This window comes from Mercurialis annua, linkage group LG1-X (assembly GCF_937616625.2).
Source record: "Mercurialis annua linkage group LG1-X, ddMerAnnu1.2, whole genome shotgun sequence".
Lineage (NCBI taxonomy): Eukaryota > Viridiplantae > Streptophyta > Magnoliopsida > Malpighiales > Euphorbiaceae > Mercurialis > Mercurialis annua.
Genome location: NC_065570.1, coordinates 5,666,621 through 5,784,585, shown reverse-complemented (window position 1 = coordinate 5,784,585; position 117,965 = coordinate 5,666,621). Strand labels below are relative to the sequence as shown.

The 117,965-nt window shown below is 31.8% G+C and overlaps 13 protein-coding genes and 1 non-coding gene across 17 annotated transcripts; 4 read left to right on the top strand and 10 right to left on the bottom strand.

Moving 5' to 3' along the window:
* Positions 1-3,000: 3,000 nt before the first annotated feature.
* LOC126664624 (cytochrome P450 714A1-like) lies at positions 3,001-5,692 on the bottom strand. Its single transcript, XM_050357119.2, has 5 exons — positions 5,371-5,692; positions 5,014-5,240; positions 4,467-4,714; positions 3,709-4,096; positions 3,001-3,534 (listed from the first exon to the last, which is right to left on the bottom strand). Exons 1-5 carry the CDS (start codon positions 5,657-5,659, stop codon positions 3,097-3,099), a joined length of 1,590 nt encoding a protein of 529 aa, XP_050213076.1. The 5' UTR covers positions 5,660-5,692; the 3' UTR covers positions 3,001-3,096.
* Positions 5,693-8,664: 2,972 nt separating this feature from the next.
* On the bottom strand, positions 8,665-11,659 carry LOC126664627 (uncharacterized). 2 transcript variants are annotated; one of them, XM_050357122.2, is made up of 2 exons: positions 10,944-11,659; positions 8,665-9,258 (listed from the first exon to the last, which is right to left on the bottom strand). In XM_050357122.2, exons 1-2 carry the CDS (start codon positions 11,474-11,476, stop codon positions 8,826-8,828), a joined length of 966 nt encoding a protein of 321 aa, XP_050213079.1. In that variant the 5' UTR covers positions 11,477-11,659; the 3' UTR covers positions 8,665-8,825. The 2 variants fall into 2 exon arrangements, with proteins under 2 accessions (XP_050213079.1, XP_050213078.1); XM_050357121.2 differs by having other exon boundaries at positions 8,665-9,264; positions 10,944-11,658.
* Positions 11,660-16,919: 5,260 nt separating this feature from the next.
* On the bottom strand, positions 16,920-17,951 carry LOC126664629 (probable calcium-binding protein CML43). The gene has a single exon (XM_050357128.2). It carries the CDS (start codon positions 17,755-17,757, stop codon positions 17,176-17,178), a length of 582 nt encoding a protein of 193 aa, XP_050213085.1. The 5' UTR covers positions 17,758-17,951; the 3' UTR covers positions 16,920-17,175.
* A 10,402-nt stretch (positions 17,952-28,353) lies between these two features.
* Positions 28,354-30,204, top strand: LOC126664708 (uncharacterized). Its single transcript, XM_050357222.2, has 2 exons — positions 28,354-28,659; positions 28,853-30,204. Exon 2 carries the CDS (start codon positions 28,889-28,891, stop codon positions 29,654-29,656), a length of 768 nt encoding a protein of 255 aa, XP_050213179.1. The 5' UTR covers positions 28,354-28,659; positions 28,853-28,888; the 3' UTR covers positions 29,657-30,204.
* A 784-nt stretch (positions 30,205-30,988) lies between these two features.
* LOC126682542 (uncharacterized) lies at positions 30,989-31,606 on the bottom strand. The gene has a single exon (XM_050378295.1). It carries the CDS (start codon positions 31,604-31,606, stop codon positions 30,989-30,991), a length of 618 nt encoding a protein of 205 aa, XP_050234252.1.
* A 13,758-nt stretch (positions 31,607-45,364) lies between these two features.
* LOC126666378 (small nucleolar RNA R71) lies at positions 45,365-45,471 on the top strand. Its single transcript, XR_007637881.1, has one exon. It is a non-coding gene; the product is annotated as a small nucleolar RNA R71 (small nucleolar RNA).
* Positions 45,472-48,105: 2,634 nt separating this feature from the next.
* On the bottom strand, positions 48,106-48,762 carry LOC126682455 (uncharacterized). Its single transcript, XM_050378196.1, has one exon. The coding sequence runs from the start codon at positions 48,760-48,762 to the stop codon at positions 48,106-48,108; it is 657 nt and encodes a 218-aa protein (XP_050234153.1).
* A 9,896-nt stretch (positions 48,763-58,658) lies between these two features.
* On the top strand, positions 58,659-68,969 carry LOC126683960 (mediator of RNA polymerase II transcription subunit 33A-like). Its single transcript, XM_050379449.2, has 12 exons — positions 58,659-59,139; positions 59,216-59,326; positions 60,351-60,704; positions 61,542-61,855; positions 61,960-62,051; positions 62,147-62,474; positions 62,613-62,823; positions 62,905-63,019; positions 63,957-64,118; positions 65,027-65,696; positions 65,929-66,135; positions 67,311-68,969. The coding sequence occupies exons 1-12, from the start codon at positions 58,856-58,858 to the stop codon at positions 68,396-68,398; spliced, it is 3,936 nt and encodes a 1,311-aa protein (XP_050235406.1). The 5' UTR covers positions 58,659-58,855; the 3' UTR covers positions 68,399-68,969.
* A 1,588-nt stretch (positions 68,970-70,557) lies between these two features.
* On the top strand, positions 70,558-78,761 carry LOC126666764 (uncharacterized). Of its 3 annotated transcripts, none has more exons than XM_050359649.2 (8): positions 70,558-70,998; positions 71,198-71,345; positions 71,432-71,582; positions 71,672-71,797; positions 71,893-71,973; positions 72,250-72,442; positions 77,417-77,687; positions 78,148-78,761. In XM_050359649.2, exons 1-8 carry the CDS (start codon positions 70,807-70,809, stop codon positions 78,396-78,398), a joined length of 1,413 nt encoding a protein of 470 aa, XP_050215606.1. In that variant the 5' UTR covers positions 70,558-70,806; the 3' UTR covers positions 78,399-78,761. The 3 variants fall into 3 exon arrangements, with proteins under 3 accessions (XP_050215606.1, XP_050215583.1, XP_050215623.1); XM_050359626.2 differs by lacking the exons at positions 77,417-77,687; positions 78,148-78,761 and adding exons at positions 72,523-72,793; positions 73,262-73,870 and having other exon boundaries at positions 70,572-70,998; XM_050359666.2 differs by lacking the exons at positions 70,558-70,998; positions 71,198-71,345; positions 71,432-71,582; ... (1 more) ...; positions 71,893-71,973; positions 72,250-72,442 and adding exons at positions 75,376-75,576; positions 75,738-75,849; positions 76,496-76,646; ... (1 more) ...; positions 76,965-77,045; positions 77,142-77,334.
* Positions 78,762-79,050: 289 nt separating this feature from the next.
* LOC126666801 (uncharacterized) lies at positions 79,051-81,491 on the bottom strand. The gene is made up of 3 exons (XM_050359678.2): positions 81,019-81,491; positions 79,561-80,120; positions 79,051-79,466 (listed from the first exon to the last, which is right to left on the bottom strand). Exons 1-3 carry the CDS (start codon positions 81,185-81,187, stop codon positions 79,290-79,292), a joined length of 906 nt encoding a protein of 301 aa, XP_050215635.1. The 5' UTR covers positions 81,188-81,491; the 3' UTR covers positions 79,051-79,289.
* A 904-nt stretch (positions 81,492-82,395) lies between these two features.
* On the bottom strand, positions 82,396-84,632 carry LOC126669335 (cell division control protein 2 homolog C-like). The gene is made up of 4 exons (XM_050362816.2): positions 83,814-84,632; positions 83,557-83,626; positions 83,189-83,327; positions 82,396-82,685 (listed from the first exon to the last, which is right to left on the bottom strand). The coding sequence occupies exons 1-4, from the start codon at positions 84,493-84,495 to the stop codon at positions 82,593-82,595; spliced, it is 984 nt and encodes a 327-aa protein (XP_050218773.1). The 5' UTR covers positions 84,496-84,632; the 3' UTR covers positions 82,396-82,592.
* Positions 84,633-86,498: 1,866 nt separating this feature from the next.
* LOC126657742 (2,3-bisphosphoglycerate-independent phosphoglycerate mutase) lies at positions 86,499-91,555 on the bottom strand. Its single transcript, XM_050352508.2, has 10 exons — positions 91,416-91,555; positions 91,168-91,331; positions 90,947-91,074; positions 90,196-90,346; positions 89,877-90,080; positions 88,339-88,763; positions 88,058-88,250; positions 87,885-87,980; positions 87,240-87,395; positions 86,499-86,971 (listed from the first exon to the last, which is right to left on the bottom strand). Exons 2-10 carry the CDS (start codon positions 91,327-91,329, stop codon positions 86,807-86,809), a joined length of 1,680 nt encoding a protein of 559 aa, XP_050208465.1. The 5' UTR covers positions 91,330-91,331; positions 91,416-91,555; the 3' UTR covers positions 86,499-86,806.
* A 2,609-nt stretch (positions 91,556-94,164) lies between these two features.
* On the bottom strand, positions 94,165-95,423 carry LOC126666266 (protein LURP-one-related 8). The gene is made up of 2 exons (XM_050359275.2): positions 95,047-95,423; positions 94,165-94,942 (listed from the first exon to the last, which is right to left on the bottom strand). Exons 1-2 carry the CDS (start codon positions 95,323-95,325, stop codon positions 94,565-94,567), a joined length of 657 nt encoding a protein of 218 aa, XP_050215232.1. The 5' UTR covers positions 95,326-95,423; the 3' UTR covers positions 94,165-94,564.
* A 16,184-nt stretch (positions 95,424-111,607) lies between these two features.
* On the bottom strand, positions 111,608-113,053 carry LOC126665759 (50S ribosomal protein L17, chloroplastic). Its single transcript, XM_050358656.2, has 2 exons — positions 112,756-113,053; positions 111,608-112,266 (listed from the first exon to the last, which is right to left on the bottom strand). Exons 1-2 carry the CDS (start codon positions 112,976-112,978, stop codon positions 111,857-111,859), a joined length of 633 nt encoding a protein of 210 aa, XP_050214613.1. The 5' UTR covers positions 112,979-113,053; the 3' UTR covers positions 111,608-111,856.
* Between the last annotated feature and the right edge of the window lie 4,912 nt (positions 113,054-117,965).

The window sequence follows — 117,965 nt, the reverse complement described above, 5'->3', positions numbered from 1 at the left end:
GGAAAAGTCAAATCTCTTGGAAATCTCTTGGAAAAGTCAAATCTCTTGAAAATCTCTTGGAAAAGTCAAATCTCTTGAAATTAATTTCTCCAAAGTCAAATCTTTTGAAATTAATTTCTCCACGTAGCTTTTTGTATCTTTTTAATAGAATATGGGCTTTATGGCCTTCGGGCCATATTTTTAATTTTGGCGTAAACAATGCCCCCCATGTATGAATGACTTTAGAAATAAAGTCATTTATACATGATCTTTCTTAACCAAAATTAACTCAACTTATACATACTTATTTTATATGTTGCATCCGCTTCAACGGCAATTTCAAATGCTTTAGCCGCTTCAGCAATTCTCATCGCTCCAGACGCTTCTCTAGACGCTTCATGTGCCCTATCATTTTCTAACGCTCTAGTAGTTCCAAGCGCTCTAGGATTCCAAGTTCTCTAGCAGTTTCAGACACTTTAACGGTTTCAAGGGCTCTAGCAGACGCTCTAGCGGTTTCAGACGCTTTAATAGTTTCATGTGCTCCAACTGCTACAAAAACTCAAACAACAATAACAAAAGGTGGCCAACATGCCTACCTTTCTTAAATTATAGAATTCAATCATACAACCAAAAAAAAAAATTAAAACACAAAAAAAAAAAAAAAAAAACAAGCCATAGTTTGGCCGAATTTTAGAGAATCTGAATTTTCTCTAATTTTTGTACATCTATATTTTTCAGATTCTTTCATGTTTGCCGTGGTTTCGGCCTCATTTTTTTTAAGGCCGTGGTTTCAGCCTTTTTTTTTATTTAATATTTTTCTTCTCTGCAGTAACAAATCCTACTGCAAAAACAACATTCTGAGGCGCCTCTAAATTTTTATGGTCAAGAGGCGCGAGCGATTTTTCGAATTGTTCAACCACTTGGTGAACAAGTTCTTCTGGCCCTGCTGTTGCAGGCGCACCGTCCTCCTCCTGAGAGTCGGCTACATCTTTTTTTAAAATACTACGAGTTTTTGAAGCCATCTTTCTAATAGTCCCACTGGGCGTGCCAAATTGTTTCCCTGTTTTTTAAGAAAACGGTTGGTGCCTTTGAAGTGTGTGCGGGCGTGCCAGAGGTTGGACCTCAAATTGAAAATTAAAAATTGATCAAGCGATTGTGACAGATTTTCAAAGGACGTAAAAAATCTAAACGTTCGTAAAGAAAAACTCCTAGAGAAACTTTGAAAACAAGAATAAACTTCTGCAATTAAAATCTAAAATTCAAAACTGTAAATGAACTACTGCTGAAATAATGTTTAAAAACAAAAGATTGAAATTGCGAAAGCTGTAAAGCGTTTACAAAGGATTGCATAAAATAAAAACTTTTGGTGTTGATAATCTCCTGAGAGTATTGAGTTTTTGTTGAATTTGGCTGGGGTTCAAATCGTCGTCTTCTTCTCCCTTTTATAGCGTCTGTGGAAACTGCCGGGTGATAACTGCCTCTTTAACTGCCCACGTCTTCACAACGCTTCCACTTCTAAAAACTGCTCCTGAAACATCGATTTACAAAAAGCACGTGACTTCCTGGACCTTGGCCAATTAAGCTTCTGAGCTTCTTCTTCTAACGGGTTTCTGGCCTTTTGATTCTGAAATTCTCTTTTCCTCCAAGATCAGGTCAAGGTCAAAAACAAACCTCTGAGATTAACTTCTCAATGTCAAATCTCTTGGGATTATGAAAATCAAATCTCTTGGAATTAACTTCTCAAATCTCTTGGAATTAACTTCTCAAATCTCTTGGAATTAACTTCTTACAGTCAAATCTCTTGGAATTAACTTCTGACAGTCAAATCTCTTGGAATTAACTTTTACAGTCGAATCTCTTGGAAATCTCTTGAAAAAGTCAAATCTCTTGAAAATCTCTTGGAAAAGTCAAATCTCTTGAAATTAATTTCTCCAAAGTCAAATCTTTTGAAATTAATTTCTCCACGTAGCTTTTTGTATCTTTTTAATAGAATATGGGCTTTATGGCCTTCGGGCCATATTTTTAATTTTGGCGTAAACAGATACATCTCAAAAATATTAAAAATTACAAAAACATTTCATATACATCTAAAAATGTAAAAATTTACAATTTTTTAATTTATATAAAAAAATCAAATTTCAAGAATAATTCAGATACATCTCTAAACTAATATACATCTTAAATACATTTCAGATACATCTCAATACAACAAAGATTCGTCTCATAAACCATCTCAGTTACATTCTTTGAAATAAAGAAAGTCTTCTTGTAAAAATATTGATGAAACTATCAAACTACAAAATAAAAAGAAACCGAAGAAAAAGTATTAGTAAATAAATACAAGTACACATAATATATACAAACATATAAAATGATACATTTTAAATACATTTAATAGACACTTAAGATACATTTCAAAAACTCCAGATTGGACGTGAGGAGGTCACAAACAAATCTGCATAATTACAAAATGGAAAAAGTTAAAGAAACCAATAAATTCACTTAGCCCACACATAAAAGGAAATATAAAACACCAACAATTGATTTATATTTCATTTGAATACAACAACTTTCACTTGTCGATACTCTATTTCCACCGATGTCAGCAGTAAACAACTTAAGGGCAAAATCGAGATTAATGGTTGGATGAAAATCATCGCCAATTTATTTATCAAAAAAATCCTCATCCGTTGCAAAGAACAGAGGATTTCCATAATTTCATCCTCTACCGCAATACGTGTCACCAAAATCCGTTCAGGTATGAATTTCCGGTGCAATTTAAAACAAACAAAGGAGAAAGAAGATTCGTGTAGGTTTATTAGGAAAATGTTAAATTGTGAAATAAATTAAGAAGATGGATCACCGAAGGTAAAACAAAAAAGGATAGAAAATGTAAACATTTGACTAAGTGGGTATTAGAGAAAAGATTTCCCTCATTTGCAATTTTTCTGTAATTTTCTCAAAAATAAATTAAAATTTAGGGTTTTTGATTTTGGATAAAAAAAACTGGACACCAAAAAATATTTAAAATTTAAAACTTAGAGAAGAAAATAAATTAATTACTTACAAAATCCAATCTGCAAGTAAAAAGGAGACGCCATTAATAGTTGTACATAATTACTCCTCCTTTTTCACTTTCCTTACAAGGAGATTAATACCATGCTCAGGCACTAATAGCATCCTATAGACCGGAGAGTGGCGATACTCCGGCGACGGAGAAAAAGAGAAGTTTGACAGAATGAGAGAGAGAAGTAGTTTGAGTTCTAGCATTGCAAAACTCTGTCCTAAGCACAGCCGACTCCCCATACCAAAAGGCATGTAGGATTGTGGATATTTGCAAGCTTCAGAGATCCCCCGTGCGAACCTCTCCGGCTTGAATTCATCGGCGTCCGGACCCCAATTTTCAGGATCCCGGTGAAGTGCTGTCAATAATATCCAAATGTTTGTTCCTTTTGGGATTGTTAAATCTGCTAGCTTCGTGTCCACGAAAGCTTCTCTTACTGCCATTACTGCTGGACCGTACAGTCGTAGGCTTTCTTGAATCACCATATTCAGCTGCAAGTAGAGATTGCACCACATTTAGTTTAGTTCAGTAAAATAGTATGAAACCAAATCATACTAAATAAATCGCAATGTTTTTCGTTCGTAGCGATTTAATCCTAAAGTTCAAAGTATAAGTTTTTCTCAAAATTATATCAAACATTGGTGAAAGATAAGTTGACAACATACCGTTTTGAACTGATGAAGCTTGTCCAAATCCAGCAAGCAATCATGGAGATTATCACCACATATTGCCACAATTTCAGCTCGAATACGATCTTGCCATGTCGGATGTAATGAAAGGAGCATCAAAGTCCAGGAGGCAGACAGAGCAGTGGTCTCTTGGCCGGCGAAATAGATGTTTTTGCAGTTGTCTATAATAAATCGATCTGCATTACGGGCATTCTTAAGTTGTTCACTATTAGCAGCACTTTCAAGAATTGCTTCTAACAAATCTTTTTCAGACATTGTGGACCTTTGTCTCTCTTCTCGCCGAGCATTCACTATTTCTAGTATCAATGTCTCTATTTGTTTCTGCAAATTCCATATTTCTTTGTTGCTCTTTGTCGGAAGAAATCTACCAAATTCAATCAACTTGTTAATGCTGGACTACTTACAAGTAGAAATGGAATCAATCCAACTTTAACTATTAAGTTTTGGACGAATTTGCATGTATCGGGCCCGAATTCAGTTCAAGTCTTAATATTTATCTAAATCTTTCATTAACTAGATTTAAATGGAGTCAGGTTTGATTTATTCGAATCCCTACTCGAACAGAGTATTTCACTCCTAATCCCTGCTCGAGCAGAGTATATCACTTATGGTAGGTCACTTATTGGAGACAAAACTCTAGCCTCAAATTTTAAATGGCCGCATACATTTAAGGTAATACATTTTATAATATGAGCTTATGCATTTAACTAAATGTACTAAAATGAAAAAATTACCTGAAGTTGGAGAATCCAAAAAGCATACTAGGTTTCGCGATAGCTCCTATAAGAAGATCAATCTTTGAAAAAATTTGTTTGCCTTGAGAGTAAGAGCTTCCGAAACAAGCTCTTGAGATAATATCAGCGGATACACTTTTCAAATCTTTATCAACACTTAAATCTGCAACTCCACCCTGCTCTTTAACTTGGCTGTCCCATGCTTTTATCAATTCCATAGTAGATTCCTCCATTAACCCTAACATATGCTACATTACAAAATGTATAGTACATCAAGTTAACATGTAGCCACTTAATTATCGGAAATGAAATCACAAATCAAAATTAACCGAACTCTTACCTTTCCATCATCGAGAGGTTACAATAGCAATTAAAGTAAAAATCAAATCACTCATCCTGCTACTGATCCAACAATGTCTGCTAACACAAACAATTTTTAGCCTCAATTGCTACGATAACCTTCCGTTGATGTAAAATCAAAATGTAGTTTTTGAAATATAATAAATGAAACGATGATAACTGATATGTAAATAGTCTACATATATACCTTAGCTTTGTGGAGGAAGAACTCAGGAGCAATGATCTTTCTCTGATGAGCCCAGTGAGGACCATTAGCTCTTACAACACCATTGCCAAGCAGAGGCTGTGTGGTGGTGGACAGATATTTAGGTCTACCCAAATCCATGGATTTGTTGAGGTTCAGTGCCTTTATTACATCTGGTTTGGCTACATACAAATGCTGTTTATTTGCTGTTGAATACATGTATATTGACCCTGCATCATGCTTTCAATTAGCCCTTAATAATTTTAAAGACTTCATTATAATTTGGAGTGACAACAAAACTCTTTTACAAGATTTTTAAAGTTGCTTACATATTTTTTTAAAGACAATTTGGAAACATACCATATTGTTTAGCCCATTGATGGAGATAAGGGAAGATGGAGGAAACCGAAGGCAAACCAGTATGGGAATAGGACGAGTGATAATTCTTGTCTGCCGAAGATTGAATGTTTTGCAATTCTTGAAGATTACCGGAGAAGATAGAAGAAGGTTTTGGTCCGGTGATTCCTTGTCTGAGAAGCATGGATCGGATCCTTCTGGGTTTCAACCAAATCTCGTTCAACACATTCTTCACCAAAATGAAGAACCCGACTACCATTACAGCTCCGACAACGCCTGCTTCCATAGCCATCTTTGTTTGAGTTGGTAACTCCGACGATGATTAACGGCGTCCAACGCTGAATAAAAGCATCTCGAACGCAGACAAAAAGATACTCTTGTTTTTGAGGCTAAAGGTGCGGATAAATACTTAACTTTTGGTTAATAACTATTTAAGCCCTTTAACTCTATTCGTAAACTTTTTTTTTTTTTTTTTTTGAGAAAATATTCGTAAACTTTTTTAAATGGTACTGTATGAATCAGAGATGAGCCAAGGAAAGAAGACTCCCCTCTCAAGGGCCTCAACGGATAAGTCAAAGAAGACTTAACAGATTTATAAACGGCGTGATAAAGGTTAATTTGCATCTACGTTTAAAAAAAAAAATAAGAACTGAGTTGAATGGAGATAGACTTAAAAGGCTTAAATATTTATTGGCCAAAAATTAAAGGGTTTATCTTCACTTTTTGCTTGACTTTTATTCCTTTGTTTATGCATGCGAGACACATGGGATATTTCAATGGCTAAACCCATCTAGAGGCCTTTGTACTATATCATTTTTGTGCAAAAAGTCTCTGTACTATTTTTTTGTTCTTCAAGTCCCTCTACTTAAATAATTTTTGATTTTTAGGTCCTTTTTTGGTTTTTTCCAGTCCCTTTACTTACAATTTTTTTGTTCCTCCAGTCCCTCAAAAGGACCTAAAAATTAGAATTTTACCAAGTACAGGGACCTGAAGAATAAAAAAATAGTATAAGGGCTTTTTGAACAAAAATAATATAGTATAAGGGCCTTTAGATGGGTTTAGCCTATTTCAATTTTCACATATTCATATAAGGAAAATGCTATTTACTCAAATTTAATCCAACTTATTGTACCCTCCTACGTGGCAAGCTCAATTTCTATACAAAAATATATACTTCAATTTTCCACTTTAAATTGATCAAATCATTTATTGCCATATCATATGGTACAATAAAATGGATTAAATTTATTGATTAACCGGATGGGCTTACCAAAAAAAAAATTAAAAAAAATAGCATTATTCTTTATATAAATGATCAGCAGTTTTTCATCTATAATATTTAACTTGTTTATTCACAGTTATATTTTATAGTATTATTTTGATCAAATTACTTTGAGTTCGCTGAATACTATAATTAATAATTTAATATATTTATTGTAAAAATTTATTTAATAATTTTTTAGTTTTAATTTTATTAACTATTAGGCCCCTCTGTTAATTTTGACACTTACTTTCAAACAATTTGATATCCACCTTTACTTTCGTGAACGATTGTATCCCTCATTTTCAATTTTACTAGAAAATTTGGTACCTCACTTTTAAAAAATTTGGTACTTCAATTTTAATTTCGTTAAACGATTTGGTCATTTAAATTAACGGAAGGGTCTCTCAGTTAACAAAATTAAAACTAAAGAACCATTAAATATACTTTAAAAATAAGGATATTTAACTGTTAATTATGGTATATTTCAGGGATCTCAGAGTAATTTGCTCTAGTTTTTTCAGAGCAAATTATTACAAGATCACTCGCAATTTACATTTTAGTTTTTTATTTTTTTAAATTAAACGATATATTCTTTCATTTTTATTTCCGTCAACAGTTTAGTCCCTACATTTAATTTTTGGTGTTAGTAACAAAGTTAAAGGATTTCAGAGTAAATTAGTTTTCAAACATGAGAGAAAAAATTGTTGACAAAAATAAAAATTAGGAACAAAATCGTTGAGAGAAACAAAATAGAAGACTATAAATATTTATAGTCTCGATAGACAAACACCAAAAAAGAACGAAAATTAAATCGTTAATAGAAATAAAAATGAAAGATCATATCATTTAATTTTCATACAGAAAAAACTAAAGTATAAATTGTAATATATATGAGAGGCCTCGTAATAACTTGCTCTTTTTATTATAGTATGTAAAATTCATACCTTGATCAGTACATACATTATGTATTTATCAAACTAATCAAAAGATTTAAAAAATTTATACATTTAACAAAAAAACATTTTAACTTTTAAAAGATAATGCAATAAAAATTCATCAGTTTTACACGTTTTGCCATTTTAATTACGCCGTTTAAAAATTGTTATTTACATACACCAACTACCAATTTTATTCAAATCCATATATACCGTCAAAAAGTTCGGTGAAAATTGCTAACATGTCACTATACAGTTCGTTATGACATATCAATATCTGATTACCCATTCATCAGTGGTTAGGATATTTTTTTCATATGACAATAGTCATTGGTCCAAATCTAGTTGCAGGTACAAATGATTAGATGTTATAATTAATACTACGTAATAAATTTTACTAATTTTTATCCGCCTTAGTTTAGTAATTTCTATATTTTTTCGTTCTATTTTCTTTGAAGGGAAATTAAAGTTAACAACTAATTGAAACGAAACAATAAATTTAATTATTAAAATACAATGGAGTGAGAATGAGGATATAAAAAATTGTTACCCCATACAAAAAATATTTTCTAACTATAAATTAAAGATAAAATTAAGATGAGATCCCTAACAATTGACATCCACATTTTAATTTATCCTATTTGAAAAAAAAAATAAGAGATCCCTCACAATTTACAGAGTAGTGAGTTAATTGTAGTCTTATTTTTTTATAAATTTTCTTATAGGATAACAAATAGTATCTAAAGTTAAACTATACTATAATATTATGAATTTAACGAAAGGTTAAGGGGTTTATTTGCACCAAAATTTTGATTAGTTTACCTAACATAAATATAATATTAGGTCAAATTGATATTTAGTATTAGGTTAAAATTTAAAAATAATAATAAATTTGTATTAAAATGATATTGCAGCTAACATGATACATGATACATCATTTATCATATAACTTGCCACATGAGCAATTTGCATATGAGACGGATGATGTGATATCTAATGTGAATAATTTGATTGTCGCATAGCAAAATCGAATCCAAATTGCAAAGATATCATCAATTGAAAAAGAAAAAAATAATTAAAATAATTAAAATGATAAAATTAAAAATATGGGTATCAATTTGATCGATTAAATAAAATTCAGACACTAGTTAACGGTGCAATTAACTCGAATCATAAAACCATAGAACCATATAGCAACTCTCACAAATCTCAATTTCATTTCAATAGAAACCACAAAAATTTCCAAAAATAAAATCAATTCAAACATTTGGGCCAAAAGATTTCTTACAATGAGCAATAGCTGCCTGAATAGAATTATCTGAAGCAGACATTTTATAGCTCTCACTCAAAAATCGTTGGTGAAGCGGAGATGACTCGGTAGAAACAGGGCAGCTTTTTGTTGTTGTATTTCTATTAATAGAACTCATTGCTTCCAACATGTACCCTTTAATTCCCTCTAAATTTAGCTTCTTTTCTTTTTCCGGTCCCTTATCGACCGGCTTGACTCGGTTCCGATACTTGATGATGGATCGGTCTTCAGTTTTTCTTCCGACAGGGCTTGTCTGCGAGGCTTTCAGAAATGAAGCTAGCAATGTTTTTAGTTTTAGGGCTCGAAATTTGACGAAAAAATTCATCATAATGCCGCTAGTATTTATTGTCGTAGTTGTTGTAATCTTTGATCTTCTCTTTGTGCTATAGCTTCAAAATAAGAGAGCATATTGGAGTAAATGAACTAGATTTATAATAGATTTTGCAATTTAATTTAGATGATTAATGAGACAATGCTAAATTAAGAAAATGAATAACGGGTCATTTCTGTCCTTTAACTTTCTAGACATATTCATATAAATCAAATTTAGTCAATTTTGACCATTTTTGTCCCTAATTCTTTAGAATAAAACCAATACATCAACTCATCTATTGTAGAAGACGTGCTATAATAATAGTATAAACATGTTAAATTAATATAAGATATTAATAGTTAATATAAATATGTTGAATCTAATATTAAATATTAAATAAAAACTATTTCCACAGTTGCTTTTTATAGATGATGAAACATAGGAGTTGACATAATGGACTTTATTGTGGAGAATTTTGGACTATATAATTAAAGTATGTCAAATTTGATTTATTTGAGTTCAATCCTTAAGTTTAAGGGATAACTATTTATTAAAAAAAATCAATGAGCTTTTGGTCAAATAGTATAAGCGCTAAGCAGAAAACTGCTAGGTTGTGGGTTCAATTTCTCCCACAAACGCTCCCTCCTCCCCAAATTATCAAAAAAAAAACTATTTATTAAAAAAGTAAGCAATTATTAAATACTTCCCACATCCCAAACTAATAGAAATAATTTTTGAAAAATTAATTCAGTTTATAGATGCTCAATTATAATTAAATAATTAAATATATACATTCTTTTATTAATTATAATAGAATGCTTGAAAAATATTTAAATACATGAATCACTATTTAATTAAATAAAATTAATTATAGTAACTTTTTAATAAACTAGTTTCGGATTACGTGTTATGCACGTGGCTCGTAACATAACTTTTTAATGAATATATTAGTAAATTTATTATAATTATATCAATTTTTTATTTATAATTAATATTAAATTAGTTAAGAATTTTTGTAAAAGTAAATATAATATATTCGGTTATTAAATTTTCTTTTTTTGGTTTTATAATAACTATAATTAAATAATTAATTTAATTTTATTAATAATATTTTTAAAAATAAATAAGATGGAAATTTAAATAATAATATATTGACCAAATACAGTATTTTAATTTTGTAGTTCAATCAAACTAAAAAATAGGTATTCCTACTAATTTGGAGACAATTTAGCAATTTTTTACATACTAAAAATTAAATTGGAGATAATTTAGCTACCTATTGTAATTAGAACTTTAAATATAATAGTGATTAATTAAATACTAATTAATTAATAACTGTAAAACCTTTATTTAATAGTAAACTGAAAAGGATTATTCAGTAAATTTGCCTGTCCCCCCCCCCCATCCGTGCTTTTATATATAGTATAGATTAGTTAATTTTATGTGAATTTTTTAAATATTTACATTTAAAAAAAAATTGTTTATCAAATTGAAACGGAAACCATAAATTACTAATTTAAAGAGTTTAAATTGCATGAAAATGAAATGCTGAAATTAAAAAAAAGAATTAAAAATATTTTTAGCAAAATGTCCTATAAACATCTATTTTTAAAGTTTGCAAAACGTTAAATAAATATAAAATAAAATAAAGGACTCAAAAAGTCTAGAATGCAAGTTTACACCTACTACTAATTAGTAAAATAAATACTCCATATTTCTTCATCTAAATTGTAATGAATGCCACGTTACAAATACCTGCTGGGTATGATTTCCAAGTGGTTGGCAGCCGGCGATTTTGTCTCCGCATCTCCGACATTAACCTCCGGCGACAGCCTGAAACTAGAAACAAACGTGTTGACCAGCCGGTTAACTACCGGAAACTGCACCTTCCCTTTCACAGTCTTTTCAACTCTAAAATCACAGCCAGCCTCCTCTGTTGACTGCACCTCTCGACTCCGTTGACTCTCCGTGAACGAAGAACTAAAAGTAAACGTGGACAAAGACGACGAATTAGAAGACGACAAGGAGGCTTTAGTTTCCGCAGAGAGTGACGAAAATGAAATCCGCAGTTCCATTTCGTCGTCTTTGTTGAAACGGTCAGGCCGTTCAAAAGCTATTTCGATGTAAGATTCTTCACCGCCGTCATCCTCGCCGTCGTCGTTGTCGGAGAAGAATGAGAAGGAGGAGGAGGAGTTGAAATCACGGCAGCTGGTGAATGAGAAGCTTTCTTCGAGTTCTGGGTGACGGAACTGGATGCTTTTGGGTTCCATGATATTATGTTTAATCATTAGTTAATATTCTGATTTGATTTGAGATTAATACTAATAGTATAAATAAGACAAATGATGGATAGAAATACAGATCATATGTAAATATCAAAGTTTGGTGTTTTTAGGAGATATTTGGTAAGTACACGTGCCTCGTGAATGATACTTAAACTAACAAAGCAAGGACCAAAATATCAATGGAGGAATAAAATGGTAGAAGGATATGATATGATAATATATACTACTACTACTATATAGTAAGAGAATATATTATACTTATAATTTATAATCTTTTATTTTATTTTTGATAATTTAGAAAGGGAGAAGCGCTTGTGGGAGAAATCAAACAAACGACCCAGCAGTTTGCTTGCTAGCACTTAAACCATTTGAACAATATAACTCATTAGTTATAATAATAATAATATTATGTTATTGATTGTCAACTAAAATATCATAGTAATATACACCAAACAAGCTTACTCATCCTTTAAAAAGTATCATAATGTTTTTCTTCGTCTAATGATATCATTTTCAATAATTTTTAATGAATTAAATAAGACCGAATAATGACGTTGGCCAAGAAATAAAAAAATTAAACTATAAAATATTAAATTTAAAAGGCGTGAATGGACAGTAGGTTGAATATAATTTTTGTTGATAATAATTAGCCAAATTTATCTTAAGATCTCTGTATTTTTATGGTTTTATTTATTTGATCATTTTTTGAAAAATTGTTTTTATCTAATATCTATACATATTTTATTTTGAATTTATATGTCTTTTTATAGATAAAAAAAAGCATGCACTACAATCGCCATAAAACGCACGTGAGACCAAACTTGAAAATAAATCATATGAATATAAATTTAAAAGTACATGATCAATTTTTTAAAAACATCTAGGACCTATTAAATAAAAAAACTTAACTCACTAACCCAAATCCAATTTAAAACAAATCGATAAATATATGGGTTTTAAGACGGGCTTGGGCTTGTTTATTCAAATTTTTTATTAACATGAACACTAATTTGAAGTAGAATTTGATTTTTAATATCTTTTCTTTAAATTTACCTTTTAAAATAGAGAATAAAATGGTATTCTTATTTACTTCTTATATATATAAAAAATATTTTCACATCACTTGTAATCTAATCTTGCCACCCAGACTCTTGTAATCCTCTCATATTTTTTGAGATTCAATTATGTCCCTCATATTATTAAAACATAAAATTTCCACCCCTCTCTACAACACTATCATTGTAAAATTAATATTAATATGAGAGGGGTGCAAATTTTAGGTTTTAGTGACATGAGAGTCATAATTGAATTTTAAAAAACATAAAGGGGATATAAGAGTCTGGATGATAACATTAGGATCATTTTTGAGCCTTAACCCTATATTATATTTTTCGCCCCAATCTAATTAAAAATATTTTATTGGCTTACTTTAAAAAGTTTTGTTAATTGATATATATTTTTACTCTTTTATCCTTAATTTATGAAAAATAACATCACATTTATCTATAAATGTTTTAATAAAAAATATTAATTAAAGAGGGAAAAATAATTAAGATAAAATTATTCTTTAAATAAAAAAATTAAAATTAAAATGAAATTTAAAAAATATTTTCAATTAAAATGTGACAGATGGAGGGATACTATAAAAAAATCTCAATTGATGTTTGCTTGAAAAGAAAAATTTAAACAGATGAATTATAACTCAAATGATAAATGTGTTGACGTAATTTTATTAGAGCTGTGAGATTAAATTTTTTTACAAACACCAAAATTTTCTTCTTTTATTGATAAAAAGAGATTGGATGATAAAATATATAAAGCTGTAATAAAATTCTAATTTAATTATATGCTAATTACGAATCAGAGTCATATATTTGTCACTAAAAAAGAAGAAAATTTTCATTACGAGAGTGAAAAAAAAAATCTGAAATTATAGAAAAGTTATTTTGGACGATTTTGGTTTCTTGATGGAGTTATCAAGTTTGGACTTCCCCACTTACTAATTTTTTTTTATTTTTTTTATGAATCTAATAAATATTAAAACTGGGACTAGTAATCATGTGTTTTGATTCAACCTGAAATCCGTGATTTCATATTGGCTTCTTAGAAGTAACAAATTCATCTAACGATCTCAGATTTGTTTCTTCTCTTTTATTTTATTTTTCAATGTTGACGGACAGTGACACCTAAACCATTATTAACCCACCATAAACCTTATTCTAATTTATATATATATCGATTAATTTGAATATAAACCAAACAGAATCATATGATTTGAGTACTTGTCAGAGCATAGAAATGAAGAAAACTTTTATTTAGTAATCAAAATAAACCTGGATTTCAGGTAATCTGGTGACGTACGTTACACCCTCATTTAAAGATCTGTCTGTCTTCTTATGCAAACCATAGTTCCTGCCCGGGAAGACAGTTCCCATGTTTTTCTCTTCATTTCTAACATATATGATTCCTCATTTATTCAAGATCTGTCTTCTTATGCAAACCATAATTCTTATGTTGTCTTTGTTGCAAACAATCTGATCTTCTGATTATAATCTAAAGAACATCTCTCTCCACTGCAATCACTAAAAATACAAGGAGAACACTCATCATAAATCTATAATAATATTGTGAAAGATTTAAATGTGTATTGAACTTGAGAGGGTAGTAAACTATGCGAAAGTTTCAAAATGGATATTGAACTTTTTTTTTTGTTACAAAATAGGTATTAAACTTGGTGAAACGTTACAAAATCGGTACTCTAAACCATTTCTTGCTGACGTGACTTTTTCTTTCATCCAGTAAGTGAGAAACACGTGGCTCAGAGTACCGATTTTGTAACGTTTCGCTAAGTTCAGTATTCATTTTGTAACAAAAAGAATTAAGTACCAATTTTAAAACTTTCATATAGTTACTCTCATAAGTTTAATACCCGATTTAAATTGAAATTTTTAATTCTTGACAAACTTTTGTCAATTTTTTTTAAATAATTACCACTACTAATTATCTATCAACAGATTTTATAAAGACAATATCTATCATAAACATCAGTTTGATATCACATGAAATTTTACTTTAATTGAGCTAATACTCTGAAAACATGTTTGATACCACAAGAAAATAAAATTTGAAAATGAATTATAAACCTATGACATTTTATTTCTATTTTTCGATAGTAAGTAAATTTTAAATTTTTTTCTTCAGGAATTGTATAAATAAATAAATGTTATCCTCATTACAATATTAAATATTTATTTTACTGACCATTATCAATTTTAAAACAGAAACCAAAGATCTAATTTTGATTTTGCTTTTTCATTGCATCTCATTGGCCAAATAAAAGTTTTTTTTATGATCTTTTTTTACAAAACTAAATTATATAGATAAAATTAGGGTGTGCTCTGTTCGAAAAAATCCAAGGATTAAATAATCTTCAAAACCGTAATCAAAATTTTTTGAAATGAATCTACCTTGCCATAAATCGGTTAATATTGTAACGACGAAACATGGCTTTGACGATGGGCTTCTTGATTGTTGCCTCGTTTAGCCCATCGGACTTGGTTGTAATCGGAGGAGGTTAAATTAAGCCATATGTCCTAGCAGAAAATCGAGCAAGCTACCAACAAACAGACTTTTGTGTTTGATATATTTAGAAATCTGAATGATATCTTTTTAAAAAATCACCTTATTCCAATTTTTTCCCATAGAACTGCTTCTCTTAGATTCAATATTAATCCCCAATTTAGGGTTTAGCTATACATTACTAAATCAAAAACAACAACAAAATTGATAAAAAAAAATCATAAGGAAAGAGTATAAACACATTAAGATGAGGTACTCAATTTGTTGACTCTGTCAATCTAGTTCTTCAATCAATAGTTACTGGTTACAATAAAAAAAACTACACTAATATATGTTATCTATTTCTAGGTAACAAGTGGTAGATGATGGTATGTGATACATTAATTATAAAATAGAGGCCTTAAATACCCTTTGTTTTTGAATTAGGGCTTAATTCTCTTAATGTTTTCCCATGTGGCCTCTGAGTTTTAAATGAATCCCAAATAGGATTTTCAAACCAAAAATCACGTCTCAACATGAAGAACTCGTGATCGCAAGCCTCTGATGGCAGTGGTCCTTCTTGCCTCTGCTCGAACCCTCGCCATCGTGATGCCTGCACAAGCACCAACGTCAAAATTTCATAATTCGATATAAACGCCTCAAAATGAGTTGGTTTTTAATTTTTAAAATTTTAAAATGACTACTTTATTTCTTGTGAAGAGAACAAATACATTAAAAGTATCGAAGTATTTCAAAATCTTCGATCAATACAGCAAGGTCAAATTCGCAAGTAGACACTTGTGCTCTTGACAACTATTATCCCACAATTTTTTTCTATATTTCAATTCAGACCCTGATGGCTTCTAAATGGTTTAAAAGTATTTATATATCCTATTTAAACATCTTATAAATCTTTATATATCTTGTAAGTATTCATAAAAGATATATTAAGTTGCTTAAACAATTATAAGTAAAATATTATTGGAAGATCACCTTACAAAAAACGAATTGTAGAACTAATCTAACATGACAAGATCAAATTTTCAATAGAAAATTAACAAACTCTTCATGCAAAAGGAAAATTTATAAATTCTTCATAGAAAATGAACAAATCCAATTTTTCATAAATAAAGGACATACAAGATATTGATAAAAACAGGCAACAAAATAAAATTGCTATAGCCTTTAAATGATTTAATTGTTATTGCTGTAAAATTAGATTTGATATGTTCTTCGTCGATGAATTTTTACCAACCAAAATCATAAAAAATGAAAAGTAAATTGGTTATTTTTTATATTTTATGAGGTAAACTAATATAAAAAAGGTGACTGCTACTGCTAACAATAAAAATAAATTATTGACTGCTGTCAGAAGAAAAAAAACTCTAGCTGCTATGGCTTTTTATTTGAGAGAAGAGAAAAGGGATGCACATATTTTTTTGATATATTTATCTATTTTGGAGTGTCAAATCTAAATCAACAATTGAGTATACAACAAAAGATATTTCATAACTAAAAAAAATACATAGACCTTTTTACCATCAAATGTACGACCATTGACGGATGTAAGGTACACTTTTAAAAAAAATTACCGACGCTGAATTTATGGATTAACTATATTTTTAAATTTTGCACAATAAAACTAGCAAGTAATGTACAATTTGTTTTTTTGTCCTAAGCTAAAATTAAATTAAGGCTTTTAAATGGGATAAATATACTTATACCAAAATTTCATGGACCGTCTATGACTGTAGAATTATGTGAATGTAAAATCAATCAAAATTTTCCTCTCAAAAAAAAAAATTAATCAAAATTGAGTAAGAATTTATTTCAAGTCATAATCAATTTTGTCAACTATTCATACCTTATACCAATCACAACAAACAAGTGGTCCTCAACATTATTAACATAAAAATCAATTCACTAAGCCAATTGTGAAGAAATATACAATTCTGATTATCAAATTGGTATTTCCAATTATACAAATAGTTTTGTATACAAAACCTAACGATCGTGAATTTTTCTTCAATCTTCACTACCAAATTAAAGAAATCCCAAGAAAACAAAACAAAACAAAAAACCAAATTAAAGAAATCAAAATGAAACAAAAAGAAGATATATATATATGAAGAAATTAATTATCATCAATTGCTGCGAATAAGAACACTTCTCATCATATCTTTAAACTCAAAGAAATCAACACGACCATCATGATTCCGATCAACGGAGCAGATCATCTGCTCAATTCTTGCTATTTCTTTCGCCTCCGGCATGCCAAGTTTCTTCAAAACCACTTGCAATTCATGAGCAGAGATATAACCGTCACCGTCTTCATCAAACACCTTAAACGCCTCCGATAAATCAGACTCCTCCTGCGTCATTGGATCAACTCCGTCACCATCCGCCTCCAGTTCGTCGTCGTAGCTCAAGAACGCCTCGTCCAACGACCGGTGAAGCTCCACGAATTCTTCGTATCCAAGTCCGTCATTACCTGGCTTCATGTGAGACCTAATGGTGGATTCAAGTTCAGAAAAATCAGCGTCTAGCCCTAATAAGTTTAGGGCTTGGCTGAGATCTTCCACCGTGATCATCCCGTCGCCATTTTTGTCGAAAAGGTCGAAAATGCGGCGGAGGCGGACGGAGTTTAGACTGTTGCTACGGAGGCGGAACGAGGAGGATTTTTTTGTTAGGTTTTTTTTGGTTTCTGATTCGGCTTCTACCTCCATATGGTGTAGTTTTGGTTGTTTTCTGTTAATTAGCGGCGGCAAAAATGAGAAAATATTTGTTTTGTTGTCGCTAAAAAGTAAAATGAAGGAAACTGAAAGAATTGAAATGAAATTTGGATATTTATAATTTATTTTTTTGCGAGTGTTTGAAAGATAAAGCGTGTTTAGCGGTTAATTTGAAAGAGTTGACCAGCCATCCAGAAATGATAGATGACTTTTTCTTGTGAATTTCCTCACGTCTGCCTAATTCTTTATTTCCACTTGAGAAATTAAAGTGACTGTAACCTATTTAATACCACTTGGTCCGTGTTGGCCCCAAACTATAGATTATAAGTAAAATACTGTATAGAACATTCAATTAATTTCATTTATTCATTACAGCATGTTATATGAGTTGGATGATTGTTTGTCGACGTCGTGTCACTCTCATTAATTCCATTGATTGTTCACTATTTCATTTTATGATGTTTGAGATATTTTGAATGGAGGATTAATTCAATTTCAACCACTCAACTTGACACGAAATATATAAAAAAATCATTCTGAAAAATGATTTAAAAAATTTAATACTATGCATCTTCGTATCAAAACTCTCTCCCACAGCCAGTTCTTATTCGTATAGAATATTTTAGATATAGAATAGGAACCATTAAATTGAGTAGATTTTAGCCATTTTATTTAGGAGGTGAAAGAGTATATATAACCTCACTTTCATTTGTAAAGTATCCTTTGAAATTAAAAAGTTGTGCATTCATAAATCAAATACAAGCTCTCACACTTTATCCATCTTACGATCTTTACTTCCGCTTAATTTGTGCAAAGCACTTCGAGAGAGGCTGACTAGTAACTTGTTTAAGAAAGTTTACTAGTTTGCACAGATCGTTGGTAAAAAAAGTCCAAGCCCGTGACAGTTGGTATCAGAGCTATGCTAACATTAGTTTTGCTAGTAGGGAGATTGCAAGTGAGACTACTCATATAGAGGATACAACAACACTATCGAAGAGGGATGTTATGGTGGACATAAAAAGGCTCACAAAGGTGGAACTTGCAGTTGCGATGGGCAAGATAAGTTCGAGGAGGCAGACCAACATATGGAGGAGCTCGAAAAGGCAGGAGAAGAGCTCAAAGAAGCTATGCAAGATGCTGTGTCAAAATGTCTTATCTAATATAAGACTTTGGAAGGGACTCTCCAAGCTGAGATTGTTTTGTTAAAAGAGGAGATTAAGAGAGTCTTCAATGAGTTGAAGGACACGAAGGATGAGCTCAAGATATGCAAGAAGGCAATCACTCATGGGGAAAGTGTTACCTTACTGGCGATAGTTTCCACCCTATTGAGGATGGACATTCCGAGACCTAAACCATATAAGGGGTATGAGGAGTGCAAAGGAGGTGGAAAACTTTAAATAGAGCTTAGAGCAATAAATTTAAGGCTCTCGGTGTAACGGAAGGCACTAAGAAGGTTGATAACGCAAAACTCTACTTTGAAGATACCGCGATGGTATGGTAAAGACAGAGTTTTGGCAATATTGAAAGAGGGACTTGTACCTTCAACACGTGGGACGAGTTTAAGAAGGAGCTCAAGAGGAAATTCTATCCGAAGAAGGAAGCCTGGTTTTCTTTCGAGGATGGTCTGCAAAATTGGGTCAAGATGGAGCTTTAATAACATGGAGTTCAAGATCTTGTTACCGCTATTTTCATTGTTGAGTCCTTTGTCGAGTTCATAAGGACTGAGAAACCTAAGTCTAGAAAAGACAAGGGAGACAACTAAAAGAGTGAAGGAGACACCTAAGGAAAGCGAAACTATCACAAGTTAAACAAGACAGAGAAGGGGAATAGCACCAAGGAATACAAGGGCGTTGATAGACCTACAAAATGCTTCTTTTGTGATGGACGGCACAAAACGAGAGTGTGCGAATAAAGAGCAACTATCTGACCTAGTAGAAGAGAACGAGTAATGAGAACACGATGGGACCAAAATGGGGTTGTTACAAATCCTTAACGCCATCAAAGTTTAGGTGGAAATGGCCAAGATAAGAGGAACGGTTGCTTGTTCATGGAAGCAAAAGTCGATGGCTAACTAGTGAAAGTGTGGGTAGACATCGGGGAAACAGACAACTTTCTTCAGTCTAGGAAGCAAAAAGGTTGGGAATCACCTATAACGGAGAGAGGAGATAGCTTAACGCGGTCAACTCACAGCCAAAATCCATATATGGAGTTTTCCGAGGCGTGAAAGTTTGTCTAGGTGTGTGGTTGGGCCTTGTTGATTTTTCAGTTGTTTCTATGGACAGTTATCTTATAGTACTTGAAATAGAGTTCATGGATTGCTGGAAGGCAATACGTACATGGTTCCTCTAGCGAGAGAAGCTAACCTTATGGCCAAGCAACTCTCGGCCATGTAACTCTCCGAGGGAGTGAAGAAGGCTCGACCCACTTTCTAAGAAACACTTAAAGAAGAAAGAGTGAATTCACCACCAAAGGAGAAACCTATGACATTTTCTTATGTCCTCGAGGAGTTCAAGGACATTTTGCTGCTTTCCTCAGTGACTTATTCACTACCTCAAATTCGGTCAATTAAAAGAAAGTTGTTAACAATTTTGACTTCGTTTATCTCATGACCAAGTCGAGATGCTTCAAAGATCGTATCGAGTAAAGGAAGTCTTGTTATCTCTTAGCCAAATGGGTCGGATGAAAGCGCTAGGTTCAAATGGCATGTCTACGTTATTTTATAGCTCTTATTGGTATATTGATCTCTAGAGTGATTGCAAAAAGATTAAAAATATTTTTGTCCTCGATTATCCACGAATCTAAGAGTGTGTTTGCTCTGGGGTGGTTGATTATGGACAACGCTCTTGTGGATTTCGAGCTACTTCATTTTATGGAAAAACGTTCTCAAGTTAAATTATGTACAGTAGTTTTCAAGATGGACATGAGTAAGGCGTATGACCATGTTGAATGGAATTTTCTAGAGAAGATGATGAAAAAAAAAGAATTTTCCTAACCACTTTATGAAGCTTATGTTGACTTGTATATCGTCTATGACTTTCTCAGTCAATGGTGAAAATTGGTTTTATTCGGCCTCAAAAGGGCTTAGGTACGGAGACCCTATCTCGCCGTACCTTTTACTAATCTGCTCAGAGGGTCTTTCAACTTTATTACGTTAAGGAGTGTAAAGAGAGGTTTTGACAGGTGGTGGAGTTTATTATGATGGCCCTATGATTAATCACTTATTCTTTGCACTCTTTAATGCTCAAATCACTTTGAAAACTTCGATATCGAACCTAAAACGCTTATGCACAAAATAAGGCACAAAACACTTAAATTACAAAATAACAACACAATATGACATCAAAAGACATACGGAAAATAAGAGTAATTCTACTTCTATCAGTATGCGAGTGGTGGATAAATTCAAGAATTATCAAAGGATACCAACCATGATGGGTCGATTAAAAAACCCAATTTTGCTTTTCTTAAGGACCTTACATTAAAGAATTTTTGGTTGGAATGATATATTTCTTTCAAAGTCCGGAAATGAGGTGCTAATCAAGCCAGTAGCCCAATCAATATCAACTTATATCATTAATTGCTTTGCGCTTCCCATTACTTTTTGTAACGAGATACAAATCATTTTTCTAGATACTGGTGGAGTAGTTCGGATGACTAGCGAAAAAATTTATGGGTTAGTTGAAGTGCAATTTGCAAGTCTAAAGCAAATGAAGGTTCAGATTTCAAAAATTTACGGGCATTCAATTTGGCTATGCTAGCCAAGCAAGAGTGGCGGTTTGTGCAAAATCCTACCTTTTTGTGCGAGAGCGTTTCATGCAAAGTATTTTCCTATTACCGACTTTAGTAGCACGGTTGCCAAGAGGGATCTAGTTTTGTTTGACAAAGTACGATTGAAGAAAAGAATCAGCTTTATTCAGTAATGACTTGGAAGATAGAAAATAGATAGTTTATTGATGCTCGAAATGATAATTGGATTATCTCGTCCCCTACTTTGAAACTGGTATGTCTGATGAATCTACTAGACAGTTTTAAAGTTGGTTACTTCATTGACGAGGTTTGTGCTAGCTGGAAAGTTTAGAGACTAAAGTCATGCTTTTCTTCCCAAGATGTTGATTCCATATTGCAAATTTCGATTAGTAGTAGGTTACCTACCAATAAGTTTTTTTGTCATTTAATAAGAACGTGTTCCATTCTGTGATATCAAATTATCATCATGCTTTCAACGTTATGGGTACTTCTCGTGTTAACCTAAGAAGTCCTAATGTCGTTGCCTCCTAACGGAAACATATTTGACAGTGCTAAGTCTTAGATAAGTTAAAACACTTCCTTATAGGCGTTTATGCCATGGAACTTTGCCGTGTAGTTCAAGTCTTGCAAAAAGAGGAATTTTGATGTAGCCTTTGTGCTCTAGATGTGGGAACAAAGAGGAAACATACATGCATTAATTCAAAGAATACGAGCAAGTGCGAGGTCTATGGCTGCTGTCGTTGTTGAGTACTTGCACTGATTGTTTATAGATTAGCTCTTTATAGTGGGTGAATGTTATGTTTGATTTATTAAAAAATGACAATATGCAAGTTTTTGTTAAGAGTTTATAGTGTATTTGGAACAGCTAGAATAATGTGGTTTTAAAAAACAGTTGTTTGCACCTGCTTTGCTGTTTCAAGGCATTCTTGGTTTACTTAATCAATCGGCAATACATAGTCAAGTTCATCATTTGGTTTCTATTATCGCTTGTCAAGTATGGCAGCCTCCTGTCCATCAAGTTATCAGAGTAAACACTAACGCAACAATTTTTATAGCGGGGAAGATGTTAGTGACGAGTGTTTGCATGGATTGTACATGAGTTATGGTTAAAAGTGGAATGTCTATTCTTCACAGAGTGGTAAACGCTAAAATGATAGAAGGTTTGGTTGTTCGTTTCGATCTGCCAACTGTCGTTGCTCTCAATTCGCCATAGCTGCTATTGGGATATGATGATGCATTAGTTATTCACAGACTTCACCATTCGCGGAAAGCTACGGACGACTTCCTGCTGATCATCGATGACTGCCCATCAAGCACATCGAATCAGAATGTCAATTTTAGACATGTCAAGAGATCAAGTAACCAGGTTGCTCATGTTTTAATTAAATGAGGTGTTTTTTTGGGTAAAAATGGTATATTTATCAGCGAAGTTTCATTCCCAATAAATAAACTTGATGGACGCTGCTAAGTCTACTAAAATTGCTATATGTAATATTTTTTCGGAAGGAGAGAGTATAATTTCCTAATTTTTTCATTAAAAAGTAGACAATTTTATTGAGATTGAAAGAGTATTATTTTTTTACTCTAATCGATTGATATTATATAGTAAAATTTCTATTTTACAGTAAATTTAAATGTCGGTATTTTAAATTTTTCAATAATATTAATAATTATAGGTAAAAAAGATAGATGTGAACTGATGATCATGTGCAATGATTCGTTTTATAACTGCATACATTGTATAATTCGAGAGAATCTTATACTATCTTAAGATAGAAAAATTATTGCACACAACCGTTGCGCCATGTCATTTGTGCAACAAACCAATTATGCGTTAGTCATGTGGAAAATTGAATGATAAAAAAAATAAGTAATAATTAAAAGATTCCCTATCGCAAATGCTCATTGGCTTGATGTAAAAATGACGTGGCGCAACGGTTGCATGGGATAAACACTCCTTAAGATAACTTGACCCCTCAGGCCATCACCTGGACAATTTCACATTGGGCAACTCTAATAGATTCTTTTGCTCCATTTAATTACTTTAAATTCTTCAAAAACAAGTGATGAACGATCATGTGAACTTTTTTTAGCATTTTCCTAACTACATCTCAAATTCTTTCTGCAACCATTTCTTATGCAACTGCATATGAAACATCTGTCATTTGTATTTGATTTTTATAATTATTTTAATATTTATAAAATAAATACTATTTATCCAAATATTAAAATACGAACAGAGAACTAATGATTTATAGCTCAATCTGTATACGCGCCTCAAAATTTTATTAAGATCGTGAAATAATTAGGCGAACCAAGTTCACTACGTAAGACAATAAATTATTCATTTAATGTGTGACATATGGCGTAATTATTCACAACAATCAATTAATAAAGGATATAAATTAATTAATAATTAATAAATATATTTTAAAATTAATATATTTTTGATTAATTAACCACACGTCACACATTAGATGAATGGTTCTCCTACAAGGTAGACTTAGTTCATTATCCTACAAGAAATTTTGGGATCAATTGTGAGATCAATTTTGAGATTAATTTTTTTCACAAGCGCTAAAATCATCAAAGGGTCATTTTAGTCTTTTATTTTGTAATTACGAGTCAAATTACTTATTTTTGATCATTTTAATTAATTAAGAATAATATATTTATATTTAAATTAATTAACAACAAAATTGGATCATTTCAATTTCTTAACTTATTAATATTGTATAATTTCATTCTTAATTGACTTAACATTAAGATATATTATTTTTAATTGATTAAAATCGTTGAATTGAATTGTTTGATGCGGGTCACAAATTCAAAGACTATATTGATCCATTATTTATTAAAATATAAAAAAGATAAAATAACCATAATGTTTTTTTTCACAATTAAAATATAGTCAACCCTCTAATAATTAATATATATGGTGGATTAAAAATTTATTAATTATTAAAACTTTTAATTTATTAATTATTTTATGAGACGTAATATTCTAGTTGGTTTCTAAAATTTTATTAATTATTAGAATTGTTAATTTAGTGAACTGCAATCATAAAATTCCTCTTACAAGTTGCAACTAAAACTTGATAAGTATGGCAAATTTGTTAAAGAAAAAAACATAATACTATTTGAAAGAAATATTCCAACGGTATTAGTAGTTGTTAATTTTTTTATCATATGCTTTTAAAGAATGTTCTTAATGACTTTATTATAAAAGCTGCAATTTGTAATTTTACATTTAAAAAGCCTGTTTCTACGATGGACCAACTTTGCGCCATCAAAGTCGCAATAATCTAGTAGCCCCTGCTTTTGGACCATGTGGCAGTTTTTCTTCAATTTTAGCCTGTGAAGATTATCTAATTTTGTAAATTATAAAACAAAATATTTGATATTATAATAAAGGTTAGTGAAACTATTAGTATATTTTTGTTAAAAGATTAATTATATTTTCTAGTTTATAAAAGTTTAAATTATTATTTGACGTTGTATAATAAATTAATAAAATTCAATCAATGAGTTATAATTCAAATGTTATAAGCGCTGAATAGCAAATTGTGAGGTTGTGAGTTCAAATCCTCCTACAAACAGTTTCTCCTCTCTAATAATAAAAAAAATATCAATAAAATTCACAAATATAATATAGTTTCTTTTTTCAAAAAAATTATAAATTCAACAGTTTTTATCAAATGAAATCGTTCATAAAATAACGGAATTTTTCTTTGTAATAAAATATGTAGTGTAATTGAGTTGAATCACTAATTACTAAAAAGTTTATCAATTGTAGTTAAAATAAATTAATTTAATTGCTTAATGTGATTTCTATTAACTAGGCAACACCTCCAATTTTGAAGAGAAAAGTAAAGAAAATGAACAAAGAATTCATTAAGATTTTTGTGTATTGGTGGAATAAGAGCAATACTCACCTTCATTGCTTGGCTTACTCCTTGAATCTTTTTTTTTTTTGAGAGGAAAGATTGCATTTTATTAATTAGAGCAAAAGTTCATTGACCGGGAACGGAAGTTCACCATCAATTATACAATCTTTACGAATAAAAACTCCCCATTTAGCTAAAGCATGGGCCACTTGATTCTTGTGACGACGGACATGCTGAAACTGGACTCGACGAGATTCCGTAGCAGTCACACAATCTTCAATGACCAACTGGATAGGATCAATGGCATTTGCAGGATTGAGAAGCCTGCTTATGACATTAACTGCATCAGACTCAACCAGTAGGGCTTCGCATTGAATTGCAGCAGCAATCTCAATTCCATAACGAACAGCAGGATTGAGAAGCCTGCTTACTCCTTGAATCTTCGTAATAAATTTTCTGTTCTCTTGTTTAATAAGTTATAATAAGTATAGTTAATAATAATTAGTTATATGAATAATTGTGGTGCACATGTTTTTGGTACTTCATAGATATTATAGTGATGACCAGATTAAAAATGATGTTTGACGTATAACTCCTGATAGTAATTTGGTTCTAATGAAAATAACAATAGTACCTTAGACGCTATATTTTAAATGTCAATAATCGAAAAAAAGGTTCAAGTTTAATTTTCCGCATTTTCATCTTCAAAGGAAGAGTTAGGTGATTTTGATTCCATCAATAGTAAGAGTCACATGGAACTATCTTATTTGTGGCTTGTTCATAAAGAGACTACTCCAAATCCGAAATTTATAACAATTACATTTATAGGACCGTCGGCTTCTTCTTCTTAAAGCGAACGAAATTGAAGCACTTATTCATTTATTAATTCAATGTGAAAGAACAAATTTTACTCCTAATCGAACATATAATTTAGTGTTTGTAAACATTATAACTTGTGTCTCCTATCTCAAAAGACAGTGTATTATGAACAAGGAAAGATAAAAGTATAGTACATTTGTGTGCGATAAATTTTGAGAGGATAAATGATGCACATATATTTTTAAGATTGCCAATCTATCTTTTTGATGAATTGGAAGTTGAATCTATATTATTTGTTTACGAGAATAGAGATAACCTGAAAACTATATTAGAATAAAGATAACTCTTTTTTTTTTCAAAGATAGATCTATTGATGAATATAACAATACAATAGTGAAAGTCATATGACAATAATTTTTTATATGATCTTTCAAGATTAAGCAACCAATAAAAGGCTAATGACTCGCTCGGCTATATCGATTGAAATATAAATGCTTTTTTATACATATACTTAAAAAGCAAAAGTACTTTTCTAAGTTCCATTTTTTTAAGATAAAAGATACGAAGATAAGAAAAAATACCAATTGAAAACAAACGTGATACAAGCAAAATTAAAAAGAAGTATAATCATGAATCCCGCAAACTTAACACAACGATAAACCGTCGGACGGTGAGTCCGACCTTCTTCTTCCGATGAGACGGAAAATCCGCTTGAACCGTTGAAGCGTAGTATTTTTGCCAACCAACTATCTTCATCATCTAGATCTATAAAGTTAAAAGTCATAAACCTCCCAATTTTTAGATCTACAAAAACTTGACTTTAAAGAACGATCAAACACTAAAAATTCTTTGTAGATCTAAAAAATCAAAACAAAACAGGTGGTAAAAACCTTTAAATTTATTACAACATGATAAAATCAAAAAAACCCCACTCAAAATTAAATTGTTTAACAAAGATTTATTGAAATAAAGAGTAAATCTATACTACTTAGTAATATGGGCGGAGAGAAAATGATTTTCCGGCTAGCCGGAAAGATCATCTTCTCCCACCCTCAAAAAGATGGAGAAAATGGAAGTTTTTTTTTAGAGAGAAGTGAGAGCACAAAAATATTAGAGGGATATTTGAATAAAGATAACTCTTGTCCATGCCTAATTTTTCATTTCAAGTACTTATGCTTCTTGTTGATGACATATTTATTCTTCAAGATTTTTTATTGGAATTAATTTGAACAGCTTGAACTTATTTTGAAATTGTAGTTTAACTTACGTATGATAAATTATGCATGTTTTTAAAATTATATATATATATATATTAATTTGTCGTGTCTCAGACGTACTCGTGACCTATTTTAAAATAATGTTGTTCCCAATCTCAAAGCACAAATGAGTTGGTAAGGCGTTTTCATGATTTAAGTGAGGTCACAGGTTCGAACCGTACTCATGTATGCAGCCGTTTAAAACTTAGGTCGAAATCTACCTCTCACAAAGGACCTACGTTACACTAATCAGATAGGGATTAGTCTGAATGTGGAAGGTTTAAAAGTGTCATCTCATAATTGAGACCCGTTCAGAAAATCTCATAGACCATGTATCAAAAAAATATCATCCCTCGTACTCATATATGTGTATATCTATATCTGTATCAGTGCTTTATTGGTCAAATTGGCAAAAATATTACAATTCTAATTGCTACCAGATTTTTATATCTTGTTTTTTTCTTCAAAAAAATTCTCCCTCTACCCCAATAGAGTTATCCATTTAAAAAAAAAATTGTCACAAAATTCTTGTACACTTTAAAAAAGTAACAACTTTTATACTCAATTTTTTTATATTACCCCTATTTAAAAGTTTACTATGAGTAAATTGTAGATAAATTGCAAGTGAAGCCTATATTAAATAAGAATAATGACAAGAAAAGTAAAAAAAATAATTATCAAAATCCGTAACAATAATTATTTTTCTTAAACTGTCTGATAAAAGTAAAGTGAACAACTCTATTAGCACGGAGGGAGTATCCAATTATGCCACATTTGAACTTTATAATTTTATTTAAGTGAAGTGAGTTCATTAAATAATTTTTTTATAAAGCTGTAACTAATTGGTTGATAATAGTGAATGCTAATTAGATGAGCAGTGGTGTGAATGTATGGGAAGTGAATTAGAAATAATATTACTGATAATCCAACCACCTCAATCATAAGGCAGCAGACAGAAGCAGAGCCGCCCCATACAATACTTCCATAAATCTACGCACCAACTCTTACGCTTCTTCTCAGATACATTTTCCTCTTCAGATACTGCCCTAAAATTCTCTCATTGGATTCCACACGCTGTCGTTTTCTCCATTTTCATTTCATTTTCTCTCCCAAATTAAAAAGCTTTAACCTTTCCCTCCATCGTTGCCGCCGCCGCCACAACCGTTCCTCCAGCTCATCGGATTCAGGTACCCTTTTTACCTCTCTAATTTATCTCGTCTTCTCCTGGTCTGAGTCTTAGCTACTGTTCTAGGTCTCAAGTTCGCATCTTTTGCTTTGTTTTTTAGGTTAATTTCACGGTCTTAATTAATGGCGTTTTAATCGCTTCTTCAGTTTTATTTTTGTTTGATTAATTGCTGATTACAGTTTCTTGTATTTTAGGGTTTAACTTTGATTAGGGGTTTTCCAACTTACATTATGAATCAATTGGATCTCGAATCATGTACTGATCAAACGGACAAAATGCAAGATCTATCGGAAAACTGTTGTTCTGAAGAAGCTAATAAGCCGAAAATTGAGCCACCTCTGAGCCCTTCAACTCCTGATGCACACAAAGAGAATGGGGAGTTCCCTCTGGATCTTAAGTCCCCGCTCACCGTAGTTAAAAAAAGCTCCAAGGTTTTAACGTTTGATTCGAAATCTGACCGAGTTCAGGAGCCGTCGGCCTGTTTTGATAAATCTAGTAGCCCGAAAACACCCAAAGATGGCGTTTTTGATCCGTTTGCTCCTGGTCCTGAAGATAAGGTATGGGCTCCTCAGAGTAAGAAATACTCTGAGGAAGCGAGGAGTAATGCTGTGAGACGGCTTAATTTTAGCTCTTCGTTCAAGGGTTTTGATAGTAAAGTTGGTTCTTGTGATGAGGAGGAGTCTATCTCGGATGCGGAGATGTTTGAATCAGTGTATGAAAGTCTTTTAGAGGCTATATTGTCTAAGCAAACTGAGAGTGTTCTTGCTGAACAATCAGCAAATATGGAATCGGAGGCTGTTTTGTCTAAGCAAACTGAGATGATTGTTGCAGAGCAGTCAACGAATATGGAATCGGATTCTGATTCTGATGCTTGCAAGACACCTCCTTCAGCTCCACGGCTAACTGGAATTGCGGATACTTGCCCTGGTGCTCCTATGAAACCGACTGGTAATTCAAGGATTTTTGATTTTGGATTATGCAGAAAACTAGAATTCTAATTGGTAACAACGAAAAATCCGTGTGCTTATCTGCTTCCCATCTATAGTACGACACTCTGATTATGACTAATTTTGCTAGCAGGTATTATATATTAACTTGAATCTCTAACCTTTGAGCCTTATAAGTTAACTTTGGAATTTAAAGATTTAGTTCAGACTGGAATTAGCTTTGACCGAGATTTAGTTGCTGGTGTAATATTGTATAGTGTTCCATTTTGTAGACTTCTATAAGTGTTCTTTGTTCATGTGCATGCTGTATGACACATTATGTTAATACATTCATAAATTTGAATGTCTTTTGGTTCTCTGTTCGACGGAATTCTGTTTGAGCTGAAGATTGACTGTAGTTGGCGACTTAATGGGATGACTAAAGGAATGAAGAAATAGGTAAATGTGTTAGAGGTTTGTGTTTTGGTAGCTGTAATTTGTAAGTAGATCACATCCTTTGCAAGGAATACCATAAATTTTCAGGCAACTGATTCCGTAAACAATGTACTCTTATATGTACAAGACCGTGTGATTTGGTAATTTAAAGAACTGGTTTTTCATCTTCTCTGGTTGTTTGTTGAAGTATATATCTGCTATTGTTATTTTAATCGGATATATTTACACACCTGAGAGAAGATTCTGCACTTGTATTTTACCTTCTCATATGAAAATGAAGTTCACATCAGAATGTTCTGTTTGAAAGTTTGTATGAGTTGCTTAATGATGAAAATATTACTTTGTCCTTAAAAACCTAATGGCACTGCTGAAAAATGTTTTCTTTATCCTCAAATAGCATAATCTAATGGTTGAAACATTATAACTCGGATTCGTCTGAGATTCGATTCTCTCTCTGCCATTGTAATAATAAATAAGTGTTCTTTGTGTGATTATGTTTGTATATATGTACAAATATAGGGTGTGCATTCGTCTGAATTCGACCAAATTGAATTTTTTAATTCAAGAAACCAAACTGAACTTATAAAAGAATTTAAATTTTTAATGTAAATTAATCTGAATTAGTTGGTTCAGTTGATACTTTCTTCGGTGATATATATTTTACTTCTGAGATTGAACTGAACCAATAAAAATCAACATTTTATAATATCAACCTGAATTGAACCACATTTGTTGATTATATTTGACTATTCGGTTTGCATACTCTTTATCTTATTTACATGGAAATGTCTCCCATCCAATCCTCAAGAATAAAGAAAAAAATAACCAATCGGGTTGTTTTTAACAAAATCCACAACACAATAAGATAATTAGACAGTAAATCAACACTAATGAACAATCAATATGCAGTCAAAACTGAGTCCTCAAGCAGTATCATCTAAAAATTACTCAAAGCTTGGTCTTGGTCTTGCTCTTGCACTGCTGGCTTAGAATTTCCATAGAAGGAAAAGCAACTGTAAATCTACAATCAGAAATAGCAACAGCATGCTTTTTTACAAACCCCAAGATGGTAACCCTACCCGGAATCGTCGTGTGTGTTTCCATTACGAGCTGACCCGCCATTATATCCCGGATCAAGTTTCCCATATCAGACGCTAACTCATCCACCTGAATCGTCAGCCGACAAGGAAGCGTAACCGTTCCTCTAGACGGAATGAGACCCGCAGACAGATCGGCTTCTCCTACCTGCTTGCCTTGGTACATAAGAAAACTTTTTCCAACCCCGTGTTTGAAACTCGCATAGTTCCGATTATTAACAAGAAGTTCGAGATCAAGGGAGATGTTAAGTTGGACATTCATAAGCGGAAACGATATTCGCGGAGCGATACCGTTTAGCGAAGCCGATACGAGCTCAACTTTCGGTTGTTTAACCTTAAAAATCGTCAATGCTAAGATGACAATTACGATGAGTATCAACAGAACCACGAAAAGAATTCCTCCGGCGACGACGAAGCAACGCCGTCTCCGTTTCTTTTGTATAGCATCAGGATGTGAGGTTTCTGTCATGTTATCAATATGGTTTTGTTCTTGCTGTTGTTGGTTTAGGTATAGAAATAGAAAAACTGGTCATGAAAAGATGGTGAGAAGAGAAAAATGCCATAAATTTGGGGAGATAAATAGAAAAGGAATCTGATAAATATTGGAGAGATTGGTGAGGTGAAGTTAGCTGTTGGGAGTTGGATTTGCTTTTAATGATATGGTTATATTGAGAGTAATGTCTATCTGTTTTTGCCTCAAAAATATGCTTATTTATTGGGTGTTGTTTGGACTGAAATCAACGCTTTTTTCTAGGAGATTTGAATTTTAATCTGATTTTATTTTGTTTCATTTCCTTTTTTTTAGTAATTACTAGTACTAATTAGTAATTAGTAATTACTGATACCAAACATAATCAGACTGTTCATTGTATAACTACATATATAGAGGAGGGATTTGGAGTTGTTGCATGTAGTACGGTAATTCTAACTATGACTAGGAATTACGTATTGAAAGGAGAATCTTGATTATTAACTTGATAAAGGAACAAATCAGAGTCCTTAATTATGTAGTTAATGAATTTTATGAATATGAGGTCAATCGCAATAGAGTTCAACCTCCCCAAGTGTACTATTTTTGTTTTTTGTTTTTTGTTCTGTTGAACTTTCATTGGTTCTTTATGGAAAATTTGCTCTAATTGGGATGAAATTTGAGATTTCAATATTTTGGAAAATTCAAAATGTTATTTTGGCCTCTAAACTTATGTGTTAGGAATAAATAACTCACAATTAGTCATTTTAATTAATTAAGGATTATGCTCTCTATTTTTAGCAATGTTCTTAACCCCGGGCAGGTGGTTGAACCGTTGATAGTAGAGAGTTAAGAGTTTAAAATTCAACCGAGATTGAACCGAAAGTAAACTCATGTTACAAAAATATATTTAATGCTATGTTTATTGAATTTTACAATGAAATAAACAACCAGTTAATATATATATATATATATCATATAAATAGAGTTTTATTAAACATATAAACAATTTAGTGTGACGGTCATACACGCTACAATCATTTTTTATACACCTAGGCTCGACTCCTAGCAATCGGGTTTTTATAACCTGATCGAACCAAAGCCGAGTTTAACGATTTATGTTCTAAATGAAAAGTTACCCGGCTCAGTTTGATTAAAATCCAGCGGTTCTCTAATTAAAGGGTTATTTGTGCAGTCCAAACCGCTAATCTAACCGGTTTTTGATTTTTCTATTCGAACCGGTAGGTTCGGTTCGGATTTAACAACCATAGTTTTTAATTCAATAGAATAACTTCATAGACCGAGATGAAGTTATTTTGTCCTAATTTTGTCCTTATTCTTTATTGATTAAAATGTTTAAGTTTTATGATACACAATTTCAACGACTGCGATGAGTCCTTATTAATTTTTAGTTCAAATGAACAACTTCATAGAATCCTTTTCAGTTTATTATTAAATAAAGGTTTTATAGTCATTAACTAATTAGTTATTTAATTAATCACTATTATAATTAAAATTCTAATTAGAATAGATAGCTAAATTATCTCCAATTCAGTTTTAGTATATAATAAATAACTAAATTGTCTCCAAATTATTAGGAATACCTATCTTTTAGTTTGATTTAACTATAAAATTAAAATTTTGTATTTGGTCAATATATTATTATTTAAATTTATATCTTATTATTTTTAAAGATATTATTAATAAAATTAAGTTAATTATGGTTATTATGGTTATTATAAAACCAAAAGAAGAATAAATTCAGCATGAAAAAAAATTTAATAACCGAATAAATTTACTAATATGTTTATTGACGAGTTACGTTATGAGCCACGTGCATAGCACGTAACGCGAAACTAGTTGATTAAAATGACTAAATGGGAATTAATAGTTCATGATACACAAGTTCAGAAACCGCGATAACTCCTTATTAATTTTAGAACCGACCATAATACTTTTACTAAATTTTAGAGAATTTAGTGCAACTATTAATGATAATTAGAAAAGTTTTGATTATGAATTTTTTTTTTGTGTTTTTTACAAAATGGTTGATGCCTTTGAGTTTATAAGCGTGGTAGGGGTTTATACCTCAAATTAAAGATTTTGAAATTAAATCAAGTGATTGTGAACGGTTTTTAAAGGATATAAAAAAAACCTTAAAAGTTCTTAAACAATCTTCTAAAAGCATTTAATAATTGAAAGAAAGCTTCTTTAATTGAAAGACTAATACTTATACTGTAAATGAAATTGCGATAGAAATAATATTGAAAAAATAAATAAAATATAATTTGCAGTATAAATAAATTCTAAGAACTAGGAGGTTGATATTGTATTTCTCCTGAGAACTTTTGAATTTTTGTTGAGTTTTTGCCAGGACTTCAAATCGTTGTCTTGTTCTTATATTTATATTATTTTCAAAACTGTCAAATTCTCAACTGCTTCTTAACCGTCCACATTTTCGCTTTTCTTTTTCTCCATAAAAGCTGTCACTTTAATAAACTGTCAGTACGTGCTAAAAATTGGAGATTCTGGACTTCTGGTAAATTGAAGATTTTGAACTTCTGACAATTTGGAGATTCTGGACTAAAAGTTTCTTATTTACTTTGGGTTCTTAGACTTTTGGGCTATTTTAGTTTTGGGATAAAAAATTGCCCTCTATATAATTGATTTTAAGGTAAAGCCATTTATATATACTCTTCTAACTAAAATTAATTTATGAGCAAAGTTACCCTCTCAACTTGGTAGGAAGCATAAAAAAAGTTCAAAGTAGAAAATCCGTATTACTTATACCCTGAACTGGTCAAAACAAGCTCAAAAATCCCCCTTCCCTACTCTCATCTAAGAGTGTGAGATACGCTCTCCGGTTTTGATGATGGTTTTTTGTCAAGATGGTTTTTGAAGGTAAAAGAAATTAAAATGGTATTGTTAAGAAAAAAAACCCTAGCCGTCTCTCTGTTTGAAAAACCTCTCAAACCCTAGTAAGTTTTCTTCTTTTTGTCATTTGGGAGGTGGTTTTTGGCTATTCTTGGCCTAAAATCACCTCCCTAATCTCTCATATTCAGTCTATTTAGCGTTCTTCATAGTTTTTATCTTTAATTTTGAATAAAATTTCTTTTTTGGCCATTTATGGTCTAGATCTAGAAATTATTTTTTATTCTAGTATCTTAATTTCATTAGATCTGATCTAATCGAAATTAAGAATAGTTTATTTTCATCGTTAGAGATGAAATTGTTTTTTGCGATGCAAGCGACTTGGATCACTAAAACAATTAGAGCCACCATCTTACGACGGATTTCATCAAATATCGGTATGTTTTGCGTCAATATCGATGATGTCTTTAATGTTCAAGAGAAGAGATATGTCACAGAAGATGTGATCAAAGACTTTAACGATGAAGTTATAGCTGCTAGCTGTAGCAGTCGTGCGATTAAAGGTAGTAATATCATGACGAGCGAAGCTAATCTAATTCCCTTTATTTTAAAGGTTGTAATGGATGTCTTCAACAACAACTCTTTGCTTTGTAATATTATCAGTTTGATAGCACATGACTAATTTAGCTTAATTGAGATGCATAAATGTTGTTTTAATAGAAAATCTCATGTGGTAGCATATGACTATTTTAGTTTATCTAATTGGTTGGGGCATGTCCCTCCGATTATCAAATTATATGTATTGGCTGATCAATCAGCTTTTGATTAATAGAACTTTTTATCTCAAAAAAAAAAAATTAAAATGGTCCTAAATATTTTTAAAATTATCACATTATAATTTTTTTTTTTAAAATCCATTTAATTTTAAAATTTTAAGTGATTATTTTGGGAAGTTGAATCTAAACAGGAAAGAGATTTGTATTTAGTGTATACTCTATTTAGGAACGAGTCCTATTTATGACTATGTTCTTATTATGAAAATTGTCTTGGTTTAGGAGACTATCTTCGACTTATATAGAAAATTTTAATCTTCAAAAATCTTTTCCTGCTTATAGTTTCTATAGTTGACTTTGAATTCAATCTCTTAATAAAATTTGTGTTCGGATTTTGGTATTCTTCAATTGTCGAATCCTAAGGAATTCGATCAACATCTTCTTGGTTGAATATATATGAACTTAGTTCTCAAACTGGCGAATCTCATAAAGTTCGGCTTTGCAGATATGGTTCTATGTTGATTTTATTTTTAATTTGTTGTTATTTGGCGAGTCCTGGAATGGACTACGGTGGATGAGTGTTCTTAAAACTTGACTTATCGTTTTATGGCATATGAAAATCAGGTTTCCATCATAATAAAGTTAAAATAATTTCTCAAAAGGTGCAAATTATTGATGACAAAGATTTGATAAGGTTGCCGCCAAACATATGTAATCAAGACTACCCGAGTCGAATCAACTTATAAAATATTTAAAAATTGTCTTGAATCTATTCGAGCTCTAGTTCAAACTACTCAAATCGATTACCAAATAGAATTTAAGCATCAAATTACTTAATTCATTAAACTCGCAAATATAATTAAATTTTCATTAATTTCCATTTTAATTTTTATATAATTATATATATTTATAATAAAATATTATTTAAGACCTACACGTTTCAACTATACTCATTTTTTTCCCTTTTCCTTTTTAGCTATTATAAAATGCTAAGCAAATTATTTGGAAAGGGAATATAATTTTCATTTTATTCCTTAGTTGATTTCATATTCAAAAGGCCTAATGAAAGAGTAGACGAAGAAGAAACTCCTGTAAGGAGTAAAACAAGGGAGAAAAGACCGCAAAAATCTCAATTAACAAAAGCGAAAAATTAGGAGGAAGATATACTCATGTAGCATATAAACATAATGTTTATAAAATAAATTATATTGATAGAAAAAAATTGGAATACCTTTATAAAATGTAAAAGTTAAAAATGTATTTATAATTACTTTATGGTTTTGTAGTATTCTAATATAATTTCTTCTAGTATCTAAGATAAGTTAAGAGCATGAACTAGCTAAAGTGATGATGGATGGGTTCAGTTGTAATTTTAGTAAAGAACAGGCACTAAATTGAAATTGTTCATAGTTAAGCCATTGATGCATGTGGGGAAGCAGTTGGAGTATCATTCTCAACTGCTGCATGTGATTTCAGGTCAGCCATTTCTTGTGAACATTTTTAATTTTTTTAAAGGCTTAATTTTGTCATTGATAATAAAAAATACAGAGATGACCGACAAGTTTGAGTAAACAATTTTATAAGAGAATGATGAGTAGCAAATAGAGTCACCCACAAGAGTTTTTTCTAGCCACCAAATAGACTATCCAAATGCATTCATAGTTCACATATTAAATCTTCGAGTTACTCGTTAGTCAGTTCCGTATCTATTCAGTATCTCGTATTCTTCTCAGTTTCTCGTAGTGTTTTCAATTTTTTTTCTACTCTAATTATCATTTTCTTTTAATTATAGTTCATACAAGAAGTGAGTCTTCTTTTATTTTAAAGTCTACTTCTAAAGGGAATATTATTGATGTTTGTAAGAAAAAGAAAAAAGAAAATTGAATAATAATTAAAATAAAATTGCAATATGAAAAAAATATTAAAACTGAAGGCTTTAAGTTTTTGAAATTTATAAGTAATTTGAATATAAGATGTTTGATAAAATGGCACAGTAAAACAATAATATGAAGTGTGTATTTAAAAAAAAATCAAATATATACCAAATATAAACAAAAATGAAAAACTATATATACATTTTTTTGAATCGTTTTTTCAAATAAATACGAATTTAAAAATTTTGAAACAGTTTTTAAAATAGTACAATAATAAGATAATATACTAAATGTAAAATGAATATATATATAAACTTAAAATTTTTATATTTTCATATCAGGGATATCAAATTTTATATATAGTTCTAAAAATTACAATATTTTTATAAATAAATTTGCATGTACAATAGGTTTTGAGTATTTAAAAAAAAAAAATTAACATTGACAATCTTCCAAGTCGGATTCGATTATTCTAGCACATGTTATACAGTTTTCATATTTTATTGGGTAACATTAGGATTGTTTATTTTAATTAATATTGCAACCATGCAGTAGGAGCTGTTCTCTTTTGACCTGCTCGAAAGATTACATACTTAAACCAATTGGCAATTGCCACGATCTCACATCACCTGAAGTACCCCAACCCTTAACTTCCTTTTCTTTGATTCTTTTGTTTTGCTTCTAATTAATCAATTTTCTTTTGATTGGATTCTAATGAATCAAAATTAGTTTCTAATTATATCTATAATTTCCTGAGTTAAAAGTAAAAACCATTAAAACCCAATTGGTATAGTTCATTTCAAATGCCAATTCAATGAATACTTCCAATTAGGGAGTGCATTTGATTCGTTCTAAGCCGAACCAAAAATTTGCCCTCTTTAAAGTTAAATCGGACCGAATTTATAAAGATATAAAATTTCAAACTAAGATAAGTTAAATCCGACCGAATTTATAAAATATAAAAATTTCAAACTAAGATGATATGTACTCCGGTTGATTGCTTTAATTCGATTAGGCTAGTTCATTTCGGCTTGTATGTAAGCTTGGTATATATTTTTTTACGTTCAAAACTGAACTAAAAATCAATTTTCTTAAATTGGCGTACCAAACTTAATTTTCCGGTTCACTGTTGGTAAAAATACGCAAGCGTACGTATGCCAACTTGTAATACAGACTGTGAAGTCCGGATATCGTACCCACAGAGAAAGCTTCTAAATACAACCAGCTAGGAGACTCGATTTGGATAGTTGAAAAGATATTTTTGTTTTGTTGTGTAAATTAAAGACAAAATTAAACTAGTGTAAATTAATAAACTAAAGCTGAAATTAAATTGATGTTAAACAATAATAGGTAAAGCAGGGATTATTTACTTTCATTATGCTGTTCAATCAGATTGGAATATGGATTTGGTTGTTTTACTAAGGTTCAGGCTAATCGTAAGCACCTAAAATTCTCTCTCGAGCAATTGCAGGCAAAAACAGTCAATTAAACAATCAATAGGCAACTACTCACTCTCGTGTTATAATTAACCTAAATAATTAATTGATTGATGTTTGTGAAGCAAACCCTAAGAACACGTATTTGTCAATTCACTCTCGTGCAATTAACTCCTACGTTCTTAATTATATTGGTCTATTTCAGTTTTACTCTCTCAAGCTAAAACCAGAACACATGACAATGAATAAATTAGCTAAATAAATTCAAGCATTAAGAACAATAATTAAAACATAGTAATAACAACAACCCATAAATCCAATTTATTTAAACAGGCATAAATCCCATTAATAATCCCCACGATGGGTTTAGTTACTCATGATCAAAGATAAACCAACAACATAATATATGGAATTCATAATTGATAAGATAAACAATGAAAAAGATCTCTCTGAATTATCGTACCTTATTTGCATAAAAATCCCAATATAATATCGAAGAATAAAATCCAGCTCAAAGAGTAATCAAATCGAAGAACGATGAACTAATACTGAAAATAAAACTAATCTAGTGTTTTTAGTCTAATAGAATGGTAAACGAACTAAGCGAACCCTAATTATGCTGTAAAATCCACTATATATACCCGCTGTCAGCTTTAGACTCGTATTTTGGTGAAGTCCCGAAGTCGCCCTTTCATAATTTTAGAATCGGAATGAAAGATCGGACCAAAACGTAATTTTGGACAACTCAGCAGACAGGCACGATGGAAGGCGCGTTGCGAGGCGCGTTGATTCCATCGTGCCTTGCAATTTCAGCACACATTTTCCTAAGGCACGATGCGAGGCACGATGCCCCCATCGTGCCTTCCATCTCGCCTCTCCTTCAATACAATAAACAAACATAGGCACGATGCGAGGCACGATGCCACCATCGTGCCTACCATCTCGCCTTCCAACAAAGTATGCATAAGACTGGGGGCACGATGCGAGGCACGTTGGTTCCATCGTGCCTTCCATCTTCCCTCAGCCAAACTCTCAGAAACAGCTCCGACACTAACTCGAAACGCCTATCAAACTCCGATCTTGCTTAGACTTCACCGTATTGCTCCGATCAGGTCCTAAACTCCGTGAAATCTACGTGATAGTACCTGAAACGCTCAACAAAGAAATGAGACCCAATATGCATAAAAATGATCACTAAACACACGTAAATAACTCGTAAAACAACGGTAATATATGAGTAATTTTACTCCTATCAAACATCCTCACACTTAACCTTTGCTTGTCCTCAAGCAAGAAACGAATCATGTTATAGCCCAAATCAAATAGAATGTCAATAATCACCGAGAAATTAACATTTTTCAAACCCCTATAGTGACGAATCAATTAAATCGTGCTTTTAAAACCGACAACACAAAGAGAATATAAACCAAGCCAACTTACTTAAAATTACGACATGAATCAATGCCACCAAGAATACTCAAACAAGTTCACTCATACTCGAACCTAATACGTATTGTTCAACAAAGCATGCAAACTCACCAAAAACAAAGGTAGTAAACGTTTTAGTCCTATGAGCAAAAACAACAATGCTTGAATCGTAAAATCACATGGCAAAATAACTCACAAGGTACACTCTAACACTCATGTGTTTAAGGGTTCAAAAATTAGCACTCAAAATTGAAACATTCTAATCCTACCATAAGCTTGCCTGCAATCCATCATTCCACTACTCAGTCGAGTCAAAAACACAAATCAAAATGGACTTTGTTCGGGTTGTAATGGGGTTTAGGCGAGGGTATGGTACAAGGTAAAAGAAAGGGTAAACATGACTTAACAAACCAACATAGATCAAAGGAAACCAGAAAATTAATCACATTAGCTCTCTAAATATACAATCTCTCATTCTCTCCTTTTTTTTTATTTTCTCGAGTTCTCAATTTTATTTTTTTTTTTTTTTTTCAACATGTCCTTTTTTTTTTCTTTTTAAACTCAATATTCTGATTTTTTTTTCTTTTTATACATTTTTTTTCTTTCAACGCTTTTGCTTCCCGTATATATTTTTTCTGAACTCCAAGAGACACTAATAATCACAAAAATCAAGAGATCATCAAACAAAAAAAAAAATGTAATAAAGAACAGGAGGAGTGTTAAGCAGATTCATATGTTTGATATTATTTCCGTCATACTCGGAATCAAACCCTTCTAAGAATGGATCCCTGTAGTCAAAGGTTTTGTTGATTTCCTCATAGAGTACTGTAATACCAAATTCATCCCCACTTTCCTCATTGAAGCTCATGGGAAAAGTAAGTGGGTCAGGAACTGAAGCTTCAAGTTTACTACCCTCACACTGTGTCTTGTGTGTGTCTTATTTATTTTTATTTTTGTCATGTCTTTACTTTATGTTTGTCTTTATGTTTATGTCTGTAGTAGTCTATGGTTGTGAACCTTATTATCTACTCATGTTTGATGTTTGTTTAGTCCTAAATAGCCTAAGGATAATTGTTATGTCATGATTTCAGAATTATTAGCATTTTTCTTTCCCCTACGTGATGAATAAGTTAGATGTGCTTTTAATTGTTGACAACAATTGGAGAATATAGTTAAGTGTTTCTTACTTGATTTTGACGACATGGGTCATTGCGACTAGGGTGAAAATTCGAGTTTAATGAAATGCTTGTAATTTGATAATTGTTGTGAAATTTGGCATGTGAATTAGGATTGAGCAACGGTGCAAATTGTTGAAAACTTGAGTAAATAATGGCAATGTTTGATATAGTGAATTACATGGTGAACACACGACTAATTTTGTGAGATTTTGAGCCTATGGGAGCATATATTTTTTTTGTGCTTATATTTCTTGTTGTGTGGTTTGAAGCATGTCTATATTCTCTAGAACTTGCCTGTTTTCCGTTGTCATATTGCACAGTTGAGTTGAAAAACATGGAGATGATAAATGGCATTTAGGATTCACCTTTTCTTTAGACCACTTAAATAGCCTACCCTTTTATCTTTAGTTTACCCAAGTTGAGCCTTAGCCTTATTTTTGTTTATTTACACACTTTACACACATTTTATCTTTTCTCATCTTTCCACTTTCTACCTTGATTGATTTGGCAAATTGACTGACATTGCAAAAAATCACGAGCTAGGATGTTACTACATCCTCACACTAGTTTCCTGCAATGTCAGTCAATTTGCCAAATCAATCAAGGTAGAAAGTGGAAAGATGAGAAAAGATAAAATGTGTGTAAAGTGTGTAAATAAACAAAAATAAGGCTAAGGCTCAACTTGGGTAAACTAAAGATAAAAGGGTAGGCTATTTAAGTGGTCTAAAGAAAAGGTGAATCCTAAATGCCATTTATCATCTCCATGTTTTTCAACTCAACTGTGCAATATGACAACGGAAAACAGGCAAGTTCTAGAGAATATAGACATGCTTCAAACCACACAACAAGAAATATAAGCACAAAAAAAATATATGCTCCCATAGGCTCAAAATCTCACAAAATTAGTCGTGTGTTCACCATGTAATTCACTATATCAAACATTGCCATTATTTACTCAAGTTTTCAACAATTTGCACCGTTGCTCAATCCTAATTCACATGCCAAATTTCACAACAATTATCAAATTACAAGCATTTCATTAAACTCGAATTTTCACCCTAGTCGCAATGACCCATGTCGTCAAAATCAAGTAAGAAACACTTAACTATATTCTCCAATTGTTGTCAACAATTAAAAGCACATCTAACTTATTCATCACGTAGGGGAAAGAAAAATGCTAATAATTCTGAAATCATGACATAACAATTATCCTTAGGCTATTTAGGACTAAACAAACATCAAACATGAGTAGATAATAAGGTTCACAACCATAGACTACTACAGACATAAACATAAAGACAAACATAAAGTAAAGACATGACAAAAATAAAAATAAATAAGACACACACAAGACACAACAGAAAAACAAAATGTTTTCTCCCACCCTCACACTAAATCATGCATTGTCCCCAATGCACCAAAATAAAGATAAAAATAAAATAAAACTCAAAAAGTGAAAGAGTGAAAAGGAGAAAAACTCTAGATGTCCTCCGGCGGTGGCGATGGCTCGTGAACCGGTGATGGATAATCACCCTCCGGATGTGTCATTTTTTTTTTTCAAAGAGGCGCGATGAAAGGCGCAACGCGACGCGCGTTGAACCCATCGCGCCTCGCTTCTCCTTGTTTCACATCTTGCAGGTGAGGCGCGATGACTTGCGCGTTGCGAGGCGCGTTGAAGTCATCGCGCCCTGCTCCGCCCCTTTTTTTTACCAACGGGCGCGTTGCGAGGCACGTTGCTTCCATCGCGCCTTCCAACGCGCCCTGCTGCTACAACTGCCAAAAAACTGCGTTTTTGAACGCGGAAGACCCGAACCTGCACATCACAAACCACGAACACCCTGGAATTAATCTGAACTAATTAAAATGAAAATAAAACGATGCAAAACTAATAAAACTAATATAAAACCAAAAATTTAAGAAAAATCAACAAAATAAACTAGAGAGCAAAAATAAAGATAGATTTTTAGAATTGCTTCCAAAAACCGCTTGTTTAAGGTCACTAGCGTTGACCGTATAACACCTGACTCAGTTCGGAGTATCGGGAGTGTCATACTCCCCTCCATTGTCAGTTGACAATTCCGAATATGGTTTGCACCAGTGTGCAAGGACTTTGAAGACTTCTCCATTTGCGCCCTCCAATTCTACCAAGTCAGGTCCAATGTCACGCCGGAGTTTGAAGGGACCATTCCACTGTGATATAAGCTTGCCTGCACATGAACGCACTTGAGAAATATTCAGAATGACAAGCTTACTTACATTGGTGTTTCCGGTTTGCATTGGATCAATGCTACTCGCCTTAGAGCAAAATTTCAACCTCCACCCTGCCCATTGTTTGGGTTTACCCTTTCGCGGTTTGGCTGAGAGTGGAGGTTTCGAGGGTGCTCTCTTTTTTACTGACTGCGCAGGCACACCACAAAAAGTCTTATACAGTGGTTTTTCTTTGCTTGATGGGTTGAATTCTTGAGATGTCATAGGACAATCTAAGTACAACACATCCTTCATGCTCTCATTCTCACTCTCCTCCACACAGTCAATTCTCATGCATTTTTCCTCACTTCTCACGCTTCGCACCCTTTTGGTCATCTCAAACTCTACACTTTCATCCTCTAATCGCAGAGTCAACTTGCCTGCATTCACATCAATGAGAGCTCTGCTGGTGTTCATGAACGGTCGTCCGAGAATTAGAGGGCACTCCTTATCGATCTCATAGTCAAGAACGACAAAATCCACAGGAAATATGAATTTGTCGATCTTAACTAAAACATCCTCCACAATTCCATATGGCTTTTTGACAGAGTGGTCAGCAAGCTGCAACATCATGGGAGTGGTCTTGACCTGTTGATCACCAAGCAGCTGTCTAAACAAAGAAAGGGGCATCAAATTTATGCTAGCACCCAAATCACAAAGACAATTAGCAGTTTCTAAATCACCAATAGTACAGGGAACAGAAAAACTCCCTGGGTCTTCGAGCTTTGTAGGCAACTTGCTCAAACTGATTGAACTGCAATTCTCTGTAAATGGAATCGTACTCTCGTCCCAGCTCCGCTTTTTCATCAGAATGTCTTTCAAGAATTTGGCATAATGCGGCATCCCTCTGAGTGCATCCGCCAGGCTGATATTGATTTGCAGCTTCTTGAAAGTTTCTAAGAACTTGTGAAACTTCCAAGTGTCTTGTGGCTTCTTCAGTCTGTGTGGAAACGGAACCTTAGGAACATATGGTGGAGGTGGAGTATATGGTTTTGAAACTTGTGATTCAGTAGCACCACCCTCACACTGCTCCTTCTCTGCCTCTACTACAACCTTCTCTACATGAGGTTCAGGCAACACTTTTGAACTTCTTAGTGTTATCGCCTTGACTTGCTCTCTCGGATTTGCCTCAGTAGTGGATGGTAAACCCCCTTGATTTCGAGTCTGAAGTGCTTGGGCCATCTGCTGATTCTGCAACTCAAGATTGTGGATAGTGGCAGCATGATTCCTCAATGTTTGCTGCGTCTCTGCTTCATTCTTCAACATTAACTCCATCATCTTGTCCACCTTACTATAAAGAGACTCTCCTTGCTCTCTTTGCTGAACGCCAGGTGGATGCTGAGGCCTATTGTTCTGATGTTGGAAGTTTCCATGATTCTGGACGTTGCCCTGATTCTGTTGTGGCCCTTGTACTCCTTGAAAATTTGGACCTGCCTGATTGTTGGCATTACCCCCAGTATCCTTCCATGAGAAATTCGGGTGATTCCTCCATCCTGGATTGTAAGTAGCAGCATATGGATCATTGCCCTGTCTTTGTCCTCCCACAAAATTGACCTGCTCATTGAAAGCATGTCCCATCATATAGCAGTCATTTGCCACGTGGGTAGGATCTCCACATACTTCACAGCTACTCTGAACTGCAGCAACACTTCCCATAGTCATTCCTGCAGCTTGCCTCATAAGAATATCAACCTGAGCTTGCAGTGAGGCATTCTTCGCTTTCAGACTCTCCACAGCTGGATCAACACTGACTGCCATTACTCCTCTTTGCGCAGGTACTTTTGCCCTCTCGTTTGGCCAAGTACATCCATTTATGGCCATCTCATCTAATAGGGCAAATGCCTCATCGGTCGTCTTCCTCATTAGTGACCCTCCTGCAGCTACATCTATAGCGCTTCTCCCCAACTCAGTTGACCCATTGTAGAAATTCTGGATCAGATTCTCTCTAGTGATGTGATGATGAGGAACTTTCCTCTGCATCTCCTTGTATCGCTCCCACGCTTCATGTATCGATTCTCCATCGTGTTGCTGATAGAGCATAATATCCCTAGTCAGCTTTGCAGTCTTTGCCATGGAGAAGTACTTGCTCATGAAGGCTTTTGCCAAATCTGACCAATTGTTAATCCCCGCTCTAGGCAATGCATGGATCCACTGCTTCGCTCTATCCCTCAGAGAAAATGGGAATAAGCGCAGCCAAACTTCATCGTCTGTCATGTTGCTGAGCTTGAATGTACTACACACCTCCAAAAAATCGGCGATGTGTTGATTCGGATCTTCATTAGGTAGCCCATAAAATTGACAGCGCGCTTCTATCAGCTGAATGACACTTGTCTTGATCTCATAGTGGTTTGCTAGTACAGGATGTGCAAAATAACCATGAGTAGTGTTGCCCACAGTTGGCTGAAAGAACTCCATCAATGTTCGTACTCTCTGTCCGCCATTATTCTCTCCCTGCACATCCTGCAGATTTTGCTGATTTTGTGGGGGAACTCTATTATCCACCACAGGATTGAAACCAGGTGGGATACCATCTTCGTCTGCCATATTCTGATTCCTTTGAGCTGATTTTCGGACACTTCGCTCAAAGGTAGTGAGATCTTGTTGAAAAGGTTCTAGCGGTAGTCCTTTACGTCGTGTATTATGCATACACTATGAGAAGGGTACCTGAAACAACACAAACAACAAAATACCACGCGTAAAACAAGAAAAATAAAAACTAAAACAAGCCAAGCTATCCTAACTTAGATGTTAAAGATATGCTTTCCCCGGCAACGGCGCCAAAAACTTGTTGGTAAAAATACGCAAGCGTACGTATGCCAACTTGTAATACAGACTGTGAAGTCCGGATATCGTACCCACAGAGAAAGCTTCTAAATACAACCAGCTAGGAGACTCGATTTGGATAGTTGAAAAGATATTTTTGTTTTGTTGTGTAAATTAAAGACAAAATTAAACTAGTGTAAATTAATAAACTAAAGCTGAAATTAAATTGATGTTAAACAATAATAGGTAAAGCAGGGATTATTTACTTTCATTATGCTGTTCAATCAGATTGGAATATGGATTTGGTTGTTTTACTAAGGTTCAGGCTAATCGTAAGCACCTAAAATTCTCTCTCGAGCAATTGCAGGCAAAAACAGTCAATTAAACAATCAATAGGCAACTACTCACTCTCGTGTTATAATTAACCTAAATAATTAATTGATTGATGTTTGTGAAGCAAACCCTAAGAACACGTATTTGTCAATTCACTCTCGTGCAATTAACTCCTACGTTCTTAATTATATTGGTCTATTTCAGTTTTACTCTCTCAAGCTAAAACCAGAACACATGACAATGAATAAATTAGCTAAATAAATTCAAGCATTAAGAACAATAATTAAAACATAGTAATAACAACAACCCATAAATCCAATTTATTTAAACAGGCATAAATCCCATTAATAATCCCCACGATGGGTTTAGTTACTCATGATCAAAGATAAACCAACAACATAATATATGGAATTCATAATTGATAAGATAAACAATGAAAAAGATCTCTCTGAATTATCGTACCTTATTTGCATAAAAATCCCAATATAATATCGAAGAATAAAATCCAGCTCAAAGAGTAATCAAATCGAAGAACGATGAACTAATACTGAAAATAAAACTAATCTAGTGTTTTTAGTCTAATAGAATGGTAAACGAACTAAGCGAACCCTAATTATGCTGTAAAATCCACTATATATACCCGCTGTCAGCTTTAGACTCGTATTTTGGTGAAGTCCCGAAGTCGCCCTTTCATAATTTTAGAATCGGAATGAAAGATCGGACCAAAACGTAATTTTGGACAACTCAGCAGACAGGCACGATGGAAGGCGCGTTGCGAGGCGCGTTGATTCCATCGTGCCTTGCAATTTCAGCACACATTTTCCTAAGGCACGATGCGAGGCACGATGCCCCCATCGTGCCTTCCATCTCGCCTCTCCTTCAATACAATAAACAAATATAGGCACGATGCGAGGCACGATGCCACCATCGTGCCTACCATCTCGCCTTCCAACAAAGTATGCATAAGACTGGGGGCACGATGCGAGGCACGTTGGTTCCATCGTGCCTTCCATCTTCCCTCAGCCAAACTCTCAGAAACAGCTCCGACACTAACTCGAAACGCCTATCAAACTCCGATCTTGCTTAGACTTCACCGTATTGCTCCGATCAGGTCCTAAACTCCGTGAAATCTACGTGATAGTACCTGAAACGCTCAACAAAGAAATGAGACCCAATATGCATAAAAATGATCACTAAACACACGTAAATAACTCGTAAAACAACGGTAATATATGAGTAATTTTACTCCTATCATTCACCCTTTTCAAAACAAAAAAAAAATTGCTTTTTTAGAAATTGTCGAACCAAATTGAGTTTATCGGTTCAATTGTTTAGTTGGATTTGGATTTTGCACAGCCATACTTCCGATTATCATGTCTTGACAAATTCTGTTGGCTAAAAGATTTCATGGAACCGGCTTTATCAAGAAAAGAACAAACTTTGATTGTGAAACAAGTGAATTCAAATTCAAGACTTGTCAAAACCCATGAAAACAAAATCAAAAATTGTGTCCGTATTTTTCTATTTAAACAGTATAAAATATTACACCAAAAACAAGAAATAAATAAAAAATACACCCAAAAGGACTAAATTGTTCTAAATTTTAGCCTTAGTTTTGCACTTCTGATCAGCAACAGTGGCATTAGCGACAAACACAGTAATATCACAAGTGGTCGTCGTATCCACACTAATCTTAATAAAATTCAAAATCGCAGCTTTACCCGAAAGTTTAATCAAAGCACTCATCGTCAACTTCCCCGACATAACATCCGTAAAAAGCTGCGAGTTAGACAACAACCGATCCGCCATCACCGTCACCGTCACATTCATGGGCCGGGTCTCGTCAGAGCCCATTTTCCCAGCAGGAATAGGAACTTCGCCGACGAGTTCGCCCCTATAATTCAACAAAGCCAACCCGTTCTTGTACTTCATGCTCACTTTGTTTGGATTCTTGACCGTTAGATCAACGTCCAACGTCATATTCAAATCAACTCCGAGTCTTGCAACATCTAAGGCGACGTCGAGGTTCTGTAAGGACATGGAGTCGATTTGGGTGATGGGTTGTTTAGCTTTGAAGACTGTGAATGCTAAAATTACGATGATCACGACGATTAGGACGATGGTTGCGGCGGTTGAAGCGAGACAAATGTTGCGGCGTCTGTGTTTGTTTTTGGGTTTTGCTGGGGGTTGAGTTTCTGGGTCCGGTGAGGATGAATGTAGAGCTGTTTCTTCTGTTTTCTTCTCCATTTCCATGTTCTTGAGTTGAAAATATTTGTGTTTTTGGGAATTTTTTTTTTGAAATGTTTGCTAGATAGGTTGATTTTCAGGTCAGTGGGTGGTGGGATATGAGTTTTGGTTTGGTTTGGTTTTGAGGAGAGGAGACTACATGGCTATTAATTTATACTGCCCAACTAATTAGGTCGGCTTGACTATAATGTACTATCATAAATAAAATTAGGCCAAGATTGTATTTAAAAAAAAAGTTTAAAAAATTATTATTCCCATACAGAATTTTATATATTAATTTAAACTATTTATAAAAAAAATGAAAGTTAAAAAAACATTTAGAAAGATGTAATAATTCGTCGAAATTAAAAAGAAAATAATATTGTCGACCTAAATTCAGAGTGTTAATTGCTAATTGTTAATTAAATTAGGGTCGAAATTCTTTCTTATTGATTGAATATAATTTATAATGATAGTTAATTTATACTTATTTTTTATAAAATAAATTGTTCATATTAACAAAATTTAAATTATATTAAGTTAATTTACACAATTATCTTATATAGAATATGTAGATTCATCGAATATAATAGGTTATATTCAATTAATTTGAAGGGATCCTAATCCATTTAACTATCATATGAAAGAGCATAATTCTATGAATAGTACAATAATTGTTTTTGGTAAAATACACCAATATAAATATACGGTAATTGTTTTTAATACAACACCCCTTCATTTTTAACATTCAAATTCAACGTCTTAACTAAATTATTACAATTACTCTTTTGGGTATTGGCAAAACAAATCCCAAGACTTCACCTTTTTAACGATTTAAGCCTAACGTTTAGAACTTTAAGAAACAAATTCTAACCTTTTCAAATTTTATAAATTGTAGCCCAATGCGAAACGTTAGGACTTTACTTGTAAAATTTTAAAACGTTGTGATTTAATATATCAATAATATGACTGCCACATGAGCAAATAATGGCTGAAAAATGGCTTAGGTTTTAGCATTTATTTCGTAAAATTTTAAACGTTAGACTTAAATCGCAAAAAAGAAGAAAATGAAACGTTAACATTTGTTTTGCCAATACCTCTACTCTTTATTGAGTAATCAAAATGGTTAAGTTTTTATATTTTTTAATTTTTGATATTAAATTAAAACATTAAAAATCAAAGAACCTACAAATTCAAAATCAATAATTAAATTACTCTTCTAGTATGTATATATACAACGTATTGAAAAATTATAAAATTCTTCTAAGAAAATGAAATGCAATTCCTATTGACTCTTCACTATCTTTTTATTTCACCGTCAATATGTACTAAAAAGTTAATTCAAGCTGCTCAAAAACTTTAGAAATTAAAGTCGTGAGCATTATGCATTTTTTTACACAACACTTTTAAACTAATACATTCAAACTAACGTCCACTCGAGTCGGATAGATATCTTGCAGAAGATAAAATGAGAATGACATTTCATCCCGAACCACCAATTATCTGTATTTGATGGATAAAAAATTGCACGTACACAAGTGGATTAGAGTGGGTAAGATACTTTTTTAGCATCCAAAAACAAAGATATTTTTCTTTATGTTTATATTTTTAATTTCAAATTCAAACGACTGAATACGTAAGTAAAATTTGAACCTCAATTTTACTTAAGCTATAAGGGCATCTCCAACCCAAAATTAATTTTTGAAATTCAATTTACACACTTTTGGGTTTTCTACAGTGTTTTTACTCCAACCTATTATCCCATTTTTCACACTAAAAGAATATTCTCTATATATTCTCTTTTATATTCAATATTACTACATTTAATCATTTACCATTTCACATCTATATTTATATTTTAAACACATATATCCTCATTTGTTAATTTATTTAATAATATTAAATTAAATATTAATTTTTTATAAATATTATTTAATGTTCAATTATAAAAAATAAACAAATCATAATTAAAATTGAAACAATAAAATTAAAATAACACATTACATTTAAATATTAATAATAAAATAACACATTACAATCAAATATTAATGTAATATAATTTTTATGTTTTTTTATGTTTAAATAAAAAATATGTTGTTTAAATTTTATGTATTTAATTTATTTGTTTTATTTTTACCAATAAAAATAATTTGAATTAAATTATTAAAAATTCAATTAGTATTTTAATGAGAAATTGGACGAAAATGAACATTTATAAAATTAGCTATATAAATTTTAATTAAAAAGTAAATATTCAATTAATCAAAACATGAATTTGTGTGAATAATGCATAACAAGAAATGAGTTGTTACTATTAATAAACAAAGAAATGGGATGGAAAATGGGTATGGGTTGAAGTTGAAAAACAAAACCCATATTCAAAAATGAGTCTGGGTCGGAGATGGTCTAAGAACATCAACTCACATACGCCTTTGAGATAACAATATGTATATTTGTTAGTACATAAAGTAATATTATTGTCTGGTGTTACATTGAAAATTTCCAAATAAGAAATTAAGGATGACTGAGTGGAGTCATATTACTTGAAAAGATAGTGTCATGTAGTGTGGGCTGATTTTGTATAGACAACAAGACTTTAGAGGCAGTTAAAAAGAGCAGTACGCGGTTGGGAAGTTCATTTCTTATTCTATTACCTACTTTAATTTACTCGTCTTAATTCTAAGGTATTTCTAGCTGCTGTGTTTTGAAAAACTAACTAATAATAAGTCAATAGAATATTGTATAGACAGACACCATGCTTCAAATGTAATTTAGTTGTGATAATTTATAAATTACTCGAGTTCAAGTTGAATTTTCAAAAAAATTGATCGAGATGAATTTGATGTAAATATTCAAATTAATTTTGGAGTCGGATTCGAATATCTAAATATTTGACTCAAAATGATTTGCTAAATTTGTTAATTAGTATTTTATTTATAATATAGTTTTGTCTCAATATTTTTTTTGACTGATCGAGTTGAGTCCTAATATCTTATTTTTATGTCGAGTTCGACCTCAACCTATAATATATATAGCACGCTCAAATTCAAGGCAAATTTTAAAGTTGAGTCGAGTTTGATAATGTTTTGATTGGATGCGATTCACTTACATTCTTATGCCTGAACTAATATTGGTACATTTTTTTAGTCTCATATTAGTATATTCACTTCCCTTATTCATTCATTCTATATATATATATATATGTATGTGTTTCTTTCCTAAGTATATCTTTATCTATTTTGATTTTACATCCAATAAGTAGTTTGTAAAGAGACGCCTGTTATTAATAAAAAATAATAAAAAGAACATTCTAATTGTATTTGATTAATGCTAATAATTTTCTCCAATTTGAATCGGAAGTCTTTCGGAACTAAAATTGAATTGCTTGGAGTCCTGTAATGACATTATGGTAAATTTAACAACGACAACAATTATATTTTTATGAAGAAAAATAAAATCAATGTGATAATTTTTGCTTAGAAATTGGATGATAAATGTGATACTTGGCTGCCCCTGGAAGCATGGAAAGTGATATGGACTAAGATTGCGTGCAAGAATTTTCAGAATTCCTTTTGTTTTGTATATGAATTCAACTCTGTAAACAAAATAAAAATTATATTCACTTACCAATTCTTTTGTTTACCGTTTTATATAGCTAAAAAAGTAAAGCAAAAAATGAGACTTGTTGAAACGTCTAGATCCTAGTTTCCCACTTTCTTGGGTTATAAATTATGAGTGTATTAGCCACCCTATCAAATCGTTGACAAGAATGATTTGCATTTTACGATAAAATATAGGCTTATTATATCTGCGTATTCCTGCATTTTGCTTCTTTTGCACATAAAGTCCCTGCACTAAAATACGCCATCATTAAGTCCCTGCACTTTCACTTCCAGCAAAAAATTAGAGCAAGAAAATGAAAAAAAAAAGTTTAGAAATATTTTAATATTGTAATATTTTTAAAATTAACTTTCATGTCGTAAAAAATACTGTATTTAAAATGAGATCTCTTTTTAGAATATTTTTGAATATGAAATATCATATGTCTTGAATTGGCTAATAATCACCCATGGCCCCTGAACTTTAGGGGTACCGGCGCTAAACCCCCTAATGTCTAAAAACGGGCGCTAAACTCCCTGATTTTTGTGACGGCGCTCACAAAACCCCCCTAAGCCCCAAAAATCCAAAAAAATGACCAAAATACCTTTAGCGCCGTCTTTTCTGGTCAACTGACAATCTTTAAATAAAATTCTGACACTGTCATATCATCTGCCACGTCAGCAAAGTACCTTAAAAATTTCAAACACCCAAAATACCCCTAATTTAATTTAGAAAAAGACAAAAAAAAAATCAACTCAATCTAATCCAATGAATTAACCCAACAACTAATCCGACCATTACCCCTACCCGACCACTGCCGGAAAAATTTCCGGTCATCTTCTCCTATTCGAAGATGACCGGAAAATTTTCTGGTCATCAAAAATCCGACGACCGATTCCTCTGAGGAACAGATCCGATCTGTTCCTCAATATCTGTTCCTCTGAGGAACAGATTTTTTTGATGACCGGAAATTTTCCGGTCATCTTCAAATCGGAAAAGATGACCGGAAAATTTTCCGGCGGTGGTTGGGTTGTTGATGGGTAGTGGTTCGGTCGGCTGTTGGGTTAGGGTAGAGGTTTAGGTTAGATTTGGTTTTTTTTTGTCTTTTTCTAAAATAAATTAGGGGTATTTTGGGTGTTTTAAAGTTTTAAGGTATTTTGCTGACGTGGTGCCGTCAATTTTTTTTTTAATAAAAAATGTCAGTTGACCAGAAAAGACGGCGTCAGGGGTATTTTGGTGAAATTTGGAGCTTAGGGGGTTTTGTGAGCGCCGCCACAAAAATCAGGGGGTTTAGCGCCCGTTTTTAGATATCAGGGGTTTTAGCGCCCGTACCCCTAAAGGTGAGGGGCCATGGGTGTTGAATTAGAATGTTTTTTTATATAATTAACTTGAATGATGGCATACTACCTAAAACGGACTTTGTCTACTTTAAAATGTTTTAATCAGGATTTCATATTCAAAGTCACGTTTTCAATTAAAAAAAGATTTTGTTCAATTTTTATGTTAATGAAAATAATAAATTTATATTTGACCGATCAGTTTATTTGATTGAAACTCGTCATCGTAAAATTTAAATTAATAATAAAGAATCATCATTTAGAAATTTCATTGGATTGAAATGATCAATTTAACTGATTTTTAATTTTTTTGTAAAAAAATAAATAAAGAGACACAGTTTAGACAGTATATTGAATTACAATTAAAATTTTATTCCTTACTTTTTAGATGCTTTTTATTTTATAATAAATATTCTTTTATACTCTCTCTGTTATTTTTTTGTTGTCTTTTTTAGAAGTTTTTTTTATTTTAAAATATTTGTCTATTGCAAGTTTCAATGACAAATTTAATTACTATTTTTTATCGTTGCCCTTTTCTTTAGTTAGTGGAGTGGAGATGGCATTTATTAACATGTAGACTTTTAATACTCCTTCCGTCCCATTTATAAAGTCCCCTTATTATTTTTCACACATATTAAGAACAAAAAATATATGTTTTTTCTTATTTTGCCCTTATTAATTATGCTTTGCAATTGTAAATATCATTAATTATCTTATAAAAGTGTTTAATTATTCAAATAAAATAAGAGGTAAAAAGGAAATCTAAGCTAAAAAAGTACAATGGGATTTTTTAAGTGGGACATAAAAAAATGACAATGGGACTTCCTAAATGGGACGGAGGGAGTATATAAATGTAAGATTATTTTTGGACTTTTTTTATATAAAACACAGGCTTAACCCAAAATATTCTCACAAGTACGACCGTTGTTTCCAGTTTAGAAAATTACGATGTCATCTTTTTCTTTTTGATTTCTATATTTTTTATTTTTGATAAATACGAATTTTTTCAGCCAAACCTAATTTCTTCATCATTTAAATCTTATTATTCTCATTTCCATCTACATCCATCGAGTCTTTCTTTTCCAGCGTCGATCATCTGCTTCTGCCGGGTCTTTCTTCTCCGCCGTGAGTTATCTTCATCTTTTTCTAGTCGTCGCTCGTCCAAACAATTTGTCGCTCGTCAAAACCATCATCATCATCCATTGGATAAATCAGTTTCTTGTTAGGGTTGTGGTTGAAATCTTGAGAATTGAAAGGGATCCGAATGGGAATCAAAAAAGCGGATGGGATTGCATTTGAACGACGAACCACATCTGTTAAATTTTGCTCAAGGTGTCTTTATTACATATCCTGATTTAGCTTTAAATTGTGAGTCTACACTATAATGAATTATTGACCAAAAGGTCATATAGTCGTGGCTAAGTGAGCATATTTTAAATGGTGATCTTGTTATAATGCGTAATTATATGGCTCATTGGCTTGCCATAACAAAGTATGGAACTGCAACAAAAGAGCGAGTGAAATTTGAAGTCTCATTTTACTGAATCAAGATAAAAAAGAAAAAGAGTTTGTGGAAAACATTGCCAAACGTCTTCATGCCTTGAGCTTTTTCATATGAGGAGTTTTTTTTGTGTGTATTTATGGTTTTGTTATTTGGTTAACCAATGGTTTACTAATGGTAAACTAATAATTTTATTTTGTGTACACTGCAAGTAAATGTTGGGTTAACCGCTGGTAAATTTGTAATAAAATTTATTTTCAATATATCGTTAATATATCGTTAGTAAACCGTTGGTGAAACTGAATTGTGTATTTTAAACAAATTGTAAACTCACTCAATCACTCCATCAAGCAAGTTTGTATATTTTGTAATGGTTTTGTTGCTTGTTAACCAATGGTTTACTAATGATACAGCAATATATATTTTTTAGTACACTGTTAGCAAACATTAGGTTAACCGTTGGTAAATTTGTAATAAATTTTATTTTGAATATATCTTTAATAAATCGTTAGTAAACTTGAATCGTGTATTTTAAACAAATTTTACTTTTTAAAAAAAATAATAAACTTATTTTTAGTACACTTTTAGTAAACTGTTGATAAAGTTATAGTTAATTTATTTTTAGTATATCAAAAGATTATGCAGTTAAAATATAAATTATGTTTTAGTATACCATTAGTAACCTTTTAGTATACCTTTAGTTGACCAAAATCGTATTTTTGAGATTTTTTTAAAAAAAATATTGAGAAAAAAAGTACAAAAAATATTTTTCAAAAAATATATTTGAAGTGATATTTTTCAAAAAAATATATTCAAATTGATATTTTTAAGAATATTTTATCTTTAAGTATATATTGTTAGTAATCTTTTAATGACTTTTTTAAGATATGTGTTTTGTTAAAAATTGACAAATAAAAGAAAACAGATAAAGAATATTGCATATATTTATGTTCTGCTCTTTATTGCTAAGTTGTTGTTGTTGGTCTTTATTTATAGTTCAAGTTTCTAGAAGAAGTTGCTAATCTCAAGTTGATTAAAGCCCTTAGTTAATTTTCTTTGTCTTTGTATTAATAACAAAATTGCTAAGTAGCAATTTTGTTATGCACATGTTTTTCTGGCTTTTTTAGACTAAATACATTATAAAAGAATTGTGACACTTAATTTTTCATTTAGCAAAAAATTTGATATTAGTTTTATTAACGCGATATCAGAATAATTTATAACTATTCTTTTTCTCTCTTTCTTTTTTATTTTCTTAAAATAACCGCTGTTTTATTCTCTCATTTTTTTCACTTTCTCGGCTACTAAACAACTGCTGTTACTTGTTTTGCATATCAATTTTAAAAAACAAATTATATTCTTAATCATTTGCTTATAAGAAATAGATTGATAGTTATAGTTTTGATAAGTTTTCATTGATCAAATTGATAAAAAAAATGGCTATTAATGGAGGAAATAATGTTTGGAGGCAAGAGGAGAATAAATCGAGTCCTCATTATGTGCATACTAGTGAGAATACTTCAATTTTTTAGTTTCGTAAGTACTTTCAGTTACAAATTATCACTCTTAGTCTCGTGCTATGCAAATGACTTTAATAGTTAAAAACAACAAATATTTTATTGATAGGCCAATACTTAAACCTAACAGGAATAATTTAGTGTTCAATATATGAGAAAGATGCAATAATTTGGTCTTATTTTGGATAATTCAATGTCATTTTCATACGGGATGTCAAAATGGGTCATGACACGATAACACGATTTGTCTAACCCGTAAATTTGGCGAATCCGGGTTGAGGCTTAGCGGGTTCGTGTCGAAAACGTGTCAACCCGTTTATGATACGAAATAAATGGGTCGTATCACGGGTTGACTCGCGAACCCATCTAACCCACCTAACCCGTTTATAAATTGTATGATTTATAATAATATAAAAATAAAACAGTTATAATTATAAAAAATATATAATAAAATTATTAAATTAATTATATTAATTATATTAATATAAAAATAAATAAATTATATTAAAATTTTACAATTTGAAAATTTGACAATTAATTGATAAATTTGAGGTTAGAAGTATATTTAAATGATTTAAAAAAATTCTTAAATGTTAAGTGGGTCGTGTTAGTCGTGTCGTGTTATCCGTGTAATTGTGTTAATCGTGTTACCTATTTTATCTTAACGTGTTAATCGTGTCGTGTCGTGTCACTCGTTTAAAATTCGTGTCGTGTTAGGGTTGGGAATTTTGACACGATTCGTGTTCGTGTTGACCCTAATAGTGTCAACAGAGTGGGTTGACACGACACGAACACGACCCGCCAACCCATTTTAACACCTCTACCTTTTCCGTTTTCAACTGATAGGCAATTCAGAATAAATATAAATATTAAAAAATAAAATTTATTTAGATAAAATGAATTAATTTATAAAAAAATATCACAATTGTTATTATTTACTGTAGTGGTAATTTTATTTGTTAGTATTTTATTTGTTATTTTCAATGCATCAACCATAATTAATAAGAGCATATATGATAACTAAATATTCAAGTATTAAATTACCGCCTTTATTTAGAAGGAAAAAAATAAAAATGACGTGTATTAATTTGTGACGGATGGAGTATTATTTTTAAAGTTTAAATTCATTTCCAAGTCCTTATATTTATTTTGTTTATATGGTCCTTAAACTATTTTTATCCTTATCTAATCCTTCAACTTAGCGATAAATTATTGTCCAAACCCTGACTAACAAAAACGACATCATTTAACGTATCAATTTGCATTTTTGAAAATAACGAAACAATGTCGTTTTTATCTTTCAGGGGCTGAAAGATAATGTTTTGCTAAGATGAAGCACAACATCTATACATAGTTACATACACGTACATACTAGGGGTGAGCATTCGGCCGGTTCGGTCAAAACCAATTCGAAAATGGTCAAACCGACCAAACCGAATGTTATAATATTTTTGACCGAACCAACCGAATAAAGAACATTAACCGAATCTGTTTCGACCTAAATTTTTTCGGTCGGTTCGGTCAGTTTGGTTAAATGGGTTTTTATGGGCTTTTTCAATTACATATGCTTTAAAAATCAATTAATTTTTTCATAAATTCAAATAATTGATTTCTATGAAAATTAGAAAGAAATCAAGCATTTTCTCATAAATATAAACAATATACCATAGCAAGAATTAAATTGAAAAAAAATATCAACCTACTTTTCATAATAAGCATTCAAAATTTTAAGTATTTGGTCGGTTCGGTTAAAGTGTAAATTTTAAATTTTTAACCGAACCGTTAACCAATAACCGAAAATTTATATTTTTTAACCGAACCGACCGAATGAAAATTTATCACCGAATTAAACCGACCGAAATTCACCGATTCGGTCGACTTATTCGTTTTTTTCAAAACTTTGCTCTCCCCTAATACATACCTTTGGCGAGTAGCAGGAGAAGGAGGAGGTGGGTGCCAAGCACGTGAGACAAAATCCAGATTATATCCAAACACAAAACAATTTGCGTTTCTCTATGTGGACCTGACTCTTCAGCTCTTACTGTTCAAGGTCCCGCTCTACGCTGCGTAATTTAATTAAATAAACCCTGACATCACGAACAATAATCAAAATCAAAATCACAGTATCAATTCCGAATCAAATGCTCAGATTTTGATTCTTGAAGATGGAGCACGAAAAAGAGGACGAAAAAATGGCAGTTGAAGATAAAATTTTAGAAACAATCAAGAACTGTCAACAGAGGCAAGAAGCTCCGCTAGTAATGGCTATGGAGGTGGCGAAATGTTTACTATCATTAGGTATAAAACTGCCGAGCTTTGAATTAGGTCAAGTTCTTGTTTCTCATATTTGTTTCCAGAATAATCATCCTTCGTTATGGAAGTTTCTCCAACAAGCTTTATCTTCTCGTCTCGTTTCGTCTCTTCATGTTCTCTCGCTTCTCTCTGCCAGGTTGCTGTTTTTGTTAATTGCATTTTTAGTTTTCCCGTGTGATGTTGTTGTTGTTAATGTTGTGTTTGTTTTGTAGAGTAATTCCGAATCGGAAGACGCAGCCTGAGGCGTATAGGCTTTACCTTGAGTTACTTAGCCGATTCTCATTTTTAGCTGATACTGTTGGTGATGAAGATTGTAAAGAGAAGTATGTTTTATTTTGATTATGTATAGTTGCTTATTTTTTAAATCGGATGGTAGTTATGGTTTTAACTTGAGGTTTACTAGTTGCTAGTTGGACTTTTTTTGAGGCTTTGTTTGAAGTGAACTTGCTAGGATTCTGTAAAATTCAACTGAATTGAATTCTTGCAAATTCATGTCAACTTGTTGGACTAAATTTTATTTATTCCAAGGTAGTTTAAGAAGTAAATAGTTTTTTTATATATTTGAATTGCCTTAAGAAATGAATTGTACCAATAAATTATATTTGTTGCAGACATAAGGTCTGACTAAATAAAATTCCATTCAATTCTTTCTTTCTTATGCTATCCAAATGCCACATTTGGACACCACATTTTCTAAGGAATGTTAGTTGATTGGCTGAGTGTTGATGCGGGTGAAAAGTGAAGTGATTGCTGAGGAAATAGTACTGTGATTGTTTGAGTTTAGCAAATTTTCTGCTCTTTTTTCTCTTGGGAAATAGTAGTATGAGACCCTTCCTCATTTTGGTCTTATTGCGGTTAATAATATGACAATCACTTTTAGTTACCAAGGGAAAACATAAAGGTTTATAGGACCCTCTGCTGGGGGCCATATAATAAATATCCAACTTGCATTAAGGAATGTTTATCATGTATTGGATGAGGATTTTTGTATTTTTTATTAGCAAGATTGTCTTACTGTCGGAAGCCAACTAGTGCCTATAATAGTCATTTGAGTACTCTATTTTTCACCATTAACTATCACTAGCTAATTGTTGGTATGTGAGAACGTCGGTTAACTGAATGTCTTATTGGAATTCAGTGATTTATTTTGTTAGTATTACTATGAGCTTCTATGCTGGGGTGTGCTATTGTACACATGAAGATGTGCGTGTTTAATTTGTTCAATTAAATAATTCACATTTCTTTTTGTTGGTCTGACACTCTGACTTACAAGATGCTGGATAAGGAGTGTCTATAATTCTTATTACTTCACTAAGAAACACGAAAATTGCGCTTTATGTTTTGTAGGATAATAAAGTCCGTTGATGTTGCTCTAAACTTATCACACACTTATGGAATTCAAGTTCTGGAGCTTGGGCATGTTCTGGTGCTGTTCTTTTTTAGCATTGTTGCTGGCTTGATTGATAGTACATTTACTGACTGGGGATTACTAATGAAATCTCCAAATGTAGCAAGTGGACCATTTGGAAATGACAATAACCAGGATATGGATGTTGATGCCAAAGGGAAGTATAATATTGGAAGATCTGAGCATCGTGAACTTTTAAGAAAAACTAATCCTCTCTTTGCCATAGAGGTGCTGGTAAAAATTACTGAAAGTAGAAAAGCCATTATTCTACTCCGCAGTGTTCATCTAAACAAGTATGTTTTGCTATTCTTAAATTAGTTTACATTTTAATTCTCTCTCTTCATGAATTTTTACTATATGTATTGGGATGTCTTGATTGATATTGTTGATCCTGTGCCTTTGAGTTTAGTTTTCTGAGGGTTGGGTATATTAAATATGAAATAATTTATAAGAACGCATCTTTGTATCAAATATATTAATAAACATTTTACTGTTGCAACTTTTAAGAATTTGAAAAAAGAAGCATAATTTATTATTGAATGAAACGACTGCAAATATGGTTGTAATTCATGTGATTAACTCTCTCTATTGTTTTCAGCTCTTACATCTGTAATTTGTGATGCATGAATGTCACGGTCTTGATATTGAGGTGCACCCCGCATAAATATAGTTAGGAACTACCAAATATATTTCTGAGTTGAAAAGTTGATTTTTATGTTTAGTTTTAATTTTGTTCTACAGCGGTAATTGCGAATTGAGAATCTGGCTGTTCTTTCCCCCTCTTATTTTAATTGATTATGAATCAATAAAAGTCCAGGAAGAAAAGATATATGCGTTGTTCCTATAAACGCATTGTTAGTGAAATTATATTTTGTCCAGCTATGGATCAATTGTTTTGTGAATTTGCTGCAGTGTTTAGGACGCCTAGGAAAACAGTAAAAAGTGTGCAGTGTCAGCACCCATTCTCTTAGGCAGTTATTTTGTACGAAAAGAGAAGAGACCAAAGTTGGTAAACTGTCATCTTTATTCTTAAGTTAGTTGCATGTTATAAAAGCATATAACTAGAAAAATATTATGGCGAGGAGCTTGCTATGTTCAAATAATTTTTTATTTTTTTTGTTTGTTTATAGGCCAGAGATTTTCAATGGCCTCCTGCAAAGGCTGTTGTTTCTTAAAGCCAATAAAGCATCCTCCTTTATGGACTCTGCATACCAGCCTCTGGAAAGATTGTTGGCGAATATTCAGAGAGTTTTTGATTTTGAATACCAGTTAAACCAGTGCAAGATCATCCAAATGCTTATTGATACCAAACCATGCAAGCCTACAGCTTATTGCAATTCAGAATCTGGGAAATCTGCCTTTTGGGTTTCCTTTGATATTTACATGGAGAACATAATGGATGGAAAGCAACTTCATATTAGATCATCTGTTGCTATACTTAGAGGTTAAATTAGTTTGAATAGATATCTTTATTTCTGTTTGTCCACACATTATGTTTGGAGCTGCCAGAACTTCTCTTATTATGAAGTTTTCATGTTATGACTGCAGAAACAATTAAGACGCTCCAACTGCTTAATCGTGCATGCTGGCAGGAAACTTTCTTGGCACTCTGGCTTTCAGCTCTTCGTCTTGTGCAACGAGTTGAGATGATCCCATGTCAATATATGTCACTGGGAGAGCATATATCCAAATTTATGAGGAATACTTATTTTTCTGCTTTGGCTTTGCTTTTCAGGAACGCGCTCCTGTGGAAGGCCCTATTCCTCATGTTGATTCTCGTCTTTGTATTCTTTTGACTATTGTCCCCTTGGCAATAGCATATATTTTGGAGGATGAAGCCATGTTATGTAAGGTGGACGGAAACGCTCAGAGTTCAAGGAAACATGGACTCATTTCATCTCTTCAGATCCTTGGAGGCTTCTCTAGTCTCTTATGTCCTCCTCCTTACGTCATCGGTGCAGCAAATGTTGCAGCTCTAAAGGCAGCAAGTTTCATTTCTAAATCAAAGAATGCAAATAATGGACTAGGTGGTGGTAATCATTTCGATCCTTCTGTAAATGCAGGTAACTCATGAATGGTGTGGTTCATTTCTTTAGTCTTCCAAATCTTGATTACTGAGTATAAGTACTATATAGATGAACTTTGCTTTTTTACTTTCCTACGTGTTACATGATATTTTTGTTGTATGTGATTCTTTTCAGGTGGTAACATGAGGCATCTAATAGTAGAAGCCTGCATTGCAAGAAACTTAATTGATGCATCCGCATACTTTTGGCCTGGCTATGTGTCTGCTTCAGCTATCTCAATGTCAGATTTACCACAGCTTCAAAAATCTCCTTGGGTAACACTAATGGAGGGATCAACACTGGATAATTCTCTTGTAAATCCACTTCTCACTATTCCTGCAACTAGGTAAAACAAAAGAAAAGAAGCATTTTTACTTTCAGCATATGAAAGATATAAATTTGATCTTCTGCATTGCTTCTGCTAAAGTTTAGCAGAGATAGAGAAGTTATATCATATTGCATTAAGTGGGTCAGCAGAGGAGAAGTCAGCAGCTGCAAAGATTCTTTGTGGTGCATCCCTAACCCGTGGATGGAATATTCAGGTGACACGCGCTTCGTTGATGCTAACATATTGCAATTTGGTTGTCTTCATGGCTTGTTATACATGAAGTAGCTGATAGGTATTGAATCCTTAATTGTTAGCTGTTGCATGTCATGATTAGCCTGTCTAATTTTCTGAGGATATTCAGTGGAAATAATTTTTTATTTTTTTTTATAAAGTAATGTTGTTTTAAAATTCTAGTCAAATTTGTGTCCACACATTAATCGGTAACTCAAAAATGGAACAAAATTGAATGGAAATAGTAAAATTCATGAATTGCAAAGTTGTTTGGAGGAAGAGAATGGTCAAAAGATACTTATTGCACATTTATATTTATTTAGGATAATTTCTTACTAGGATTAACATGTATCCTGCGCAATGAATTTAAATAATTTGGATAAGTTCATTCCAATTATCTCGCAACTTTTTGATATTTTAATTATTGCTTCCTTGTCCATTAAGATTCAACAACCTTTGCACTGCCTTATTACAAACCCCAGGGAGAATATCATAGGGACCATAGGACTGGTTTCAGGTTCAGGAAGATTCCTCAAATTTTACGAGCACATGAATTAGGCAATGAAAAGCACCAAAAAGTTACACGATGGGGGGAATATCTTGAAGTTTGTAGCTGAAGGTGCATTCTAGAAGTTGCTTTTTTAGTTCTTTTGTTAACCCTCCCTACTCTGCACCGTAACTGGTGGAATTTGACCCTAATGTGGCTGAATTATTTCTTGCTGGAGATGATTTTTGGATCTACTTGAAGAGTTCCTTTACTTGTTTTTGAGTTCAAAATTAGAAGAGTTCCTGTACTTGATTTGAGTTCCAATTCTTTATTGACCATACAACTGTTGTCTTGTATGACCCAGAGTTATTGGTTTTACCACTGCCATGTGTCTGAAGATAATTCTTATATCTTGATGCTGAATGTTCTTCAGGAGCATGTGGTGCAGCATGTGGTGAAGCTTCTTTCTCCTCCTATTCCTACTACTCACAGCGGACAAAGGAGTCACTTGGTTGACTACGCGCCTATGCTCAGTGCTATTCTCCTTGGTGCTTCATCAATTGATAACGTCCACATACTTTCTTTGCATGGCGTTGTAAGTGAGATAATACAGTAGCATGTTTTCTGTTATCAGTATAGTACCACAAGCTGGATGTGCCTTTAGACACTTGATGATATACAATCTTTCGGTTATATTAAAAGAAATTTATCAAGGCTTAAGCTATAAAATAAGAAAATATGAAACTATCATCAAAGTATTGCTGTTTGGTGGGTTATGTAGGCTTAATGTATGCAGCAAGTACCAGTGTGTTATGCTGTTGTGTTGTTGGGGCGCTCATTGCAAGCAATTAGAAAATTATCCTGTGGACACGTGCTTTAACACTTGGGGCGTAGATTCTTCAATGTAACCTTTAAGTTTGATTTATTTCATTTTAATACCATTATTATCTTTACAAATTTACTTTCGTCTGATAGTTCTTTGGATTAATAAAGGAAAAGTTACTCATTAAAGAGGTCACGTGTTTTAGCAGCAGTATTTCTAACACGCCTCAGGAATTCTTTAAAAGAAAGCCTCGGAGGAAAAAAAACCATATGATATTTTTCTCCATGATAAACTTCTTTTTTAAAATGAAAACCTTATTAGTGGATTTTTTAAAATTTGATTTTATGTACCTTGTAGACCTTGTGTTACTAATGCACAAATTAGAAGCACCACATACAAATGATTTTAGTGCTACTCGCAAAAAGTGACACTAATGTGATATTGAATTTATCCTTAAGAAACTAGAATGTTAGAGAATTTCTTTGTCTCTTCAGTGTCAAAATGCTAAACTAAATGTTTCTTTTCTGAATTAATTTACCTTGATGTTTTATTTTGATGATTTCTTCATGTATCTTAATATAGTTAGACATGTTTCTATCTCTTTTTAGACATTTGTGAAGCTCTAAAAGTTGAATCTTCTTTTTGCCTTCTAAATGAACTCAATGTTTCTATTTAATCAGATTCCAGAAGTTGCTGCTTCTTTATTGCCTGTTTGTGAGACATTTGGGTCGCTTATGCCTACATCAAGTAATGTAACTAGCACATGTTATGACCCCACATATTACATGGTTTTTTCTGCTGCTTTTCTCTTTCTTCTTCGTCTATGGAAATTCTATAGACCTGCTCTTGAGCAGTGGTTGACTGGAGGAGGAGCCCTAGGAGGTGAGCTTACTTTGGATTATCTCATATTATTGCGTAACAGCCGGATTGCATCACGAAAGTCTGCTGCCTTGGGAAAAATCAATAGTGATTCAGTCCATGTTGAATCTACATATGATAAGCCTGTGTATATCGACTTTTATCCTAAATTACAAGCTTGGTATTGCCAAAACAAGTCGTGCGTAGCTTCAACACTTTCTGGGCTCTCTACTGGAAATCCTGTTCATCAGGTTGCTAACAAAATTTTAAACATGATTTACTCGAAAATGACTAAAGTGGGTGCTTCTCCGGGAAATTCCTCAACTCTATCAAGCAATAGCTTAGGTGGGTGCTCTTCAAGTAGCAGTGAAGATCCCTATCAGAAACCCATTCTTCCTGCATGGGAAGTGTTAGAGGCCGTCCCTATTGTTATTGAGGCAATATTAACAGCATGTGCTCATGGAAGGCTTTCATCTCGGGACTTAACAACAGGTTGAGTAAAAGCTGGCATTTATTTTTTTGTTGAGCACTTCTCGCAGCTTTTGTTTTTCTTTTGTTTTGACTGTGTTGATTAATCCATCCCTTTGACTTGAAATATTAATGTTGCCATTAGCAGAAGAACAGTTCATGTTCTTTTGGAATTTAGAATTATAACTGCTGTCCTCTTTATGATGACTTTTTTCGGTTGCTCGGCATGGTAATAAAAGATGTCAAACACTTGCAGGCCTGAGAGACCTCATTGACTTTCTTCCTGCATCTCTTGGAGGTATTATCAGTTACTTTGCTGCAGAAGTAACTCGGGGTACTTGGAAACCAGTTCATATGAATGGAACAGATTGGCCTAGCCCAGCAGCTGTGCTTTCATCTGTTGAATCTGAAATGAAAGAGCTTCTTTCCGCTGCAGGAGTTGATTTTCCGACCTTTTCTTCTGGTAGGTTTCACCAAACGCTGTTTCTTTCTTGGTTAATATTATGTCTTATCATCACCAACAGTCTGATTCTACTCAACAGAATTTTACTCAGGTAAGTATGCCTGCTAAATTTTTCTCAAGCAACAGTAAACTATTCTGCTAGGGAATGTGGACTTTAATTTTTAATGAATGCTTATATAGACCATGAATGGGAAAGATAATTTATGCAGAACATGGTTTCATTAAGTTGGTCTCTTGAGCCGGGGTAACCTTACCCATTGTTGTTAAAATCGTGAGTTCACTTTTACGGCTTTATGAGCTTACTTTTCAAAATCAATCATATGAGTTAGTAAAATCAGATTAAATCACGAGTTTACTCTACAAAATGGTAATTTTGGCGTAAAATAATACGATTTTCTGAGTTTACAAAAATTTAATTTTGGGTCTTAGAATTTGGATGATTTATTGAATTTTATAGACATAAAAATAATAATATTTTTTGGGTTTATTAATGATCTAAAAAATAATATTTTTACTGTATTTACATGTATTATTTTTTTATTTTAAAAATAGTTTTGCTCAACTATATTTTTCTACGTATATAGAATATGTATAAAATTTCACTTATGCTAATCTAATAGTTATAGATACTACTTTTCCTCTTTAATTGAAAACTAACTTTTTTTTAAGAAATTTATATAGCATTGTGTTGAAAATGGAATGAAAAGAGAACTAAATTTGTTTAATTTTTACTATGAAATTAGTAAAAAGAGACTTTAGATTACACATATTATGCTAGCCACGGTTGATTTTTTTATTTAATATTATTCTAATTTTATGAGTAGTTTTTATTTTTATGCTAATCTGTGTCCGATTACATGAATATTTATACTTTTGAAAGTTAATTTCGCAATTATTTAGATCTTAAAATTTTACGAGCCAATTTTACAATGTGATTTTATGGACCATCAATAGATTAATATTGCGAGTTCAACAACATTGATTCTGCCGTTCCTTGTTTGTTCTTTTTGTGGAAATGCCTGGTACAAATTTGTTGGAACTTCGTAACCTTTTTGGTTAACTGAACTATTGAGTACATTCAGTATTTTACTAAATGATGCCAAATGTAGTAAAGCTGTTACTAGATGATTTGAAGTGCTTATTTTACTTCCTAAAGCATGTGAAACTTCTTGCAGGCAATTCCCCTGTCATGCTTCCATTGCCAATAGCAGCTCTGGTCAGCTTAACTATTACTTTCAAACTCAACAAAGGCCTGGATTACATTCATGCTGTAGTGGGTCCAGCCTTGGAGAATTGTGCAGCAGGTTGCGCTTGGCCTAGCGTACCAATAATTGGCTCTCTGTGGGCTCAAAAGGTCCGCCGCTGGCATGATTACATAGTTGTATCATGCACTCGTTCTGTGTTCAGGCAAAATAAAGAGGCCGTCACTAAGCTCCTAAGGAGTTGCTTCTCCTCATTCCTTGGATCAGTTAATGTTTCGTCATCTTTGATGACCAATCAATGTAGTGTGGATGGACTACTGGGAAGTACAATTCCGACGGCTTGTGGATCCTTAGCATCAGGATTTCTGTATATTCGCTCTTGTCGGACAATACCCGATATTCAATACGTGAATGGCGTGATAATAGATATTGTAGGAGAGCACGCTAGGGAATCGGCTGTGAGATGGTCAAACACGAACTGCTCCCGTCTGAAGTCTTGCCAAGCATCTCTAAATCTGGCAGCTGCTAAGGCAAGGGAAGCAGCGATACTCGGTGCAAGCCTCTTATGCATTTCTGGAGGGATGAATCTGGTTCAAGAACTTTTTCTGGAGACTATGCCGACCCTGTTGTTCTCGTCAAGAGAAGTGAAACAGTGTGAGATGAGTGTTGTATGTCGGATTATGGAAGGATACGCAATGGCTTACATGTTAGTACTGTCAGGGTCATTAGCATGGGGGCCTGGGACTAAATCTCCTTCATGGGCATTGTCTAGAAGGGCACAAATTGTTGGGTCCCACATGGAGTTTTTGGCAGGGGTATTGGACGGAAAAATTTCACTTGGTTGTCATCCAGCGACTTGGAGAGCTTACGTGTCTTGTTTAGTCCGTATGATGGCAAATTTTACTCCAGCCTGGATACAAGAAGTGAGGCTGGAAACTCTGAAGAAGCTGGCCAATGGATTGAGGGGATGGCATGAACATGAGTTGGCTATCTCTCTGCTCGAAAGAGGTGGAGCTGCAGCCATTGGCCTTGTAGCCGAACTAATAAATGCCATTGATTGAGTATTGACCCGCAAAATATTGACCCCGGTCATCTACATTCTGGATTGTGTTGAATGAATGGTAAGATCTGATATGAGCAACTCAATTATGCTTTCCTTAATGTGTCTACCGCAAGGCTGCCGTCTGCTAATTGCAAGAAAAGCGCCTAAGATTCCTGATGTACGCAATACGTGAAATGCGAGCCATACTAACTGGGAGATGATTTTTTTTGTATGACATCGTCAAGAGAGGGTGTGACGAGAAGTTAGGGTTAAGTTAAGATGATGACTGCTATCTGTCTAAAGCAATCTTTTGTTGGGGGCACAGACAGGCCAATGTGAGCTGTTTTGCTAGACATGCTAGGAATCAGAAAGTGGGGAAAGAGTTTAATGTTTTGCCCATAAGCAAGAAAATATAATACAAAATCGGTTGAGGGATTACTAGTAGGATGAGAAACATTGCTGAAAATATTAGCAGCCACCTCATTTCTAGTTTATTAGGTTAGATCTTTGTTAATCTGATTGAAAGAACCGATTCAATAATTTTTGGGTAATTTATCTCGGACTATAATTACAACTACAATTTACATTTACGTTGTACTTGTAGTAATGTAAATTTCATGGTTTGGCTTGTCCAAAATCTGGCAGGTTATAAAAGAAAAAAGATTTTTTAAGCATAAAATAATATTTACAGTTTATAATTGCTAATGAATATTGTAGCACTCAGGGGCTCGATTCTATTTTCCAAATATGCATCGGTTGTTTCTTCTTTGAGATAATTTGTTTCGTATTATGCAGTTCAAATCTATCTATGAAAAAAATAGTATTCATAATTTATGTTGAAGTTTTTTATATCGCATAAAAACAAAAAAATACTTTTGTAGTTATGTGTCTTTTATAGTTAGTAATTTTTTCGGTTCATAATATCTTTCACATTGACTATTTTATATAATTTAGAAAAATAATAAATATATTGTAATGTTTATAAGTTTTACTAAAACATTTATATTAATTACTAGTAATTTTAATTTTGATTAATTGTTTTAGTCTCTCTAAATAGTTTATTAACGGAAATAAATTCAAGCAAATATCAATAAATGTTTTTTTAATATTTTTAAGTGATAAATTTTATGAATCAAATTTTTAAATACGATAAATATTATTTCCACTAATAATATGTATAAGAGGGGATATTTTATTTTTGAAAAAAGTAAATACTATTTTCAATTTCATTCAATAACGAAAATAAATTGCAATAAAAACATTATAAAAATAAATAAAACATGTAAATTTCTGATGGGAAAAGATAACTGGCGGGACCGACTTTGAAAGCGAAAGTTGGGTTTACGTTTAAAACTTTAAAAACCTTTTTGAGAAAATTAAATTAATTTTTTTTTTTTTTCCAAAGTTAGAATATATTAATGAAGATGTAAATACAAACAATGAAAGTCATATCACAAGAATCTCAATATGATCTTTCAAATTTGAACAACCAACTACTAAACAACAATCCAAGATAAGCAAAAAATAATCGAAAATAAAGATAAATCTATGACATGAATCCCGATAAATTTAACACAACAAAGAACTATGTTCCCGTTGGACGGGGTACTTAGATCATCCTTTTTCCGATTTGACAAGAAATCCGCTCTATCCGACGAAGCTTAGCATTTTTGATTCATCTTCAAGAATATTCTAAAGAGATAGATTTAAAAACCTCCCCAATGTTTAGATTTACAAGAACTTAGATCCAAAGTTCGAACAAACACTAAATAGTCTTGAACGATCTATAACATCGGATCAAAGAGATAAGAAAACAAACCATAACAAATTTATTTCATAAGATAAAATTTCAAACCATAAAAAACATCTTAAAAAAAGTCTTATTCAATCAACAAAGAGTAGATCTATACTAAATAAAACTATGGGCGGAGAGAAAATGATTTTCCGGTGACCGGAAAAATCATCTTCTCCCACCCTCACCAAGAACAAGATGAAGAAGATGAACTTTGTTTAGAGAGAAGGGAGAGCAAATTTTGTTGAGAGAGAAAGTATACAATCTTCCATTCGAAAATTAAATTAATTTGCTCACACTTGCTTTAATTTTTTTAAATCTCATCAATTAAAAAAACAAAAAACAAATTCAAACTCATAATTCTACAAGCAAAAAAAAATATAAATTTACTAATACAGTACATAGAAACAAAGTTACTCCGCTATCCTAATTTTATCTTGCTCAAATCCTAAACCTTCTTCATCTCTCTCAAAATTTTCAAAATGCTTTAGTTTTCTTTTATTTGTTTCCTTCTCTAGGCTTTGCCTATTGAGGTTCCAGAAACGTTTTTTTTCCCATGTTTTTACAGTAATTAGGGTTATTTATTTCATCTGAAAATCCTCAGAGAGAGATACCGGAGAGAGATACCGGAGAGGATGGAAGGTCGAAGAATATCGGCGAATCCTCGGCCGTGTTCGGGGAGAAGAATATTAGCGAAGAAACGGCCGCGTTCTAACGGATTTATTAACACTGTTAAAAAGCTTCAGCGACGGGAGATTTCTTCTAAGCCAGATCGTGCTTTTACTATGAGTAATGCTCAAGAACGGTTTCGGAATATGCGTTTAATGGTATCTCCTTTTTAATTTCTGTTGTTTATTAAATTTTTGAAAATTAGGGCAAAATGTGGACCTGTTTGCTTTATTTTAGCTGCTTTGTTTAATTAGTGTTGTTTAAATTGAAGAATGTAGGGTGAAGATAGTTGTGAATTAGGGCAAATAAATGTTAGTAAGTTCTAATTGTTTGAATGTGTTTGTTTGGTTTAATTAGGAAGAGTATGATACACATGATCCCAAAGGCCATTGCTCGGTAGTGTTGCCCTTTTTGATGAAGAGAACGAAAGTTATTGAAATTGTAGCTGCTCGTGACATTGTTTTTGCTCTTGCGCATTCCGGTGTTTGTGCTGCTTTTAGTAGAGGTAAGTAATTACTTGAGATTCCTTTTAGTCTCTCTTTTTCGGGTGAGGAAGATATTGTGACAGTATGATTATACTTTGAACTGCAGAGACGGATCAGAGGATATGTTTTTTAAATGTTAGTCCTGATGAAGTCATTCGGAGCTTGTTTTATAATAAGAACAATGATTCGCTCATCACAGTTTCGGTTTATGCTTCCGACAATTTCAGCTCCTTGAAGTGTAGATCAACTAGAATTGAGTATGTCAGACGTCTCTTTTAAGTGTTTTATCAAGTTCAAGTGTCTTACTTTATGAGTATGTATTGATTTTGCGTTTTTATATGGTTAGGTATATAAAGAGGGGCAAGCCAGATGGTGGGTTTGCTCTGTTTGAGTCTGAGTCACTGAAGTGGCCTGGGTTTGTAGAGTTTGATGATGTAAATGGGAAGGTTCTGACCTACTCAGCCCAAGATAGGTGTCTTTCCGCTCACACCTACTTCGTGCTTGCTAAATGTACCATTATCGATTCTAACATGCTGCTTTTTTTTTCATATCGATAATCATGATCAGTGTATACAAGGTTTTTGACCTCAAAAACTATAACATGCTGTACTCTATTTCGGATAACCATGTCCAAGAAATCAAGATCAGGTAGCTCCTCTATCTATCTCTCCTTCTTTATCTATGTGTTTACATGCGCCTGCTCTTATATTTGGTCGCACTATCAGAATAGCTTTTAATTTATGGACTTATTCTTCAACCATCTGCAAGAGTATATTATAGAAACAAAAACATATCGAGCTTGTTTCTTTTTTACTTCTTCATCTAACAAAATTGAATTAGTTCTTCAAAATGCAGTCTTGTTTGGCCTTTGTCCAGTCTGTTTCTGTAGTCTTGGTACTCACCAATGTGTTGCATGATCTTCAGCCCTGGCATCATGTTGTTGATTTTTAATAGAGCAAGTAGTCATGTTCTTCTTAAGATTTTATCAATAGAAGATGGCACAGTTCTTAAAACCTTCAACCATCTGCTTCATCGAAATAAGAAGGTGGATTTCATCGAGCAATTTAATGAAAAGCTTCTTGTCAAGCAGGAAAATGAGAATCTCCAGATTCTTGATGTGAGTTATCTTTGTCTATTTCTGTCGTGATTGCAGCATGATCATTTTACGTGTCAATAATTGCATATTCTTGTATGCAGGTTAGAAATGCTGAGCTAATGGAAGTTAGCAGAACTGACTTCATGACTCCCTCTGCATTTATATTTCTCTATGAGAATCAGTTGTTCCTGACTTTTAGAAATAGAACTGTTGCTGTCTGGAACTTCCGCGGGGAGCTTGTAACTTCATTTGAGGATCACCTGTTATGGCACCCCGATTGTAACACAAATAACATATACATCACAAGTGATCAGGATCTTATTATTTCTTACTGTAAAGCTGAATCCGAAGATCAGTGGATGGAAGGAAGCGGTAACTTTTTCTTTTACCTTTGAAATTGTTTCTTTATGTTTGAGTTAGCATGAGGTGCTATAGAATTTACTTCATATCAACAAACTGCTGGAATGTCTGGATTTGTTTGATGTTAAACACACTTGAGATTTAGTTTTTTTTTTGCCATAATTCATTTTAGCCACCCTTTTCTATTGATTTGGCCTAGGTTTATATCTGATGCTATATAATAGAAAAGAAGTGCTGGATCTTAAAGTATGTGTGAAACTTTGCAATGCTGTGTCAATTACTGTTTTTGTGTCAAGGAAAAACATGTTGTATATTCTTGCAGGGAGGGGCATGTATAGAAGTTACCGACCTTTGTTCATGTCCAGCTTCCGCATAATCTAGCAGATCATTGTACATTTAATATTATTTGGTCGTGTTCATGATGTACTAATGCGAACAGCATGTGAGGGTCACATCTCATTGCTTACTTTTTTGATGCAGCTGGGTCTATCAACGTTAGCAACATTTTAACAGGAAAATGCTTGGCTAAAATTAATGCTAGCAATGGCGGTCGCAAGATTGATGAGTCCAGCAACAGCAGCAGCATTGGCAGCTCAAAACAGATTTGTTCTACTATCAGAAGTTCAGTTGCAGAGGCTTTGGAAGACATAACCGCTCTTTTTTACGATGAAGAGCGAAATGAAATTTACACCGGGAATAGACAAGGGCTGGTCCATGTATGGTCTAACTGAAGAACCGTTTGTGTTTCCCATCATACTCGCAAGGGGATCTATACCGGCAATGGACATGGCTGGTTCATGTATTATAATGAAGAACGGGTTTTTATCATTCTAATCCGAGTGGTACGATTTCGCTATTGGAGGATGTTCTCTCTGCACAACCACAAAGCCCATGTCTTTGTAGCACCATGTGGTGAATTGCTTCAGGATTAAGAGTGAATTGTATCATCAGATAGTCGTAGTTTGTGTGTACGAATTTGTAGATTTAAATTCTAGCTTTCTTGGGTTATTTGTTTGAGATGCAAATGTTTAAATTTGTTTTAACCCTGAAGAATTTTCCTTCACTCCTATGTTAACATTAATCTGTATTTTTCCTGGCGTCTCAAGTAAACTAGATGTTTGCTTGTTAGTAAATTTTTCTGCTGCTAGTAAGGGTGATGTGCTTTAAATTCGATGCTTTGTAAATGAAATTGGACATAAATGGGATTAATACTGATCAATTGATGTTAAAAGTAGTTAATTTTAAGTGTGTATTCGGTTTGAATTGTCCACTCCAATCTTTGAAGGAGATGCCAAAGGGATTATTGAAGCTATGTGGGAGGGTCCGAGTGTTGGTATTGACTGTGATGTTGTTCTCCAAGACTGCAAAAACATTGTACAGTCTTATTTTCCGTCAACTCATTCGTTTAATTGGGTTCGGAGAACTTGTAATTGGGCGGCTCATTCGATAGCCGGAAAAGCCCTTAGAGACGTTTCTTTTGGTTGTAATACTCTAGCCCAAATGGAGTGGCTAGTTTCGAGACTTTGTAGTTGATTACCTTATTAATGAAAGGATTATCTTTGACAAAAAAAAAACAAGTAAAAAAACTGAGGTAGTATTATATATACAGCTTTCTGAAAATATTTTTAAGCTAAACATGAATAAACCTAGATTTTGTAGAGGCTTTATCTCATACCAAGCTGAATATTGTACAAGTGAAAAAGTAGAGCACTAAACTAAAATTGACTGTGGCAAACATAAAATGCGCCTCGTCGTTGGTAGAAAACTGTTCAAGGCGCTGACCTGCTTTTCCTTTCCAGGGCTTCAGAATCTGAAACGAGCAGAGCAAACTTTTGTTGAGGAACATCAGTTCACCAGCATTGTTGAATTCTCCGCAGTAGTTCGGTGCAGAGAATATGGTAACCAACTGCCTATCTGCAAAGAATTTGTATCTGTCCTGACTACCTGTCAAGCAAATTCAACAAACTAAATATTTTTAGCTATTGTTCTGAAATTCGCGAGCATTGAGATATGTCACTAGAATGTCAGGGGAACAAGACCTGGTGAGCTCGGCATATGAGATCAAGGTCGTGTTTCTTCAAGGTTTCAGCTACCTTTGTCGCTCCAAAAATAAACGAGACACCTCTATCGTGATGTTTTTGTCCGGATCAAGTTCTGTTTTTTTTTTTATTTTAAGGGCGGGAAATGGTGATCATCGTCTCTTAATTTGTTTATTTCTATGCTTTTTTTTAATAAATTGTTCCGTTGCTGGAGATTTATGAGTGATTTCAGTGTGGTTTGGGTGATGTAAATTAAATTTGGCTATATCAATAATTTTTTTTTTTGATAATTGGGGACTATATCAATAATTGATTAGATTAAGATTTATAAGCGTTTGTTTGAAGTTCAAATATAAATTTTTAATGAATCAAGATTTTAGTTCGATAGTTGAAGTATATTTACAGTAGAACAAACTGAAAATGAAAGTTTGACGCATATAATATCAGGAATTCCCAATCACTTGAATTCTTCATATTTATTGTCATTGTCAGATTTATATTCCAAATTTTTATCATTTTATTTTTTTCAAAAAAACCAATTATTATATCTAATTTATTATTATTTTTTAATTAATTTACAATGCACGTCAATATGTAATATCTCAAAGTCAAACATGAAGAAACCTAGATTTTGTAGCAAGCTGAATATTTGTAGAGGTGAAAACTGAAAAAGAAGCAGATCACTAAACTAAAAAGCTTCAGCGAAGTTCAGATCGTGGTTCTACTATGCGTAATGTTCAGAATATGCGTTTAATGGTCTACTTTATCTCTCTTCTTTTGAATTGCTTATTATTTTTGTTTTTATCTTGTTCAATATTTAGCTGCTTTTTTTTCAAGTTACAAATTAGGGCAAAAAAATGTTCAGTAGTTTTAGTTTTTGTTTTGAATGTGTTTGTTTGGTTAATAATTTTAATTAGGAAGAGTATGATACAAATGATCCCAAGAGAACGAAAATCATTGAAATTGTAGCTGCTCGTGACATTGTTTTTGCTCTTGCACATTCTGGTGTTTCTGCAGCTTTTAGTAGAGGTAAGTAACAGTAAAGTAAATTATTATGATATGTCATAATTCATGTTTTGATCCTTAATTTTTAGTGTTAGTCAAAATAACTGAATTGAAAAAAATATCAATATAACCCTTAAACTTATATTTGTAATGTCTAAATAAAAATTGTATTATTATAAGATTTAGTGAGTCAATAGCTTTAATTTTTAATATTTATTAATGGTTTAATTTTTTTAAAAAAATAATTTTTTTTTAGTTTTAAAAACTAAAGAAGTAAAGAAAGTTAAAATTTTAAAAAAAATGGAAGTAAGATAAATAAAGGTTAAATAAATTAAATTTATTAACTCATTGAATTTCATAAATTTTTATTTTTATTTATATTTGTGTCAAAAATAAGTTTAAAGACTAAATTGAAATTTAATTATTTTTAGTTAAGTCTAATGGCCCCATTAACTAACACCAATAATAGACAAATGGACTAAATTATTGACGGAAATGAAAATATAGAGGACTGTATCGTTTAATTTTCAAACAAAAGGGGCTCAGAATAATTTGCTCTAATAATAATTGCGTCTTTTTCTCTACTCTTTTACTTGAGTTTCCTTCTGTTTTTTGTTCTCTTTCTCTGGTGAAGAAAATATTATGACACTGAGTATATTTTAAACTGCAGAGACAGCTCAGAGGATATGTTTTTTAAACGTTAGTCCTGATGAAGTCATTCGAAGCTTGTTTTATAATAAGCATAATGATTCGATCATCACGGTTTCCGTTTACGATTCTGATAACTTAAGCTCCTTGAAGTGTAGATCAACTAGAATTGAGTATATCAAACAGTCTCTTATAATGTTTTATCAAGTTCAAATGTCTTACTTTATGAGTATGCATTGATTTGGCGTTTTTAAATGGTAAGGTATATAAAGAGGGGCAATCCAGATGCTGGTTTGGCTCTGTTTGAGTCTGAGTCATTGGAATGGCCTGGTTTTGTAGAGTTTGATGATTTAAATGGGAAGGTTCTAACCTACTCTGCCCGAGACAGGTGCCTTTCCACTCCCGCTTACTTGGTGCTGACGAAATGTATCATTATCAATTCTAACATGCTGTTTTTTTGTTCGTAATTTCGTATCAATAATCCTGATCAGTGTATACAAGGTTTTCGACCTTAAGAATTATACCATGTTGTACTCTATTTCGGATAAAGATGTCCAAGAAATCAAGATCAGGTAGCTCCTCTGTCTCTCTCCTTCTTCTTTATCTATGTGTTTACATGCGCTTGCTCTGTGGTCTTGGTACTCATTAATGTGTTGCATGATCTGCAGCCCTGGCAACATGTTGTTGATTTTCAAGAGAGTAAGTAGTCATGTTCCTCTTAAGATTTTATCGATAGAAGATGGCACAGTTCTTAAAACCTTCAACCATATGCTTCATCGAAATAAGAAGGTGGATTTCATAGAGCTATTTAATGAAAAGCTTCTTGTCAAGCAGGAAAATGAGAATCTCCAGATTCTTGATGTGAGATATCTTTGTCTATTTATGTAATGTGTTTGCAGCATGATTGTTTTATGTGTCAATAACTGTTTATTCTTGTATGCAGGTTAGAAATTTTGAGCTAATGGAAGTTAGCAGAACTGATTTCTTGACTCCCTCTGCATTTATTTTTCTATATGAGAATCAGTTGTTCCTGACTCTTAGAAATAGAACTGTTGCTGTCTGGAACTCCTGCGGGGAGCTTGTAACTTCATTTGAGGATCACCTGTTATGGCACCCCGACTGTAACACAAATAACATATACATCACAAGTGATCAGGATCTTATTATTTCTTACTGTAAAGCTGAATCTGAAGATCAGGGGACGGAAGGAAGCGGTAACTTTTTCTTTTACCTTTGAAGTTGTTGGTCTATTGTTTGGTTTAGCTTGAGGTGCTAGGATTTTTCTTTTTCTTATCAACTAACTGCAGGAACGTCTGATTTTGTTTGATGTTAAACACGCTTGAGATTTACTTTTCTGCCATAATTCATTTTAGCCACCCTTTTTTGTTGACTCGGCCTTGGTTATGATGCTATGTAATTAGAAAAGAAGCGCTTGATCTAGTATGTGTGAAATTGTGCAATGCTATGTCAATTACTGATTGTCGGGTTAAGGAAAACATATTGCATATTCTTGCAGGGAGGGGCATTTATAGCAGTTACCGACCTTTGTTCATGGCCAGCTTCTGCATAATCTGGCAGACCGTTGTTCATTTAACATTTTCTGGTCATGTTCATGATGTACCAAAGAGAACAGCATGTGAGGGTCATATCTCATTGCTTACTTTTTTGATGCAGCTGGATCTATCAATGTTAGCAACATCTTGACAGGAAAATGCTTGGCTAAAATTAATGCTAGCAATGGCAGTCGCAAGACTGACGAGAGCAGCAATAGCAGCAGCATTGGCAGCTCAAAACAGATTTGTTCTACTATCAGAAGTTCAGTTGCAGAGGCTTTGGAAGGCATAACTGCTCTCTTCTACAATGAAGAGCGAAATGAAATTTACACTGGTAATAGACAAGGGCTGGTTCATATATGGTCTAACTGAAGATCATGTTTGTGTTTCCCATCATACTCGCAAGGGGATCTATAATGGCAACGGACAATGGTCTAGTTCATTTATTATAATGAAGAACAGGTTTTTATCATTCTAATCCCAGTGCTACGATTTCGCTATTGGAGGATATTCTCTCTGCACAACCACAAAGCCTACGTCTTTGTAGAATCATGTCGTGAATTGCTTCAGGATTAAGAATGAATTGTATCATCAGATAGTCGTACTTTGTGTGTACGAATCTGTAGATTTTATTCTAGCTTTCTTGGGTTATTTGTTTGACATGCAAATGTTTAAAGTTGTCTTAACCCTGAACAATTTTCCGTTACTGCTATGTTAACATTAGTTTATATTTTTCCTTGCGTGCCAAGTAAACTAGATGTTTGCTTAGTTATTATTCTCTGCTGCTAGCAAGGATACTTATGTGCTGAAAGTTTGATGCTTTGCAAAAAAAAAATGGACATAAATGGGATTAATACTGATCAAGTGTTAAGTGTGCATTCAGTTTGAATCAAATTGAATTCATAAAATTTACAAATCAAATCAATTAGTTTGGTTGATTGTTTAATTTCAGTTGAATTGATTTTACAATTGCAAATCGACGTAAATTCAATTTCAATGTGAAAAACACAAGTAACTGCCTGTATTGTAAAATTGGAAATGCATTCAAGGGCTGCTTATTTGTTTCAGCAGTTGTCCATATAATGTATTATATACACAGCTTTCTGATAATATCTCTAAGTTAAACATGAATAAACCTGGATTTTGTAGAGGCTTTATCTCATTCCAAGCTGAATATTGTACAAGTGAAAATTGAAAAAGAAGCAGAGCACTAACTAAATTGACTATGGAAGACAAGAAATGCGCCTCGTTGTTGGTAGGAAACTATTCAAGCTGTCCTGCTTTTCCTTTCCAGGGCTTCAGAATCTGAAATGAGCAGAGCAAACTTTCATTGACACACATCAGCGCGCCCGCATTGTTGAACTCTCCGCAGTAGTTCGGCGCAGAGAATATGGTAACCAATTGCCTATCTGCGAAGAACTCGTATCCATCCTCCACTACCTGTCAAGCAAATTCGACAAAAGCAAATTTTTACATATTGTTATGAAAGCAAGCATCGGGATATACCACTAGAATGATCTCAAGGGAACAAGACCTGGTGAGCTCGGCATATGAGATCAAGATCATGTTTCTTCAAGATTTCAGCAACCTTGTCGGCTCCGAAGGTAAAGGAAACACCTCTATCATTTTCGCCCCACCCTCTGATGTCTCTATCCGGATCCGCCCAGAGGAGGTCACATATAAGACCTTGGTCTGGCACATCTACCGGTCTTTCTATAGCTCGAATCTGATCCAAGCTCTCCATTTCTGGTGAGAGTCCGCCATGCATGCATAGGATTTTGTCATCCACTACTGCCGCTACTGGTAAACAGTTGAAGCATTCGGTGAAAGTTTTCCACAGACGAACACTGAAACGTCGCTTGCACTCATCGTAAAATCCGTAGATTCTGTTGATAGAAGCACATTCGTGATTCCCTCGAAGGAGAAAGAAGTTGTCTGGGAACTTGATCTTGTAGGCGAGAAGAAGGCATATAGTTTCTATACTTTGTTTTCCTCTATCTACATAATCTCCAAGAAATAAATAGTTGGAATCTGGTGGAAATCCACCATACTCGAATAATCGTAGAAGATCTGGATATTGTCCGTGTATGTCACCTACATATCAAAAATCACCCAAATAGTACCGAGAAATTTGCAAGGAAAAATACAGTTTGTCAAACATTAAACCAAATTACTCTTTAATAGCATATATTTCATTGCTTGCTTAATACATAAAAAGGATGGATTAGCAGTCCTTTAATAAAATTCACATGTTTACCTACACTATTGAGGTTGGATTGCCAAGTCGAGCATACTGAATTAATTCATTCTAATATAAAATAAGAATTTGATAGCGTAAATAACGACCACTAGAATCTTAAAAACCATAACCTATGTCCAAGAAACTTTGCTCAGGAAACATATAACTATTAACCCTGCAGCTGTGATTTGCTCTATAAGATAGCATGGCGCCGCGGAACCAGAAAATGAAAAAAGGGGGAGAGAGGGGAGAAAGGGTACGGTTTGAGACAATTAAAGGAGACGGGATGAGATGATTAAAGGTAAAACTAGTGCCGGAAGGGGTAGGGGGACAACCGGAAACAGCTGGTGAATGCCGGCTAAGGGGCGGTCCGCCCTGCCCCTCAAAAGGTGATTTCACTTGTGTTTTCTTTTCAGATTGGAAACAACACTTGCAAATTGCAAGCATGTTGCATGCCTAAACCTAAAAAGTGCAAAACAAACCTCAATTAACAAACCATACCCTGTAAGCTACTCCTATTCAATGATTCACAGTGCCAAAAAAATTCCCTCTCATGAACACATAATCTAAAATGTACAAAATTAAGACAAACACGGTAAAATGTAATCAAAAAACATTCTGGACATTACTAAATTCAACGAAATTATGATGAAAATGCCAGTAAGCTATAGCATCATCCACAATTCTAAATATTTCTCATCAAATACCAAAAAGTAATCCATATAAAGAACAATTGCAAGAAAAGAACAATACCACAAATATTAATGGGAGCTTCCAATTCAAGAAGAACAGGCTGAGAAAGGAAAACTTGTTTAGCAGTGAGACAAAGATTTTTAATTTCAGGTTCAGTCAACTGAATTCTCTTCCCTCTATTATTCCTCCCTTCCAACAACCTCTGTATAATCCCCTCCAAATTTTCCATTCCACCCAAGAGGAGACCAAATTCCTCCTCTTGATCTCTCCTTTTCACCACTCCAATTCTTGATTCTTCAAACGTATTTCCAAGATTCAATTCTTGATTCTCGAAACGTATTTTTATCCAAAAGAAACTCAACCAAAACAAAAGAAATGAAATTTATGTGAAAAATGATGCACAGCTGAATCTCATCCTCAAGATTAGATGAAGGTGCGGTAGTTTATTTTGACTTTCTTTTTTACGGTTGTTTTTGGTGCTGTAATATTAGGTTTTTGCCAACTCATTTCATTTTTTTTACGGTGTGTGAGGTGAAAAATTATTATTATCCTTTTTAGTCAATTTTTCTCCGACTTCAATGCTTACCCTACCAATGATTTTATAATGGATAATAACACTCCATTTTCATTTTTATTCTCTAGAAGGAACCACCGTCCTTTAAATTTTAAGGGTAATCTCGGATCAAATCGAACCAGCTGGGTAAAATGAGTCAAAATGATAAATTAATGGTGTTTTTTTTTATCTTTTAAAATGGATAATGACACCCATTTTATTTTTTCTCTTAAAAAAGAAAGAGAATGAAAAAAAATTAATTTCACTAAAAAAATAACAAAGTAGTATCATTTTGTCCTCCGAATTTGACATAAAAAATCAATTAAGATTAAATTCATGTTTTAAAAATAAATAAAAAATTTGGCAGTTTGCCTCGCTTTACCCTTTATATTAAAATTGTGTCACATCAACTCCAATCTACATAGAATGCACCAATTATTTTTTGATAACTCACATGAGAGGGTAAAATGAGTCAAAATATCAAATTAATGGTGTTTTGTTTCTAAAGTTATGAACTTGACATTAATTGAACTTTTATACCACAATTTCAGGAACCTTTATTTAAAAAAAAAAAAAACTAAAACACTTAACGTATAGTTATTTTTAATTTTTAAACCTTTTCAACCATCTATTTTCCGATTTAATCCATTTGATCCTCCAATTGTTGATTTTAATGAGTCGAATTAAGTGGCATTTCAATCAATAGCTTTTCACTAATCAAAGCATTTGTGCCTCACTTTTTATTTCAAAGGTTAAACATACAAAATTCAGGAATATCATGTAGATTGAAACTCAAAGATCAAGGGTCAAAAGATGCTTTAAACCAATTACATAATGCAATCAGAATTTTTTACATAAACTGACAGTAAAAAGAGGACAACAAGTTTGGCTAAAATCAGAAATTCAATTTCACTCGGTGATTAGAGGAACAATATAAAGCATATATGAACTAAATAAATGCATTATCATCACAAAGATGACGAACTAAACATCTGTTAACCATTATTCATTACACAGAAGTGACATGAATTCCAAAGCTGTCACATATCATCAGATGACAAATTCCAGAAAGATGCAGCCTTCAGAATTGAGATTTGTCAAGGCTGTCAAAATAAGGATGATCCATAGCTGCTTTGGCTGATATTCTTTCAGCTGGATCGTATTTTAGCATTTTCTGCATTTTCCATCAGTAAAATTATTATTAGCTTCCTCCAAATTGAAAACACTTTAAGGGCAATTATAGTGAACCAAACATGTCAGTAAAATATTAGGTTGCTTTAATTAATGTTAATGTTAGGTTGCATTCAGCAGTCAATGGCTCAGTATGCTAGCACTTTCAACTAAAGCCAGTATTAAATATTACTACCAGGCAAAATTGACCCAATACAATTATGAAAGGTCAAGCAAACATTGTCATGTCCTACTTTAAACAAGTTTGGCCAATAGAACTCCTGAACTCATAATTCTCCTAAACTTTAGTCTGTCTTAGACTCATAGTCGACCAGACCACAATATAGTAATGTTCAATTTTACTCAAAATCGCATTTCACATCAGTGTTCGATCAAACATAAAAGGAAATGCGGCAACTTTGTAGATTATTAGAATCAAAATTTAGGCCATTGAGTCCTAGAAGTTTGTAATAATTATAAACTGTAGTTAAAAGAACTTATACTTACTGATAAAAGGTCAACACCATCAGGCCCCAAAGAGGGAACAGCTCGTGCAAGGCTTTGCGGCTCCCATTGTGGATATACATGCCAATCACGCAACGAAGAAACTCCACCCCACTGCTTTTCAGTAGGTGTCCCCAGCATCCTTCACAATGGAAAGCAGCAATAATGGATTCAAAATTACAACTCTGCTTGATTGATTGATAAACCTCATAGATACTAAATGACAGGATTCAGCATACGAGAAACTTAAATCAAGACCAAGATATAATTAACCATCTATACTTGACAAAATCGTTACTCAAATTTAAAATTAGGAAGAATGCCAACAATTGATTTAATTAAAAATGGCTAAAATTGATAGTAACTTATACCTAAAGATATGAAGCAATTGCTGAAATTCGGAATCACCAGGAAACAGAGCCTGTCTTCTCACCATTTCAGCTGCACATAAATGTCACAAAATATCCACAATGTAAGACATACCAACAAAGTATAATTCACACAAAATGGTATAAGCGCTCACCAACAAACTGTTATAAAAAAAATTCACATAAAACTAAATTGACCCAATATAATCATTAAGGCATTGCTTAAAATAAATCATTAACAAGAATCTAGTCAAATTTACCGAAAATGCAGCCGACGGACCACATATCAACAGCAGTAGAATAATGAGTAGAGCCAAGCAAAACCTCAGGAGCTCGATACCAAAGAGTGACAATCTCATGAGTATAACTCTTCAGAGGAACAGTAAACGCCCGACCTAACCCTAAATCCGCAATTTTCAAAATCCCTTTCTCCTGATCCAACAGCAAATTCTGCGGTTTCAAATCACGGTGCAAAACCCCATGACAATGACAATGCGCCACTCCTTTACACAGCTGAAACATATAACTCTGAATCAAACCGGGCGCCAACGGTCTAGGATTTGGTCCTTTACGATAGGTATCAATAAATTTTTTCAAATCCGTGTCCAGATATTCAAACACTAAGTACAGATTACTCTTGGAAATCCCGTTGTTGTTGCTGTTTCGATTTTCTTTGTTACTAGCTTCGCTGCTGTCGTCCTTGACGGTGTTGGCAGCGGCGTCGACGTACTCGACGGAGAGGAGGCGGACGACGTAGAGGGACTGGGAGAGCATTAGGAGGAGAGAGACTTCACGGAGAGCGGTGGGAGGGATGCCTTCTTCGTCCATTTCGAGGCGGGTTTTTTTGAGGGCGACTAATTGGCCGGTGGTTTTGTCTTTGGCTTTGTATACTTTTCCGTATGTGCCCTCGCCGACTTTCTCGAGCTTCTCGTATTTCTCCATTGTTTTTTTTTGTCTGTGAGAATGAAACCCTAGAAGGAAGAAGAAGAAGAAGAAGAAGAAGAGGAGTGATTTTTAATTTTTAACGGTTGGTTTTTGATTTGGGATTTTGAAATGAGGGGGAGAATGATTTGAAATTCAAATTTTTCTGTTCTGTTTATATAGATCCAACGCATCGGAGCGTCTCTTTGCTTTTCTGTGCCAGCCGAACGGATACTTGCCACGTGCTTTTTTCCTGTTGGACTTTTTATTTTTTTGAGCAAATTATGCTGAAGTCCTTGAGGTATACCATAATTAACAGTTTGATACTTTTTATTTCAAAACTTCACTTAATAGATCCTTACGTTAACTATAATTAATTTAAATAAATTTAATTTGAATATTTATATTTTATACTCTTATAATGTCTCGTATAAAAACATATCAAAACATTATTTTATACTCTTAGAATGTAGTACTATTCATTTTTAGTATTTTACATTGTACTGTATAAAAAGATCAAATGAATTTGAAATTCATACAGGTATACAATTCATGCATCGGCATTACTTCGAAGTTGTCGATAGATTGTTTCGCAACTTTTAAAAAAAAACTAGTGTTGTTTTACGTGTTTCACACGTGGCTCGCAGTGTGACTCGTCAGATTATCAAATAAAATTTGAAATAATAGTTAATTTGGAATAGTTTATCTTATTAAATACTTTAATGACTGTTTTAATTGTTTAAAAAAAATTAATTGGTATTCAAATTTTATAATTATAGAAATTTTTAATAGAAAATATAAAGTAAAAATTAAAATAGTAGTTTATTGAAATGGTTTACAATATTTAGAATTTTATACGATTAAAAAATAATTAAATTAGTAATCATTAAATAGTCATAGTATATTTTAATTAGTACTCTATACAATTATTTCGACATAATACTCCCTCCGTCCCAATAGAATTGTCCACCTTGCCTTTATCACATAGTTTAAAAAAAGTAATTATTACTTATGGGTTTTATAAAATTTTCCTTACTTTTCTTGTCATACCCCTATTTAATATAGGGTCCATTAGCAAGTTACTCACTAGTAAATTTTGAAGAGGGTTAATAAAGGAAAATTGAGTGTAAAAGGTAATTACTTTTTGAAAGTGGACAAGAGTTTTGGGACAAAAATATTTCTCAAAGTGGACAACTCTATTGGAACGGAGGGAGTAGTTTATTTTAGTTAATACTCTAACTTATCTTAAATAGTAGTTTATTTTAAGTAGTATTTTAATTTTAATGATTATCTTAATAGTTTTTAATTAATAATTAAATTTTATAAGTAAAAAGGATAATAACGTAAAAGTCCCCCCTCCATCCGTGCTTTTATATATAGTATAGATAAAACTCGACTAGATGATTACGTTATGTTTCTGTATCATAATAAATGCATTTTTATGTTTGGCTATTTATAGCAGGGCATTGCAAGTGGTTCCAAATTTAATAGGCTTAACCCATCTAGAGGCCCCTGTACTTTACATTTTTTTTCCGTAGGTTCTTATATTTTATTTTTGTATTATTTGATCCTTCTACTTACATATTTTCAATTTCCAGGTCCTGTTTGAGTTTTTTCCAGTCTTTCTACTTACGGTTGTTTTTTCCTCCAGTCCTTATACTTACAATCTTTTTTTCCTCCAGTCACAAAAAATGACTGGAAAAAACTCAAAAATGACCTCAAAAATAAAAATAGATAAATAGAATGATCAAATAATACAAAAATGAATTTCAAAGACCTACAGAAAAAAAAATGTAAAGTACAGGAGCCTTTAGATGGGTTTAACCAATTTAATACTACACATGTTATACCGATATGGTTATAAACTTATAATTCTGTTTTGATTGTTTCAATTTGTTTTTGCATTTTCTATTTGGATTTGTTTTTGCGTTTTCTATTCGGAATGTTATTTGCCGTTCTAAAATAAAAACCCGAAGCAATACAAGGTTAATGTACTAGTTAACATATAAAAAAACGAACTAGAATAAACTCTAAGAAACATGTTTAATAAATCTAACATATGGTACCCAGAATGAGGCTGTGTTCAAATACACTACGTTGCCAAGACCTTTAGCAGTACAAAGTGAAGAAAATTATATTCCTTTTCTCGCACACCCAATAACATTGCTAAAAAAATAACTTATTTAAAAATATAACTCGCTTCGCTATGACAGGCCTCTGCATTCTACAGTTCATAAAAAAAAAATTATGCAGAAGTGAGGTTTCAAGTTACTCCCCATGAATTAGGGGACCGTTTAACTCTTCAATGAGAGCAGGCTCAGTCATGAAGAGACTAGTTATCGACAACTTCAATGAGAGTCTTTTCATAGTCACTAGGAGCCTCCAATCCGTGGAGATTCATCACAGTTGCAGCCACGTTAGCAAGTCCGCCATCAGGGACATCATTGCGGAACCTGACACCTGGGGCTAATCCGGGACCTCCAATTGCAATAGGCACCTGCATAACAAATTTTAATTAGGTGCAAGATGGACAATTGAAATTACCAAAAGATGCACTTATAAACACTTTGTCCTACTGAATGGCACAATCTGAACCTACTTAAATTGTTAAGAGATTTCAACAATAATCAAGTTTTTTCCTATCGCTGCATGTAATGCAATTAAAATCTCCTCGTCAATTATTACTGAGTATATATCAGACCAGGGCAACTATATTTAGTTCATTAATTGCTGAAATTCACTGGCAATGAATTAGATAAACTTACTGGCTGAAGAGTGTGAGATGTGAGAATCTGAATGTTGCCACTCTTGTCGGCAGCAGGTTTCCCAGATTTGTCCCTCTTCACCATGTCTTCAGCATTGCCATGATCTGCAGTAACAACAAATATTCCACCAACTTGCTCTATAGCATCAATGATCATCTGCAATGAGTATATTTACAGTCAAAAGAGAGCAGAGTTAGTTGAACAACATCATATGTTAATATTCGTAGCACATTCCTTTAGCAAAAGACAATATTAAGTAAATGCTGTAACAGTAAAATCCAATCAGCATACTGCTTCAGCAGTACTCAGTAGCTAGTCACAGAAAGCTCCACAAAAATATGTGTGCAGTTCAAGAGGTGTAGGGTACAAACCACACCCTCTACTGCGTACTAACTAACAATCTAACAACTGCCTACTGTTAAAAAAATTGCCGTAAGCATTACAAGCTGATTCTTCCACCTAAGAAAGAGCAGCTTCCCCTTGGGAACACACCCTCAATGAAGGTGAAGCAAGGACAAGGGTAAGGAAGAAACAGGACACTTGGACACAGACACAGACACAGACAGGGCGAAAATAAATAAAATTTTATTTAAAAATTTGACATTGCAATAGCAACGTATAGTTACTGAATAAAGATCCATTTACCTTGACGGCTTCATCGGCAGCCTTGCATGCCACAACTGTTGCTTCAATATCTCCAGTATGTCCAACCATGTCACTATTTGGTATATTAACACGAACCTAAACAAACATATAAAACCAAAGGTTATCACAAAGTTATTACATCATATCCAGCACAGGTTATATATGTTACTTACTTGCTGGAACTTGCCGCTGAGGATAGCATCCCTTGCCTTCTCTGCAATCTCAATTGCCTTCATCTTTGGTTGGACATTGAATGTAATTCCAACATCACTGGGAATCTCTACATATTCCTCCATTTCTGGGTTGAAACAACCAGAGCGATTTCCATTCCAAAAGAAAGTGACATGACCAAATTTGACAGTCTCGCTGTTAAAAGATTGACACATATCTTAGAATGATAACAAGTTGGCTTAGCATTCAGGCAAGAAACTAGAATACTGCTGTATTGGCTCACCTGCAAGCGAAGGTAGCAACACCATTGTGCACTAAATATTCACCAGATGTTCTTTCTATCTCAGGAGGAGATACAAGGTAATAGTTTGGAAGCTTCAGTTCACCGTCATATTGAAGCATGCCAGCATAACGGATTTTAGGGAATCGAACTCTATCAAATTTGTCAAAATCCTCATACTCGAGCGCCTTAGCAAGCATAACCATGCGATCTGCACGGAAGTTAACTGTGACAACAGCATCACCATCCACAATTGGACCAACAGGCTTCCCATTATCATCAACAATGACGAACGGAGGTAAGTACTGATCATTAGATTTGGGTGCTTCCCTCAATTTCTTGATGGCTTCAACGGCACTCTTAAACTTGTGTGGGGCTTCACCAAGAACCTGAGCATCCCATCCTCTTTTTACTACATCCCAGTCATTCTGCAATATACCATGAAATCAAATTACATATACATAGAGAGATGTTGCCTAAGATTAATAAACTTTCTTTCCTCAATTAGAGCAAGTATAATGTTAGCAAACTGGGATCCGAAAAATTTGCTAAATGTAGAAAATATCGTTAGGAAACCAATCATACTCGTAACAAACATTAATTTGAACATTTACGCGTAATAGGATGAAAATTAAAATACTCTAAATAAGGAAATTTAATAATATTTTTCAATCACCAAGTTTAAGATGAGACTAACCTCAATGTCATAAAACTCAATATTTATTTATTGGAATGTTTGAGGGTGGGAAAGAACAAAGAAAGTAAAATTATGAACTAGAAACAAGTGAATAACTTTTTATAAAAATTGAATATAAAAAACATTGGCTAATGCCTGGCATACATATTTGACATACATATTTTACGCATTAATCCTATAGCTCCATTTAGTGTAGCAACAAAAAGTGTATTCTTTAGATGCTATTATTCATGTATCTTATAAAAACAGAAGTTCAAAACTAGAAACAATAACTAACAGGCACGCAACGGATTGCAAGCCTAGAAGTGTTAAAATAACAAAATTTGATGTGGTACAATGGTAAAACCTATTGACCATAACATTCCTTGAATTTAAGGTTACATCTCTATCTTGAAAGCTGATACAAATACGAAATTAGTAAAGGTGCACATTTGATAACTTTTACCATACATGATGCTGCTAAATCCACGATGATAGAAAAAGATACAATTTGACATAGCACAAATATCTGAAGATTAGGTACGATTAACAATTTTTCCTAATCCGCTCATAAAATGTTAAGGTATCATCACCATGTCCTCTGTCCTCATAATAAGATTTTCTAAGAGCCGCAAATTATAGTCACATTCTATACAGTCAGAATTAATATTTAATGGTTACTTTAGCAGTTCACCATCCCCAAACAAATACAATCTATTCACCGATCATGTTCAACAAGATCCCAGGGGTCCTTTTCCCATTTTATTTACATTCAGGAATGCAGTTACAAGGTTCAGAGGCAAAAATTTAAACTTAAAAGCAAATAAGGTGTTTATGTAAATCCATTCAGAACTTGACAAAATACCTCATAACGGTCCATTGTAACATACATGCGGCCTCCACCTGATGCAACCTGAGCATCAACACCTTTCTTACATAAATCTTCCAACTCTTTCTCTAGAGTTTCAGCAAAGCCAACACTAGTGCCATCTATAACATCACGTCCATCAGTAAGAACATGGACCCGAATTCTTTTAGCACCATGCTCAGCAGCGCCTTTTAGCAACAACTGATTAAGGAAAGAATTAGAGAAGGAATGGGATATAAATATAATCATTAGGAACACAAAAGCTCTGGCGAGAGTAATAATAAGATAGCAAGAATCCCTCAACTAGAGAACTCACTTGCAATTGATCCAACCTGGAGTGAACTCCACCATCACTCATCAATCCAATGAGGTGCAAAGTACCTTTGTCAAAACTTTCCTTAATGTACTTAAACCCCTCCCCTTCATATATTTTTCCAGTCGCGAGAGCAGCGTCAACAAGCTTTGCACTGAATTCAAAACAGCCAAATCATATCAAACTTGAGGTTCAGTTGATAAAAATGCATAACCAGTTACTAAACACATTTATAGGCTCGGGAATGCAATTTAAACATTCTGAAATCTTACGAGTAACCTTCTATAGAGCTTAATCCTCCTATCTCCTTACAGATGGAAATCTTTAATTATAAAGAATTTATTTAAAGAGGAAAACAGAAAAACTGGTGCAGCTGAGGAATTTTAAGAAACTACGGAAGTTAAAAAGAGAGATAACATAATTTCCTGGCATAGAAGCTTTCTTAAAGCAGGAACGAAAATCGAATTCAGATACGTTTTCAAATCAGACGCATTTCTTTAAGATATACATCCACCATCTATTAACACATATATATCAACAATTCCTGCCACATTCTCTACCATTCTTTAACAATCCCACTTCAGGCAGAGTAGCCATATATACTTAAACCGCATTATATCCAATCAAATTAAAGATGCTCAACAAAATGGTACAGAGGTAAGGATTACAAACACAAACCAATCAACTCAATGACTCAACATTAAAACCAACTACAAATCCCTATAAGCTAAAAATAATAGGGAAAGAAACAAACCCTTGAGCGAAAATACGACCAGCGCCAAGGGCGTTGTGACCAACTTCACTGTTACCCATATCATCTTCAGTTGGAAGTCCAACTGCTGTTCCATGAGCCCTAATCAATCTCCATTTCTCCGGTGCCGTCTATAACACCAAACAATAAACAAACAAACGTTTCAAACAGTTTAGTATCAGTATAATGTTAGATCTAAACCCTAAAAACTGATCATATTTTACCTTTTTAAAGGAGTCCATGGTGGGAGTCTCAGCGACATGAATACAGTTATACTGATCGGGTTTAGCCTCACCCCAGCCATCCAAAACAACCATGGCTATAGTCTTCCCTTTTGGCAGCTTTGGATGGTCCGCCAGTTTCCATGAATCTCCTGAACTTCCCATCTCTAAACCAATGGTCAAAAAAACTTCAGTTCATTGAAAATCAACAATCACAAGCAAAATTAAAATCAATTGCATTCTATTCTCACCTTATAATTGAGCAAATCAAAATCAGATTCTTTTAAAATATTTAATAATAAAGCAGCTGCGAATTAAGAAAAAATTGAATTTGCGATTATTAGTGTATATATAGAGCAGGGTAGGGTGCGTGATTTGGACCGTAGACTTTGAAGTAGGAGATTAGAAATACCAGTGTGTGGTTTGTGGCCGTTGGATTGGAATACCAGTGTAACTGGTTAGTTATATTAGGGTTAAGGGCGGTACACTTGGCTGTTTGAGTTGGGAGTCTTGGGACTTTCGATATGTAACTACCACACGTCCTGCTTTGACACGTGACATTTCTAGAAATCTTTGGTCGCGGTCACGTGATTTGTTAGTTTAAAAAATTAAAAATTAAAGGAATATTCGAGAATGCGATGCCGTTTTAATTTTATGGGCCTTTGCAGTCAATAGTAGTCCAATTTTACTCCGTCCAGATTTGTGTGTTCTTTTATGAAAGTACACTTTTGTAGTTTTATTCGTAAAAATAAGCTTTAAGTAGCTACCGCAGTTTTTAATAGATTTAAAAAAAATTGTAAATACAATTAGAGTTTTTATTGTAGGTGTTTGATTCAAGTTTTTGTATTAAATTACACATTTTATCTTCTATAAGGGACAAATTAAAAAATAATAATCTACTGAAAAATGAAGTTCGAATAATATATTTAAATAAAAACAATAATAAAAGAAGTAATGAATAATCAAAGATCGCCAATGATTGCAAGCTAGAGAGACAACTAGAGAAAATTAAAAAATATTTACATATAATTAATAAATGGCAAATTAACAGTCATATAGGTTGTCGTCCATTACCAATTTTAGATTCCGTCCCTATTTTTACATATAAACTATATTTATTTCGCTCACATTTTATTGAAGATTTAATTTTGTAACAAATTAAGTCGTATTGACTAAAAGATTAACATGTTATTAATCCATCATAAAATGAAGTTGAAACTCATATACATATAAATCTTTAAACAAAGATTGTTAGTATTTCATCACTTACCCAATAATGCATGCGCGCATGCTCCAACTATTCAACAAGTTGTGATTGCTGACTCAAAACTAAAGACATCACCAAATGCATTAGGCATGGAGCGGTATTGTCCAAAGCTTGAAATCATATTAACAACAAAAAAACTTCTTCATCTATAACTTAAATTATATAAAAACAATTAAAAAATTGGGTTGGGATAGGGGAATATTTGGTATTATCTTTGAAAATACATTTTGTTTTTGAAAAATAATTGTATAAATCATTATTATTTGAGAAAATCAGATAAAAAGGGGCATGGCACATCCCACCCAACCGTCATTGACGGTGACGGGAGCTGTTCTGTTTGGGCATGGACTAAAATACAAACATCCGGGCCTGAGCCCAGTATAACCATGAGAAGAGCTATAGAAGCCCAACAATAGGCGAGAGTTTCAGTCCATCCTATATCACTTGATTATCATTGTTCGATCCAAATAGTACCCAACATTTCCTAGTAAATCCAATAACTAGCACTCCTAAATTTTTTTATTAATTTAATTTCTCTTTTTACCTATGATGAATAAAAAGAATTATATATATATATATATATATATAATTCTTCCACTTCGACAAATTATACCGGATTTTAAAATAGTGTATTAATTTGACACAATGAAAACTAGTGTATAAATTTTTATATTTTTTATAAATCATGATTAAATTGAAAAAACGTGTAAAGTTAGTGAATTTTTTAGGCATTTATCTTTCTTTAATTATAGCTAACATTTGAGTTAATAAATTTCTTAGAATAAATCAATATGTTAATAATCATATATGAAAAATTGGTAGACAATAGATTGATAACATTTAAAATAATTTAAAATAAAAACATCCATATAAAATAAAACTACGGTTTCTAACCGAATCAAATGGAATCAAATTTTTTGATTTGATATGTTCTAAATTTATAATTTGATTTGGTTTGATTTAAAATTTTAATAAATATTTGGTTGGCCAATTTTGACTTATTTTAAATCAAATCGAAACGAGAGATGTATAACTCTAGCTAGTGCTGTCTATACAACCATTTAACTCTAACTCAAACATAATTTACTATTATAAGTAGCTTATTTTAATCAATATTATAACTTTAATAATTATTTTAACAGTTGTCTAATTAATAATTAAATGTTATCAATGAAAAAGGACGTTAACGTAAATGTGTCTATCTTTCTCCTCTCTATCCGTACTTTTATATACAATATATAGATAAATTGTTCTTTGCCTTTGCCAAATCGAAGTCGTTTTAGTATTTGTAATTTACAAAAAATAGGTCAAAACGACCTTGGTGGTGCGGGGTGTTAAAAGCTCTAGAATTGTGGCCTTGGACTTCTTACCGGCGGGAGTAAGGAGGTGATCTCACCTCGCCGCTCGCCGTCTAGCTATAAATATATTAATCAACAAAATCAATAAATTTTTATATTTTTATTTTTTTGTACGAATTAAAATTGGATTACATAATTTGTATTTTTTATTTAAGAAAAGAAGATATAGATTTATGAATATGACCTATCAAATTTGAATGACTTTGAAAAGATTTTAGTTTAAATATTAGTTATTTTCCAAAATTTGAATTTCTTAATTAATAAATACTAATATACTCCCTTCCTTCAAAATTCCAAAGGCCACTCTATATTTTAATTATTTAATCATAAGATATTCATAATATACCATTTCATAACACTTTAGTAAATAATCACTTCCCAATAATACATAAACCTTTATTGATAGTATCTTCTACAAAACTGAAGCAGATTAACTTCGCACAATATATATAATCGCCACAATTACATCAGGAATCAGACCCCTAATTTCTCCAAATAAAAACGTAAGTAAAATTGAAGAAACAAAAAGCAAGTAATTTTTTTGTTGGTTGAATCTTATATATACATCCCCAGTTAAAGCCTGGCTTTTTATATAAAAGGAAAAAACCAAGCTTTAAAATGATTCCTACAAATAGGCATCGAAAAAAAAAAAGCAAAACAAGTGGGGATTTTCCGTCATCGTCGGCGGTGATGTTACTCCGGTGACGGTGGCGTGCAGCAAGAACTGCAGCTATTTATGTACTTATAATAACTTAACCTAATAGATCAAGTGAACTTAAGCATGGAAGCGTCTAGAAGAACCATACATCTGGTCAAGCAGTATAACGATGGACATAGCTACCGACGTGTCCATTTTAGGCCCTACAACGAGCCGGAATACGTCGACACCAAAAGCTACGCCACCGACGGCCTCCTTCTGCCTAATCTCCGCCACTCTCCGCCTTTTTTCATCGTACACCGCGCAGCTCCGGTGCGAATAGGATCCTTCTATTTCGTACATAACATTACTATTCTTGAAACTGCTACTGTTATTACCGCTCACATAAGCTAAGCACTTAGTGTTCAGAATATTCACGTGTTTTCTCACCGAGAACCGCGGATTCGCCGCCTTCTCGCCGTCGTACACCAGCCAGTTATCGGCAAGGCTCAGCCTCTGCATATATAATAAACACGTAGAGTTAAACAAATGATTCAGCCATGCAAATTGACCTAATTCCAACGTACGGAAGAAAAAATGAAAATGTTCATGATTCATACCTTACGGCGGATGGTGTGGAGAGGCTTGCCGTCGGCGTCCATGAGAATGATTTCTCCGTTAGCACCGGAGCCGGCCATGTAATTATCAACTCGAAAAACAAGATTACCGGTGCCATCAAAAACTGTAAATCCATTACAGTTGAAAAGCAAAGACTTCTTCCACACGGTTAACACAACTGAGTCACGAGCTTCTAACGGAGTAGATTTAACCTTCTCCACCGCCGGTAGAGCGGCGGGAGCGGTGATTAAAGCAGCCAAATTCGGGTGTACTTTTGTCATTCCGATGAACCTAAACGGTACCGTTTCCAGACTTTTGAGAGCTAATTACAGTTTTGTAATTTGTTTAAGGGCAAGTTGGTTGTGGTAGGAGTAAAGATAGGGAGGAGAGAGCATATATATGGGAAATAAAGGTGGGGCCAAGAAAATGAAATTATACCGTAGACAATAACAAGAGACGCAATTAAGGCGCACGCTAGTACAAAGTCCTCAAACATGACATCATAACTTTCAGATAACTACCAACCAACCCAGAAAAATTTAATTTTAAATCTCATAGTCGGTAAATAAATTGGCCTGTTATTAGTATATATTATTGCAATATTAGCTCATTGAATTTGGTAGCAGTTTCTCAATGTTATCATTGAAAAATATCTTCTTATAATTATATTGCAAAAATGTCATACACAGTTTTTTTTTTATGATTATATGAAATTTCTGGATGGATTATAATTAAGAGACGTAATTATAAATTTTTTATATTCAATTTAATTTTTATTCTAGTTAGATAGGACTTTACCGAAAATAAAATCCAAACATTAAATTTTAAATAATTACATATATAAATACAAAACATGCAACCTTACTTAAGGTAAGAGAACGTCGTATCATAATTCAACTATATCTTAGAAATTCTTATATATATATACACACACATTATAAATATAAAAAATAAAAATGCGTAATTTGTACAATTATATTTTCCATGTCCTAAATTAATTAAAATAAAAAATACATATAAAGAAAATAAAAACTTCACTACTAAATTAAGTAAGAGCATTTTTTTCATAATTAACTCATTTTACTTAGATAATTTTTTTAATTATATATTTCTCTTGAAATAATCTAGTATATTTTAATTATAAATGATAATTATATACTTTTAATTAATAAATAAATAAATATTGTATTTATTTGTTATTTATATATATATATATATATATTAGTTATAAAGTTGAAGTTAGCTAACATTTTAAGTGAAAAAATACTTATAGTGAATTTTTTATAAACCCATTTATATAACTTAAATAATATAGACTCAAAATTTATTAATATCATATGTAATACATAAATAATATGAATTTAATCACACTCGGTATTTATTTTATCCGTAAATATAAAACCTAACCATCTGTGAAATTTATAAACATAATAAAATTATTTATTTATTATAGACTGTTGATTTTATACAATTTTATTTTTTTAATGTAGTACAGTCCAGTGTTGTTGATAAAAATTAAATTTCATATTTAATCAACTATGAACTAACCATAAAACTATAATTTAGACCAATAAATTATATTTTAAATAATATGAACACTAATAAATAGTAATATGTTATATGCTATCCTATAGGTTTAAATTCATAAAGACCTCTTTACTAAAAGTTTTATTAGTTTTTTGAGTTAATGGATAATATTTTGTTGAATTTTATTTTTTACCAAATTTTTAAATTTTATTTTACTTTAAATGATCAGTAATAATTAAATTAATTATACACATAATTATAGTATTAATTTTTTAATATAGTATTCACTTGCCAATTGAGTAAATATCGATTTGTAATTATTATTAAAATAAATAAAATTGTATATAAATTGTACAATTAAAATATTATTATTTTCTAAATTAGATTATAGATAATAAAATTTTAAGTGTTAATTAGATTTATAGTACTATAAAAATACTAATTTAACAATTAAAATGTTAAATCTATTTTTTAATAATAAAAAAAAGCCACTGTAGGATTTTTTTTTTTTTAACCAAGATAGGAATTAGATAGAAATGAAAAATTACAAGATGATGAAAGTCATATAACAAATTTTAACTATATGATCTTCCAAGACTAAATTCCAAAAAAATTAAGAAACAACTAAGGATACAAGTCAAAAATAATCAAAAGGAAGATAACTCTAAGACGTAAATCTCGCTTTAACTTAACACAACGATGAACAAAGTTCCGTTGGAGCGAGGTCTCGAATTTTATCACCCATCCGATTTTGCCGGCGATCCGCTTGATCCGTTGAGTCCTAACTTCCGAGCATCACCTTCAATAGATCCTACAAGTATAGATCTTGATACCGCTTGCTTCGGAAACTTCCTTCACAACTTCAAAGCTAGACAACAAGGATAGATCTAAAAAACACTAGAAAACACTCATACCCACAAAAAAGGTCAAACTTGACTTTAAAAAATTGAAGAAAACTTCTTGATAAAACAATAGAAGGTGGTTTTCCAATCTCAAAAAAAACCACTTTCTTTAAAAATTATTTCTTCAATCCTTCAAGAATGAGAGACCTCCAAAGATAGATTAATTTTAGAAACAAATTAACTAAGTTTTTTTTTTTATCGGAGTAGATCTAAGAAGACAATAAGGATAGATCTAAAAACACTAGAAAACACCCATATCCACCATAAAAAGATCAAACTTAACTCTAAAAAATTGAAGAAAACTTCTTGATAAAAAGTAGAAGATGGTTTTCCAATCCCCAAAGAAAACCATATTCTTTAAAAATTGTTTCTTCAATCCTTCAAGTATGAGAAATCTTTAATGATAGATTTATTTTAGAAACAAATTAACTAAGTTTTTTTATTGGAATAGATCTAAGAAAGAAAAAGAGTGGAGGAGGTGGTTTTCCGGCCAAAAGGCCAAAACCACCTCCTCAAAACAATAATTTTGGAGTGTGGTTTGAAGAGAGAGGGGAGAGGATGATATTTTAGAGAGAGGTTTAATATGATACATAGTTATAATTCCACTGTAGGATTTCACTTGATCTTAATTTGTCATTCTTCAATAAAACAAAAGAATAAAATAGTAGTACTATAAATTAACAAAAGATAACGATGGGTGGAGGAAACTGATAAACAATCAAAGGAATAAACTAAAGACATGATCATAGACATTTATGATTTTTAAATAAAAATCAAACTCTTATCTTTACTTCAAAGGAAATAAATAAAATATTATCGATTCAATTAAAAATTAAAAACTAAACCATAATAAATTGTGGTTGAGGACCAATTCGTGGTGGAGGAGGAGCCAACTGTCCACTCTTTGCTTAGATATTTTTCATGTGGTTCAACTTCTACAAACTACAAAGTCTTAATGATATTATAAAATAATTAATTATTTTAATCATATAATTAATTAATTAATTACTGATGATTATCATTACTGATGTAGGATTGGCTAGGGCGGTTTATGTGACTCCTCCAATGCCGTCGAGCCAAATTCTGCTTTATACACACAATTCATTAATTGGTAGATTCTAAGAAACGCATTGTATGATGATGATTACTAGGGTACTTAGTTGATATTTGGATTAGTTAATTTTTAATTAGTGAACATTTTTCATTTTATTTAAAATGTATACTAAATGACTTGTTAACGTATTATCTCCAGTCATAATTAATTTTTTTATGAACAAATCAGAATTAATTATGTGATATGTACATAGCAGAAATGACAATGAAAATATGATTTTGATTTTAATGATATATATCATTATATTAGACCAATCATATTATACGTTATTGATATATGTGAATTTTATCCTCAATTGGAATCATTTTTTTAAGAGAAAAAGATATTAAAAGGATGAAAACTTCATATATAATTAAAAAAATAGTAGTAAAAGGGAGAAAAGGAAAGTTAATGTATACTTTATTAGACAAAATGTAAAATAGTATCCTTAGTTTCATTGTACAAATAATAATAAGAGGATTATAATCAATTAGATTTCATTTTATGCGGTTTGTTCACAAAAAAACTGAAAGTAAATTCAAAAGAAAATGAGTATTCTTTACTATCATTCAAAATTAATTTTTTAAATAATTAATTTAATATTATTAAATAAATGTAATGAATTTATAAATCTTAATTAATGAATGAGTTTATAGCCTATGCACTATAATAAATTTTTCAAGAATCATATATTTATCATCAAAATGAATTATTTTGAATAGGATGTTGAATGTTGATAACCTCACACCAAAGAAGAAGAAAATAAGAAATGAAAAATGACACAATTCTAGAAGATACTAAGGTTGATGAAGTTGATTACATATGTATATTCAAAATAAAATATCTTCTAGAATTGATAAATAAGGTTGATGAAGTGATAACATATGTATATTCAAAATATAAATTAATCGATACAAAAAATTCAAAAATAAATACACACAAAATCAAATAACCGATCTATTGAAAAACAAAATAATAAATCGAAATTTTGATTGTTACATTAAATATAAAAAAATTCTTACATCATTCATATCTTTTAAACTTCTATTTTTATCGTTTTATTTTTGCTATGCTTGAATAATCATATTCAAACGTTGTATCATAAAAAAATTAAATTTAAAATTCTAACAAACGCTAAATAATTTTGATCTTATCCTTGAAAACTACCGAATTTAAAACTCACCAAAATAACATAAAACTATATAAAGACATGCATAAATAATAATGTTTTAAGCAATGATGGAGTCTGCCTTCTGAGCCGGTGAATGAGACCTGCAAAACAGGGTAGAAGCTAACCGGATGGTGGTTGTCCGATTAACTCTCCGATGCTAAAGTCAATTTAGAGTTTTGAGCAACGTTTCGAGTATATGAATGTAATTGTGTTTTTAGGCATACATCATGCTCCTTTTATAGTAAATGGTTGCATACCTAGCAGTGTTGTAAATTTATAATAGAAAAGATATAGTAGATGATTGAATACCTAGCAGTGTTGTAAATTTGTAATAGAAAAGTGAATCATACTTTGTAGGTTTTGATCCTAATTTGGTAATGATCTTCCTTATTCAGACATGAATCCTATTTAGGAACGTCTTCTTAAACAATATCGTCTTTTTAAATTAAAGCTTATCTTTTTAAGTTGGAGTTTGTATTCAAATAAGAAAATACTTCAAGATTATGTAATAAATCTGACGATCTATCCGAATCCCAGGATCAGCGCGCTTTGGCCGAGTCCTAGGAATTCAGTCTCTACTTTGTATTCATAATATCATGGCGATACAGATTTACCCATCTTCTTTATATATTTGGTTCTTTTGATGGGAGTCCGGTATCATCTGAGAGTGGATCTCATATGACTCGACTCCATTGTTCGAGAAGTAGCCATTTTTGCACCCTCAACAAAACTTTCAAACCAATAAAAGCTGATAAAAATTAAAACTAAAAACAGAAGAGATAGACATATTATTCAGCTTTTCTAAAATCATTATAAGGTTGTGGAAATTGTTTTGGGATAAATTAGATTCTGATTCGCAAGGTACAGGGCAATAAGGCAAGACAAAATAATGCATGCGGAGGTGGAAAATAATTGTTCATTTTCTTTGGGCGGTAGTAGCTAGATAGGATTTGTGGCCACCCACGTATATGACTGAATCTATATAATCATAATGATTTATAATTATTTAATTTATAAATTTAAATTTTCTAAAATAATATTATTAATTTATATTTAATAATATAAAATTATTTTACTTAATTTAAAAATGTATAATAAAATACATCATGTTATGTAAATTTTTTTTATTTTATAAAAAATTATACTTGACATGTTTCAGCTGAACATCATAAATTTCTCGAAAATAATTACTAGATGACGAGTGTTATATTTTTACTAATAATTATGATGCAGTGATATTAAAACATATAAAATTATGTAAATGATAGAACAAAAATAGAAATGAATTTTTTTTATTTATATACTATTAAAGAATTAAAAGTAATAACGTCTAATGATTTGGAAATACTCAATTAATTTAATTTTTTTTATTTGTAGTCCAGTTTTTTTAAATTGTCAATTTCAATCTTATATATATATATATATATATACTAATATATTAAATTTAAATGTTTTAATTTTTTATTTATGATCAAATTTATTTATTTTATCAAAATTAAATTATAACTGATGAAATTAAAAAAATTGATCAAAAAAATTGACTAAGATTAAAATATATTTATTAAAATTAGACCAAATTTGATTTTTTTTTAAAGATAATCCTTAAAAAAATTTAAAAATAAATATTTTTTAATAGTCAGACAAAATTATATTTAGACAAAACTTAAAATGGTAATAAAGCCTGAATATTACTATTAATTAAAGGCATAATATATATTTGTTATCACTGGAGAGGGAAGATTTTTAGCCATTATAAAAAAAATTGAACTCAAACCTTAGTGATATTCTACTCACACATGTATAATAAGTTAATTGACCTATAATTTATTGTTTAATAATGTATTTTAGGTCCTTATACTTATTCTATTTTTGACATTATATCCTTATATCTTTATTGGTCAATACTGAATTTTATATTTTTAATTCTGTTGACATTGAATCATAAAAGGTGTTAATAATGTCAATTCAAACTGAATAAAAAAAAACAATTGAGAGATTTATTATCAACAAAGATAAAAATATCGGGACTAAATATTTAAATAATAAAAATAACAAATTTATCACAGTCGCATAAAAGGCACACACATTTTATTTCCATAACAAAATAATATAATGTATATAAAATATAAAATATAAAAACTCAATATTAATAAATAAAAATATAAAAATTGAATGCTAAGAATTTAAATATGCCTCATACCTTATTTAAACATCAGAAAAACCATTCAATTGATAGAAAGGACTGGATGGTGTACAAGCTATAACTAGTAGTTTGGAAGGGAATCAAATAAGTGGAGTTTACATCTACTACTAGCCAAGTATTGTAGAATTTGGAAATTTTAAATTCAATCATTTTAATACAATTATAAGATAGGATAGTATTGAAGGAAAATTGGATTGGGATTTCTTTAAATTCATTTTAAATTTAAAAGGGCTATATTTATAATTTACATCATTCCTTATAAAATGAACGATATAGATAAAAAAAAATATAATTTTAATCAAATTAATCTATACTGTTTTTTTTATAATAAACGGTATAGATCGTGAACATGAGAACTCTATTCAGAAAAATTACACCAAATGTATTGCATTTAATATTCAAATTAATAAACAATAAAATTTATATAATTAAAAATATTTAAAATATTAATTAAGTATAAAATACATACATATAAATAGATTTTTTTCAAAATTATAAAATGATATCCACCATTCAATAGTGGAATATTGGAAATGGAAAGAGACTCCCAATTCTTATTCCATAATGAAAATGTCCCACCACCACCACCATTACCATTATAAACTAAACCCACTACCCCCTTTCTTATCATACCACATGAAAAATTTTCAAAATTTAAGTTGACATCATTCCTAAATTTTCCTACTTTAAAACTCACATTCAAACAAGCTAACACCTTTCTCTTCTAACAACCACTACTTTAAAAAATTTCTTAAGCTCCAATCAAAGGAATTGGATTATCTACTTTGATCCTAATCAAGTTTTATCTTAAAATTTGAAGCTCCTAAGTTTGTGTTAACTTTTCCAACTTTCTTGAAGTTATATAAAATAATAAATTATTATTTTATTTCGAGAGTCTAAATTTTTTTATTCTCTAAACAAATGTACGAGAATGATAAATTTTAAAATTCATGGATGAAGAGTTTTTAAACTTTATGAAGTCTACAAAATTTGTAGATTATAAATTAATGTAACGTGAAATTTAAAAATTTTAAAAAGTCATTGCTTGAATTGAATTTAAACCAATGAATTTGTAAAGATAATTTTAAAATAATAAAATTTTAAATACTCCATCATTTATAAAAATTATTAACTATGATTTTTTCATATAGAAAGTAGGATCTAAAATCATGAACTTTTGAAATCGATGAGTTTTCTTAACTTTTTTTTATAAAAATATAAAATTTTAAATTTGTAGAGTTTATCCATCTAAATTTCCTCATTTCAAACAATATTAAAATTTACCGTACATGTCAATTAGACTCAATTTGTTTTTTCAATATTTAAGAATTAGCCATTAAAATTAACGTCAATTTAGGATGTAAATCAATTCAAAACTGACAAACAATCGTTTTTAAAAGACTCAATGTCCCAAAAAATCTCGACCTATTGGCCTCTTTTTATTGTAACCCTGACGTTATAAAATTGCCAATTGTACTCAAATCCACACTTTTAAATTTCAATTGTACCCAACTATGTAAATTGGACTCTTTTTCATTCGAAAAAATTCAAAAAAAAAACTTTTATAAATAACTTATTTAAAATCTTTTTCATTTGAAAAATTCAAAATGAATGACCTATTTAAACCCTTTTCCAATTAAAAAGAGATCAATTTGGTACTTGTGGGTACAATTGAAAGTGAAAGGTGTGGATTTGGATATAATTGACGATTTTACAACGTCGAAATAAAATTGAAAAAGGACTAGAAGGTTGAGGTTTTTTTGACTTTATAACTTTTCTAAAAAATATTTTTAAATATTTTTATACTACTAAATTGGAAGGGCGAAATAGGCCTTGTTGGATAATTGTTGCACTAAAATATCTATCATTAATGCAAACACTATTAGTTGCAGAAAAAGTTCCTTGTACTTATGAAAGAAAGAAACATTTTCCACTACTTTAAGAACATAACATAAGTAAAACATTTTAGAGTTCACACACTACTTCAATATGTGTTACTTCAATGTAAGATCTAAAACAGCCGACCCATAATCAAAGACCTCAAAGCACAATTCTCACCGACCAACTTCCTTTTACGCGTCACTTTCAAAATATAAGGCAACAACACGGGAATAAGGGTGTACACCGAAATGAAAAAAATATATAATCATACGGAATCGAAAAGAAAGAACCGGTTTTGATTTATTTATGTATAAAGTACGTTTTTTGTAAAATTGGTTTGATTTCTACTTTCGAAAAATTAAAAAACTCGAAAAACTCAAACTATTTTTATAAAATAAAATTATCTAAAAATAATTTTTAATTCTTATATATTCAAGTGACTAGAGAAGTGGATAATTTAATTGGCGAAACACTAGTTGATAATTTGGTTTTTATTTTTATAGTAGTATGCGAATCAGACAACGCATGTAAGCGTAATAGTCTGTTACATGTCAGGTCATCGGATTTGATTTTCGAATTAACCGAATTTCTTACAAATGTAACTGTTTCGGATTCGATTTAATGAAATTTGATTAATTCAAAAACAAAAGTGACTAAAAATTATATAAAATTACTCGTCTAAATTTAATTTCTAACTTTTAAAATCACTTAATTTTTTTTATTTTTTTAAGAATTGCTTTTATGTTCGGTAAAATTGAAGCGAATCAAAAAATTTACCTCTCTAATTCGATTTGATTGCTAATTCCTTCAAAAACCAATCCGTTTTAATGAGTAAATTTCCGAATCGACCGAAAAACTGATTTAGACATAAAGCATAAGACTAGATTCAGCTTCCCTCTATAATTCCTCCTATATCGCACATTCAATGTTTAACTCCCTACTCACACCTAAAAGAAGGCATCTCCCTTTTAGTTGGAGAATTATGACAATGTACATTCCACCTCCTATATAAATGTCAACTCGCAAATGATGCTTAAAAGGAGTTTAAGAACCAAACTTATCAATCAATTTTTAACTACCGGTTTAACCATTGGATTAGTAAATTATAATTGAAATTTAAAATTTGCGTCTTTCCATCACACCAAGAGTAAAATCTTATTATTTTTCACTATATATAGCATATATCGATTATAGATTGAACCAATCCATTTTTTTCCATCACATCATTTTCATTATTTGACAATATTTTAAAGAGAAAATAACAAAAAAACTACAATAATGACTCACTATTTCACATAATATAATATTAATTAATTCGTTTACTTTATTGCAATTTTTCTTTCATAAAATACCAGCTCCCATTATTACTTTTCAACCAGCACCACCTTCCTCCCAAAATAACACGTGTCCAACAAATCACACATGTATCTTGCCCCATTGATTTTTATCTGCTTTTGTTCACCACCATTATTCTCCACCATCACCACTCTCAAACCCTTTACCAGCCACTCTCTACCGGAAACCTCGTCCCCAGCAACTTACCGAGCTCGCCAGTCGGAAAGTGATTCCTTCACTTTCTATTCAATAATTAAATCCAATCACATTACCAACTGTTTCTGCCAACCTTTCTAAAATCTCATCCTCTGTTTTTCACTTTCATTTCATTTTCTATTTATTGGGTTTTTTTTAATTCAATCCTCTAATCAAAACCCACATTTCAAATTCTCAAATTTCCCCCTCCAGATCCAACAATTCAAAAAAAATGGAGCTCTTTTTTTTTGTAACCTTAAATCTCAACCCATATGGTTTCTTGTATTGTTTTTTTTAGATTCTTTACACCTTTCAAAGCTTTTCTTCACTATACTCAATTGGGTCTATGTTAATTTTCTCAGACCCGCCAAGAATCTAAAGAAATACGGATCTTGGGCTCTTATAACCGGTCCGACCGACGGTATTGGTAAAACTTTTGCTTTTCAGCTAGCCAAAAAGGGTTTGAATTTGGTTCTACTCGGTCGTAATCCAGACAAGCTTAAAGATGTGTCTAATTCGATTCTGTCTAAACATGGAAATGTTCAGATTAAATGTGTTGTGGTTGATTTTAGTGGGGAGATTGATGAGGGTGTTGAGAGAATGTTCAGATTAAATGTGTTGTGGTTGATTTTAGTAGGGAGATTGATGAGGGCGTTGAGAGGATTAAGGAGACAACTGGGGAGTTAGATGTTGCTGTGAATAATGGAACAATTCGGTGTTGTTGAGTTTATGTTTGATATTCATGATTTGATAATCTTTGATACATCTGCGATATATTTTCGATACATCTGCGATATATTTTCGATACATATCTATTTTTTTTAATGAATTGAGTTTAAATTTTTAACCTTTGAATGTTAGATAGTGCATTCCGGATATGTTATTGCTGCTAATGTTATTTTATAGGGCTTATTGAATTCTAATCGATTACATTTAATTGTAATTCGAATATATTTCTGATACATTCTTGATACACAATTTATACATGATACATACATATTTGATACGTTAATTGAATTAATTGACTAATTTGATTAATTTGTTTTTATATTTAAAAAAGTTTATAAACATATATTTAATAATACTAATTAAAATGAACTAATTAATTCATTTTAATTAGTATTATTATATATATTTTTTTATATATATTTGATCAGTTTGTTTTCATAATTTAACCAGAAGCCCAAGGTGGAAAAAGGAAAAAGATGAGTAGAAGTGCAAAATATTCGATAAATATTTGATACATCTCCAATATATATTTGATACATATGTGATTTTTCTCCGATACATACTTTATACTGATATTTATAAAAAAAATAATTTTAAACATGATAGATACATTTTTAAATGTACTTAATAGATAAAGCGCTGATACATAATTTATACACGATAGATATATTTTTAAATGCATTTAAATAGATACATCATTAATATATATATATATATATATATATATATATATATATATATATAATTTTTAAATATACTTAATAAATACCTTTCAAATACATTTTTTAAATGTATTCAAAAAGATACATCGTTAATACATAATTTAAATATTCGATCGATGGTAATTGAATCAACCGACTAATTCGATCGATACGATTTTATATTTATTCCTCTCTGATACATATTTTATACATGATAGGTATATTTATTATCAATGTGTAATTTATGCTATAAATAAATGATAGCTACATTTGTTTATATCTACTTAATCGATACATCGATAATATATATAATTTATACATGATAAATGCATTTTTTAAATGTACTGATGGATACATTGTTAATACATAATTTATATATGATGGTTACATCTTTACCACATAATTTATATATATATATATATATATATATATATATATATATATATATATATATATATATATATATATATATATATATATATATATATATATTAAAAAAATACATCTCTAATACATAATTATACATGATAAATAAATTATTTATGTATCAAACTCGTATTCGGTATGTATTAATAATGCATCTGATAAATAATTTATAAATTTATATTTTTAAAAGTTGTATTACTTGTGTATTTGTATATTTTATATTATTAAAATTTAATATATTTATACTTTGAAAATTAAAATTAATAGTATTTTTAAAGTTTATATAGGTAAATTTTTATTATTTCAAACCAATAATTATATAAATGATTTTTTTTATTTTTTTAAAAATATGTGGTGATATTTAATTATTGCACTGTTATGAACAGTGCATAACAGTGCATAGCTATCAACATCGCATTAATGCAAAAACGCTGGTGTAAAACAATTGAAACATGTGGTAAAGCATGTAAATAGAAGACTTTTTTGTGGTATTTTTATTGTCTTCTCTATTTTTAATTGAAAATTATCCTTACTAAAGTCCATGTACTATACGTCTTTTACTTAATGAGCTTCTCAGAGTGCGAGGACACACGCATGACGGTCTCTTAAAAAAAGAGCAAATTACTATGACACTCCTCACATTTGACATAATTTATAGTTTAGTCCCTCTTATTTAATAATTGAACTATATAGCCCCTCATTTTTGGTTTTATCAACGATTTAGTCCTTCCATCCATTTTGGATGTTAGTCAACGAAGTCAACGAAACTATATGGTCCCCCACTTTTGTTTTTTTTCAACGATTTCACCCTTCACTTTTGTTTTTGTCAACGATTCCGTCCCTCAGATTTGATAATTAATTTACCCGTAAGTCTCTTGACTTCGTTGACTAACACTAAAAATGGATGGAGGGGCTAAAATATTGACGGAAGCAAAATTGAGAGGCCACATAATTTAGTTTTTAAACAGGAAGGAATAAAGTGTGAATTATGTCAAATTTGAGGGGCTTCATAATAATTTACTCTAAAAAATACCATTTAACAAAATGTACGTAGACTCAGATAGCAAAAATGAGTTGTATTAAAACATGTACCAATATGGGTTTAGCTAAAAACAATATTATTAAACTTTGAGCTTTTGGAATCTAAAGAAAATAAATTATAGCCAAATTAGGAAAAGCAGCTAGTTTTCTTGGTTCAACCGGTTCAAAAATTCATAGCATCATATGCTTTTTCTGGTTAACGGTTGAACCACAAATCTGGTTTTTAGTGAAGAACCAAACCAGACTGACTACCGATTCACTGTTGAATCGGTTGAACCAACTGATCTGGTTCAGTTCTTTAATCACCAGTTGAAAGTAAAGAAAGCAATTTTCAAGAGAACAAAAACAACAAGTAGAATCAGAATAAACCAAAGATGCAGTAAAAAAAGAAGGAAGATGGAGGAAACACAACACGCAAGCATCTAAATTTTGACTTGGAAATGGAATGAGAATGAATAAATCTGGTAGGGTCCCGACTGATTTTGCATGTGCAAAAGTAAAAAAAGACTGCATTCAACTCTCAATATCCTCCACAGAACATCACATGTAGTTTTCTGAAAAATGGTCACACAAAACACTTTAGGTGTAGAAGTAGACAAGTATATAAAGAGTGGGTGTTTCGTGTTCAATATGAATACAACAATCGCTGTAGACAGTTGCCGAAACTAAAGATATTCAGGATCATTTCTCCATAATGAGACTGAAAAAGACTGCTACGGAACACAAAAACAAAAACTCTGCATGCATTAATTGAGCAAAAAGATATTTGCGTGTTCATCTCGTGTTACAAGAAATGAAGCTTAAGAAAGAAACGAATAACAGCTATTGATTGTCATTTGTCCGTAGAAGAAAGATGTTACTTGTACCGAAGCTCGAGTTTCCTCTTGCGGTACGTGTAAACGGGTTAACCAAACTATATAAACGTGTTAACCCGTTTAATAAATGAGCTGTGTTTGAGTTTGACTTTTTGACACAATTAGTTAAACATGTCGTGCTAGGGTTGAAAAAATCCGTCTATTTTTAAATGAGTACACGATACATTACATACACAGTGACACAAATTGTCAGAGCCGACTATATAGCACCAAAATGGAAAACGGCGAAACAATATTTTTTTCTAAAAATGGGTGATAAATTCAGACTTTTAAGTTTCAGAAACAAAAACGAAACTCTAAAAAAAAGGACTGCAAAAGTTTTTGTGCAACGTAGATGCTGACAGAGTATAAGAACTAACAAAATCCATAATAGCCATAGAAATCCACATCAGAAATAGGTAAAATGCGAATTAGAAAGCTTAGTTAATATTTTCAGGCTACAAATGCTGAGGGAAGCTTGATCTCTGTAGCAGAAGACGACATACATTTTTTGTTAAATTATGTTCCGTTAAGAACGACCTTAAACCTATATCCTAAGTTCCTATTCCTAACAGCACTTCTCTCTAAGGTTTTTAATAGCATCAAGATTCTGACCATTTCGGGGTACATTTACCTAAAACATAGCTTCTTCAAAAATAAATTTCGAGTTTTCTTTGTTTAATTGCAATTTTTGGGTGTTGGAGCCCTGCACATAACTCCAACTCAACTGATGTAAACTAGAGAAAGTAATGGCACATGCCTTTAGAAAGACAATCACCATGAAAAAGTAGCAATTTAGGATGTCTTCAGAACTAAATCATTCTGCAAACTGCAAGAAGTTCTGTCAATCATTTAGGTTAAAAAACAATATCGTATAAAACTTATATAAACAAATGCAAAGACAGAAATTCATAGCATAGTGGGAAACAATAACCACAAGTTTATCAAGTAACTAAGAAAAACAGGACAGATGTTTCTCTCCATTGTTCATGCACATCAGCAGGGGAAAAAGGAAATGATGTAAAAAGCTCGATTTAGTTAGTCTATAAGAAAGATATTGCGATTTCTATCAAGAAATTCCATCTTGCAGACTCCAAATCAGAGAAGAAAAGGAGGCCACGAAGTACAAACATTCTTTAAAAGATCAGAAAACCGATAAGCATCTTAAGGAATAGGATACTTGTAAGCAAGTAGAGTTTTCCCTGCATTACTTATTACTTCTAGTACAAGAAATCAGAGTTATAATCAATGCACCTACTCATACCAAATATTACAGCCTCCAGAAAATCTTAGATGAAAAACTATCACCAACTAATGCACCATAAGCAATTTCTGCTGAACCAAAAAGCTTAGTTACAAAAAATGAATACATAAGATTTAAAGATAGATCGAGAGAGGGCGTGAGGAAGGGTGTTGGTAAAGGATCACCAGACAGGAGTTTTTGCTCAGCACATAATCTATCAATATATACCAAACACAAGTATGTGCATAATGCTTACTGCATTTTCAGATGAATGCTGCTCAATGATATCTAACTGAAACTAAAGTAGATAGTAGTAAACATAAGAAAGAAACTTGCTAGAGAAACTGAGAAAGCCAGCTTTTCAAAGCATTTACAAAAACAAAGATAATTGTAGCGATCAACACGAAAAATTCAATTGGTAAGTCTTGAAGAGCCTCAAATTATTGAACATAAGAGGAGTTGACGTGCATTTCACTTCCCGAAGCAGAAGCAATCAGGAAGCTTGAAATCAGAACGGAATTAAAAAGGACAAGAAACATCCAAATCATCCAACCTGAACTACCCTTAGAAATGAACTTACGAGACGAAAATTAGGAATGTCATTGAAATAAAAATGGCAAGCAGACCAATAGTCAATTAGGCATTAAGGTTAAAAACTGATTTTTGCATTTTCTGAAAAACAGCTATTTAGATTATTGCAAAAAGTAATGTGAAGCTGTTATTTAGTTGTTTTTAAGTTTTTAGTAATTCAAGTTTTCTTTTTGAGAAAATGAATATAGATCTATCTTTAACTAAAAGTCATTTCATTTGTATTTAATCAACTGACATGGTACTTTTATCAGCAATGACTCCATAAGAAAGGCCAAAAAGACCCTAAAGAACACCCTGTTATAGCAAATTTAATTTTCACGTCTATGCCAACAACGTTTGTCTTCATTCAGTTCTGCTCGTAGCCTATTTGAGAGACATAGTAGAGTTAATTGATCTGTTTTCTAATAGAAAATTTCTCGGCATAAACATTTAACGTAGACTTCCACGCACACATCCCTCCTCTTGCACAATAAGCAGGGATTTTTTGTGGTCATAAAGAGTGTGTTAAGAAAATATAAAATCACTTGAGAAAAGAAAACATGCCATACAGAAATGCGGAAACATATAATACATGGAGACTATGGAGAATGATTTTCTTATATAATAGAACTCAATAACCGAGCTTACCAGCTATAGCAACAAACAAGTTTGTCATACTACTCTCTCAAATCTAAAACCCAAAATGAAAATTTGAATTAGAACAATTTATCAGCCTCAAGTTACACTTACACATATAAGCCAAGCATGATGTTTCACATTACAATACAATCAAAATACACTAATACAGACATTTGCCTCCATCTCAAAAAAATGCTAAACATTAAACAAAACATAGATAAAGCTACAAAGATATAACTCATTTCAGAATATATCAAATTCTTCACAAATTAAATTCAATAAAAGAAAAGAAAACGAAGTACCTAAACAAGCTCAATGTAAGCCATTGGTGCATTATCGCCTCTCCTCGGCAAAGTTCTAATAATCCTAGTATATCCACCATTTCTTTCACCATATCTTTCAGGAACCTCAGCAAACAAGGCATGAACAATCTGCTTCTCATAGATAAAGCCAAGAGCTTGTCTTCTCTTATGCAAAGAGCCATCTTTAGCTAAAGTAATCATCTTGTCCACAAATTTCCTCATGGCACTAGCTCTAGCTCTAGTTGTTTTAATCCTTCCATGCTTAAGAAGCTGAGTAGTTAACCCTCTAAGCAATGCCTTCCTTTGATCTGGTGGCCTATTCAGCTTAGGAACTTTCCTTCCATGTCTCATGCCGAAAATTCTAGACCCGTTATTGATTGAAGTAAAGCCATTCTCAAAACTAGTACAATCTGAATTTATTTGAATATAAAATCAATTGAGTATACAAATTATAATCAATAAGAAAGTATTCATCCCACACAATAGTTCTGCCACGCCATTTTCACAACAAGCCAATGAATATTAAAAAATCTTTATTTATTGCTTATGTTTTTAACATTAAATATTTCAACATGGCAAACCTCGCCTAGTGGCACAACCATTACATTGTATAATTTTTTGGTCGAGGACTCACTCTACCAAGCCAAAGACCGGGAAAAATCTCGGGATGTGGACCGCCCACAGGCCCACATACTTGCCAATTTCGGACTATAATGGCTAGTTGTCGAGTCTCAATCACTCTAATTATTAAAAAAGGCGTAGTCGGAATTTGTACCCGCAACGATTGGCGCTCATATAGCTGAGGCTTAGAGCACTAAACCAAACCGGGCATTGCATTGTGTAATTATTCTTAAGAAGAACTTAAAGAACAGGAAAAGATTGAAACTTTGAGGAAATACCTGAGAACCCAAGTGAGAGAAGGGGGTTAAGGGGCGAAAGACCGGTGAAAGAGCGGAGGAGGAGTGGTTGGTGGCCGGAGAGCTTGAGGGCACTTGAGTGTGTTGACTGAAATCGGAGTGTGGCCGTTATTGAAGAAGGAGAAGCAGAGGGGAGTGATGAAATTAGAGAAGACATACTCCATGTTTTGTTGTTACTGCAAGCTACTGGCATTGCCACTGCCATTGTTGCTCAAGCACTGCGGATAGAGAGAGGATGAGGTGATAGATGGATAAGAGTTAAGACCAAGTGTAGCAATTTTGCTTCTGTCAAATTTTGGGCCTGTTCTTGATTTGTTGTTTAGTTTGAGTAATAACAATCCAGCCCAATTTGTATTCAATTATTACTAATGGATGATTCTCATATCTATCCAGCTTGAATAAAAATATTTTTATAATTTCTATTTTTAAAAGGTATTGTAATACATAATTTTTATTATTTTTCAAGTTATATAAACAATTTATTCAATATGTATTTTTTGTTTATCAATTATAAAAATTATTTTTAAAAGTACCATTTTCATTAATTTTAAATTTAAATAACTATTTGTAATTTTTTTACTTTTAAAATAATTTATATTAATATGAGTTCATTATTTATGTAATTTTTCTGGGTTAACTACATATAAAATTATGACATTTATACCAAATTTCAAAAATAACATGACCTTTAAAATGTGTCAATTCTAGACACCACATTTTGTTTCTTTTCAAAAGTATCATCGGTAATTTTTAATGGCGTTTTTTCTGACGTGACAGACCCATCGGATGTCCAAGTTAGCGAAGATTTAATTATTTAAAAAAAATTAAATATGTGTGCATGTTATTTTTGAAAGAAAAAAATAAAAGGTGGTGTCTAAAATTAACATATTTTAAAAATCGTGTTAATTTTGAAATTTTGTATAAAAATAGTAATCCTATAAGTAATTAACCTTTATTTTTTATAATGACTAGCATGAAAGAAGTATAGATTATTAATTACAATAAATTCTACCAAATGTTTTAGTTTTTTTTTAACAAAAGCTAAAATTTCAATTAATAATAACGAAAATTACATGAACGGTTTCTCAACATACTGAGTCAACTATTCTAGAAAAGATGATGAGAGCTGTAAAAATACAGTCATCGACTATGGCTAAACTAACCACCAAGGGTCACCCAAATTTATAGACTAAAACTAGATCTAATAATAAAATTTAGATTTATTGAACCTTCTAAGGAAGTCTAACTTCGAATGCACGACTGATCACATCTTCTGTGATACATTTGTTCTCTTAAAGATTAACAACAACATCGATATTAACGCAAAACATATCTGTACTTGATGAAATCCGTTATAAGATGCTGCCTATAATTGTTTCAGAGATCCAAGTCGTTTGCACCGCAAAAAACAATTTCATCTCCAAAAATAAAAAAAACTACTCTTAATTTCAATTAAATTAGATCTAATCTCAATTAAAATATTATGGTAGAAAATAATTTTTAAATGTAGATCAAATAGAGCAATTTATTCTATATATTTATATATATAGAATATATTAGTTGTGTAGAGTTTTTTGTCCACTAAAAATAAACATAATTCAACATCAGTTTTAATTATTGATGTTTCTCAATCCTTTTCGTTGAGGAAAATTGAAGAAGAAACATTGTTATCATCATCAACCAATCTCTATCCAAAATCCATTATTCGATTCTTCCATAAAGCCATATCAAATTAGGTTATTTATCTTTATTTTTCTTCCTTAAAATGGATCTTAATTTGAGCCTTTTTAAAGAAATTTTCAAATCAGAAAATAAATCTTTATTATTTACTCAAATCAGTAATTCAGAAAATGAACATAACTAACTTTCAATTGATTGGATATGATTTTAGGTGGATTTATTATGTGATACGGTTGAATTAAGAGTGTTGCCATGTCAACGATTTGCTGAGTTGGTAGCGATGTAGCATGCATGTTGACAAAAAAAATAGTTCGATTTAAAAATTGGTTACAAAAAATTCTACATATGCTAAAAAACGGATTAAATTTCCCGATTTTTAATTTTTTTTTGGATATAACTGACAAAATTTGTATAGGTTTGATATTTTTTTAGCGATTAAGCCTTGTTAAAATAAAGTTAATTTATATTTAGTACAAATTAGTCTATTTTTTTAAAAAAAGTTGTCTTATATAATATCGACATTTTTTTAATAATATAAAAATAACTTAAATAAATAAAAACATTACTAAAGTTAGTATAATAATTCTAGAATTACTAATTTTAAATATTAGCGAGTATAAAATTTATAAAAAGATCAACAATAAAAAAACCAGTTATAATATTATTACCTATAATTTAAATAATAAAAAAATCAAACATGAGCGATTTGTATGTGCGGTGTGCCAATAACAGTACAAATAATTATTATATTATTATGTTAATAAGTATCCATCAGTCCCATAAAGATATAAAATAATGGTTGTTCAAGGATTAAAGTATTCATTAGTTATGAGTTATATATTCAAATATTTTTATATTGCCCTTAATTTTTTTTTAAGAGTGAAGCATTATAAATCTACTATATTTAATGCACATGTAATAAAATTAGGCTAATAGTTTAAAAAACCCTCCAGCTTTTCCCCTTTTTGTTTGCAACATAACGTACTAAAATCACCGATTACACTCAAATCCGCACCTTTTATTTTTAATTGTCCCCTCAAACATTAAATTGACCCCTTTTTACTTGAAAAAAATTTCAAATCAATATTTTATATTTTAAATAGCGGTTAATGTTGTATTTAAAATAAGACTCTTCTTCCCTACAAATTTAAAATTCAATTTATTTAATACAACATATATTATTATGTTATAAATATTTTTTTTATTTAATTATAACACTGAGAACTATTTAGAATATATATTAAAATATAAAATATTGAAAAAGAGGTCAATTTGATGTTTGAGAGTGCAATTGAAACTAAAAGGTGCAATTTTTTATGCTTAAGGGTGCAATTGAAAATAAAAGATGTGAATTTGGATGAAATCGGCGATTTTACGATGTTAGGGTGCAAACGAAAATGGGCTAAAAAGTTGAGATTTTTTCAGACCATTAGCATTATGAGGGTAGTTTGATAATTTTATTCTAAATTTATACTATATATAAAAGCACGATGGAGGAAGAACAGACACATTTATAAAAATATTTATTTTATTTTATAAAATATACTTATTAATTACAAAACTATTAAATAATAATTATAACTAGAGTACTAATTAAAATAAACTACTTATAATACAAATTCAAGATGATTGTCTAGAGTATTAAGTATAACAGACTACTCTAAATGTTCGATAATTAATTATTATTTAATCATATATCATTCTAATTAAGATAAATTATTTTTAATAAAACTGTTAATATAATAATTAGATTAGCGTACCTTTTTAAAACATCTAGAATACTTATTAGGATAAATTACTTCTAATAGATTACTTTTAACATCTAGAATACTTAGTAGTTTTTATTTGTATTCCTCATAAAATAAACTATTTCTGATAAATATAATTATTTGACGAGTTATATTATGTGCCACATGTGAAATACGGAAAGTGACATTAATTATTAATAAATATGGTTATTTTTATGAGACAAAAATGTAGATTAATTTGATTAAAATTGTATCTTTTTGATCTACACATTTCATTTTACAATGAACGGTGTAGATCGTGAACATGACCCCTTCAAATTCAAAGTGAACTTGAAGGGATCCCAATCCCTCTTCTTTCTATAAAAATAGAATAAAAAGGGATTGAGATCCCCTCAAGTCACCGTTCATTGTAAACGAACGGTGTAGATTAATTTGATTAAAATTGTATTTTTTTATCTACACCGTTCATTTTACAATGAACGGTTTAGATCGTGAACATGACCCCCTTAAGTTCAAAATGAACTTGAGGGTATCCCAATCCCTTTTTATTCTATTTTTGTAGAAAGAAGAGAGTAATAATTATCTAATAGTGCTAACCGTTGAGTGACAACCCTGTATAATCGGAATTACACACATATGGCTGTCCTGAATAAATATTGTAGCAATATTTTTTAAGAACATTTTAATATTTTATATTGATAATCTTTTAAAATTAAATCAAATTTAGTAATTAAATTTACTTATTTTATAATATTATTTTATTTGTTTATCATGTTAATGTAATTGATTTTTTTTTACAGTTTTTAACTTTTTTTTTATAAATTTTATACTTAATAAAAATATAGTTAATTATTTTTGAGATATTTAATAATTTATTTTATTTAAATTATTAAAAGATATTGTTATTGTAAAATATAATTTTTTTAATTTTAAATTAGTTGCTATTAAAATAAATTAAAAAATTTAATTAAACTTTATTTTAATAATTAAGTTTTTTTACAATATTTTTGTTTGCACGGGGATAAAAATAGTTAAATACTTAAAAATTGATAGTTAATAGTATATTTTTAAAATATACACTAGTAATTATGACCTTTGAATGAATAATTTTTTTTCTCAAATATAGAAATTAATAAAAAATAAAAATAAATAAAAACTCTCTCTCTCTCTCTACAATTTTTGTTCTCATTTCTCTCTAAAAAAAGTCTCTTCTTCTTTATCTTTTAGACGGTAGGAGGAGATGATTTTTCAGGTTAACTACAAAATCATCATCTCTCCGCCCATAATACTAATTATTATAGATCTAGTGTAATTGTTTTAATTCAATAAATCTTAGTTTAAAGTATAGTTTTTAATTTGGGTCTTGTTGATTACCTTCTTTGCTTAGATTTCTTAGATCTTACAATAAATTTTAGTGTTTGTTTGAGCTTTAATTTTAAAAGTCTTGTAGATTTAAGAAATTAAAACGGTATGGGTCTATCTTTTTAAAATTTAAATGAAGATGAAGATCGATGATCGGAAATAGTAGGTTTCAAAGGATCAAGTGTATTGAATGGAAGATCAGAAAAGGAAAATATCGAAACACTCTCTCAACGGAATCGTTGTGTTAAAGTTTAAGGATTTATGTCTAGAATTTTTTTGTTTTTTTCGATTATTTTTTAGTTGTATCTTTATTGTTGTCTATTATTTTTATTTTAATCTTTAAAAAATTATATATAGGTTCTTTGTTATATGACTTTCACGTTTTATAATTTGAATTTTTAT

What these genes read in the sequence shown, in the direction of transcription:
- LOC126664624 (XM_050357119.2), bottom strand. Translation starts at nt 5,659, where the DNA reads ATGGCTATGGAAGCAGGCGTTGTCGGAGCTGTAATGGTAGTCGGGTTC. An exon ending in TCTTCCTCCACAAAGCTAAG is followed by an intron (nt 4,715 to 5,013) that starts GTATATATGTAG and finishes TTTGTAATGTAG; the next exon opens with CATATGTTAGGGTTAATGGA. An exon ending in AGCTTCATCAGTTCAAAACG is followed by an intron (nt 3,535 to 3,708) that starts GTATGTTGTCAA and finishes CTCTACTTGCAG; the next exon opens with CTGAATATGGTGATTCAAGA.
- LOC126664627 (XM_050357121.2), bottom strand. Translation starts at nt 11,476, where the DNA reads ATGATTAAACATAATATCATGGAACCCAAAAGCATCCAGTTCCGTCAC. An exon ending in TTGGAAATCATACCCAGCAG is followed by an intron (nt 9,265 to 10,943) that starts GTATTTGTAACG and finishes CTTATTTTGAAG; the next exon opens with CTATAGCACAAAGAGAAGAT.
- LOC126664629 (XM_050357128.2), bottom strand. Translation starts at nt 17,757, where the DNA reads ATGGAGGTAGAAGCCGAATCAGAAACCAAAAAAAACCTAACAAAAAAA.
- LOC126664708 (XM_050357222.2), top strand. Translation starts at nt 28,889, where the DNA reads ATGAATCAATTGGATCTCGAATCATGTACTGATCAAACGGACAAAATG.
- LOC126682542 (XM_050378295.1), bottom strand. Translation starts at nt 31,606, where the DNA reads ATGACAGAAACCTCACATCCTGATGCTATACAAAAGAAACGGAGACGG.
- LOC126682455 (XM_050378196.1), bottom strand. Translation starts at nt 48,762, where the DNA reads ATGGAAATGGAGAAGAAAACAGAAGAAACAGCTCTACATTCATCCTCA.
- LOC126683960 (XM_050379449.2), top strand. Translation starts at nt 58,856, where the DNA reads ATGGAGCACGAAAAAGAGGACGAAAAAATGGCAGTTGAAGATAAAATT. An exon ending in ATCTCGGGACTTAACAACAG is followed by an intron (nt 65,697 to 65,928) that starts GTTGAGTAAAAG and finishes AAACACTTGCAG; the next exon opens with GCCTGAGAGACCTCATTGAC. An exon ending in TTTTCCGACCTTTTCTTCTG is followed by an intron (nt 66,136 to 67,310) that starts GTAGGTTTCACC and finishes AACTTCTTGCAG; the next exon opens with GCAATTCCCCTGTCATGCTT.
- LOC126666764 (XM_050359649.2), top strand. Translation starts at nt 70,807, where the DNA reads ATGGAAGGTCGAAGAATATCGGCGAATCCTCGGCCGTGTTCGGGGAGA. An exon ending in TTGTGCTGCTTTTAGTAGAG is followed by an intron (nt 71,346 to 71,431) that starts GTAAGTAATTAC and finishes TTTGAACTGCAG; the next exon opens with AGACGGATCAGAGGATATGT. An exon ending in GTCCAAGAAATCAAGATCAG is followed by an intron (nt 71,974 to 72,249) that starts GTAGCTCCTCTA and finishes CATGATCTTCAG; the next exon opens with CCCTGGCATCATGTTGTTGA.
- LOC126666801 (XM_050359678.2), bottom strand. Translation starts at nt 81,187, where the DNA reads ATGGAAAATTTGGAGGGGATTATACAGAGGTTGTTGGAAGGGAGGAAT. An exon ending in AGCTCCCATTAATATTTGTG is followed by an intron (nt 80,121 to 81,018) that starts GTATTGTTCTTT and finishes TTTGATATGTAG; the next exon opens with GTGACATACACGGACAATAT. An exon ending in TCATATGCCGAGCTCACCAG is followed by an intron (nt 79,467 to 79,560) that starts GTCTTGTTCCCT and finishes TTTGCTTGACAG; the next exon opens with GTAGTGGAGGATGGATACGA.
- LOC126669335 (XM_050362816.2), bottom strand. Translation starts at nt 84,495, where the DNA reads ATGGAGAAATACGAGAAGCTCGAGAAAGTCGGCGAGGGCACATACGGA. An exon ending in GTCCGTCGGCTGCATTTTCG is followed by an intron (nt 83,627 to 83,813) that starts GTAAATTTGACT and finishes ATTTATGTGCAG; the next exon opens with CTGAAATGGTGAGAAGACAG. An exon ending in ATGGTGTTGACCTTTTATCA is followed by an intron (nt 82,686 to 83,188) that starts GTAAGTATAAGT and finishes TGGAAAATGCAG; the next exon opens with AAAATGCTAAAATACGATCC.
- LOC126657742 (XM_050352508.2), bottom strand. Translation starts at nt 91,329, where the DNA reads ATGGGAAGTTCAGGAGATTCATGGAAACTGGCGGACCATCCAAAGCTG. An exon ending in CCAGGTTGGATCAATTGCAA is followed by an intron (nt 90,081 to 90,195) that starts GTGAGTTCTCTA and finishes TTCCTTAATCAG; the next exon opens with TTGTTGCTAAAAGGCGCTGC. An exon ending in CTGCCGATGAAGCCGTCAAG is followed by an intron (nt 87,396 to 87,884) that starts GTAAATGGATCT and finishes TACTCATTGCAG; the next exon opens with ATGATCATTGATGCTATAGA.
- LOC126666266 (XM_050359275.2), bottom strand. Translation starts at nt 95,325, where the DNA reads ATGACAAAAGTACACCCGAATTTGGCTGCTTTAATCACCGCTCCCGCC. An exon ending in TCCACACCATCCGCCGTAAG is followed by an intron (nt 94,943 to 95,046) that starts GTATGAATCATG and finishes TTATATATGCAG; the next exon opens with AGGCTGAGCCTTGCCGATAA.
- LOC126665759 (XM_050358656.2), bottom strand. Translation starts at nt 112,978, where the DNA reads ATGGCAGTGGCAATGCCAGTAGCTTGCAGTAACAACAAAACATGGAGT. An exon ending in TCTCTCACTTGGGTTCTCAG is followed by an intron (nt 112,267 to 112,755) that starts GTATTTCCTCAA and finishes AAATAAATTCAG; the next exon opens with ATTGTACTAGTTTTGAGAAT.